Below are 117964 nucleotides of genomic sequence, written 5' to 3' on the forward strand. Positions count from 1 at the left end.
CGAATATTCTGCTTCTCTGCTCCGAGGCTATTTTCATTTTGTATTGGGTTAGCATAGCTACGATCAGACGGGGACCTTCCCTCTACTCTGCCACCAAAACGATGAGTTATTTGAAAATCAATTGTTTCCACCCGTTCGTCCGTCATCTTGAGATTGTGTATTATGAACACCTTGACTATTTCCTCCGTTGGCTGATAGTTTTCGTTTCGAATAGGCTACTTGATGGCCAACAGAGGCAAATGTATCATTCTCCAAATGTAATGTCAGTTTCATTGAGGCCTTTTCCCCATTAAAATAACCACCCAAAGCAGTCTTACAATTTCCATTTCACATTTCCACTTGTGCAGCCCCCGAGACCCAAGAACTGAGAATGCATAAAACTCTTAGCTTGATACCGTTTCCTTTAAGCAAAGTAAACATTAGAACGAGGTTCAAACAACCTCCAAGCGAATTTAGTAAATTTCCAGTGCATTGTCTACATTATTTATTGATGTGCATCAGTTCATGAGTATTAATATGTTTTACAAAAAAGGGTTGGAAATAGGTGTCTCCATAATGACAATCTATACTGAGCAAAAACACAAATGCAACAACTTTTAAGATTTTACTGAATTACAGTTCATGTGTTGTGTGACAAAACTGCACATTTTAGAGTGGCCGTTTATTGTCCCCAGCACAAGGAGAACACAAGGAGTAATGATCGTGCTGTTTAATCAGCTTCTTCACAACATTTGAGAGAAATAAGGTTTTTAAGAGAAATGTCATGGCGGCTGCGGTGCAATTTACCCAAAAACCCTCTTCACCCGCGACATCGTTTACAAAGTAGCTAAATTTGGAATAAAAACCAAGAACATGGCACCACTGAGACCACTTCTTGTTACCTTCATCGATTCCACATCACCGGTCTGTCTTCACCCACCCTGAAACAATGGATCTGCCAAAAGACAAGGGTCGGAGTAGGCGTTCCCTCGCGGAAATATGCAAATAGATAATACAACGTGCCAATAGGAACTCACTATCTCGTGTTTGATTCTGCACCACCAACTACGCCAATATACCACTACTTCATAAAAATAAAAATCACCACCCTACTTCACTACTTTTGATCCTAACTGATCCTACACCTGGGAGGATTGGACTCTTTCGTTAAAGCTCCCTTCCACACTTAAAGGTACAATATGTAACTTTTTGGGAAACCGACCAAAATCACAAAGAAGCTGTATATATGTTTTCTGTGTGCACTGTTGCTATGCTTCCAGTTCTTTAAGTTACATCAGCTTCAAACAGCTGAAAACACAATATTTTTGGTTATGAACAGATATTTCAAAGCGCTTTAGATGGTATAATGATGGCTTGTTTTGGGATTTCTACATAATGCAGCATGAACTCTTCTGCAGTAAAACCTTGTACACCCAAGTACTTCTCTGCAGCTGCCATCACAACATCTATTTTCTATTTTCTGGCAATGAATGCTAAAAAGCCAACCTTACTGAAGCACAAATTCGGATCACTCTGTATTGGCCTAGGCCAGTGTTTCTCAAAGTCGGTCCATTTGTTTTTTTCCATAACACAACAAAGCTGAATTAAATGATTAAAGCTTGATGATTAGTTGATTATTTGAATCAGCTGTGTAGTGCTAGGGCAAAAACAAGACATTTACCACTTGGGGTCCCGAGGACCAAGTTCAGGAAACCCAGGCCTAGGCCTACTAACCCTTGACCCATGATCCTATACTGTCATTACTGCCTCAGCACAAGACACCTTCTGTTCGACAATGACCCTGGCAACCTCAACCTGTCTCTCTTGTCCCGGGCACTTCTGAAGCCCAGCAACATTGACACACACAGTTTTTCCCACCGATTCTACACATTCCTTTGTCCCATGCCATGCTGCACACTTCTACACTTCACAGTTCACCATAACAACGGACACTGAAGCTGGGTGTCTGCACTGATGCGAAATAAAAAAAGAAGCACAGTCCGTCACTAGCATAGACTTCGATGGATATCACATTAGGGCGTCTGTGAAAGCATGGGCAGCGCCATTGAGGCCATCTCCATTTTGAAGTCGTTCATTTTCTTCTTCTACTACTTCTATGAGTTGGCAAATAAACTGAAAAGGTGCATTCTACCACTAGAGTGTGTGATTTGAACAGGTATAAAGCCAAGTTGGGCAATTTACTATTTACTGCCACTTGCAGTTATGCTCACAAGAATAATTCAATGGCTGATCCCTCCTGATGATCCGGATGGAATCATGGGATCCTTCCTTAACCCATAGGAAGTCCCACCAAGTTGACCACTTCAAAATGGTGAAAGTCCTCAATGGCACTGCCTATGCTAAAATTAGGCTTTTGGGAACTCGAGTCCCCTATCTACATCTATGGTCATCAGCAACCTTCTCTTCTTCATTGTTTTTTTTTCCCAAAGTTATTGGTGCATTACCGCTACTGTGCTGGAGTGTGTGCCAGAGACAGGGAGGAACTAAATCAAATCAAATCAAACTGTATTTGTCACATGCGCTGAATACAGGAAGTGTAGACCTTACCGTGAAATGCTTACTTACAAGCCCTTAACCAACAGTGCAGTTCAAGAAGAGTTAAGAAAATATTTAACAAATAAACTAAAGTCAAAAATAATAAAAAGTAACAGAACAACATAACAATAACGAGGCTATTGTTTAAACAGGGCGTACCGGTACCGAGTCAGAGTGCGGGGGTACAGGTTAGTTGAGGTAATTTGTACATGTACGTAGGTGTGAAGTGACTATACATAGATAATAAACAGTGAGTAGCAGCAGTGTACAAAACAAATGGAGGTGGGGTCAATGTAATAGTCTGGTGGCCATTTGATTAATTGTTCAGCAGTGGAGCTGTGAAGGAGCCTTTTGATCCTAGACTTGGCGCTCCGATACAGCTTGCCGTGCGGTAGCAGAGAAAACAGTCTATGCCTTGGGTAACTGGAGTCTCTGACAATTTTCTGGGCTTTCCTCTGACACCTCCTATTACTGTATATCCTACCTGCCAGCTCAGTTTCTCTAAGAAAATAAAACAAAAGATTGGATACTGTATCAACTCAATAAACTCTTTACACTTAATTCCTGTATCCCATTTTCTCTCATACATATTCTCAATCTCTCTCCCTCCCATACCACCCACACTGTATCAACACATGCTCTACAGTTTATATTTCCTGGCAATAATCACACCTTCCGGTTGAATGTTTTCCTATCAGATTTGATTACTTATTCAGCCAAATGTGACCCAGCCTAAGTCTTGTAAAGTCTTCTGTCTCGTGCTGACTTCCTCCATCCCCAACGTTTCCACAGTTCTACAGCTGCATCACCGCCTGGTGTGGCAACTGCTCGCCATCTACCCTACAGAGGGTAGTGTGTACGACCCAGTACATCACTGGGGCCAAGCTTCCTCCCATCCAGGACCTCTATACCAGGCGGTGTCAGAGGAAGGCCCTAAAAATGGTCAAAGACTACAGCCACCCTAGACATAGACTGTTCTCTCTGCCACCGCACGGCAAGTGGTACCGGAGCACCAAGTCTAGGTCCAAAAGGCTCCTTAACAGCTTCTACCCCTAATCCATAAGACTGCTAGACAGTTAATCAAATGGCTACCCGGACTATTTGCATTGACCACCCTCCTTTTTTACACTGCTGCTACTCGCTGTTTATTATCTATGCATAGTCACTTTACCCCTACTTACATGTACATACAGTTGAATTTGGAAGTCTACATACACCTTAGCCAAATACATATAAACTCAGTTTTTCACAGTACCTGACATTTTATCCTAGTAAAAATTCCCTGTCTTAGGTCAGTTAGGATCACCACTTTATTTTAAGAATATGAAATGTCAGAACAATAGTAGAGAGAATTTTTTATTTCAGCTCTTATTTCTTTCATCACATTCCCAGTGGGTCAGAAGTTTACGTACACTCAATTAGCATTTGGTAGAAATGCCTTTAAATGGTTTAACTTGGGTCAAACATTTCGGGTAGCCTTCCACAGGCTTCCCACAATAAGTTGGGTGAATTTTGGCCCATTCTTCCTGACAGAGCTGGTGTAACTGAGTCAGGTTTATAGGCCTCCTTGCTCACATACGCTTTTTCAGTTCTGCCCACAGATGATTTTCTATAGGATTGAGGTCAGGGCTTTGTGATGGCCACTCCAATACCTTGACTTTGTCATCCTTAAGCCATTTTGCCACAACTTTGGAAGTATGCTTGGGTTCATTGTCCATTTGGAAGACCCATTTGCGACCAAGCTTTAACTTCTTGACTGATGTCTTGAAATGTTGCTTCAATATAACCACATAATTGTCCTGCCTCATGACGCCATCTATTTTGTGAAGTGCACCAATCCCTCCTGCAGCAAAGCACCCCCACTACATAAAACTGCCACCCCCGTGCTTCACAGGTTTTCTTTGGCTTGCAAGCATTCCCCTTTTTCCTCCAAACATAACAATGGTCATTATGGCCAAACAATTATATATTTTTTTCATCAGACCAGAGGACTTTTCTCCAAAAAGTATGATCTTTGTCCCCATGTGCAGTTGCAAACTGTGGCTCTTTTTATGGCAGTTTTGGAGCAGTGGCTTCTTCCTTGCTGAGTGGCCTTTCAGGTTATGTCGATATAGGACTCGTTTTACTGTGGATATAGAAACTTTTGTACCTGTTTCCTCCAGCATCTTCACGAGATCCTTTGCTGTTGTGCTGGGATTGATTTGCACTTTTCGTACCAAAGTACATTCATCTCTAGAAACATAAATGATGTTAATTAGCATCAGAAGCTTCTACAGCACAGTCAACTTCTAAAGGCACAGTCAACTTAGTGTACGTAAACTTCTGAGCCACTGGATTTGTGATACAGTGAATTATAAGTGAAATAGTCTGTCTGTAAACATTTGTTGGAAAAATGACTTGTCCTAACCAACTTGCCAAAACTATAATTTGTTGACAAGAAAATTGTGGAGTGGTTGAAAAATGTGTTTTAATGACTCCAACCTAAGTGTTTGTAAACTTCCCGACTTCAACTGTAAATGGCCACAAAATCCTGATATACAGTTAACAGCGACCTCTACTGCATGGACATTGTACATGTACATTGGGAACGCGCATAGATTCCTGACATAAAACTGTACTCCTCCAAAAATAACATGTTTGAAGATTTACTGATTTGAATATAGGAGGAGCACCTATGTGTTTAAAGATCCATTCTCTCTATATGACTTCGTTTATCCCAACTTTGTTATTGTAAGTGACCTTTCATTTAGGTATGGCAACTTGGTTTAAACTTCATTCAGGTGCAGAAATAGAGATGGTCTTTTCACTTCGGTGTAAAAATAAAATGTTATTTTTTTGGTCGCGTACACATATTTTGCATATGATATCGCAGGTGCAATGAAATGCTTATGTTTCTAGCTCCAACAGTGCAGTACTACGAACAATACAAAATAATAGACAACTCCCAAAATGTAAACAAATGAATTAAGAAAAACCTAAATGAGCAAAGTCAGAGTCCGGAAGATAAATGTATTTGTATCAAATCAAATCAAACTGTATTTGTCACATGCGCCGAATACAACAAGTGTAGACTTTACCGTGAAATGCTTACTTACAAGCCATTAACCAAAAGTGCAGTTCATGAAGAAGAAAATATTTACCAATTAGGCTCAAATAAAAAGTAGCACAATATGAATAACGAGGCTATATGCAGGGGCACCGGTACCGAGTCAGTGTGCGGGGGTACAGGCTAGTTGAGGTCATCTGTACATGTAGGTTGGGGGCGAAGTGACTATGAAGTACAAACAGTGAGTAGCAGCAGTGTACAAAAGAGAGGGTGATGTAGATGATCAAATTGGTATCAATGCAATAATATAAAATGTGGGTCATTTCTTGATTTGATAGTAATTTGATTCAATATGTTGTGTTTGTTTGTCATGGTAAAGTATTTTAGTCCAATAGACCTAGCAATACCGATTATTACCAATCCACTTCCTTTCTCGAGTTCTTGACCATGACGATTTACGTGCGCGCTCCCGCGTTGCAGATGATGCTGCCACTGATGAAGATGGCGAATGCTTGGAGTATGGCGATTTACTGCAGAAGCTGATAAAGGGAATGAGAAGAGATAATTCACAAGATAGAAAACCCACTAAAGAATACGTGCAGAATTACGGTGAATATCAAAGCTGTTGGGGTTATGATTGGAAGGGAAATATGGCCCCTGAAAACCTGACAGAAATAGAGCAGAAACCAAACAAACCACTAACGTTAGTAGTTTCTTACTGCATCCTAGCTGGCTAACTTAACGCGTTAGCTAGCTACTTTAGCTATACCCACTAGCTAGCAAGCCATCTCTAACGTTATATTCCACAGATACACTGGCATTTTTCATTACAGTTTTCCACGGATTGTTAGCAAAATATAAATTATTTGACACAGTGTTAACTAATTTGATGCCCTACCATAGATGGAAATTCTAATTAGTGAGGGCGGGCCAGAAGGGATGCGTTCATCGGTGGATGTTAATGCTACTAGTAGCTAGCTAACGTTATTGTGCCAATTAGCTAACCACTTTCCTTAGTTATCCAGCTAGCTAGCTACATTAATTAAGCAGGTTGCTAGTTAGCTTTAGTTTAGGACACACCATTGGGAGTCTGTGTATTGGTTCCAACCAATACACATACTCCCTGTCCCAAAGCTAGCAAGCTAAATTAGCTACAGTATGTCTATGCCCACCTTGTTGTAATTTTCCAAAACTACCATGAAGCACATGTCACGTGATGGAATTGATGGAAGGTACTATTATTGTTTGTCTTTGGGCCCACCTTTTTAGTGTCATCTCCCATCTATGTCCAGGCACAGAAAGAATGTCCCGCTCTTCAGACAGTGATGATGGGTACTTTGTTGCCATGGATACAGAGGAAGATGTATCAGGGCCTGTTGGAATTGCACAGGGGGAAGATCTGAAATTGGGGACCAGCAGAGGAAAGGGGGACGTAGAAGGCTGCAATGAGGGTGAGGGGACAATGGTGGAGCTGCCGGAGGAAGTCCTAGAATACATCCTGTCCTTCCTCTCACCATACCAGGAGCACAAGACCGCTGCACTGGTGTGTAAACAGTGGTATCGCCTCATTAAAGGTATGTCTCTCTACTGATGACATAACAACCTCCACCACCATTCTAAACCCAAATAGTAGTGCTGTGCAAATAACCCAAATAAAAATGTTTGGGTTATTAAACTAATTGACCAACAACGTTGGTTCAAATCAAATTGTATTAGTCACATGCGCCGAATACAACAGGTATTCAACCTTATAGTGAAATTCTTGCTTACAAGCCCCTAACCAACAATGCCATTTAAAAAATTCCGGATAAGAATAAGACATAAAAGTAACAAGTAATTAAAGAGCAGCAGTAAAATAACAATAGCGAGACTATATACAGGGGGGTACTGGTACAGAGTCAATGTGTGGGGGCACTGGTCTGGTTAGTTGAGGTAATATGTACATGTAGGTAGAATGTAGGTAGAGTTATTAAAGTGACTCTGCATAGATAATAACAGAGAGTAGCAGCAGTGTTCCAGAGGAGGGGGGCAATGCAAATAGTCTGGGTAGCTATTTGATTAGCTGTTCAGGAGTTTGTTCAGTGATGTACTGGGCCGTTTGCACTACCTCATACCTTCTGTAGTGCCTTGCAGTCGGAGGCCGAGCAGTTGCCATACCAGGCAGTGATGAAACCAGTCAGGATGCTCTCGATGGTGCAGCTGTAGAACCTTTTGAGGATCTGAAGACCCATGCCAAATCTTTTCAGTCTCCTGAGGGAGAATAGGTTTTGTCGTGCCCTCTTCACGACTGTCTTGGTGTGCTTGGACCGTGTTAGTTTGTTGGTGAAATGGACACCAAGGAACTTGAAGGTCTAATCCTGAACCACTGCAGCCCGTCGATGAGAAATGGGGATGTGCTCGGTCCTCTTTTTCCTGTAGTCCACAATCATCTTGTTTGTCTTGATCACGTTGAGGGAGAGGTTGTTGTCCTGGCACCCCATGGCCAGGTCTCTGACCTCCTCCCTATAGGCTATCTCGTCGTTGTCGGTGACCAGGCCTACCACTGTTGTCATCAGCAAACTTAATGATTGTATTGGAGTCGTGCCTGACAGTACAGTCCTGAGTGAACAGGGAGTACAGGAGGGGACTGAGCACACACCCCTGAGGGGCCCCTGTGTTGAGGATCAGCGTGGCAGATATGTTGTTACCTACCCTCACCACCTGGGGGTGGCCCTTCAGGAAGTCCGGGATCCAGTTACAGAGGGAGGTGTTTACTCCAGGGTCCTTAGCTTATTGATGAGCTTTGAGGGCACTATGGTGTTGAACGCTGAGCTGTAGTCAATGAACAGCATTCTCACATAGGTGTTCCTTTTGTCCATGTGGGAAAGGGCAGTGTGGAGTGCAATAGAGATGGCATCATCTGTGGATCTGTTGGGGCGGTATGCAAATTGGATTGGATCTAGGGTTTCTGGGATAATGGTGTTGGTGACAAGTCTTTCAAAGCACTTCTTGGCTACAGACGTGAGTGCTACGGGTCTGTAGTCATTTAGGCAGGTTACCTTAGTGTTCTTGGGCACAGGCACTATGGTGGTCTGCTTCTAACATGTTGGTATTACAGACTCGGACAGGGAGAGGTTGAAAATGTCAGTGAAAACACTTGCCAGTTGGTCAGCGCATGCTCGCAGTACACGTCCTGGTAATCCGTCTGGCCCCGCGGCCTTGTGAATGTTGTCCTGTTTAAAGGTCTTACTCACATTGACTGTGGAGAGCATGATCACACAGTCTTCCGGAACAGCTGTTGCTCTCATGCATGTTTCAGTGTTATTTGCCTCAAAGTGAGCATTGAAGTAGTTTAGCTCGTCTGGTAGACTCGTATCACTGGGCAGTTCTCGGCTGGCTCCTTTTGTAGCCTGTAATGGTTTGCAAGCCCTGCCACATCCGACGAGCGTCAGAGCCAGTGTAGTACGATTCGATCTTAGTCCTGTATTGAAGCTTTACCTGATTGATGGTTCGTCGGGGGGCATAGCGGGATTTCTTATAACTTTCGGGTTAGAGTCCCGCTCCTTGAAAATGGCAGCTCTAGCCTTTAGCTCAGTGCGTATGTAGCCTGTAATCCATGGCTTCTGGTTGGGGTATGTACGTACGGTCACTGTGGGGACGACGTCAACGATACACTTATTGATGAAGCCAGTGACTGATGTGGTGTACTCCTCAATGCCATCGGAGGAATCCCGGAACGTATTCCAGTCTTTACTGGCAAAACAGTCCTGTAGCTTAGCATCTGCTTCATCTGACCACTTTTTTTATTAATTTAGTCACTGGTGCTTCCTGCTTTAATTTTCGCTTGTAAGCAGGAATCAGGATGATAGAATTATGGTCAGATTTGCCAAATGGAGGGAGAGGGAGAGCTTTGAATGCGTCTCTGTGTGTGGAGTGAAGTTGGTCCAGAGTGTTTTTTTATTTTTTATTTTTATTTTACCCCCCCCTCTGGTTGCGCATTTAACATGCTGATAGAAATTTGGTAAAACTGATTTAAGATTCCTTGCATTAAAGTCCCCGGATGCTAGGAGTGCCGCCTCTGGGTGAGCGTTTTCTTGTTTGCTTATGGCGGAATACAACTCATTCAATGCTGTCTTAGTGCCAGCCTCTGACTGTGGTGGTATGTATGTAAACAGCTACGAAAAATACAGATAAACTCTCAAGGTAGATAGTGTGGTCTACAGCTTATCATGAGATATTCTTCCTCAGGCGAGCAATAGCTATAGCTGTTATTTATAAAAATACATAGTCTTCCGCCACTTGTCTTACCAGACACCGCTGTTCTATCCTGCCGGTACAACGTGTAACCAGCCAGCTGTGTGTTGATAGTGTCGTCATTCAGCCACAACTCCGTGAAGCATAAGATATTACAGTTTTTAATGTCCCGTTGGTAGTTTAATCGTCCGCATAGGTCATCAATTTATTCTCTAAATATTGCACATTTGCTAGCAGAATGGAAGGAAGTGGGGGTTTTATTCGATCGCCTACGAATTCTCAGAAGGCAGCCTGCCCTCCTGCCCCTTTTTCTCCGCCTCTTCCCGGGGATCTGGGCCTGTTCCTGAGAAAGTAGTATATCATTCGCATCGGGCTCGTCAGACTCGTTAATAAAGGGAAAAAAATATTCTGCCAGTCTGTGGTGAGTAATCGCAGTCCTGATGTCTAGAAGTTATTTTTGGACATAAGAGATGGTAGCGGTAACATTATGTACAAAATAAGTAAAAACATTTTTTTATAAACAAACAAAAAAACATGATCGGTTGGGGACATGTAAAAAACGTCACCCTTCTCCGGCGCCATTGTTACTCTCAAATACAACTCAAATACTTGAATTGCATTTATAAAAAATTATAATTTGTGAGCCCAGTGAGCTGTTTCTCTAGAGAGAAATCAAATCATTTATGAGAGAATCAAGTGGAGAACTATGTGTGGCAGTGGCAGTGAGTGGCAGTGGCGCAGCGTTCTAAGGCTCTGCTTTGCAGTGTTGATGCGCCTTTACACCCTGAGGTTCAATACCAGACTGTGCCACAGCCGTGAGTGATCGGGAGCCCCATAGGGCTGTGCACAATTGCCCCAGCGCTGTCCAGGTTAGTGGAGGGTATGGCCGGGGGCCTTTCCTTGGCTCATTGCGCACTAGCTACTCATTGTGGCTGTTCGGGCCACAATGAGCTGACTTTGGTTGTTGGTCAAACTTTGTTAACTCCAATAAATTGGTTATGGCTGGCATCTGGGTTAAGCGAGCAGTGTGTTAAGAAGCAGTGTGGCTTGGCGGGTCATGTTTCGGAGGACGCTTGTCTCAACATTCGCCTCTCCCGACCCCATTGGGGAGTTTCAGCGTTGAGGCAAGATCTTAACTACCAATTGGATATCATGAAATTGGGGATAAAAATGGGATAAAAAAATAAATATACTTAACAAAAATATTAACGCAACTTCCATACATACAGTTCATATAAGGAAATTAGCCAATTGAAATAAATTCATTAGACCCTAATCTATGGATTTCACATGGCTTGGAATACAGATATGCATCTATTGGTCACAGATACCTTAACAAAAGAAAAGGTAGGGGTGTGGATCAGAAAACCAGTCTCTATCTGGTGTGTGACCACCATTTGCCTCATGCAGCGTGACACATCTCCTTTGCGTAGAATTGATCAGGCTGTTGTGGCTTTTCGAATGTCCCACGCCTCTTCAATGGTTGCGAAGTTGCTGGATATTGGCAGGAATGGGAACATGCTGCTGTTTCCATCGATCTAGAGCATCCCAAACATGCTCAATGGGTGACATGCAGGCCATGGGAGAACTGGGACATTTTCAGCTTCCAGGAATTGTGTACAGATCCTTGGAACATGGGGCTGTGCATTATCACGCTGAAACATAAGGTGATGGCGGCGGATGAATGGCACAACAATGGGCCTCAGGATCTCTTCACGGTATCTCTGTGCATTCTTATTGCCATCGACAAAATGCAATTGTGTTCATTGTCCGTATCTTATGCCTGTGTAACAGTATAGCTTCTGTCCTTCTCCTCGCCCCTACCTGGGCTCGAACCAGGGGCCCTCTGCACACATCTACAACTGCCTCACACGAAGCATCGTTACCCAACGCAACACAAAAGCCCAGGCCCTTGCAGAGCACGTGGAACAACTACTTCAAGGTCTCAGAGCGAGTGATGTCACCGATTGAAACGCTATTAGCGCGCACCCCGCTAGCTAGCTAGCCATTTCACATCAGTTACACCTGCCCATACCACAACCCCACCGGCACCATGGGGCACTTTGTTCACAACGTTGACATTAGCAAACCGTTCGCCCACATGTATACATGTGGTCTGTGGTTGTGTGGTTGGTTGGATGTACTGTTCTCTAAAGCGACGTTGGAAGCAGTTTATGGTAGAGAAATTAACATAAAATGTTCTGTTAACAGCTCTGGTGGACATTCCTGCAGTTAACATGCCAATTGCACACTCTCCCAAAATGTCAGACATCTGTGGCATTGTGTTGTGTGACAACTGCACATTTTAGTGGCCTTTTTGTCCCCAGCACAAGGTGCACCAGTGTAATGATCATGATCACTTTACATATTGCGTTTTATATTTTTGTTCATTGTATGTGGGATGCTGGACTGAAAGGAGTTGTAGTTTTCATTAAGCAAATATTCAACCTAGTTCAGCACAAACGTGGTGAAATACAATGACCATAATCCATTGCGCTTGTTTTTTCTGGCTCAGACAGAGATGGATACACTTTTATGCCTGCTACATTAGGTTAGATATTTTGTTGTTACAAAGTGGGATTAAAATTGATTGTCATTTATTTTGTCAACGATCTACAGAAAATACTCTTTCAAAATGGAAGAAAAATTATATTTGTAAAAATGAATACTATCTTCATTAGAATTAGTATTCAACCCCTTGAGTCAATACATGTTCTAATCACATTTGGAGGTGATTACAGCTATGAGTCTTTTGGGTAAATCTAAGAGTTTTTCACACCTGGATTGTGCATGATTTGCCTGTTGTTATTTTTTTAAATTCTCTAAGCTCTGTCAAATTGGTTGTTGATCATTGCTAGACAACGATTTTAAGGTCTTGCCATAGATTTTCAAGCAGATTTATGTCAAAGCTGTAACTCGGCCACTCACCATCTTCTTGGTAAGCAACTCCTGTGTAGATTTGGCCTTGTCTTAGGTTATTGTCTTTCTGAAAGCTGAAATCAGATTTTAACTGAAACCTGGCTAAGATGCAAAGGAAATTCAAGAAAAGCGGGTACAAAAATTGTCAGACCAATAGTGGCGTTGAGAGAAAAAAAGAGACATTGTCTTTGAAAGAGATCGGACTGCAATAGCATTAAATAGTCCCCGCGATATGCAACTGTTCAGGGAAGTCAGGAACCAATACACGCAGTCAGCCAGGAAAGCAAAGGCCAGCTTTTTCAAGCAGAAATTTGCATCCTGTAGCTCAAACTCCAAAAAGTTCTGGGACACTGTAAAGTCCATGGAGAAGAAGAGCACCACCTCCCAGCTGCCCACTGCACTGAGGCTAGGTAACACGGTCACCCCCGATAAATCCATGATAATCGAAAACTTCAACAAGCTTTTCTCAACAGCTGGCCATGCCTTCCTCCTTGCTACTCCAACCTCGGCCAACAGCTCCGCCCCCCCGCAGCTACTTGCCCAAGCCTCCCCAGCTTCTCCTTTACCCAAATCCAGATAGCAGATGTTCTGAAAGAGCTGCAAAACCTGGACCCGTACAAATCAGCTGGGCTTGACAATCTGGACCCTCTATTTCTGAAACTATCCGCCGCCATTGTCGCAACCCCTATTACCAGCCTGTTCAACCTCTCTTTCATATCGTCTGAGATCCCCAAGGATTGGAAAGCTGCCGCTGTCATCCCCCTCTTCAAAGGGGAGACACTCTAGACCCAAACTGTTACAGACCTATATCCATCCTGCCCTGCCTATCTAAGGTCTTCAAAAGCCAAGTCAACAAACAGATCACTGTCCATCTCGAATCCCACTGTACCTTCTCCGCTGTGCAATCTGGTTTCCGAGCCGGTCACGGGTGCACCTCAGCCACGCTCAAGGTACTAAATGATATCATAACCGCCATCGATAAAAGGCAGTACTGTGCAGCCGTCTTCATCGACCTGGTTAAGGCTTTCGACTCTGTCAATCACCATATTCTTATCGGCAGACTCCGTAGCCTCGTTTTTTTTAATGACTTCCTTGCCTGGTTCACCAACTACTTTGTAGACAGAGTTCAGTGTGTCAAATCAGAGGGCATGTTGTCCGGTCCTCTGGCAGTCTCTATGGGGTGCCACAGGGTTCAATTCTCGGGCCGACTCTTTTCTCTGTATATATCAATGATGTTGCTCTTGCTGCGGGCGATTCCCTGATCCACATCTACGCAGACGACACCATTCTGTATACTTCTGGCTCTTCCTTGGACACTGTGCTATCTAACCTCCAAACGAGCTTCAATGCCATACAACACTCCTTCCGTGGCCTCCAACTTCTCTTAAACGCTAGTAAAACCAAATGCATGCTTTTCAACCGTTCGCTGCCTGCACCCGCACGCCCGACTAGCATCACCACCCTGGATGGTTCCGACCTAGAATATGTGGACATCTATAAGTACCCTAGGTGTCTGGCTAGACTGCAAACTCTCCTTCCAGACTCATATCAAACATCTCCAATCGAAAATCAAATCAAGAGTCGGCTTTCTATTCCGCAACAAAGCCTCATTCACTCACGCCGCCAAACTTACCCTAGTAAAACTGACTATCCTACCGATCCTCGACTTCGGCGATGTCATCTACAAAATGGCTTCCAACACTCTACTCAGCAAACTGGATGCAGTCTATCACAGTGCCATCCGTTTTGTCACTAAAGCACCTTATACCACCCACCACTGCGACTTGTATGCTCTAGTCGGCTGGCCCTCGCTACAAATTCGTCGCCAGACCCACTGGCTCTTGGCCATCTACAAGTCCATGCTAAGTAAAGCTCCGCCTTATCTCAGCTCACTGGTCACGATGGCAACACCCATCCGTAGCACGCGCTCCAGCAGGTGTATCTCACTGATCATCCCTAAAGCCAACACCTCATTTGGCCGCCTTTCGTTCCAGTACTCTGCTGCCTGTGACTGGAACGAATTGCAAAAATCGCTGAAGTTGGAGACTTTTATCTCCCTCACCAACTTCAAACATCAGCTATCTGAGCAGCTAACCGATCGCTGCAGCTGTACATAGTCTATTGGTAAATAGCCCACCCATTTTCACCTACCTCATCCCCATACTGTTTTTATTTATTTACTTTTCTGCTCTTTTGCACACCAATATCTCTACCTGTACATGACCATCTGATCATTTATCACTCCAGTGTTAATCTGCAAAATTGTAATTATTCGCCTACCTCCTCATGCCTTTTGCACACATTGTATATAGACTCCCCCTTTGTTTTCTACTGTGTTATTGACTTGTTAATTGTTTACTCCATGTGTAACTCTGTGTTGTCTGCTCACACTGCTATGCTTTATCTTGGCCAGGTCGCAGTTGCAAATGAGAACTTGTTCTCAACTAGCCTACCTGGTTAAATAAAGGTGAAATAAAAAAATAAAAATAAAACCTAACCTGGTGTGCATTTCTTCTGTCTCCAGAAAGCAGGCTGAATCAGGTTTTCCTCTAGGATTTTGCATGTGCTTAGCTCCATTTTTATTTTTTATCCTGAAAAACTCCCCAGTTCTTAACGATTACAAGCATACCCATAACCAGGGCTTGCGACTAACTTTTTTCATCACCGTTCCGAAGTGCAATTTCAACTAATCCAAACTGAACTTGAACTGTCCCAAAATGGAAATATTTATTTTATTTTTTGATATGCGACCATGGGTCAAGGTCATTTACAGTGCTTTTAAGGTCATTTGTGTATTTCTGAGTTCATGAAAACAGACGCATCATTACATTATTAATAATTATAATTTATTAATTGAACATGCTAAACAAATGTATACAATAATATATCTAAGAGAACAATGTTATTGGGAACTGGTTACTGAATACACTTAAGTTAGAGACATTACATTCCACCATCAGCTGTCCCATGAAACCACATGACACAACAATATAAACAATAAAGAACGTGTGTTCCCCAGCCTTCACTTTCTCTGCTTCACCCTCCCTCTTCAGGTACTGAAAAATGGTCGTCTTTACCTTTTTGAGCACTACCACTTGCTCACGGCCAGGGCCTAAAATTTACTTTCTGGTACATCAGCCACTGTGGCAGGTAGATTTCAAACCAGACCAAATAATTTTTGGGCAAAAATTGCACTAACAAAACAGATGAGCGTGCTTTGTAATGTCTCTAAAACAAAAAATGTATTACTAGTAAGGAGTAATGTGGTATTGTTTAAGTAAATATTTTGTGACCTGAAACTTTTAACCAAAATATCAGATGAGACAAAAATGTTCACCTGCCTCTTTAAGGGCAGGAGGTTACCATGGTAATGCGACTCGAGTCATGTTTGTGCCTGTACATTGGGAGCCTGACAAGTATCCACGTTGCTTCTCTTCCTCAGCAGTTCAAACTCAAATATTGAAAAACAACCTAGCTTTTGAACAAAACAGTGTAAATAGCCAAGGAACACAAGGACAAAGTCTTCAGTAGACTTCCGTTTCAAGTTAAACAGACTTTTATGCCTGTGCGCAACGCTTCTAAAAATGAATATGTAACTCCGCTCTTCACGTGTGCACACTTAGACCCCAGCCGGGCAGTGTTGCACACGAGGCAGAAATACTTTGCACATTTTACAGTGTGCATTTGGTTCAGCTCAGGGAGATATAACCATATTCTGTAGAATACTATAGTAGCTAGCCTATAGACGATGCAAATGCCGCAGCAACTCCTGGCACACGAAACCTCAGTTCCGGGCCGCTGGGCCGCAGACAGGCTGGGAGAGAGTCAAATGTGCATTTTAATAGGTCTATTTGCCCAACATTGGAATGATATTCTAATATTATACATCTCCCGAGTCCGTATGGGAGTTGCAGCAATGGGACAAGACTGTAACTACCAATTTGGATATCATAAAATTGGGGAGAAAAGGGGTTAAAAAAAAAAAAAGCAAATATTTCTAGATATGCCATTAACCAGCATTTCTTCTACTGTCCAAAGTCAGTAAGGCACAATCATATTGTTGCATCTTCAGATATTCTAAGTTTCTACTATTATGCTCTATAATCATATGTCGCATTATAAAAACCTCTAGCATCAGGTGCGTGTTTGAGAATGGTGTTCTCCCGTACTAGCATTTTTGAAAATTCACGCTTATGGCCGAGACGAGTAAACCCATTGCTGCGCTTGTAATGTGAATTATTCATAGTTTATCAACTCTTAAGCTAAATGTTGTGATCTGTTTCATCAGCCTCGTCTTTGTTTTTATTAATTTTATTTTACCTTTTACCTTGAGGCAAGTCAGTTAAGAAGAAAATATTATTTTCAATGGCGGGACAGCCTAGGAACAGTGGGTTAACTGCCTTGTTTAGGGGCAGAACAACAGATTTTTAACTTGTCAGCTCAGGGATTAGATCTTGCAACCTTTCAGTTACAAGTCCAATGCTCTAATCACTTGGCCCCAGTTGTGTTTAAATTTTTTTTAGTAATGAACCACTGTTTTGTGCATTTATTTTTCTGGTCCATCGTCCCACAACTGTCTGTTTTGAACGATCCCAGACATATTTTTATTGTACCCGGGACGCCCTTAATTCTGAGCCACCACTATGCTTGAAAATATGGAGAGTGTTACTCAGTATTGTGTTGTATTGGATTAGCCCCAAACATAACATTTTGTGTTTAGGACAACACGTGTATTGCTTTGCCACACTTTTTGCAGTATTACTTTTTAATTTAACATTTATTTATTTGGTTAATTCGGTTAAGAACAAATTCTTATTTACAATAATGGCCTACCGGGGAACTTGTTCAGGGGCAGAACACCAGATTTTTCCCTTGTCAGCTCGGGGATTCGATCCAGCAACCTTTCGGTTACTGGCCCAACACTCTAACCACTAGGCTACCTGCAAACAGGATGCATGTTTTGGCATATTTTGTATTCTGTACAGGCTTCCTTCTCACGCTCAACTAGGTTAGTATTGTGGAGTAACTACAATGTTGTTGATCAGTCCTCAGTTTTTTCCAATCACAGCCATTGCACTGTAACTGTTTTAAAGTCACCATTGGCCTTAGGGTGAAATTCCTGAGGGGTTTCCTTCCTCTCCAGCAACTGAGTTAGGAAAGACACCTATATCTTTGTACTGGCTGGGTGTATTGATACACCATCCAAAATGTAATTAATAACTTCACCATGCTCAAAGGCATGTTAAATGTCGTTTTTTTTACCCATCTACCAATACTGTAGGTGTCCTTCTTTGCGAGGCATTGGGAAACCTCCCTGGTGGTTGAATCTGTGTTTGGGGTCATTCAAAAATCATGTTAAACACTATTTTTGCAAACAGAGTGAGTCCATGAAATTTATGTGACTTGTTAAGCAAATGTTTACGCCTGAACGTATTTAGGCTTGCCGTAACAAAGGGGTTTAATACTTATTGACTCAAGACATTTCAGCTTTTCATTTTTGATTAATTTGTTTTTAAAAAATCAACCAAAAGAATTCCACTGACATTATGGAGTATTGTGTTTGTGTGTGAAGGCCAGTAACAAAAAAAACTCAATTTAATCAATTTTAAATTCCGGCTGTAACAAAGTGGAGAAAGTAAACAGGTGTGAACACTTTCTGAAGGCTCTCTACACACAGACCACATAGACTGCATGAGAGAGGAATGTACACCACAACGGTGATAGAGGGATAGAGACAGTTCGTGAAAGTATGTCTTATCTACTTTGGAGAACTAGTCAAATGATTGTCAAGACAGCTCTGCAGCATACTTAGGCAGGCTAAGCTAGTTAAATATGATGACTAATGACAGTACAGTATGGAGAACACACAGAGATAACGTCTGGCTGGCTGGCTGCTACTGCCTGAGCAGAGATAACGTTGTCTGGCTGGCTGCTACTGCCTGAGCAGAGATAACGTTGTCTGGCTGGCTGGCTGCTACTGCCTGAGCAGAGATAACGTTGGCTGGCTGCTACTGCCTGAGCAGAGATAACGTTGTCTGTCTGGCTGGCTGCTACTGCCTGAGCAGAGATAACGTTGTCTGGCTGGCTGGCTGGCTGCTACTGCCTGAGCAGAGATGAGATAATGACTTTAAGGAATTTAAAATATTAGTCATCAAATAAATATATTAGAGTCATCAAATAATATACACAACTTAAATATTTTATTATTTCATAGTAATTTCATTTTTTTCAATTCATATCTACCCAATGTGGACCTGACGGATACAATATAATATTTTCAATGTTTTGGCAATTGAATGTTTACAATTTTTGGCTTATTTAATAATTTAATTTAATGTAAAGTAAATACATAGTGAAATCGAAAACGTGATTATTTTGTAATAATTGAACTGAAACCGAACCGACCTCATAAAGCACTAATCGCTCAGCATTACCAAAAAGGCAACAACATGCCATTATGCTGCATTTTGAGACCCCCAAGTGGAAACCCAAACTACCACTCAGCTGTTTGACTGAAGTGGTTTCTTTTTCACAATGGGTCAAGTAACGTTTATTCCATTTTCAGATCGGACACTGAGTCAACCATGACAATAAGTGACTTGTTATTTCAAAAACAGTTAAGATAATGACGTGTTACTTATTATGTTGCTTTTATTGTGGCTGTGACTCACATAAAACCATAATAGTCACTCACCTCATCTCCAATCTCTTTCTCCCCCCAGGTGTTGCATATCAGTGTTACCATGGTTTTCTGCGGGCCGTCCAGGAGGGCAATATTCAGTGGGAGAGTCGTACATACCCATATCCTGGAACACCCATCACGCAACGCTTCTCACACAGTCAGTATACAACATATACCACCCCTTTGTTGAATTGAGTTGATTGGCCATGGTATAAGCTGGATAATCAACTCCAGGCTGTGTAGTCCTAAGTATTATCTTTAAAAAAGTAATGCCATACACAATTTAAATTGGAAGTATTAGGGATAGGGCATTGAAGGTGTAAGTCTGTTGAATAGCCCCATCTTGTTGCAGGGGTTGGATTTGGAAAAGGTTATTTATGGGGGCCAGATATTTTCTACATGGGATTACTCTTTCCTAAAACCGGTATAAAAAAACCATGCACAAACACAATTCTAATCTTATGAAGCTCTTTAAATGTAATGTTGCTAAAAGTTCATTTTAAGTGCTTTAAGATTAGCCTAATTCAGTGCATCAAATTGTTTAATTACATACATAGCTTCATCTTTTAGTTTTTATTTACACATAGGAAACCTTTGTGCATGGCATCTCAGTTGACTAGTATCATATTCTGTTTTATTTTCTATTTCTTTATCATTTTGTTATTTTTTTTATTTTTTTACACATAGAAACCTTTTATGCATGGGATATCTGTTGACTAGCTTTTGTGGAGAAGTCTCTCTCCCCAACATCAGTAGAGAACGTGGGGGAGAGATTTGGTTGTGTGTGCAATAAGCATAGAACACTATTTTATATAAGGAATTGGCAACTCGTTCTCATTCTGAGAAATAAGATAGGCTTACACTTGATTTCAACATCTGAACAAAGTGGACAGGCTAGCCTGCTGTTCAAACAGTTGGAGACAGAAGGGTGTGTTCATAACAATTCAACTGTTCAACCTTGTTAGCTAGGAAATAGATCCTAGTTGGCTAAACTTGAAATATAAAGATTAGCTGGCTACTCACTAGCACGTGAGATTGTTTTGAGACCTTGTGTTCATTTTCTATAATGTCTGCTACAAGAAGTTAGTCATTATTAGTGAATGTGCATTATTCGTTTTTCTTTTTACATTTGTATCAAAAAGGGCATTTTCATAGACATACTTGAAAGCCAGATCAGTGATTATTGGAAAAAAAAGCAGCTTAAACTATTTTGATAAAATAATTTAATTAGTGGGGCTTATACACTGAGTGCACAACACATTAAGAACACCTTCCTTTTCCCCTCAGACAGCCTCAATTTGTCGGGGCATGGACTCTACAAGGTGTCGAAAGCGTTCCACAGGGATGTCAAGTTGGCTGGATGTCCTTTAGGTGGTGGCACATTATTGATACACACGGAAACTGTTGAGCGTGAAAACCCAGCAGTGTTGCACTACCATACCTGTTCAAAGGCACACTTCAATCTTTTGTCTTGTCCATTCACCTGCTGAATGGCACATGTTTTGTACACTCTGTGTATTTAGCCTAATTTCACATGCATGGAATTAATTTGATTATTGCTGACTGTTTGAAATGCATTGTATTTGACCTTTATTTGTACATCAAAGATTATTTAGAGAAAACATTTAAGAAATCGATGTATATCGTGAATCAACCATAAGCTTGAAAAAATCCAGATGATTTTCAGGCCATATTGCCCAGCTCTAACTGATGGTGACTGAATATAGTTGCGCGGTGTAGCGAAATAGAGCCTTTTGTTTGGGCTCAATTCAGAGGAGAAAATGTATTTTGAAAATATGTCTGTTTTTCAATCATGTCAATAACTGTTTTATCCCTCCCCTGTAGTCTTAAATTAAGTCCATTCAGTTGATTGAAGATCACTGAAAAACATCTGATACGAACTCATCAAGCATTTTCGTTAGTTATGTGTTAGCTTTGTTGTGTTGGAGAAAAGCAACTATGTCCTCCCTAATCTCACAGGCTGTTCTCTTGAGAGTATTATTACCCTTTCTTAGCCACCAAACGTCATTATGTAAAAGTGGATCAGGATGCTCAGCAGACTACGAAGCAAGCAATGTTGCAGTCTAGATGTTGATCGGATAACATTCATGATCGCCAAAACTGAGTCCATGGTCTTTTTCACTCACAGCTGAGTTAAGTACAAAGCATGCTTTGGTGTATTGGGCAGTGTAGTGATCTCCTCTGCGGTGAAAGAGCCGACAGGCGGACAGACCCTTGTACCCCTGTTTGCAGCTCTAATTGGCTGTAACTGGTATGTTGGGTGATATTGATTGACAGCAATTAAGGGGTGGGACTACAAGAATACAGATTCTCCCATTGGAGAATATTGAACGAACGCTCCTTTTGGCCCTAAACACTGGATTTTTAAATGAACGTTCATAATTGATCAAAAGGCTATTCTAAATTGATAAACAGGCAGGATCTGGCCCACGGACGCCAGTTAAATAGACCTGGTTATGACTCAAACCAAGTATGTGTGTGTTGCAGGTGCATGCTACTACGACTCCAACCAGTCCATGTATGTGTTTGGGGGCTGTACTCAAAGTAGCTGCAACGCTGCCTTCAATGACCTGTGGAGACTTGACCTCAACAGCAAGGAGTGGATCCGCCCTTTAGCCTCGGGTAAGAAATCAGCCCTTTTTCTTTTCTTTTTTTAACCTTTATTTAACCAGGCAAGTCAGTTAAGAACAAATTCTTATTTTCAATGACGGCCTAGGAACAGTGGGTTAACTGCCTGTTCAGGAGCAGAACGACAGATTTGTACCTTGTCAGCTCGGGGATTCGAACTTGCAACCTTTAAGTTACATAGGGTGGATACTGCCTACTTGTAACAAGGAAAGTGAAAATAACGTTCCTTGATGGTTCGTGTGCTTTACACATGGCGGTAAAAAAAAAAATTTTTTTTTTGTTTTAGTAATTTTTTTAACTCTGCTTGCAGATGTAATTTGTCATGTTTAAATCGACTTTCAACCTTTTGTATGCATGACATAGAAGTATGTACAGTGCATTTGGAAATTATTCAGACCCCCTTTTCCACATTTTGTTCCATTACAACCTTGTTCTAAAATGGATGAAATAAATAAAAAATCCTCATCGATCTACACACTACCCTATAGTGACAAAGCCAAAACAGGTTTTTAGATATGTTTGCAAATTTATAATATGTAAAAACAGATACCTTTACATAAATATTCAGACCCTTTGCTATGAGCTGTATCCAGTTTCCATTAATCATCCTTGAGATGTTTCTACAACTTGATTGTCCACCTGTGGTAAATTCAATTGATTGGACATGTCTATTTTAGGTCCCACAGTTGACAGTACATGTCAGAGCAAAAACCAAGGCATGAAGTCGAAGGAATTGTCCGTAGAGCGCCGAGACAGGATTGTGCCGAGGCACAGATCTGGGGAAGGGTACCAAAACATTTCTGCAGCATTGAAGGTCCCCAAGAACACAGTGGCCAAGAACCACCCGATTTGTCACTCTTGACAGAGCTCCAGAGTTCCTCTGTGGAGATGGGAGAACCTTCCAGAAGGACAAACTTTTCTGCAGCACTCCACCAACCAGGCCTTTATGGTAGAGTGGCCAGACGGAAGCCACTCCTCAGTAAAAGACACATGACAGCCCGCTTGGATTTTGCCAAAAGGACTCTCAGCCCATGTGAAACCAGATTCTCTGGTCTGATGAATCCAAGATTGAACTATTTGGCCTGAATGCCAAGTGTCACATCTGGAGGAAACCTGGCACCATCCCTACATTGAAGCATGATGGTGGCAGCATCATGCTGTGGGGATGTTTTCAGCGGCATGGACTGGGAAACTAGTCGGGCTCGAGGGAAAGGTGAACGGAGCAAAGTACAGAGATCCTTGATGAAACCCTGCTCCAGAGCGACGTTTCACTTTCCAACTGCACACAGCCAAGACAACGCAGAAGTGGCTTTGGGACAAGTGTCTGAATGTCCTTGAGTAGCCGAGCCAAAGCCCGGACTTTAAACCAATCTAACATCTCTAGAGAGACCTGAAAATAGCTGTGCAGCGATGCTCCCCATCCAACCTGACAGAGCTTGAGAGGATCGGCAAAGAAGAATGGGATAATCTCCCCAAATACAGGTCTGTCTAGCTTGTAGCGTCATACCTAAGAAGACTGGAGACTGTAATCGCTGCCAAAGGTGCTTCAACAAAGTACTGAGTTTAGAGTCTGAATACTTTTCATTTAGAATACATTTGCAAAAATTTCGAAAAACCTGTTTTTGCTTTGTCATTATGGGCTATTGTGTGTAGATGAGGGGGGAAAAACAACTAAATACATTTTAGAATAAGGCTGAAACGTAACAAAATGTGGAAAAAGTCAAGGGGTCTGAATACTGTCTGAATGCTCTGTATGAAGGCTTATTCTTACTCCTTTTGCCCACACAGGCTCCTATCCGTCTCCTAAAGCGGGTGCTACCCTGGTGATGTACAACAATCTGCTGGTGCTGTTTGGTGGATGGACTCGACCTAGCCCATACCCACTACATCAGCCTGAGAGGTTCTTTGACGAGATCCACACATACTCCCCCTCCAAAAACTGGTAAGAGGAAGAGACCAGAAGGTTTGGAGATAGGCCTAGACCCTGTGAATGAATTAACTCCTTTAGCCATACAGTATGTGTCAACATCACATGTTGACTACTGTTCACTCTCATACAGGCTGATAGTCAGAGTGCTATTACTCATGACAATTATTTCTGTGTAGAGACTGAAAACCCAAAGCCCCACAATAGTATGGCATTGGTTTAAGCTCAACATTATGTGCAAATCTCCATACCATCATATCTAAGCCAATGACACCAATGTCAATGAAAATTCGCAAATCAACTTGGAGGTATGACACACTCCGTCATGAGTCGTCCGGCTGTTACCAGATTTTTAACAGGGTTGTTAGCTATTGAGTTTTAGAGTTCTTTTCTGTACCCACCTAGCTCAAATTCTAGATGTCAAATTAAAACGAGACTATATTGTCCTGAAAGTGAACATTGGACTTAAAACTTCTTGGTGACGGGGCAGTATTTTCACGTCTGGATTTGGATAGAAAGCACTCTGAAGTTTCTAAAACTGTTTGAATCATGTCTATGAGTATAACAGAACTTATGTAGCAGGTGAAACCCCGAGGACAAACCATTCAGAATTTTTTTTTTTTTTGAGGTCACTCTTTTCAATGGTGTTTCATTGGAAATCCAGATTTCTAAGGGACCTTCCTTGCAGTTCCTACCGCTTCCACTGGATGTCACCAGTCTTTAGAAATTGGTTGAAGTTTTTCCTTTGTGTAATGAAGAAGTAGCCCTGTTCAAAACGAGGGTTACTTCAAGTGTACTGTTAGATAGAGGCACGTGACCAGAAAGGTAGCGTCAGTTTGTTTTCTTCCTGTATTGAACACAGATCATCCAGTCTTCAATTTGATCAATTATTTACTTTTAAAAATACCTAAAGTTGTATTACAAAAGTAGTTTGAAATGTTTTGGCAAAGGTTACAGGTAACTTTTGAGATATTATATAGTCACGTTGCCCAAGTTGGAACCAGTGTTTTTCTGGATCAAACTCTCCAAATAAATGAACATTTTGGATATATATCGACGGAATTAATCGAACAAAAGGACCATTTGTGATGTTTAATGGGACATATTGGAGTGCCAACAGAAGAAGCTCGTCAAAGTTAAGGCATGATTTATATTTTTATTTCTGCGTTTTGTGTCGTGCCTGCAGGGTTGAAATATGCTTCTCTCTCTTTGTTTACGGAGGTGCTATCCTCAGATAATAGCATTGTTTGCCTTCGCCGAAAAGCCTTTTTGAAATCTGACATGTTGGCTGGATTCACAACACGTGTAGCTTTAATTTGGTATCTTACATGTGATTTCATGAAAGTTTGATTTTTATAGTAATTTATTTGAATTTGGCGCTCTGCATTTTCTCTGGCTTTTGGCCAGGTGGGACGCTAGCGTCCCACATATCCCAGAGAGGTTTTAAGAAGATAACAGAAGATAACAGCTCTATAAATATTATTTATTGGTGCCCAACTCTAGTTAATTACATTTACATGAATAGCTCAATCAGGTAATCTTAATGACGGAGAAATTATTTTATAGAATAGCATGTCATATCACTTAATCCGGCATAGCCAAAGACACGACACTAGCTAGCCATATGTAGCTAGCTATGTTAAATCCCCTATGCACATTTCAACAGCTCTTCGCTTGTGCATTATAGTGTGCAAATGCATACTTGCTAGCGTCAGAAGAATTCACCAGTTTCGCTGGTGTACCAGTACGCTCCTTCTTCTTGGGGCGGCAGGGTAGCCTAGTGGTTAGAGTGTTGGACTAGTAACCGGAAGGTTGCGAGTTCAAACCCCCGAGCTGACAAGGTACAAATCTGTCGTTCTGCCCCTGAACAGGCAGTTAACCCACTGTTCCCAGGCCGTCATTGAAAATAAGAATTTGTTCTTAACTGACTTGCCTGGTTAAATAAAGGTAAAATAAAAAAAAATAAAATAAAATTCTCCTGTTAACTACTGTGGAGACCCTCTACCTTAGCCCTCCATCAGTGACATGAATAAGTAACATTTCATTTTCTCAGAACCCAACAGTATACATTGTTTTCAATGGAAATTTAGTCATATTTTACTGTTACAATCAATTGAGCTATTAACCTTCTGAAAACAACAGACAATTACTTTTGACTATCCATGGTAAATTCTACACATACTTTTGATAGTTCAAAACAGATTTCAGCTGGCAACAGCCAGCAGACCAGGGTTTAAACTAGTAACCCTTGAAGTTATGCAAGCACACAACCTGTACCATTAAGGCCCAGACCTTTTGGCAGATGACACATTTAAATGTTACAATAGCACTGCCAATGACAGACTTTTGGTGTTTCTGAATTTATGTCAATATTACACAGCTACCGGTTACAGAAATCCAGAAATCAGACAGGCTCTGTAGAACTCTATAAAGTAGTGACTGTGTCCATCACACTTATGTTGGGCACCTACCGACCAAAAAAAAATGTATTGCTAAAATAAAGGTTTTAGGAAATACAGACAGGCACCACTACTACAAGACAAAACCGCCCACTCAAATAAGCTTGATAATAAAAACAGCTTGAAGAAGTAGTGGAATGGGATTTTTTGTATAACTAGGTAAGTCAGTTAAGAACAAATTCTTATTTTCAATGACGGCCTAGGAACAGTGGGTTAACTGCCTGTTCAGGGGCAGAACGACAGATTTGTACCTTGTCAGCTCGGGGATTTGAACTTGCAACCTTTCAGTTACTAGTTCAACGCTACGCTGCCACCCCAATTAGTGTTTAGTGTGATTAGATTAGTGCCGCCCCTGCTTTAACTTGTATTCAGTACAAATCACATTATTATGGAGGCTGAATTAGGCTGTTTGTGAAGGTTTGAATCCTAAGCAACCTGCATGTACAATAGACAAACATAGCTACTGTAGTAGCTCAAAGTTGTGTGCTGGAAAATCTTGGCAGAGCATGGGTGGAATAACATTGAATTTCCTTTTTCTTCAGACCAATGCCTGCTTCTCACTTAATTATACTTATAGCCTTACCTAGCCATCAGTGTCTTTTACCCTCATCTAGCTAAGCCCGTAAACTTCTCCATGTGCCCTCAGGTGGAACTGCATCGTGACAACCCAAGGACCCCTACCCATGGCCGGTCACTCCTCCTCCGTCATAGGGAGCGTCATGGTGGTGTTTGGAGGGTCGCTAGGGGCCCGCCAAATGTATGTCATTACTTTGACGAGCTTTTACCTTTTGAGTTTTCTGCACATTTTTACTATGCTGTGCCAAACCAGACATTTTATTTTTTTAATTTTACCTTTATTTAACTAGGCAAGTCAGTTAAGAACAAATTCTTATTTTCAATGACGGCCTAGGAACAGTGGGTTAACTGCCTGTTCAGGGGCAGAACGACAGATTTGTACCTTGTCAGCTCGGGGGTTTGAACTTGCAACCTTCCAGTTACTAGTCCAATGCTCTAACCACTAGGCTACCCTGCCGCCCCAATTACAATGGAACAACCTGACACATCAGTTAAAACACTTAAAATAAATACAGTTGTGGTGTAGCGAGACAATGTTCAAAGGTTGTAATGTGAATGTCTTGAAAGTAAAGGGAAATCATGTCATTAAACTGTTTTTTTCAATGTTGATAGTTGTCTGTGAATCTGTCAAGGTGTGTGTGCTTTTGGCTCACCGTGTCCCCCTGCTCTCTCCACTGGTCCCAAATCAGGAGTAACGAGGTGTGGGTTCTGGATCTGGAGCAGTGGTCCTGGTCCAAGCCCACCATCTCGGGGCCGTCCCCACACCCACGAGGAGGCCAGTCTCAGGTCAGGATGATGTTTTTCCTTCACACCTTCTCCCCTCAATACCTCCATCACCCTCTACATATCTCAATTCCTGCATTTCCACCACACACCCTCCATATCCCCATCATGTAGTATTTCAGATTATTTAGTAAATACACTACCATTCAAACATTTGGGGTCAGTTATAAATGTCCTTGTTTTTGAAAGAAAAGCACATTTGTGTTCTTTATAATATCAAATTGATCCGAAATACAGTGTAGACGATGTTAATGTTGTAAATTACTATTGTAGCTGGAAGTTGCAGTTTATTTGTATTTTTATGGAATATCTACAGAGGCCCATTATCAGCAACCATCACTCCTGTGTTCCAATGGCACGTTGTGTTAGCTAATCCAAGTTTATCATTTTAAAAGGCTAATTGATTATTAGAAAACCCTTTTGCAATTGTTAACACAGCTGAAAACTGTAGTTCTGATTAAAGAAGCTATAAAACTGGCCTTCAGACTAGTTGAGTATCTGGAGCATCAGCATTTGTGGGTTCGATTACAGGCTCAAAATGGCCAGAAACAAAGAACTTTCTTCTGAAACTCATCAGTCTATTCTTGTTCTGAGAAATGAAGGTTGTTCCATGCGAGAAATTGCCAAGAAACTGAAGATCTCGTACAACGATGTGTACTACTCAGCGCAAACTGTCTCTAACCAGAATAGAAAGAGTGGGAGGCCCCGGTGCACAACTGAGCAAGAGAACAAGTGCATTAGTGTCTAGTTTGAGAAACAGGTGTCTCACAAGCCCTAAACTGGCAGCTTCATTAAATAGTACCCGCAAAACACCAGTCTCAATGTCAACTGTGAAGAGGCGACTCTGGGATGCTGGCCTTCTGGGCAGAGTTGCAAAGAAAAAGCCATATCTCAGACTGGCCAATAAAAATAAACGTTTAAAATGGGCAAAAGAACAGACACTGGACAGAGGAATTCTGCCTAGAAGGCCAGTATCCCAGAGTCGGCTCTTCACTGTTGATGTTGAAACTGGTGTTTTCTGTGAAGGAAGTAGTACACAGCGTTGTACGAGATCTTCAGTTTCTTGGCAATTTCTCGCATGGAATAGCCTTCATTTCTCAGAACAAGTATAGACTGACGAGTTTCAGAAGAAAGTTATTTGTTTCTGGTCATTTTGAGCCTGTAATCGAACCCAGATATGCTGATGCTCCAGATACTCAACTAGTTTAAAGAAGGCCACTTTTATTGCTTATTTAATCAGAAAAACAGTTTCAGCTGTGCTAACATCAATGCAAAATGGTTTTCTAATGATCAATTAGCCTTTTAAAATTATACATTTGGATTAGCTAACACAACGTGCCATTGGAACACAGGAGTGATGGTTGCTGATAATGGGCCTTTGTACGCCAACGTAGATATTCCATTAAAAATCAGCCGTTTCCGGCTAAAATGGTCATTTACAACATGAACGATGTCTGCACTGTATTTTTGATCAATTTGATGTTATTTCAATGGACAAAATGTGCTCTTTTTTTTTTTTTAAACAGGGACATTTCTAATTGACCCCAAACTTTTGAAAGGTATCTGTCTGTGTTTTTACAGGGAATACAAGTGACCTTTTTGTGGCTCGTATAGATGGTTATCTACATGTTCTAAATGTATTTTCTCCTCGCTCACAGATTGTGATTGACAACAAGACTCTTCTTATTCTGGGAGGCTGTGGAGGCCCTAATGCAGTGAGAGCCTATGTTCTCTAATGAAAGGCAGCATTATTATTGTCTATGCATAAAAAGCTCTGCCCTCTTGTTTTGCTGTTTGTGACTCTCCACCTCCCTTCTCTCTCATGTCCCTGCTAGCTGCTGAAAGATGCCTGGCTCCTGCACATGGGTGCCCCACCCTGGACATGGCAGCAGCTGAGGGTGGAGAACGACGACCATGGAGCCCCAGAACTGTGGTGCCACCCTGCTTGCAGGGTATGTGTGGCTCTCTGTCATCTATCCCCTGCCTCACTGCACTAAACACTGTTGGGATATTGTTTTGTAAGTTTACTTTCCTCTGAACTTCCTTCATTGTTTTCTGTCGTCCATCCCACACTCTCTCCAGGTTGGACAGTGTGTAGTGGTGTTCTCCCAGGCTCCGTCTGGCCGTGCGCCACTCAGCCCCAGCCTGAACTCTCGGCCCTCCCCCATCAGTGCCTCTCCTGGCCCCCTGGGCCCAGAGCCCCCCTCGCTGCGCTCCCAGTCCCCTTTAAGGAGCGGCGCCGCCGGGGTCGTCCTGGGGGCAGTTGAGGAGGCCCCCTGTGTGAACGGCCGCTGGGGGACACTGAGACCACGTCCCTCGGCCAGAGGGGGTGCCAGAGAGGGTAGCCCCGGCTCCTCCTCTCAACAGCCATCCCCCTCCCAGGGGCCTGACAGCCCGCCTCTGGCCTCCCTCCATCCTCTACTCAACGGTTCATCCCCCTCTCCCCGGACCAGCCCTGCCCAGGATGCCTCCCCGCCCTCTCGCCCCCCTGTCTCCTCGGACTACGGCTGGGAGTCTCCCCCCTCAGCCACCCACCCCCTTTCTGAGGTACCCAGCACTAACGGCGTGCACACGCCTCCACCTGCCCATGGCTCCCCACGCACTCCCCCGGGGGCCGTGTCCCCCGCAGCCCTGAGACGAGGCCTGGAAGCTGTCAAAAACCTGTCCTCTTCATCCTCCTCAAACCCCTTGTCCCAAGGAGCTGCTTCAGGAGGAAGTGGGGGAGGAGTGGCTTCAGCAGGAACATCCCCCTCTTCCAGCCCGCCACAGGCTGCTGCTGCCGGGTCTGACGGACACTCCATCCCGCCTATCGCACGGCGGCTTGGCCACCACCCGCCCCAGAGCCTGAACGTGGGCAAGCCCCTGTACCAGTCGCTCAATTGCAAGCCCATGCAGATGTATGTCCTGGACGTGTCCCGAGCCAAAGCAGCCGGTCTCGTCTCCTGGAGGGTTTACGGGAACGGCACCCCCGGTGCCGTCACAGGCCCCCCCGAGACCAGCCTTCACACAGTGGTCCAGGGTAGGGGCGAGCTCATCATATTCGGGGGCTTGATGGACAAGAAGCAGAACGTGAAGTACTACCCTAAAACCAACGCCTTGTACTTTGTGCGCGCTAAGAGGTAATGCAGCGATGGATGGGTTTGTGAGTGACGCCAAAGTGTTTGCTAGGTAACGGACGATCAAGCCATCCTAACCCATACAAGGGAAGTCAAACAAGGCCTTTTTCCTCTACCGCTGAGGATTGTGGGAATAGAATGTGTCACACTAATTCTTGACGTTCCTCTCCCCTCTCACACTAACTTCTCCCTCTACCCCCATCTTCCTATCACATAACTTAAAAGAAAATAACATTTCAGACAGTACATTTAATAAGACACTTGAGGATGTTGTTGCTATAATGGTGACTGTTGGATGAATGGGCATCCTGACCTCCCAACACCTGCTCTGTGTGTGTGTGTGTGTGTGTGTTTGACGAAGGTTGGTCAAATGGCCTGAGTGGACAGCAGTTCATCCCAAAAGATGTAGACAGTTTCTTTTCCTCTTTGGTCGCCCCGCTTTGAACTTACTGAAAGAAAATAAAATGGACCGAGCCTTGCGCTTGTTTACGAGGGCGCAACAGTGGACAACAGACTACCTTGCTTTTTTTAAATCACTCTTTCAGCCTGCATTGTTTACATTGGAAACTGTGTGAGTGTGTGTAATAGCATGGATGTTGGTGTGTGTGTGGTGTAAATGCATGTTGATTGTTGTTTAGGGGGGGGCTCGGGAGGTTGCTGCAGTGTACTGTGTAAGCATAAGAAAACAATAAAGGCCTCCGTGTCTTAACTGTCAGGTTGTGTTTTATTGTTGATTCATTCCTGACTGGACTAGTTAACTGAGGTTCCAGGTCTAAATCCTGCATTTATTGTAAGAATGAAAACCACCTCACAGCTTTTGTACATGATTGCACTCCTGCTCTTTTCACAATCTATACACCAATGATCTGATTGTGATGACATCACCTGTGTTGAAAATAGTGGTGAGAGTTATCACAAATAGCCTAGCACACAGTGCTCATAAAATGATCTTGATTTTTATCTTGGCACTAGAGGTGTAGTTCTTCTCAGACACATTAATCAACCTTCAGTGGAGCGGCTAAGCTGATTTGTGTCCTGAAAGTATTTTGATTCTGGGCCATCACATATTTGGCAAACATCTTACAAAATAAAGGTTACAAATAAAATAAACCTTATGACTTGAGGTTGTTTGTAGGGGTGCCAGGTAGGTTCTACCTACCAGAGAAAATATTGATTTCTCCTTTTTTGTTTGGGAGGGAATGAGTCCCATCTGATCCGTCAAGTCTACACCAATACAAAGGACTCTTGTAAAAGTCGGTATGGACATACACTTTTCATAAACCTTTACAACATTGGAAATAACTTAAACTGGGTTATTTTTGCATTACCAAAATAAACCATCACATAACTGAGGTCTGGTTCCTCAAGAAACGTCCTGTACTTCTGGCCTAAGAGTCTAGCCCGGTAACGGAGTAGAGTGACCACACGTGACCTCAGTATTGCAATTGTCCTTTCATAAAGTGATGGGTAAACCCGGTCTCATTAATACAATCAGATTGCGATCAACTCTACCACACAACTATAAAGAGTGTCACATCTCTGTAGTCTTCACTACACCTTAAATCATCACGGTATACATCACACCAAAACAAATTGAATACCACATGCAAAAAGTTGTGGTCAGTCAGACAATCCAATTCGCCAACAGATCTCCGGCTCGGAAAGGCCACGAAGAAACAGCGGAGACCGACGTAGATTAGTAGTCAAACAATAGACATAAGTAGATCCTGCGACACGGCTACTGTACACACTTTTTTTTTTTTACTACAAACAAAATAAACTGTCTCTTAATGAACTTCCAAACTGAGGGTAGAACATTTCCACTCTCGCGCCACTGTCACAAACCCACTCTTGAGCAGCTGATGCTGGCTATTTAACAGGGAATTAAAGGGGAAGCGCCCTATCCTAAGGAGAAGCACTGAGACTGTTCAGACAAATTCAGGGCGGTCGTCACAACACGACTGACAGGAACGACTCCTGGGTCAATTTCCTGATATTCAGGCCCAAAACAAAGGATGGGATGTTCTGATGGTACACTATTGATACTGCACTAGCTAAGGTCTAGGCCTCTAGTGGCCCCTGCGGTTATAGCCGAATCAAATGAATGGGTATGGGAAACACGAAAAACTAACACTTTGGCATTAAAAGAGTAATTTTGAAACAAAAGCTATGTTCTAAAAGAGACAGCTTGATTACAGTACAATGACTGCTAAATCATCTATTGCAGCATTTCACAATTGTCAAGGTCATTCCCACATGAAAAAATACTACAGTATACTGTAGAATACTATACTACACACTGTAGAATTGCTCGATCATGTGTAGCACTTACTATAGAATGTTTTAGTATACTGTAGAATACTATAGTAAATACTACAGTATTATCCAAAGAAACAATTGTAAATATTACAGTAATGTCGGCAAAAACACTACACTTTTTAGCTATAGTAAATACTGCAGTATTTAATTTACCCTGGCCATTCCCTCCCCCGTATCCCAATTTGTGCCACCCATAAGTGAGAAACCTACATGCCATGTATACATAATGTGTTCCATACAGGTTATAGAAAATAAACATTGTCAATAGAGAAATACAGAAAACAATATAAACCAGAAATTCGACATCAGTAGACCATCCCCTCACCCGCTCTGTTACTATTGAAGAAATTAAGACTAATTTGAAAAAAACGAAAAACAAAGCACCTGGGGAAGACAGCATTGACAGTACGTACACTCATCAAACAAGCACCTGATGAATACCTGCACCTCCTTTCTAACCTCTTCACCACGTCTCATGGAAGGCTATTTTCCCCTACCTTGGAATTCTGCAGTTGTCACAATGATTCACAAACCTGGTAAAGATCCATACAACTGTCACAAGTTATAGACCAATCAGCCTCCTCAGTCATGCCGGGAAGCTGTGTGAGAGTACTCACCCAAAGACTGAACGGCCACCCTGAGGAAATGGGCCTCCTTGGAATCCACCGAGCTGGCTTTAAAAAAAACAAGATCAACTACCAATAACATTCTAAGACTATTTAAAAATATATTTTTTTTTTACAAAATACAAAAGTACAAAAAATGTGTGTGTATATAAAAGTGTGTGTATATAGGTGGATGCATTCCTTAGCCCCAGCCCCCTCTCCCGGCACACGGCTGTGAACTGTCATTTTAATGAAGTTGGTTTTAAACACAATAAACTTATGTCAGGAAAGGAAAAAATTAGAGTAACTAATCTATGCCTGTTCTAATAAAACCTTAGTGCACTTAAGACTCGGGGGATGCCTTGCTTGACCACACCCTCCTTCCTTGCTCCTGGTCTGCCCTGCCTCTTCCACCAAATCATTTGTTTTTAATGTACAGAAAAGAGCAGAAGCTCTGAGCTGCCCAATCAGGTCTATTGCCTATTGTCGTTATAGAAAAGAGCAGACGCTGTCAACTGTTGTTCAGACCCCAGTCCTACCTACTTGCTATTTTAGTATTTCTCCAGTAGGTTTCCTCAAGGAGAAAGACTCCACTTTATTTCAATTATAATAAAACAGAACCACTATAGTAAATACTACAGTAATGTCTGCAAACAAACTACAGTAAATACTACAGTCTGCAATAACATGACAGAAAATACTACAGTGTACTACAGTCTGCAAAAACCTTATAGTAAATACTACAGTATACTACAGTCTGCAAAAGGACCATTAATTACTGTAGTATATACTACAGTTTTCCTTTACTGCAGTACTTATACTATAGTTTACTGTAAATACTACAGTATTCACTGTAGTGTTTTTGCGGACTTTAGTTTGGAAAACACTACAGTGAATACTACAGTAAAGTCAGTAAAACACTAGTCAGTACTATAGTATTTATACCATAGTATACTATAGTATTTTTCATGTTGGGTGTTGTGATTTGTTCATGAAGAAATCATTTTATCACCTAATAAAAAGCATAAGCTGGCAGACACAAAAAAGTTGGTAAAGTTGCCGGCTAATGGCGAGTAAACTATATAAAATGTATTGGGTAAACCAGTTTTTTACCAACCATAATTGCCTACCACCATGACTATGATATAATACCAGCCTAACTTTAATTAGGAACCGAGTGTAGTAGCCTATAAATGTGTCTCTTCTTTTGTTGTGGTTCGCAGATTAACCTGTTTTTCCTTAACACAGGATTAGGAATCCTACTAGACAAATATCTAAACCACAGTATCAGAAGCACAGCAGTGGTCAATATGCTTTCCCCCTTTTTCCTGTGTGACACACTTCCACTCCACCCCCTCTCTCATAACTATAACCTTTTACCCAGAGAGAATCAATAGGACCAAGGCAGGGGACAGAGCTGAGCTTTCGATTGGAACAGAGCATTTGAACAAAGCAGGGGATGTGGTGAGGTGTCGGACAGGGTTGTCTGGATTGGTTCTGGCCTAAGGCAGTAGGAGGAGACTTTCACAATGAATGGGAGTTCTGGGAACACATGTTTACTGAAGTTGTCTGGCTGTGCAGGGAAAGGAAGCAGAGAGAGGAAAGGAACACAACAAGAGTAAGATCTGCTTCATTTGCTATCAGAAATGTAGACGTTTGTAGATATGTGCAGATTATGCAGAGTCACTCTGGGGATCAGACTTCAGTGTCTTAAGTGCTTGATTTATAACTTGTGGGCCCTCCTTACGTCTGTAATTGTAGAGTTAGTATATGTATGTGTGTGCTGTTATTGGAAGTTAATGTGTATTTTTCTTTGTACAACAAGCTGTAAAGTGACCAAACTGCAGAGGTAGAAAATCTGAGTGTTATGTGACTGAGTTTTGTTGAGAAAAAATGTAGTGTCAGCTGTCCTCTTTCCTCACTCTCTCCTGTTACATATTATTTAAATAAAGGGAACCAAAGAAGCAACCAAAGCAAGACATGTAGTTCTTCCTCATTACTCCTCTTTCCAACTCATAACTCCTGATAACACCTCTACATAACTCCTCATAACGCCTCTACATAACTCCTGATAACACCTCTACATAACTCCTCATAACACCTCTACCTAACTCCTCATAACACCTCTACATAACTCCTGATAACACCTCTACATAACTCCTCATAACACCTCTACATAACTCTTCATAACACCTCTACATAACTCCTCATAACACCTCTACATAACTCCTCATAACACCTCTACAAAACTCCTGATAACACCTCTACATAACTCCTCATAACACCTCTACATAACACCTCATAACATCTCTACATAACTCCTGATAACACCTCTACATAACTCCTCATAACCCTCTACCTAAACCTCTACCTAACTCCTCATAACACCTCTACATAACTCCTCATAACGCCTCTACATAACTCCTGATAACACCTCTACATAACTCCTCATAACACCTCTACCTAACTCCTCATAACACCTCTACATAACTCCTGATAACACCTCTACATAACTCCTCATAACACCTCTACATAACTCCTCATAACACCTCTACATAACTCCTCATAACACCTCTACATAACTCCTCATAACACCTCTACATAACTCCTGATAACACCTCTACATAACTCCTCATAACACCTCTACCTAAACCTCTACCTAACTCCTCATAACACCTCTACATAACACCTCATAACATCTCTACATAACTCCTGATAACACCTCTACATAACTGCTCATAACACCTCTACCTAAACCTCTACCTAACTCCTCATAACACCTCTACATAACTCCTCATAACACCTCTACATAACTCCTCATAACACCTCTACATAACTCCTCATAACACCTCTACCTAAACCTCTACCTAACTCCTCATAACACCTCTACATAACTCCTCATAACACCTCAACATAACTCCTCTTAACACCTCTACATAACTCCTGATAACACCTCCACATAACTCCTCATAACACCTCTACAAAACTCCTGATAACACCTCTACAAAACTCCTGATAACACCTCTACATAACTCCTCGTAACACCTCTACATAACACCTCATAACACCTCTACATAACTCCTGATAACACCTCTACATAACTCCTGATAACACCTCTACATAACTCCTCATAACACCTCTACATAACTCCTCATAACACCTCTACATAACTCCTCATAACACCTCTACATAACTCCTCATAACTCCTGATAAGTTCCTTCATTATTTTACAGGCTCTGCTGTCTCTCAGGTTGGGCCAGATCTCTTGGCTGGACTTCCTCAATGATCATTGCACATGTAGACATGTTAGCTCAGTGAACAAACACAACCCTTTAACCCATGAGTCTAAGCCCTGTCTAAGCCGGGGCCTTTCTGCTATTAGCCCGTACAAACACATTGAATAACAAATTTACTACATGGAACAACAGATAGTCCACCCAAAAATCAAAAGGAAGTTTGTTCTGAAGTGTCTGCCATATATCTGTGAGATATAAGAAACAGGAAACATTATTATTATTCTATATATTTTTTAAACATATATTTAACCCTTATTGTTTTGGCACTAAACAGGCTCCTTATATACTTCCATTCATTTTTTCAACTGGTACCAGGGGACATTCAGACGAGTCTTGTGAGGCCTGTTGGTCTCCTAGGGGAAAACAACCAACATGTACGTGTTCGTGAGAGTATCACCTTTACACAGAGGGGTGACAGGCTCTGCTGTCTCTCAAGTTGGGCCATATCTCTTGGCTGGACTTACTCAATGATCATTGCACAAGTTAGCTCAGTGAACGCACACAACCCTTTAACCCAATTCATCAATGTTTTCAAGAACATTGAGGACCTCAAGATGTAACTATACTTATGGACAGACTAGCATGAGGCATCTAAGAACATCATCCCAGAAACACTGAACACCAATGGCAGAGGAGCACAGTAACAGGAGCACAGGTCAAATGTGACGTCATATCAGGCATATCAGGCAGTAATCACTGACTTCTTCTCATACCAGTCCCCGTCAGCCGTATAGTTCTGACCTCTGTTTCCAAGATTTCATGATCACATGCACCATACCCAGTAGTACACTCTATACCCTCTCACCCATCTGGAAGCCCTGACATAGACTGAGCAGTAGGTAGACTCATCACCCAGGACACCATTGGACACTCCGCACTTCAGAGATGACCGGTACCCAGCTTCTAAACTACCCTGCCACAGACTCTCCCTTCAGGTCTCCCAACTCCCACTCTATTCAGCTCCATTCAGTTGCCATGACATCCCCAATCCCCCCTCTTTCCCAGGCCGCCACGGTCACCTCGCCGCAGCTCCCTCCGGCCCTGTGGCCCCCGCTGGACTTTGCCTTGGGTGCGTTGTCGTGCTGCGGGGCCTGTGTGTTCACTAACCCCCTGGAGGTGGTGAAGACGCGACTGCAGCTGCAGGGAGAGCTGCGGGCGCGGGGGACCTACCAGCGGCACTACCGCGGGGTGGTCCAGGCCCTATGGGTGGTGGGTAGAACAGATGGGCTACGCGGGCTGCAGAAGGGGCTCTCGGCTGGGCTGTTGTACCAGGGTTTGATGAACGGTGTGAGGCTGGGCTTCTACTCCTACTGTGATGCCGTGGGGATCACTGCAGCCCCTGGAGGGAGTCTGATGTCAGGAGCCATTGCCGGGGCTCTGGGTGCCTTCATCGCCTCTCCTGCCTATCTGGTGAGTAGCATGTTTGTTTTGTTGTTTCTCTCGTAGTCAATAGCTTTGTAAAAGGTAAAGAGGTATGGAAGGCACTTGGGGTCATAATGTACATACATAACATATATAGCATCTACAGTATTTACAGTGTGACGTCCCTCCCACTCTGTGTGCTGGGATCTCCTGTTTGGTAGTCTGCTTGTTGCAGGAGGCCAGTGGGCAGAGCAAGAGGGTCGTCAGCTGATGTGGCGCACCTGGGCAGGCTTGGCCTGCAGGCTATAAAGGGAGGCCACATCAGCCAACACTCTCTCTCTTCCCTGACTGGCAGGCTGGTTTCCACCACCGTATGTTTTTTTTCTGTCTGTTTTCACCATTTAACACCCTCTCCACTCATCCACACACTACATACACTACTGATCCTACAGACGTCCACAGCTTATGTTACATTGTTGTATTTATTATTATTTAGTTTAATACATGTATTCCTTTATACATTTAAGTCATGCGTGGTCTCCCTTTGTTGTTACAAAATATGAGCCAGGTTGTAACAACAGTGTTTACCCTACATTGTAAAAACTGATAAACAACAGCAAATTAGCTCAAATTGATTTTAATTTAGGAAATTTCTTCCAATGTTTCCCCACAGAATAGATAGATATACTGTATGTTATCGTATACAAACGTAAGCAACGTTTGAATTGATTATGTTTTAGTCAAATGTTATATCTGTTTGGGCTTCTTGCCGTCAATTTGCAGTCTACGAAATATTTGTAATTATGTTATGGCACCCTGACCATCCGCGCAATAAAAAATCGGCCCGCGGCTGAATCTGGTTGATGATCCCTGTGTTAAGGACAGACGCTGGGAGACGAGAAGCAAGTACAGGGAGTGACCATTTAATAAACAATGGACATGAAACAGAACATGGACAGCGTCTGGACAGGGGAAAACAAATCTACAATAATGCTGACACTGGGAACAAACTGAGAACAGACAGATATAGAGGGGCAAACAACAAAGTGAAGGAGTCCAGGTGAGTCCAATGAGCGCTGATGAGCGTAATGATGGTGACAGGTGTGTGTAATGATTCCGTTCCAGAGAGGCGCTCGAGGGCGCCAGAGCGCCACAGAGGGTGAGCTGGTACAGGCGTGACACCCTGCCCTACAGTATGTGCCCCAATTTCACAACAAAGGCTTTTTGAGCACTCAGTGCATCATACCTTATGGAGTATAATCATAAGTGTCATAAATATTGCACCAGCCATGTTCCCTGTTATAAGAACCTGGTGCATTTGTGCAGGTACTGTAAATACAATTATAAACTGGGTGGTTCGAGTCCTGAATGCTGATTGGTTGACAGCCATGATATATCAGACCGTATACCACAGGTATGACAAAACATTTATTTTTACTGCTCAAATTACGTTGGTAACCAGTTTATAACAGCAATGAGGCACCTCGGGGGTTTGTGGTATATGGCCATTATACCACGGCTAAGGGTTGTGTCCAGGCACTCCGCGTAAGAACAGCCCTAAACCGTGGTATATACCACACCCTCTTGTGCCTTATTGCTTAAATCTATCAAGTCAGCCAGTTCAGCATGTTACGTATCATGTTATGTTCAGGGATGTGATTGTTACTGTGCGAAGGTCAGTGGCTTCTACAGTGGCTGTGTATTTCCCCATGCGTTCAGGCAGTTGCCCCTCACTTGAATCATTTCCCTATAATAACCCATATAATAACCCAAGGTGGCCCTCATATACTCATGCTACTGTTGTTGTTGTCTAGGCTGCATCTGTTGCTCAATACATCAATGAGCCGCATAATCTCTCCAGCATTCTGAAAACACTATACATATAGATATGTTTCTGAGTATCTGGGTCACTAAATATACCTGGCATGTATCCACTTCCAAGCACTACCCAAAATACTTCCCAGCACTCCCTCCTGTCCTTTTTGGCAGTGTATGAAGGTAAGTGAGACAGAATGATAGAAAGAGATTTCTGATTACACAGTATGGGAGAAAGACCAGGGAGGGCTCGGCCTCCGGAGTATGTGTGCATGTATACTGTGGGAGCCAAACTCATCTCAATAACCTAAGCAACGGTCATTGAGAGAGAGAGAGAGAAAGTGAGAGAAAGAACAGTGAACAGTGAGGAAAGACAGATGTGAAATTGAGGTCATGGGCATCCTGAAGGGGTGTGTGTGCAGAGTGCTGAAAAACTTGTACATGTTGTGTAACTAATACCAGGTGTAACCACTGAACAGTGTGTCTCTATATATTGACAGGGTTGTGCTTATTTAATTATAGGGTGATGTACTGTAGAGGCTCTCTTTGCATTGCTGTGTATGTCAAATGTGTATTCAATACATTGAAGAATCTATGTCTTATTTTTCCTCCACAGGTGAAGACACATCTGCAGGCCCAGACAGTTGAGGCCATCGCAGTGGGTCACCAGCACAACCATCAGGTGAGGGGTGTATGCGTGTGTGTACATGTGTATCACATGTGGATTCAGGACATCTGTTCCCTGTGTTCAAGACCTGCCAATAATTTGTTTTTGTATTTGACCCTTTTTCTCCCCACTTTTGATCTTGTCTCATTGCTGCAACTCCCCAACGGGCTCGGGAGATGAAGGTCGAGTCATGTGTCCTCCGACACATGACCTGCCAAACCGCGCTTCTTAACACCCGCACGGTTAACCCGGAAGCCAGCCGTACTAATGTGTCAGAGGAAACACCGTTCACCTGACTACTGAGGTCAGCCTGCAGGTGCCCGGGCCGCCACAAGGAGTCGCTAAAGCGCGATGAGCCAAGTAAAGCCCCCCCATCCAAACACTCCCCTAACCGGGGCAACGCTGGGCCAATTGTGCACCAACCTATGGGACTCCCGATCACGGCCAGTTGTGATACAGCCCATTATCGAACCTGGGTCTGTAGTGATGCCTCTAGCACTGCGATGCAGTGCCTTAGACCGCTGCGCCACTCGGGATGCCCCATGCCAATACATTTTTAATGATGGCTCTGATATTGCAAAAATCCTGTATTAACACCCTTTTAGTTTCAGAGGTAGGGGCAAACATGCTTTATTTTGTCTTGGTACTCCTATCACACTTACAATAAAACAGTGTTTCCCAAACTTGGTCCTCGGGACCCAAGGGGTGCACGTTTTGTTTTTTGTCCTAACACTACACAGCTGATTCAAATGACCAAAGCTTGATGATTAATTGATTATTTGAATCAGCTGTGTAGTGCTAGGGCAAAAACCAAAACATGCACCTCTTGGGGTCCCGAGGACCCTGCAGTGAAGCTCAAGGCAATGTATAGATCTAAGGTATGCAGGTTTTCTACAGTAAAGTCAACTGGTACAATATCCCTTTGTGTTTGCCATAGGCTGAAGCAATCCAATACCCTGACACACTATCATTTGTGGGTAAAATGTCCACAAGTGATGTAAGTGCAGAGTTCATAAGTTAATAGTAGAAAAATGTCCATACTTCAGAGAGGGATTTCCATTTGAAAACACTTTCATGTTCAACAGCGAGAAGCACTAGGCTATATATGGTAGCCTACACATGTGGTTCGACACTTCAACTTTTCTCCCTCAAAATGTATCTGTCTTCTTCTGAATTTGCTTTACAAGCCAGTTGCCTCTAGCTACAGTTTACTCGAGCATACCTCTCCACACCTTGTGGTAAAAAGAAGCAAATCACTTTAACTGATGGAGGATCCCCTTTCCCTCCCTCAGGGGGTGTCGAGTGCCTTCGCCAATATCTACTGGCGGGAGGGCGTGGTGGGGCTGTGGAGGGGTGTGAACGGGGCTGTGCCTCGAGTCATGGTGGGATCAGCTACCCAACTGGCCACCTTCAGCTCCACCAAAGAATGGGTGGCACGCCTGCAGGTAACTATAGAAACCATGTATGCACACCCAGACTGTGTTGCCTATTGCATTACAAGCCAGGTGTCACACATGCAGATGGCAATCATAGTACAGTACCAGCAGATAAGGATCGTGTTTATAGATTAGGGTTGTCTGTTATTGTCATGCAAAATACTGCCGGTCTCACGGTAATTGGCCGTTAATTAACATAAACATGTTTAGCATCCCCAGGCCTCCACTCATACAAGCTTCAAACAAACCGCTGATGCACACCTTTTGAACATCTACATTGAAAAAAGTATAATAAATCAATTTAATATACACCATCACAATAAATCCATTATTTAATTTAGTCACGTCTAAATAAACATTATGGTATGAAGAAAATGTATTTCTGAAGAACAGAATATAAGTTGGCCTACTGTATGTTATCTGGCTATGCGCCATGCCATAGGCTGTAGGCTTCTTCATTAGCTGACAAGATATGCATGCCATTATTTTATATTATATGATTTTAGAGTAAGAAGAATATAATTGAACTTAGCTGAATAAAATAGAAAGGATATTTTTGCCACTCTGGAGCGAGTGCGCATATGAAGTCGCTATGTTGAATGTACAAGTGATCATTTGAAACAAGTCCTATAAAGTAATAGCGGGTACTATATAGTACTAGTGAGCCAAGTTAGACATTACTTACTATGCACTGAATGGAGCTGTATGCATGCTACACAGTGATGCTGAGGTAGACTTTCTAATCAACAATACCTAGCTCTTATATGGAATAAACACCATACAAAACATGGTGTCAGAAGTCAGAACCAAATAGGTATGAACCAAATAGGTATGACAAATCAAAATATCAAAACGAAACATGGATAAATGCCCCGTAGGAAGGGATTTGCCAACTAGCTAACCAGCTACAAAACATTATAATAAAGATGGACATGGACATGAAGGGCGATACATACAACAACTGGAAATTTGTTCGAGCACAATGGGAAAACTATGAGATAGCTACAAAAAAGGAAGAAAAAGTACGCATAGCAACCATACTAACAGCGTCTTCATATGCCTGAAGCAGAGAACTGACCCGGTAAAAATTATAGAGGCGCTACAGAAATACTTTGAGCCCTCCAGGAACGTGATCTACGAGAGTTACATGTTTAATGCTTGTCAACAAAGTCAATGTGAAACAGCAGAGCTGTACATTGCAAATCTGAGGAAACTAGCAGACACGTGAATTTGGAGCATTACGAGAGGAACTGTCTGTGGCAGGCTTGTCATAGGCACTGAAGATATAACTACGCGAGCGCGCATGCTCAGAGAACCGAACATCACACTGAACAAAGCCACTGGCGTGTCGTTCAAGTGAACAAGCACAAATGCAAATCAGGAAAATTGGTGGAGGTGCACCAGAGACTGTACATTATACATCCCATGAGGGACAAATCAAAACGCCAAACTTATGGTCGTTAACAGACAGAGTTTACAGGGGATAATAACAAACATAGAATGCCAAACGACTTACCCTGTCATTACGGTGGTTTAGTACATGCCAAAGCCAAATGCCCAGCATATCGTGTCACCTGTAAAGCATGTGGCAAACGAAACCACTTTGCCAGAGTTTGTAACCAAGCACAAAAACATCTTCTCAATTTATTAGAGGAAGATAATGAGTCAGATGACCAAACAACAGATGCAATGTGGTACATCTCACAGGTTAATTCTGTGGAAGATAAGGCAAAAAAAATGGTTCATTAACCTTAAGCTAGCGCCATTCAGTGATGAGCCATTGACATATAACCCGCGCCATACAATTAAATGTCAACTGTTGATAATGGGATATGTAGGAGGGTGAGCCGGTCAAGGATCGATTCAGACAAGGTGGTCTATTGTATGACAAGTGACAGTTTAATTATGAGTAAAGATATCTGGTACAACGTATACGGGCCATTTCATTCGGTTCTTAAGGAACCAGCAGAAAAGAAGCGCAGATAACAGAGTGCATGTATGTTATATACAGTACAGAAAGTAGGTTGATTCTAGAAGATCGGGTCTTCGGGTTGGTTCAGGCTGAGGTGTAGTCTTCTTGGATTGGCCCTGTTGTGCCGTCCGTCATCCCTCTGGTTCCCGTTCTTTGTCACACAATGTTCAGCTAAAAAAGGAGATTAGGTGTGTGCGCTGTCCTCAGTCACACAATGTTCGGCTAGAAAGGAGATTAGGTGTGTGCGCTGGTTTCTGCAAGTCAAGGCTGTCTCTTCCTCCCAATGTGTGGGTGTATGTCTTATCTGTGTGTCCTCGGCAGTTAGTGTGTGTAATGTGTGTGTGCTGTGTGTGTGGGTGTGGGAGCTATCCTGTATGGGACCTAACATGTTTTACTGTGAAAATACGTTGTCTCAGTTATAGCAATGTAATAGCAGTAGGCTGGTCACCTGCATAAGAAATAGCACTTCCTTACAAATCCCTCTCTTCACGTCTCCCCAGAGACGTGACACAACCTAACTAGATCCAGACACAAAAAGAAAACTTTTCCCAGAAGGAAAAGTTTTGTGATTCCCTCTCTTCACATCTCCTAAGAGATGTGACATAAACTAGGCTAACAATTACAAAGTTTAAAATACCTTCATGTTCTCCATTCGATCCCACTATGTACTAGATTGGCTACCAGCCACCTAGGAACTTACAACCCTCATGTCAAAAGAGAACAACAGCTCATTGAAAAACAGAACAAAAGAAAATGGTGTGAAATTTAAGCCCCCCTTTTTGACACCCACTAGGGTGTCACTCATTATCCCTTATTTCAGCAGTCATAGCATTTCATGAAAAGAAAAACAAAACCTAGTAGGCACTCTCAACCTCATCCTCAAATTCGGGCAGGTCATTAGCAAGCAGAGGAAACATCTGGGAAAGGGTGAAAGGTCAATAGCTCTAGAGATAACCCTAGTGGTAAGGGAACGGATACATGGAATGCAACAGCATCCACAGAGAACCAAAATGGCCGCGAACACCGAAATGGAGACCAAAATGGAGGAGACCAGGGTTTTATATTTACCAAAGGCACTCATCCAGGAGTCCCACATTGAGGTATCAATCCCAGAATGAGATTTCATTTTACCATTAAGAGTCCTCAAACCTTCTAGGGCTACGGTCAAGCTACCATCGGAGGCTGTGTTATTAGGGATGAAAGTACAACACTGTTCACCAAACATAGTGCAAGCTCCACCTTTCTCTGCCGGTAGCATATCCACTGCAATGCGATTCTGGAATGTATTCTATCCACATTTTTATTAACAGTGCACCACCAACAAATGGAGGACTCAAACCCAGCTGCCACCTGATCCACCAACTTGTACTCGTCAGGAACTCCCCTTGGGACTCCAATGGCGTCTATGTACGTCGGATCACCACTAGATGGGGTGGTGGCACGCCTGGAACGTCCCCTCCAACATTCAGGGTTCACCCTCTGGACCCTAAGGATGAGGTCTCCAGCCTCTGTAGGGTAGATAGAAACAGGCAAAAGGAGAGTAACAAGTGCACAGCTTCCAGTAGTATTGGAGGGTAATTTATCAAACAGGACAGTGTTGCCACACCACCACCACACATCTGCTCTGGATATTGGCCTGAAACTCCCAACAATGTTGATTGTATCCAGACACCAATTCCCAGGAACCTGTCCCACATTAGTACCGCCTCCCGTCATTTTGACACAGGTGAAATGTGCCCTGGCAACCTTGTTGGAAAACAATGGTTTCCTAGCAGTAGATTTAGTCATGGGATAGACAGCATCCCAGGCAGAGCAATTACAACTGGGGTTATCCGTAGTCATTAATGGGATTAAACATGTTAGAGTCACATCTGTAACAGACTTCTTAAAACACGGTATGATGCAAGCAGCACAACACATCAATAATAAAAATACAAGAATTAGGGTCAGAAATCCAGTAACCACCATACCAGTGTACTTACCAAACCAGGCTCCCAACCAAAAGAACGGTCCAGACTCCTCCACCCCCGCCATGGTCCTCATCTCAGCAGATAGTGCACCAAGCCCATTAAAGGCCTTAGCTATACCACCATCTGGAGTGGTGTTATTAGGAATATACGTGCAACATTGTTCACCGAACATCTTGCAGACTGTCTGGCAACCCTAGATGTGGCCTCAAGCTGTTCAGACAGACCAGTGAGTGCATCACGGGGGTAATTCACAAAACGCTGTTGATTATAGTAGATATAACTGATCCATGCAGTCTGTCTAGCATCCACTATGGCTGGACCTATAATAGGTAGTAAGTGCCAGAGTCCATCATTCCTACCCAAGGCCTGAAACTCATGAGGAACCCCCACTGGCACTCCCAACAGGTTAGTGTGTATGTCAACTACATCCTCTGTCCATGGAGCACTACATATATGTCTCCCATGGGATGGAATGCTTTCAGGTCCCCTGGATACAGAACCCAACAGCTGTTCAGAAGTAACATCAACAATGGTCAGTGGAATTATCAAACTGGTCAGAGCACACGTACCTTGCCAGTCTCCTCTAAGAATGGGTCTCAGTACTCTTTTGGGTCCACATATCCACCACACATCAGCCAGACCACTAGTTTGGTTTAGGCCTGCAACTGGCCAAGTGGCATTGATGGTCATGTTACTACTGCAATCAGCTTCAGGCAATCTCCCATAGTCCATGCCACTACCTGTACCCGTGATGCAACTGTAATTGCCCCCATATGCCTTAACACCCCAAGGGGCCCGATGAGGAGGTACTGTAGGAAACACAAGGCTCAAAGAGGAACAGAGGGTTGAATTGGGCTGAACCTGGTAAAAACCTCTCAGAATACACAACCACCCCTCTCCTTCTCCTATAGCAAATGGGTGTGTAGCCAGAACAAGTCTAGCATGACTACAAATAGTGCAGTCCTTTCTTCTCAGGGTTTTAGCTGTGTACCTCATATAAGACAGCCACAAATTGTCCCTACCATCAAAACCAGTCTCAGTGCCTAATTGATCAATAGCTGTGTAGTCTCTAACATGAATTACCTGAATGGGATTTTTTAACACAGTGGTGGTAGGTGGCAGGTTCGGTCCAGGGGTGGTAGAGGAGTGTGTCTGGCCCTGGTTCGTCTGGGACCTCTGGTTTTGGCAGCTCCCTAATAGAAAACACACCCATCGTGTCTGTCCCGGTCCTTTGTAGTCCGAGGGTGTAAGTGCCTGCATCAGAGAGCTTAATAGTTTTGATGGTTAGTAGGATTTCATCACCTTTACAAAGTTCAACAGTGCTCCCAGGTTTTCCCCATATGATGGAAAACCTATCCACCTTTGTGGGATCCCCTATGCTATAAGAATACCCTCTTCTCCAATCCTAGAATTGTCCCAAGTTGGTTATCATGTAATCCCCATATGGACACCCTCCCCCATTACACAGGTACACTGACACTCCTGCAAAGCCCCACCCTCTCCCAGAGAACACATCACTAGCAAGAGCCAGACACATCTTCACTTCTATGAACAAAAACAGGGGTGACAGGACAGGGAGGGTTACTTCATTCGAGAGATGGCCCCCGGAATTCTGTTAATTCCAGTTCTCCTCTCGAACACTGTTTATTGTTCGACAGTGTCATGTGTCCTACCCTCCCCCGTGCGATATGAATCCGGGTAGCTCTTTCAGCTAGCTGTCACCAGGAGTCCTTGTATGGTCCCCCCAACAAGCCTCTGGGACTGGATTGAGTGACTTCACCTGTAGTTCACCTGTAATGCATAAAATCCTGGACATACAGGCTTGGTTAACAAACAGTTTCTCATATGTTTTATCTGATTATATATTTAGTTTCTTATCCAATAGGCCCCATCCTATCCTAGACCACAATTTACCCATCCCCCTTTTGATACCTGGCTCTGCCCAGGTAACAACCTTACCTACTCTAAATAATGACTTAGGTAAGATTAGTATATTATCCTTCTGTTCTGACATTATCATGTAGGAGCGCCCCTTTCATTTTCCACATGTCCAATTCTCCCTTTTGTCTCCACTCAGTAACTGTTATCTACACATTCTGTTATCTTTGCTCGTCCTGGCTCCCTTTTAAAACTTATCCTCTCTGCTCTCCAACCTTCAAGGTCTCTGCAGTGCAGGGGAGGGCTCTTCTGTCTGCCTTTTCCCCTTATCTGTCTGTAGCTCGTTTTCTCATGTTTCCAAATTTGAACTAAATGTCTCACTGTTTGGCTTTATCTAAACTCATAGATTTTTTTTTTTTGAAAAACATGTCTATGGTGGCACTTTCTAAAGTCCTTATATAGGTTAATTAAACCCCACTATAATTAATTTACCTTTAAAAAATAAAAAATAAAAACAAACCGTATTACCCATGACCACAAATTAAATATTCAAATGGCACCCCCTATACACAGGTGTTAAAACCAAACACAAATATCTCAATTTCTTCCCTGCCCTGTTTGCTCAAAATATGTCCCAAATACTTAACATGAGTCTACCATAAATAAAACTTATCCTAGCTAAATTTTCACACCACGTTCATCAGAGAAAATATATTGACACTATAATGTAAATTTCACTGCCTTTTTGTATTAAATTACCTTAATATCAGTATTACAAATTACCCTAGATTCTCCATCCAAATTGCTTTCCAATGAGGCTGATCAGACCACAAAGGAAAGTTACAATGGAGGTCATAAGTCATACCACCCCTTCAAAGAAGTGTTTCTTACTATATTAAACAACATTCCTCTATCAAAAGATTTCACCTATTTAATTAAGACTCAGAAAATAAAAACGTATAATATTTCATATGTGAGTGTACCCCTTTAAGATATCTTGTCTCTGGGAACATGGAAATCCCCTTAAACCCAAAATGTTTGCTACAAACAAAACCTAATAATTATAATAATACCTTCAAATAATTTGTTTTAAATTTCCTCAATGTTTCATGTAACTCATTCAGTCTTTAAAGGATTGTCTCCCCAAAATGCTTTATACCCTGCCAATAAACTCACACAATTGTGATAAACGTGCACTGTCCCTTTAACGTAAAATAATATCAGCCTGCAATCCACTCTGCGGGCCTTTCATTGTTCCCCATAATGAAAACAGATTCTAATGTTAGTATACCTTAACCTCCTGTTTAATTTCAGTGGTGTTATCTGAACAATCAAACCAAAATCAATAACCGGGAAGTACTTGTGTAAATTAATTAAAAGAACAAAATAAATCTACCTTATTTCTCAGCACTTGGTTAGAACATCACTCCCGTTTTACATCGAACACACCCTTCGCCCCGTCCCTAGTGTATATCTTATCTATTATTCAGTGGCTCAATTAATGTTTAACGTAAGTATGTTCAGATGTTGATTATGTAATTCTACAATATTAGTATAGTTCAAACCTCATATAATATATATATATATTTTTTTAGAATTTAGGAAATACTTTTTCCACAATAATTTTAAATATTGGTAATGATATCAGGGACTTGTGAAACGCCGTTTACATTTAGTCTATAGTCAACACACAAATATTCTTACATGGACATAGTCTTAAACAAAATTGATCAATTAGAACATCTTATTCTATGACATCACACATTCGTACATTTATCACATTCATTCTGGCCACAACACAAAGCGGACTTTTCAGTCCAACTAACAATTAATCTATTGTAGACACCTCACCGGACACTACCGGCTATTGGATTTTACCTCACCGGACACTACCGGCTATTGGTTTTCTCTAAAACACTAATTGAATTTATCTTTTGCAGATGGATGATCGAATCACACTCAGATGTTAATGATAAAACTGATCACGCCCTTTTTCAGACGCCCGAACGAATATCACTTATACAAAGAATATAATCCTGATCACATCAATACTCAATAATAGACCACCTTACCAGACACAGCTGGACCGGTCACTAGCCGGACTATCGGTGAAAATCTATCCTAGACTATATTTTATTCCTTACTGGTGTCTGCCACCAGACCGTTCACAGCCGGACTATCAGAATATTCTATTAATATTAGGTCTACTACTACATATCCCTTACCGGTGTCTGCCACCGGACCGTTCTCATGCCGGACTATCGGAATATTCTAACTACTACTTATCCCTTACCGGTGTCTGCCACCGGACCGTTCTCATGCCGGACTATCGGGATATTCTAATTACCACATATGTTTACTTCACTGTCAATTTCAAGTCCATTATTTATGTAAAATTTACACAACAATTCTTACCCACACTCGGTACTACTGATCGTAATTTGGTATGACTATTCGACAATATGCAAAGTTTGATAAAACAGGTTTTGCTTACCTTATTTTGTGGTCGACCAGAGATCAGTTTCCCGAGTTGAGCAGAATTGTTGTCCACCCCCGAATGGTTTTCACCTGTCCTCCGGGAACCGTCCTTTCACCAACTCGCCCCCTCACACCCACATCAACCACTCTGGACTGGGTCGTTAGTAAACCATCTCTCTGCTACCAAGTTTCTGTTGATAATGGGATATGTAGGAGGGTGAGCCGGTCAAGGATCGATTCAGACAAGGTGGTCTATTGTATGACAAGTGACAGTTTAATTATGAGTAAAGATATCTGGTACAACGTATACGGGCCATTTCATTCGGTTCTTAAGGAACCAGCAGAAAAGAAGCGCAGATAACAGAGTGCATGTATGTTATATACAGTACAGAAAGTAGGTTGATTCTAGAAGATCGGGTCTTCGGGTTGGTTCAGGCTGAGGTGTAGTCTTCTTGGATTGGCCCTGTTGTGCCGTCCGTCATCCCTCTGGTTCCCGTTCTTTGTCACACAATGTTCAGCTAAAAAAGGAGATTAGGTGTGTGCGCTGTCCTCAGTCACACAATGTTCGGCTAGAAAGGAGATTAGGTGTGTGCGCTGGTTTCTGCAAGTCAAGGCTGTCTCTTCCTCCCAATGTGTGGGTGTATGTCTTATCTGTGTGTCCTCGGCAGTTAGTGTGTGTAATGTGTGTGTGCTGTGTGTGTGGGTGTGGGAGCTATCCTGTATGGGACCTAACATGTTTTACTGTGAAAATACGTTGTCTCAGTTATAGCAATGTAATAGCAGTAGGCTGGTCACCTGCATAAGAAATAGCACTTCCTTACACAACTAGACATAGGATCAACAGTGAATGTCATAAGCTATGGGGACCTACAGCGAGACACGCAAGACGGCAATCCAGTTGTCGTAGCCAGAAAAGCTACAGTCAAGCTATATGACGGCACACTGATAAATACAACAGTAAAATGCAATCTCAAAGCAGATCATGTTGGAATAATGTTTCATATCAAAGTTCAGTTCATGGAGACATCCCAGCTTCCTCTGTTGTCAGCTGACTCAGCCTACTACATGTGAACCACATCCATGTGTTACATCACCTCAACACCCCAAGCACCACATCCACTGATGTCATCATGACAACTGAGGAGATCGTCTCCAAGTACAAGGACGTGTTCGATGGGCTTGGCTGCCTTCCTGGAGAGCCACACCTAGAAGTAAACAATGCAGCCCGGCCTGTGCAGCAGCTACCAAGGCGGATACCCATTCCACTGAAGGAAAGGATCACAAAGGCCATACATTCAATTGACAATGCAGACATCACCGTGGATCACCAACATTGAAACACCTGATAAACTATGAATATGCATGGACCTCAGTGCACTCAACAAAGCCTTACTGAGATCGCACTTCCAGATGCCCACAATAGAAAATATTCTACCAGAAATATGCAACGCAAAGGTATTCTCAGTACCAAAAATGTATATTGGCAAGTCAAACTTGAGCAGCTACCTAACAACTTTCTGGACACCTATTTGGTTTGGGCACATTGACTCAGACAGAACAAAGAATATCTCTCCATTGTTTTTGCATGTAACAAGTTTTTTATTTTTACCCCCCTCTTCTCCACAATTTCACCTATCAGACTATTCTCAATTTAATTTTGTCTTTACTAATATGTACAAGTAGTTTGGCTTTAGAATGACCCGTCATCAGATGGGCAGGAACAGTGGCAGGGGGAGAAATAGGCCGCACGCCTTCCCGCTGGTCCGTTTTTCAGTGACGCCTGGTAGGCTACTACGGTTGTACTACTTTGGTGATTAATATGATCCAACCTAACCTATGATCAGCTGAGAAATAAATATAAGAACACTTATTTCACTCCACTCATCAACCACTATTTGCGGCGCATGCTCTCGCTGCGCGACAGGCGATATTCCGCCCTAACTCTGAATGTCATGGGATCTACAACCCTGTTCCTGCAGTGCTTAATTTTATAAACCAAGCGAAATCTGTTCGGAAACATTGATAGTATGCAAACATGTTTTCACAATGAAACATATTAAACTGAACTACTGACAGCCCCACTGCACGCTCGATTAAGAAATAAAGAAGAAAGAGGAGATGGAAACGCATGGTGGTGAAATATTCTGTATAGCCACCCCATTAATTATAAAAAATATATTTTTTAAATGCCCTATTACTAGGCTATTCAAAATCAAATAAAAATGAATTATAATTGTAAGCTACCTGTAAGCCGCCCTGCACAATCAATGAACCAACAGCATTGCCTACATTCTCTCCCAGACTCATGGATATACATGTTGGAGTGTAGCATAAGGTAACCAGTCCATCCAGTATGGATAATAATACAGTCTACACTCAACGGCGATTACTCAAATTTGTTTCATTTTGGAGTAAGGCTAGACAAATTATGTACCAAAGACATCTTAAATCAGTTGTGTTTTATGTTTTCTGCCATGCGTAATATGCGGTAGGCTATGTATTGTATAAGTCACACTCATTAAAAAATATATAATTGGGCTTATACGCTTATGCATATGGATGTTTTGAATGAATCATCACCATAGAAAGCTCTGTCCATTTCGTTGTTAGGCTTTGAAACAACATCCACAACGACCATGTTTTACACTCAGTTTCAACCTGCTGTTGAAACTTTTTTCTTCAAATTGATCATCACGGCGAGGGGAGTTGTAAAAGCAGGATACTGTTTTGATGATGTGTTTGAAGTGATTTTCGATTGCATGTGCATTGACGTCAGAGTGGTTAGAGGGAAAGTAGAGCCCTGAGTACCAGGCCATTAGCGACCTGGTGGTCATTAGCAAGTTGGGTACTACCAAAGCATGTCCAGAGTGCTAAAAGGAGAATGCCGTGACTCAATGGCCACGTGGAATTTTACTGCAGTCATGACTCATGACTGTCGGTGTGGCCATAATACAGTGACCAGTCCTAATCCAGAACGATTGATTGTTTCTGAGTTGATTGTTCTTTTACAAGGTACATATGATACAAGAAGCCAACAAGATATGAATAATCTGGCACCCCTACCTTTAGTTGATTTCTCTCTGTGTCTTTGTAGTGGTACAGTCCAAACAGCTGGCTGGTTGCCTTGACAGCTGCCTGTATCAGTGGAGTAGCAGTGACAATCACCATGACCCCGTTTGATGTCATCAGCACCCGCCTCTACAACCAGCCAGTGGATGAGCATCATAGTGTGAGCCTTTTTTCAATGTCTTGTTGTCTTTCACCCATCATTATTGGCATTGCCCAATTCACCCTGATATTCCCTGGCCTCTCTCTTGGCTTCTAAGTACCTTTCCTTCTCCATACACTGTACACCCCTAGCTCTTAGCTGTTCAACCCAAATATATAAAATATCTATACTGTAACTATCTATAGCTGTTGAACTCACAGTTTTATCCTCTACCTCTCTTGCCTGTCTGTTAGGGTCGTCTGTACCAGGGCTTCTCAGACTGTCTGGTGAAGGTGTGTCGGACCGAAGGTGTGCTGGGACTTTATAAAGGCATGGGTCCTGTATTCTTCCGCCTGTGCCCTCACACCATTCTCAGCATGCTCTTCTGGGACCTGATGAGACAGAGAGCCTTCCAGGACGCCCAGAACCAGAGCTGAAGAGAAGAGGATATTCAGCCAATCCTGGATGACAATGGAAGTTGAATTTTAAAATAATGATTCATTACTAAACCCAACAGGTTTTGGTCTGTTGCCTTCGTCAGAGCCAGACCTGAGACAGAGGGCCTCATACGGTTTAATAATTGACAGGTCCATTGGTGGAGAGAAGGAGAGACATCGAGGAGTAGACACTCTTGCACTCACTCAGTGGTTGACAGAAATGATACATAATGGCTTGACATACATCACTTAACTTAAACAATTTGTTCCATCTCCAGTTTATTTGACTGACACTGCAAGTTCCTGGACAGTGATGTTGAAGGAGGATATGGAAGATGAGGCTCACTCCATGCCTTAAAGGGGCAATCAGCAGTTGCTATATACATTTTTGGACTTATACATAAATTATATGTATTCATTGATTCTTAAAGAATATAACTTAGAATTTCTCCATGAGCTTAGTTCAAATGGAATACCCCATCAGAACCCAAAATAGAAGCTTGTTTTACTCCAGTGTTTGTAAACAAAGTGTAAATGTAAATAAACACTATATATCCTCAAAACATGGTTACAACTATAATTTTGATATCATGGATGGTCAGTCCTTGCATCCACAGTTCTGTCTATGGATTTAAGAGTGGTTACATTTCTCAAGCCACATCCCTCAACTTTGACCAAAACAGGAATCGGGGAGGTCTCTTGTATTTTTTTTATGGATTCAACTGCTGATTGCCTCTTTAAGATCAAAAGTCAAACTGTGCACAAGAAGGCCCATTATTAATGAAGCAAGACGAAGGTTGGTCAGATCAACAATTCTGTGTAATATGTGGCTTTTATTCTAGGTTAGTGACCTAGATAATTTTGAGGCAACAGTTTTACTGATATTTTTGTAATTTCCATGTAATGTGTGAAAATAAAAATGCTTTGACTTGTGCATGTCTGAAGATGAGAAAAATGTAAAATAAATTGAACTAATTGAAGTATATGTATAATTTTTATATTGAATTGCCATTAATAAAGACCATTCTACTTTAAAATTGGAATACACATCCGTTTTAATATTCACAGACCCCATTGACGGCACAGATGAGTACCCCAGCCTAGCTTCTGAGAATGCATTTTTTAAAGACAACAGTCTAATCTAGCAGATTCCCTTGATGCGATTTCAGACAATCATCTATTGCAACCCCTTTTGATCACGAAACATCTAGGCCTCCTCGGACAGGGGGGCACACGTCAGACCACAATCATACGACCTTTGAAACTTCAACACGAAGAGAACACACAAGTGATCAATACGGTGAAAATGAAGGCAACATGAAAACCATCTGAAGAGTTTCGTGTTGCGGAGGAAAGGATACTAATACCTCCTACTTGGTCACTGCGTTTCTAATCAATGGCAATATCACTGTACATTTTGGATCGAAGTTTCTAGCATTGGATGCATAACACATACTTGTGCCAGTCAGAAAAAACGAAAAAATGTCAATGTCTCCCTCAAATTGGCTAGCGTGGATCCCGGTGTGGCTGCCATTTGACTCCAACCCTTTTGATTGTGTATTGCAAGGTGGGTCGCTATACGGTTTATGCATTCATCCGTTCGCGTCTATGTTATTGCACCGGTTTCATATTAAGTCCTTGAATTATGGTGGTGATGATGAAACGATCTTGTTCAGAAACTTTATTGGTGATGCTGATAGTAACGCGCGCGTGTGTGCTTGTGTTCCTCAGGTCTGGTTGGTGCGTGTGGAATCTCAGTGTTCTATAATCTCATGAGAGTTCACCTACTCCTTCAGTCAATCAGGTGAGATACTGTTGCTTTTTAATATATATTGTCTCAAAACAATAAATAACCTCTACGGTGTTCATGAATAACCTGTGTTCATGAATGCTTACATCAAATGCAATGTTGTATGCGATAGTGCATATGTGTACAACGTTACTGGTGTACACTTAACTTAATCTCTCCCCTGTAGCAGTGGTTCTGAATATAATGGGGACAGTAAAGACAAGGGAAGGTCAGAGTCTTCGCCTGCAGCAGGGAACAAGCCGTTGGGGGGACATGGGTTGAGTGGTGTGCTGCAGTTTTGGTTCCTGACTGGCCTCCTGTCTCTGGTCGGCCCCCGGGTCTCCTCTCTAGTGGTCCTGGAGTTCTCCCTCAGGGCCGTCGCTGCCTGGATCACTGCAGGACCGGTGAGACACACACAAACACGCACACATCAACACAGTGTGTTTAATATTGTTTTTTGGTTCCTTTTGTAAATATGGGACACCAGTGTTATTTTTGTGTTTTGTTTTGGGGGACATTGTCATTCATTGTTCTATAAATGTATTCCTTAATCCATGCATTAATCTGTCTGTCTGTCTGTCTGTCTGTCTGTCTGTCTGTCTGTCTGTCTGTCTGTCTGTCTTCCTGCCTGCCTGCCTGCCTGCCTGCCGCCCAGGATGTCCTCCCAGGCAGCACCAAGCTCATGCTGGTCCAGTGCCAGTTTTCTCTAGGCTGTGCACTGAGCTGCAGTCTCCACTTCCTCCAGGAGGGGGCTCCCCATCGCTCACTCAGCCTCCTGCTGGCGGCTGGTCTCAGCTGGCTGCTGGCGGGACACTGCCACTTTCTCTGGGGCCACGTCTCCAGGCTCTACCACCTACACAGCTCCCAGCGTTACTGTGGGGTCTGCATCACCCTCCTGAACTCCGGCCACTCCCTGCTCCCCTCGCTGCAGAGAGCCGTGCTCCTGGCCTTTGCCGTGGCTGGCGTGGCCGGCCTCGCCACCGTGCACCACCACTTCCTGTCCGAGGCGGAGTCTCTGAGGTTCTGGACACCACTGACCATCTGCTACACCCTGTTGGTGGTCTACGTTCAAGGTGATGCATCACTTAGATTGACTTGATTTCCATTGAAAATCTTAGCAGCCCAAAGAATGAGTTGAATCAATCAATTGAGAGAAGTAGCACCACAACAAGTAGAATAGCCTCTATAAGATCAGGGTCATGTTCAGTAGTGAGGAAACATTTCACAACAGAGTGTAATGGGGCAAGTACTACCTCAATTTGTCCAATAAGAACACATATTTTCATGTTCAGTCACAAAACTTTGCAGTGTGCCCTACTGAACAGAATCACCTTTATTTGCCATGTACATTTACACATACCTGAATTTTACTTGGTGATATGGTGCTGCTAGTGATAGACAACAATTAGAGACAGAATACAGACAGCGGAATTTACACAAAGTTTACACACATTATATACAAATAGGTAGAGTGAGCATAGAGCTATAAGAGATTGAGCAGTGGCTCTACAAATATACAGTTGATATACAGTGTATGTACAAATGTACATTATCAGTATATATTTATCTAGCACCCTAGTAGTGTCACGTTTGTTCATTGTCTTCTCTATTGCCCTCCACAGAGGAGCGGAATCGATGCCCTGGCAGTGAGGCCTTGCTGCACACGGTGGCTTTGCGTCTGGGAGCCCTGCTGGTGCTCATGCTGATGGTGGGCCGCTGGACCGACATGCTCCACATCCTCATCACCTTCGTGGGGGAATTTGTCTGTCTCTTACCTTCTCATGACCTCCTCCAAGCCCTGCCCCAGGTTAGTGTGGCTCCACAGCCTGTACACATCTCACTCTTGCTCTATGTTTGCTCACTTCTCTCTCTCTCTCTCTCTCTCTCTCTCTCTCTCTCTCTCTCTCTCTCTCTCTCTCTCTCTCTCTCTCTCTCTCTCTCTCTCTCTGTCTCTTTGTCTCTCTCTCTTTTTCACCTTCTCTTTCTCTCTCTGCAGGGACAGCGAAAACATTTCACAGGGGTGTGGGAAAACAATAGTTTAAACCTAGACATGTTTCTAAAAAAGCCTAGATAATATTTCTGACAACATTGGGTAGGCTATTTGTTAGTCAACTTGTCTGTAATTACATACATGCAGCTTCTCGTCTGTCATAACTTTGCCATAGAAGATTTAATAAAGCTTTGCTTACAAGAAGAATGTTAGAATGAGCATCAATAATAGAATGCATCAATAATTTAGTTGAAATCGGTTACGTTTTCTCTTTCATTTCTGCTTCAAGGACCTTTAGGGACCGGGGAGAAAACACAATACCTCTAATGGCACAGACTTTTCATTTCTGCTTCAAGGACCTTTAGGGAACGGGGAGAAAACACAATACCTCTAAAACGGGAAAGATTCTTCCTCTTTTATGGCACAGACTTTTGTGATCATACGGTAATCATTGATTCCAAATAATTTTCTGTATCTTCATGTCAGTATTCTCTTTTGTTCTATTGCTTTTTAGGTGGAAGCAGAAGAAGACATTCCCAGCAGATCTGCCCAGCACTCCAGCAGCACACAGCAGCACATGTCACCAAGGAGAAGCCTGTGCTCCATGTCATCAGACAGAGACACACAGAGAGACTATCAGGCTGCAGAATACCACAACACAGACCAGTCACTGTTTCACTCTACCTCAGATAGAGAAAAATAACTTGTTCTTCAAATACAGCCATCTACTGGCCTGTCTCACTCTGTGATATGTTGAAATCCTATAATGTCCCCATTTACGCACATTGATACTGTTTTGTCCCATAGACATACACCATTTTTGTCATAAATTATTAAAATAGTCATTAAAATATGAATTGTTGTTTATGACCTTGTTATGACACTGTGTGGTTTGGACCAGTGAAGGGAGACCTAAACAACAAGATCTGTTGTTTCTTTCATCTGTCTTCTCTTGAATTATTAACCAGTCTATTACCACAGTGACAAGGGCGTGGTTGCTAGAGCCATAAATATACAGTTTGTTCTCTGGCTAAGTGGCTTACATAACACTGTATGGTATAGATAAGGTATAGATTTGAGCTGTAGCTAGGAGTTGTAGTCTATTTAGCTTTACCAGATGTCCTGAGTTGACTATTCAAACTATAACAATTGTGATGATAATTTATATTATTTAAGAGGGGTGAGTATACAGTGAAAGATAGAAGGTGGTAAGGAAGTGTTTGAGTGGTAAGTAAAATGGGGGAATGATGAGAAGGAGAGGGTTGAAGATAGGGATGAACTGAGGTTCAAAGACCAGAGGGAGAGAGAGGTGTGTGGTAACTACTCTCTACTGGGTGTACCTTGTCCCTTCAAAAAGTAGTCATCACCTTGTTGCGCAATCATAGTAGATTTACATTTTAGTCATTTAGCAGATGTTCTTGTCCTGGGCGATTTACAGTCAAACAGGAAGCACAGACAGGAATCATGCTTTATCAACTAAACAAAAGAGCAATTAGACCATTATTTGGTTTATGATGCCAGCGTTATGTCTAGGGATTTAAATAGTTGCGAATAAAACCAGATTAAAGTTGAGAACAGGGTTTTATTTGTGGCCAAGACCACGCAAATGGTTTCTAAAATGCAAATCATGCCTACATGCCTTTTCTGTCCTTTTACAAACACACTTGTTGTGAAATGTTCATCATCATCCTGTTTGTGTTTCCCTTGGAGTCACCCTATTTGTACTGAATAAACCAAAAGGCGATTTATTTCAAAGTGATGTAACATTATGTGCTGTTTTCCTACAATGGCCATCTCTTCTCTTACAGAAGTATTAGAGTTGTGTTGTCAGTTTCCCCCCTTTCTGCATCTGGGTTCTTGATGAAGGGAAGTTGTGGTGGAGGGGCCTAGATTTTAGGGGCTGATGTCATAACTGGGTATGCCCTCCTGCACCTGTGACATCACCACAGAGTAGCATTCCATTTGTCAGACACTGGAACAACACAGACCCCCTGACCCAGCTCCCCTTCTGGTAGCTCCTCTCTCTCTCTCTCTCTCTCTCTCTCTCTCTCTCTCTCTCTCCTTTTCTCTATCTTTCTCTCTCTCGCTCTCTTTCTCTCTCTCTCTCTCTCTTTCTCTTCTCTCTATCCCCACTATTTAAGCAGTCAATTTGCTATGATTCATTGCACTGTAATGTGTTGCCTCCTTACTGCTCCTATTAGTCCTATAACTGATTGAGAAGGGGGTTTGAATTTTAAAAAATGAGCCCTGAGCATCCAGTGTTGTTTTACCTTTTTTTTTTTAAATGTATTTGGTTGAGTTGTCAACTAACATGAATTCATCATGAAATCAACAAAACATTTTTGCAGAGTGGGGGACGGAAAGAGAAAAATTAGGGGGAAGAAAAAAAGAGAGGGCAGACTGGATGAGGGAGGTAGGATAAATAAAACTGACAGAACAATAAGGGGAAGCAGAGAAAAGGAGAGAGAGAAGGGAGAGAAAGAGAGGGGAAGAAGATAGCTACAGAGCGAGGGGAGAAGAAAGGCAGGTACAGTCACATCCTGCTGGATTTCATAAGTTAAGGTGGGAGGAAAGAAGGGTGTCTTTTCTGTGTGTGTGTCTACTCTGTGTGATACTGTACGTACTGTGCACATTACTAATGTGTGAGTGAATGTGTAAGACTATGCATGAGTGAGAGTCTATGTGTTTGTGCATGACTATGTGTGCATGTGTCATGCTTTTTACTGTACTTTGTTAGTGATTAACTGTTCACATTTTACGGTTGGGGAAGTGGTGTTGTCATTCAGTGGGAGAGGAAGGGGGAGGGAGCGAGGGGGAGAGGGAGGGAGGTACAGGAGGAAAAGGAGGGGCTTTCTGTAGATAGCTGTTCTTTCTGCCAGAGCTCGCCCTCTCAGTGGAGTGACAATAGAGGAGCGGACCTGGAGTGCCGAAACACAGAGAGGGAAAGAGGAAAAGAGAAATAGGTGGAATACAGAGCTCACGTCCACATTTTCCAAGCAGGTATGCAATTACACAGTAGAAACTGATTTGCACTAATTATTAGGGGCCTCATTTCAAAGTAGTTTGGCAGCAGAGAGGATGCAAGTCTTAGTCCTTGTGTGTGTGTGTGTGTGTGTGTGCGTGTGCATGTGCGTGTGTGTGTGTGTGTGTGAACGTGTGTGTACTCGTTTATGTGTGTATTTTCGACTGTTTGAGTATGTTTTTCATTGCCTGACGACTCAAACTGAATTATTCCTCTGCTCTATGCTAACTATATACTTGTCAGATTGCCATCATTGAAGTTGTTTGTGGTGATGTCAAAATAAGGGTTGTTGTACAAAACAAAGTAATCAGCGATTGGATCATCTCTAACCAATCAGTGTATCAAAGCCAATGATGAATTTTCAAAACGCCTCTTTACCCATGTGTTCTGGGCTGGCTCTGGCCCACCCATACATTTTCTGGGCCCAATCTGAACGGTTATATCAGAACAGAATATGTTTGCATTCTAGAAGTAGTCAGGGAGGTACTCAGACCCCCAGACTCATTGAGGAAAATAAAGGAATGTCCGTGGGCATAGCGTTTTGCCAGAGCAGGGAAGTTTGTTAGCCAGGCAATGTTTTTCATACAAGCACAGCATACCGTATGTATACATATTTTATAAATGCTTTTATGTCTGCGTACATTTATGTACTTCATGAGGGAGTGAAACAGGTGAAATGTGGTGTATAAATGTACAGGTTAAGGTCGGTCAACTGGTGTAAAAAGTTGACATAGAGGGTGAATACCACTACACCTTTAAGAAATAAAAGAGGTGACAATGACAGGCTATTTCGTCATAGTAGACGTAAACATTCTGTGCCCTAACACAGATCAGGCATACATACTGCAATACGTTCACATAGCTATGAGTGTGAGTGTGAGTGTTGAAATCATACTGACAACTAAGCATTCACATCACACCTCTCACAGGAATTTACCAGCATCAGTCCTCAGTGTGTTCAATAGTGACCACTGTATGTTTAGCTTGTCTCTCACGTGTTATTTACAGTGGGAAGTTGAATCAGCTTATTGAATTTGAATCAAATAAATACTATGTTGTTTAGTGTGTTTCATGTTGTACCTGACAACGGTCTGTGGCATTATGTGTGTTTCAGCATCATGGCGTCGGCTACTCCACAGCGTCGGCTACTCCACAGCAGAGGATGGTATCCTCCTTCTTTATTATTCTGGCATCCCCTTACAAAGCCACAGTCACACAGCACCAACACACATGCACACACAGCGCCACCGCCAATGACATGCCACGTACAGCCATGCGGGTTGGCCCTGAGGACAGCAGCACTCATAAACTTAGTGTCAGTGGCACACAGTAAGGCACAATTCACAGGCAAGGAGAGGGCTCCATCTGAGTCCCAGGGCAGTACACACGAAGGGGCCCAGAGCTCCACACCTTCCCTGGCCAGACACTCGGAGCCCAGAACTCCAGCCAGCCCAGTGACCCCTGACCTCAGCCGGGGTCTGGGAGACACACAGCAGCAACAGACAGAAGCAGACAAGGGTCCTGAAGGTAACCAGGAGTAGTCAATACATGTAAGGGTTGTTGTACAAAACAAAGTAATCAGCGATTGGATCACCTCTAACCAATCAGTGTATCAAAGACAATGATGAATTCAATACATGTATTACAAAATCTGTATTTTTTGCTGTGAAGAAGTTTAGATATGACCATTTACATATAATTGTATTGTTATGAATGATAACAAAATACATACATTGTATAAAGAACATGTTGACAGACAGATTTGTGATGATGATTACTGCAACTTTCATATCAATACAGAGAACCTCAAAAACCACAAAAAAATCTTGAACCTCTTCCTCACAGAGCTCCTTCCTCCCCCTCCTCCTGTGTCTGTGGATGCTGAGGTGGACTGAGGATCTTACACCTCTCTTGCCTCCTCCACACGTGTCTGTGGATGCTGAGCTGACTGAGGATCCTACACCTCTCCTGCCTCCTCCACATGTGTCTGTGGATGCTGAGCTGACTGAGGATCTTACACCTCTCTTGCCTCCTCCACACATGTCTGTGGATGCTGAGCTGACTGAGGATCCTACACCTCTCCTGCCTCTTCCACTCGTGCAGGAGCCCCCAACTGCCCCCCTCCTCCAACCTGTGTCCTTAGACAGACCACCAGTGTCTGACCAACTGGTAAGACTGACTCTACATCCCAGGCTATTGGTAGCCATGACATTACATTGACCATAGGATCTGGCAAGACTTCACAAACAGATCTGGGACAAGGCTATGTTATTGCCATTCAAATGTTTTTTAATATTTAATTTGTATTTTAATTTCACCTTTGTTTAACCAGGTAGGCCAGTTGAGAACAAGTTCTCATTTACAACTGTGACCTGGCCAAGATAAAGCAAAGCAGTGCAACAAAAACAACAACACAGAGTTACACATGGGATAAACAAATGTACAGTCAATAAATAACACAGTAGAAAATCTGTATACAGTGTGTGCAAATGAAGTAAGGAGGTAAGGCAATAAATAGGCCAATAGTGGCAAAGTAATTACAATTCAGCAATTTACACTGGAGTGATAGATGTGCAGATGAGGATGTGCAAGTAGAAATACTGGTGTGCAAAAGAGCAGAAAAACCAAAACAAACATGGGGATGAGGTACAGTGGGGCAAAAAGTATTTAGTCAGCCACCAATTGTGCAAATAAATTCATAAAAAATCCTACAATGTGATTTTCTGGAGTTTTTTTCTCATTTTGTCTGTCATAGTTGAAGTGTACCTATGATGAAAATTACAGGCCTCTCTCATATTTTTAAGTGGGAGAACTTGCACAATTGGTGGCTGACTAAATACTTTTTTGCCCCACTGTAGGTAGTTGGTTGGATGGGCTATTTACAGATGGGCTGTGTACAGCTGCAGCGATCGGTAAGCTGCTCTGACAGCTGACGCTTAAAGTTAGTGAGGGAGATATAGGTCTCCAACTTCAGTGATATTTGCAATTAGTTCCAGTCATCGGCAACATAGAACTGGAAGGAAAGGCAGCCAAAGGAGGTGTTGGCTTTGGGGATGACCAGTGAAATATACCTGCTGGAGCGCGTGCTACGGGTGGGTGTTGCTATGGTGACCAGTGAGCTAAGGCAGAGCTATACCTAGCAAAGACTTATAGATGACCTGGAGCCAGTGGGTCTGGCGACGAATATGTAGCGAGGACCAGCCAACGAGTGCATACAGGTCGCAGTGGTGGGTAGTATATGTGGCTTTGGTGACAAAACGGATGGCACTGTGATAGACTGCATCCAATTTGCTGACGAGAGTGTTGGAGGCTAATTTGTAAATTACATTGCCGAAGTCAAGGATTGGTATGAATAGTCAGTTTTACGAGGGTAAGTTTGGCAGCATGAGTGAAGGAGGCTTTGCTGTGAAATAGAAAGCCAATTCTAGATTTAACTTTGAATTGGAGATGCTTAATGTGAGTCTGGAAGGAGAGTTTACAGTCTAGACAGACACCTAGGAATTTATAGTTGTCCACATATTCTAAGTCAGAACCGTCCGGAGTAGTGATGCTAGTTGGGCGGGCGGGTGCGAGCAGCGATCGGTTGAAGAGCATGCATTTAGTTTTTAATAGCATTTAAGAGCAGTTGGAGGCCACGGAAGGAGTGTTGTTTGCCAGAGATATCGACTTGGAGCACACCTAAACGTAAATGTGTAATTTGAACCCTGCTTGATATGTGAATGTGTGCTTTGTAGAGGTGTGTGGCTTCTGCCGTAAGCCTGTGGCCCTGAGTGAAACTGCCATCAAAGCTCTGAACAGGAGCTTTTGCTTTTGCCATGCCAGTTGCTTCCAGTGCAGACAGTGCCATATCCCTCTGGCTGGTAAACTGTACTATAACAAGGCAGGAATGCCATTCTGTAAGGACTGCTACCAGGTATGACAAACTGGACTCAGTTGTAGACGTAACATAGTAAATGTAAATCCAGGACACTCCAATTAGTTTGATGTGTTACGTTTCCTATGGTATGTATTCATTTGTGAATGTCTATCATCCATTTCGTATGATATGTTACAGATTACAATTTGTATCATATGCTACAAATTGCATATCATACAATATGTTATGGATTGCTATTTGTACATTAAAGTTAGCTTTGTGGCTAATGTTAACGTTAGCTAGGTGACTAATGTTAGCAAGGCTAGGGGTTAAGGGTTAAGGTTGTGTTTAAGATTAGGAGTTAGGTTAAAAGGTTAAGGTTAGGGTTGGTGGAAGGGTTGGCTAACATGCTAAGTAGTTAAAAGTAGTAAGTAGTTGCAAAGTTGCTAATGAACTAAAATGCTAAAGTTGTCCGCGATGAGATTGCAACCTTTGGGTTTCTAGACATTCACCTTATATGCCCACCCATTCATTTTTACCTTAAGTAACCTTCTGTCCTATGTAACCATCCCAAACATAACATATTGAACTAATTTGAGTGTCACGGATTTACATTTACTATGTTACGTCTAGTCCATGAGACCAGGCTGAGTAAGAAGACCCTTCTGGGAAGGAACAAGAAATATAGTGGATGATGACTTTAAGATATAGGATCTTAAATTGATCACCAAGTTGCAGGATAACTTTTCCAGGAAATGATAAACATATAGTATATTTGAGGTTTAAAAAGGCTTCTGAAGTTTGTAATTTCCACTTTGAGATGTCTTCATCATAGAGGTAGTGGAAACGTAATTTTCATAATCATCATTAGCCTATTATTGTCCAGCTCCCCCACCCATTCCCCAACTACCTTGAGTCAGTATGTGTGATCTCCATCAGCAGCAGGGTCTTGGTCGCTGCGTGTCCAGTCTCCATACCCTTTCCAAACTACTGCTGAGTGAGTGTCAGTACAGTATGTGTCAACTAGTATATTTACTGTTTGTGAAGTCAATATGGTGATTATAATTAAGGTTACGGTCTTCTGAAATTTCTCACTTGATTTTCCCTCCTGCTGTAATAAACTGGCTCAAACTAAGATCCTTCGTCTTTATGATGATGAAGACAATAAACGATGATAAACTACTTTTTTTCCTTCAGGCCAGTTTGGAACTTGGCTGGGTGTGTGGGGAAGTTATCAAAGACCAGATAATCTGTGCACTGGAAAGAGCTTATCACCCACTTTGCTTTATCTGTGCAACATGCAGCCAACCAATTGGAGAGCAGAGCTTTGCTCAGGGAGAGGTTGGGGAAGTGTATTGCCTCTGGGATTACTACAGGCACACAGATAGCTACACAAATCTCCATCTTCTGTTCCAAGTTCTGACACACTCATATATCAGGATCACTTGATGAGAGCTACTAAATGGGGTTGATGTTGTTGTAATTGAAAATATTTGATAATTCATTCACAATGATGAAACACTGTGCTCGCTCTGATTTGTCTGGTGAAGGAAATACGCTCCCCAGTGTAGTGCCTGCCAGCAGCTGATCATTCCAAGAGAGGATGGCATAGACAGCTACACCGTGGAGTGCCTGGGACGCTCCTTTCACGTGGACTGCTATCGATGTGATGTACAGTTCAGGAACAAGAGAAATGCTCTAAATATGATAGCGTACTATGGGTGTTTGCTATATGTGTGTGCCGATCTCAATCAGCACAATAATTACTGGGGATTGGGTCCTTCACAATCACAGTTCAAACATCTAAAATAGAATGTTAGAACAGAATACAATATAATAAAATAACTTTATTTTTCACAGAGGAAACTTTGGCTGTGGCATCTGGATCTCACAGCTTTTTCCATTTTATTCACCCAATATTCAGGTCTGCAGTACCCAGCTCTCCCCAGAGCCAATCGACCATGGCTGCCATCCACTGGATGGGAGGGTGCTGTGTAAGTCTTGTCACCCATAGAGATGTAAAGAGGCCTCATCATTGTATCAATGCCATTATGGTCGTCTGTGACAGCATGGGCATTGAGACTATCTCCATTTTGAAGTATTCAATTTTCTTCTTCACGATTGGCTGATCCCTCCTGATGATCCTGTTGCACATGACTCCAACAGGGTCACCAAGAGGGATCAGCCAACAATGTTGGAAGTCCCACCCAGTTGACTACATTAAAATGGTGGAAGTCCTCAATAGCACTTCTCATGCTAAAATGGCCTTTTGGCCACTAGAGGCCTCTATCATTCTCTATGTTGTCACCTGACCACGGTTCAGTCTGCCCAACTCTAATACTGAACTCAGAACCAGGGCCCGTATTAATAAAGCGTCTCAGAAAAGGAGTGCTGATCTAGGATCAGTTTGGCTTTTTAGATTAATTAGCTTTTATACAAAGGGCAGACCTGATCCTAGATCAGCTTTCCTACTCTGAAACACTGAATATGGGCCCAGGCAGGAACCAGGACGGGACTGAGCCAGAGCTCACAGCACAGACATCCAAATGTGCAGTGGAGCCAATGTAGAAGCAAGCTGAAAGTCAACAGTCCTGATTGGATTGTAAAGGAGAACTATCTATGAAACTGGGAGAGAAGACAGGTCTTCTTAATTCTGCATCATGGGAATAAGTATTTGGACTTTGAATGTCACACACTTTCTTAATCACAGTATTTAAAAAATATATTTGCAATTATCCCTTATGTAGCAATAAATGTTTGTCAATTGCCTAAAATACTTACTTCATACTTGATACTTTTTAACTAGTTTTTAACCCACACTAGTAAATGCATCAAAAATATTTGCCTGGATTCACCTGATTGGTCTATGTCAAGGAAAAAACAGGTGTCCTAAGTATTTTGTGGTATGCATTCTTGGAATATTATGTAGTGCTCAGTGCTGCGTGTCCATTCTCAATATAGCCTTTCATATGACAAAATAAACAAATATATTATACAGTATTGCTTTGCGCTGCTCTGCCTCTATCCATGTCATCAAGCTTTTTTCAGACAAGCATGTTCTTTGTATGGCTTCATGCATAATTTCCTCAAGGGAACACAACACACATGCTAATTCAATAATGAAATAAATTATAGGCATATGTAAGGAAAACAGGATCTACGCAAGGGGAATAAACCCAGGGGCTGTATAGTTCTGAGAACATAAACAATGATAGGGGTGGACATGGTGTGCTATGCAATATCAGAGCACACACAGTAGAGGTGTCATTAAAACCTCCATGATTTAGACCTACAAAGATTACTTGCTTAACCAACCTCCATTTAAATAGAATATTCACAAAGCAATTATACAAATAAAGGCTCTTTGTTTTGGGAAGAATTACGCTTATCCTGTCAATTCACTGCAGGCAAAAGATCGTGCCATACCTTGTCAGCACAGGATTGCCTTGGAATAAGCCATTTTGGGGAGCATATAATCACAGATCATCCTCAGGCAACATAGTAACGAAGTCAGGATGACTTATCGATTAATTACAACCCCTGATGCTGCATAGATGTGTTTTATAATGCAAAGTCAAAGGACTGCTACATTATTATAAAATGTAAAAAGCACGGAAAATTGCTCTCGAATTGCTGTCGCATGATCTCGGGAGCGCGCAAATCATGAGAAACGAAGCCGTCGTCACAGGGAAGAACACACACACATTCGGAGGTATTGGAACCGAGCTTACTAGGCCAAGATAAAAAAAATTACACGGAATCACTCGTCGTTCATTTTGTAAGGCGGACTTCCCGACCGGCGGAGATCAAAACTTGCTAGAGCATATGTGTATGAAGGGGGAAAGTAACGTACATGATGGTTCGGGAAACCAGGCACCTTTGGGTGGGAAATTTACCCGAACATGTTCGAGAGGAGAAAATTGTCGAACATTTTAAACGGTAAGTTACGCAAGAGGAGAGGCAGCGCGCTCTGTGTCCAATAGCTAGCTATCTGAGCTAGCTAACGTTAGCCATCTTCAAGATACAACACCAAATGGTCTCTGTTGTTTAAGATTTTTTCCCCCGTGATATTTTTAACAAACACACAACATACCAGAATTTCACAATTTATTGGAATCCAGCAAGCTGAAATGCCACTGAATGCTAGCTTGTCAGCTAACTAGCTACCATTTTGTCGTTTGCTCACTTGATATACGTTAACGACGTCGCTAGCTACATCAGTTAATGCCTTGGTAACTAGTTCAGCAAGCTAGCAGAAATATAGCTAACATACTAGTTAGGTAGCAAATTGTATTATTGAAGGATGTGGTAACACATATACTAGTTATGTTTAGTAGGGGCTATGTGTTAATCATTGGTCGGATTACTGAATAATGCAAAGTCATCTAACTTTATCGCTAAATGCATGGTTTCTCCACGTTCCTACTGCTAGCTTCGTTAGCTGCCATAATTACCTAGCGGACGATATCGGGTTTGATTGCCTGGCGGCGAGTTAATCAACGTGCTATCACGATGAAAGCCCTCGTGTAACATATGGGCTTCTTGATTCTATCGCTCGTTCACTGCATAATTCATCACGCCTTAACTGCAATGTTTAGCGGTTCATATGGTCCGAAAAGTGGCTACCATAATCATCAGTCTCTCCTCGATCCGTAAACGTGTGCCAGGTAACGTTATTGGATCCCTCAATATTCTAATGCTTTAAAGTGGCAAGGAGGTAGCTACTTTCTTGCGGTTATGATACATTATTTGAAACTATTTACATCGTAATCAACTACTTTGAGCCTAACGTTAGGTTCTTTGACCTGGCTTTCAGCTAAATGCCAGATTCAGTGAACATGAGCACTGTACACCAACACATGGATCTAGTGTTTCAGTGAAAGTGTGCAACTATTGAAGAACCAACATTTGAGTTCTTGGCATTTTTTCAATGACTTCAAAATAACAGCAGAACACCCTATTTTCACACTAATAATAGATTCCTATTAAAGTATAATTGTAATCCACAGGTTCCACTGACCCTCATATTCAATGTAAGATGATTTAGTAAAGGAATATAACCACTTTAACTTGAGAAAAGTCATTTTCTTTTTTTTAAGTTCACTACACAAAGGCGCCAAAATGCTTGGGCCTCCATTTTTAAAGGGAAAGTCCACTCAAAAGTATTGTTTGGTGGGTTTTTTTCTTAGTCCACTGTTGATAGAGTCCCAATGCTTTGCATGTTCGCAGTCAAGTTTTCAAGATATTGTACTTTAAAGAAGTAAAGTGACACTGGCCACATCTGCTTCTTGAAAGTTTAATATCACACATACATACATACACATATATGTATATATATATATGTATGTGGATTTTCCCTTTAATGCTAATTTGACTAATTGGCTGCCAGGCAAAATCAGGCTCCTGTGCTTTCTTTGCTGTTTAAAAATCTAGCTACTAGGCTAGCTATTATATTATTGTGCATATCATAAGTCTGAATGGACGCGTACATAGTCTCTCAATAGTGTGACATATTTTCTCTCTTTGTTCTTGCTCCTCAGCTATGGACGTGTCGAGAGCGTCAAGGTCCTGCGGAAGCGAGGGTCGGAGGGCGGCGTGGCAGCCTTTGTGGATTTTGTGGATATCAAAAGTGCACAGAAGGCACACAATGCTGTCAACAAGATGGGGGACAGAGACCTGCGCACTGACTACAACGAACCTGGGTCTGTCCCTAGTGCTGTTCGGGGCCTTGATGACAACCCCCCTTCGAGCAGTCACGGGCGGGATGTTTCAGGATTCTCTAGGGGGGCAGTGGGTCCAGTGTTTGGCCCCCCAGTGTCCCTCCACACCAGAGAGGGGCGGTATGAACGGATAAGAGACTGGTAAGTGGACATAGTCTCCCTCTGAAGTACTGGGGGATCGTGGTGTCAGTAAATATATATATATATATATATTTTATCCCGCAATAACATAATTTCATTGTTGGGTTATTAATAAATCAAGGGCAATAGATTCCTTAGTTTTACATAAAGGTAACCTAGGGAACAATCCCTTTACCATCCGCACAGACCTGGCCTTTTTTTGCTGGATCGAAGTTAATTGTTTATGCTAATCTATTGGTCATTAAAGAGGTATGGATGTATGAGGTATTATTCAAAATTTTGGATTTATGTGAGACGTATCCTGCTTTCACGTTGGATATTACACTTGTGGGGAATATCCTGGTGAGTTTGGATATATCACATTTGTTGGATTTTATCCTGGTGAGTTTTCGGATATTTTTATTTTACAAACCATGGATTCTAACCGCGATTTACCTGGGATCGTCGTTCTTTGGAAGTAAATCGGTGCCTGGATGGATTAAATACCCCTATATTTTCTTGAGAATTATATTCAGGCAGGTTTATTCACCTATGGACTATTCATCAGAGAAGACAGGGAGGATTGTTGGTTTTTCCTCACCACCTTTCTACTGCTGGGCAGAGAGAATTTTTCTGGAAGTCTCCAAACCAAGGATATCTGCTACTCGTCTGGATTTAAATAACATCATGGACCAAGGGATGTAAGTTGCCATCGTAAGGATGTAAGTTGGCTAGTTGTCATCACAGGGCCCCATCAATACATCATTCACAGCTAGTTGATCATTTTCAGACAAGGGAATTTACATTTTACAGGGTATAATTGTAATTTAGTATGGAGTTTATATCAAAAGTAACTAAAGAGAAACTGAGGAGTAACAGGAACACCTATCACGAAATTCCATTGGAATATTTTTCAGAGAGATGGCCATGAAGACAACTGAAGACATGCGTTATGGATGTACCTGCCTCATGGAAGTAACCCCCACATTGGGTGTAAGGATGTTGGGTATAGGATGTACACAGGTGTAACCGCACTTCTTTTGTTGGATTACTCTGCTTCAGTGTGGATTTAGCTGTATATCCTCTCAGCATCAGTATTTGGGGTTACTAACAAAGAACAGAAACGTCTGCATTTTCAAAGAAAACTGAATGAAGCCTGAAGATGTCATCTACACAGTGATGGGAGTAGACTGTCTATTTTCCCCTTGGGATATGTAATAGTGCTATTTTAAGGAATTAATTACGTTGCAGTGGACTAGGATTATTCCGTGCATTATGGCGAGAGAAGATGCTGTTTGTTTTTTTACTGGAGGGTATGCAAACTGGATTGCTAGTTTTGAAGAGGAATAATACAGATCTCTATTTTGGACAGTAATATGCAGACAACTCAGACTTGTTCCTTTTTTTTCTAGCAAGTTGGATATGTTTTCAGTCTATCCTGTCTCTAGTGTCACTTTTGAAATGCACCGCTATGCCCTTAAGTGTGACTCATGTTTTGTTTTTTTCAAATTAAACCTGTATCAATCGTTGTCATAAAAAAAAAATATTTCTTTGGTTGTTTTCTTTCTTTTTACATCAAACGAAGAGATTAAGAGATGGTGGATTATACCTAAGATGCCTACCCTACCCAGTGTTCTACTCGAACATCAGACTCTATACACATGAAGACAAAATAACCTTTTTGCTCAAGTTTTTTTTTTTTTTTTTTTATCCAAATGATTTTTTGCTTTTTATTCCGGCTCACACAATTCTGACGACCTAGATTGTATTTGGGATTATAGGTTCGGTTACTGCTTTTGGAAAAGGTTGGTATTGTCCTGCCCACTGCGTCTCTTTTCCTCGTCTCCTGCACTAATTGTTAGAGCTTTTAGAGAGAAAATATGCAGCTGCTTGGGCCAGAGGGCTTGTTTTTCTTTCTCTTCCTTGCTCCCTTTTTCTTTTCTGTCACTTTTTCTGTCTCTCTCTCCCTCCCTTTCTTGCTTTTTCTCTTAGTTACTAGGTGGCTTAATATAGACTAGTTAAGATCTAGCAGGTCCACCAGGATTTCCCTCAACTGCCAAGACCCACTGTTCTTACTTAATTCAGAAATTGTTTTTGATCTCAGTAGGAACTCACTTGCTCACTCTGACAAATGTGATATGACACAGCTTCTAGATAATTAGAATAAATGCAAACAATGGAGTTCAATAGTTTCACAGATGTGGTTGTGTTACGTTTGGCCAACAAAGAAATTCTCACAATGTGTGTTCATGCATTTTTGAGTCTCAAGCATGGCCCTTATGAAACTAAACCTATCCAAGGGTTACCTTACTCTATGCTAGAGCTGGGACGATAAATAAAAAGTTATCGACACCAATCAGTTATCGCAGGAATTTTGCTGGTGTCGTTCATTACGATAAGTAGCCTATACTAGAGAAATGCGTAGTTTGAAATGACATAAGTTTGAATTGACCAAATGCCCCTCGTATATTCTATTGCTTCTACTGGAATCGCAAATGATTGGCCTGTATCTTCATAGACCCGTGCTCAGCGGGGTCCCTGTTTGTGTGTATTTAAGTTGACATTTTAACAGTGCACTGCCTATTTTAAACTTCATTGTGTGTTGGAACTAATCTGTATTTTTGGAGTCACACTAACACTCGCCCTCTCTATATCTACTCTCTCTCTCCCCTATCCATCCATCCTTTGCCTGTGTCTTCCACCAGCTCAGAGACTCGGGAGCGTGCATATGATCACAGCCCCTATGGACACCATGAGCGCACTGGCACTTTTGATAGACAGCGCCACTACAACGCAGACTATTACCGTGATCGCACCATGTTTGCAGCTGGAGTTAGCCCTGGCCCTGGAAGTAGCAGTGCAATGGGGGGGAGCTTTGAAACCCCAGAGCCTCATTTTGAGTCCAGGATCCGAGGAGATCCCTTCACCTTGTCTAGTGCTGCACGCCGTGACCCCTATCGAGATGAAAGGGGACGTCGTGTTGACAGGACTTACCATCACCGCCGCAGTCGATCATCTCATTCCTCACAGTCTCGACACCCCTCCCCGCAAAGGACCACGGGACAAACACCCAAAGCCCCCCATTCCCCCAAAAGAGCCCCCCTCTCCCCTGAAAGAGGTCCGTGCTCTAGGTCCTGCAGTAGGTCCTCTAGCTCTGATTCTGTCAGCAGCACCAGCAGCACTGGCAGTGGCAGGTAGGATGTGCTTTTGTGATGGTGTGAATGTTATTGTTTGTATGGATGGAGCACACATCAGTCAATTAGCCTATGTTGTAGAGAATGTAGCAAGATAAGGGAACATATTCCACTTATCCAGTTGTAAAATATCCTGCTTGACTCTAGGATTATGGAGAGAATATCGCTGACTTGAGATGCATACAAATGTACCCTTTTATTTAGTCAAGTTAGCTGAAGACCCTCTGAACATTACCCCCTCTCTTTCCTCACATTTGTCCGTTTGGCAGCAGCGATTCAAACAGCAGTTCAAGTGAAGGGTCTCGTGCACGCTCTGTTCAGTCCTCTGCTACACATGCACCTCCCTCTCAGCCCTGTTCCATGGTGATGGAAGGTGATGAGCCACGCAGAAGCTTTGGCATCAGGGTGCAGAACCTACCAGTGCGTTCCACAGGTAAGTACCAATACCTAGCAGCATACTCATAAACATGCAGTCTGTCTGGACTTTGCTGTGCACCTTGACATTCTGGTTACACTTTGCTGGGCACCATGACATTATGAAGGGGGTCACCAATAAATATTGTAATCCTCTGCCATTTCGTGTCTACATGTTCAGCTGTAGAGGTAGCTAATCAAAGCACCCCCCCCCCCATTCTCCACCTTGACCTAACATTTTATTTTGTCCCTCAAGATGCAGCTGTATGACCCATATCAAGCATCAATTCACTGTCCATTTCCCCTTCCAGACACAAGTTTGAAAGATGGACTGTTCCATGAGTTCAAGAAACATGGGAAAGTGACATCTGTGCAGATCCACGGGGCTTCAGAGGACCGATATGGTCTGGTGTTCTTCAGGCAGCAGGAAGACCAAGAGAAAGCCCTCAACGTCTCCAAAGGAAAGCTTTTTTTCGGCATGATGATCGAGGTTTCTGTCTGGAACGGCCCTGGTATGAAACTTTTTAGTGTTGTAATGTAACATCTGTAATTCTTTCATTATTTGAGCTTGGGCCTTAAATCCTAATGGAGTTGTAATGAGCGGTCATTCACATACTGTTGAGTGTACTTCTATTGTCTTGTTTAGTGATTGTAATAGAAGTCTTTCCCTCAGAAACTGAGAGCGAGAATGAATTCAGGCCATTAGATGGACGGATTGATGAATTCCACCCCAAGGCCACAAGGACCCTGTTTATCGGCAACTTGGAGAAGACCACCAGTTACCAACAGCTCCTTGATATCTTCCAGCGCTTTGGAGAGATTGTGGTATGTATGTTACTGCACACTGATGGGTTGTGCAAGTTAAATATCTCTTCTAAAAAATAAAAAAAAATGCCAGAGAATTGCCTGTTTTCTTTTAAATATTTATTCATTTTGTCATCCCTCATACAGGATATTGACATTAAAAAAGTCAATGGTATTCCTCAGTACGCCTTTGTGCAGTATTCTGATATTGCCAGTGTCTGCAAAGCTATAAAGAAAATGGATGGAGAGTATTTAGGGAGCAACCGGCTCAAGGTATTATTCATAAATCTATATTGCCCTTACCTCTAGTTATCCATGTTGGTACAAAAGGAATTGAGTTCAGTGATACAGAACTACCCTCTGCAATTATTATTGTCAATGTTTTTACATCCTGTGTTTTCGGTCTCCTTTCCAGCTGGGTTTTGGAAAGAGTATGCCCACAACATGTGTTTGGCTGGACGGTTTGGCTTCCAACATCACAGAGCAATATCTCACACGCCACTTCTGCCGCTATGGACATGTAGTCAAGGTCTACCCTTTTTTCCCTCCCCAATGTTCTTGGAATCCCTGACATTTTTGATACTATATTAGAGAAGTTGTTCTCAACAAGATTTCTGCTTTTCTTCCTTTAGGTGGTATTTGACAGGTTGAAGGGGATGGCTCTCATCTTGTATAACAACACAGATTTTGCACAGGCAGCTGTCAGGGAGACCAAAGGCTGGAAGATTGGAGGCAACAAAATAAAAGTATGAATAAATATGTTTCATTAATCAATCAGTGACTGACATTTTAACAGTAAATCAGATGAAGGGAGCTAATTTGTTTATTTGCAGGTGGATTTTGCCAGCCAAGAGAGTCAGATGGCTTTTTATCGCTCTATGCAAGCCTCTGGGCAAGACATTAGAGACTTCTATGAAATTCCAACTGAAAGAAGGTAAGGTTCACATTTGTGATATGAGATGAATGGAGGGAATACTTTGAATTACTTGTTTTCTGGTGTACTTATTGGTTCTCACTTCATTTTTCCCCCCCTCCTATTCCACAACCCCCTGCTTTACAGGGAGGAACGACCAAGACCTCCATACCATGAGTTCTCAGCAGAAAGAGCTTACTTTGAGAATGTACGCACCCCTGGCACCATTTACCCCGAAGACCCTCACAGAGACTACCCCGCCCGCAGCCGTGAGCGGTATTCGGAGTTGGAGCATTACCAGGGAGAACACTTTGACCCACGCTATCATGAGGACCCTCGGGAGTTCAGGGATTATCGAGATCCTTTTGAGCAGGACATTCGGAAGTACACATACATCCAGAGGGAGCGAGAAAGGGAGCGGGAGCGCTTTGAGGCAGACCGAGTCAGGTGGAGCCCGTCTCATCCACGGCGCCCGATCACCCCTTCTGCCTCCCCTTCACCATCTGAGCGTGCTCCCAGAGACCCAGAGCGGCAGGTCTACAGCCAGTCCTCTGAGCGAAGTGGTAGTTGCAGCTCACTCTCACCACCACGCTTTGACAAGGCTGACAAGGCTCCTCCATTGGAACATGGAGCCAGCTCTAAGAGTGAGAGGTTGGAAAAAGACGCCCACTTGGTTGAACCTGAGCGTGGAGCTGGGGCTGAGAAAAGCAAGCGGGGAAGGCGAAAGGAGAAAGGTGACAAAGAAAAGGGGGAGAAGAGTAAATCAAGGAAAGGAAAGGTGCAATCTCCCGGCATCCCACCATCTGAGACCAAGCTAGATCCCAGCCTGGATGGAGGCTCTGGAAGGGGAAAGGTGTCGGACCAAGACAGCCTTGAGAGACAGATATATAAAGGTGACAATGACCCTCCTTCAGATCCGACAGCGTCAACCTCTCGCCATGAGCCTGTAAAAAGTGAGAGACTTGAGTCAGGGAAAGGTGAAATCGCAGACAAGGATGTTAAAACACGGTCCAAGAAACACCAAAAGTCTGACACAGGAAATGATGGGAAAGATCCATCACTGGATTCTGATCGGCTGGCTGCGAGAAAGAGGCGCTTTGGAGATGCCAGTGGGAGGACCATTCGGCAGAAGAGGAGAAGGCTGGAGGATGGGAGTCAACCCCCAGACTTTGGAGCAAGCACTGCCTTTTCAAAAGAGATGGATGGCGACAATAAGGCTCAACAAAAAGACTCACAGCGGAGGGATTCAAGATCCAAAACGGAGAGGCTGGTGTTTCCTGGTAGTCAGGATCCTGTAATGAGAGGACAGGAAGCGCTGCCCGAGGGGAGCATGGACCCTATAGACTCAAAACGCCACAGCATGTCTAGAAGGTTCTCCCACGAGGGGAACATGGATCAGGATAATGCAAGAGATCAAGATCCACCAAGCCCGTTCAAATATGGTGCACAGGACAATGACAAGGGTGTCAAGGAAGAGCCTCTGGATATTGACCTCTCCCAGAGTTACCGCAAACAGATGGAGCAGAGGAGACTTCACCAACAGCTCCAAGAGCCAGACAAACAAGAAAAACCAGGAAGTCCACAAGACTTAGAAAGGGAGGATCTTGAACACCGCAGTCTGGTACATGAAGTGGGCAAGCCACCTCAAGATGTCACAGATAATTTCCCATCTCATAAACTCAAGAAACTAGAGCAATTTGATGCAGATATTAGTGCCAAGAGGGGGGACCGTGTCTACAGGAGCTTCCGGCAAAAGAGTGAAGATCCTGAGTGGAACAACACTGCATCTCCAGGCTTGCAACACTTCTCTCGTCGTGCTGAAGATCCCGAGTGGAACAACACTGCATCTCCAGGCTTGCAACACTTTTCTCATCATGCTGAAGAGGACTTTGCGGTATCGTCACACCTCAGGGAGGTTAAAACTGAGGATAAAAGCCACCCAGACCTGGAGCTGGCAGTCAAAAGGACACATACAATGCAAATGTCCAAGTCAAACACTCCTTTACAAATTAGTGAGGAAGAGCGGGAAAAACGTTGGGAAAGCAGAGTCAAGCAAGATTTTTTACCTGACTTAAACTTCTCAAGAGGCATTGCAAAAAATCCACACCATCGCAAGCGTTTGGAGTACGGAATTGTGCATGATTTGGAGCCTGGGGAAGTACGATCCGATTCTGAGGAGGATAGAGAGAACAAACCACACTCTCCTATGCCCTCCACTTCGGTACCTTTGTCTGACAGGCAGAGAGTGGACAGATTTTCAGACCCTAAGCTTGCCACCTTGGAAAGGATGAAGTTCTACTCCTTTGCACTTGACCAAACCATCACACCAGATACCAAGGCCCTGCTAGAGCGAGCAAAGTCTCTGTCCTCCTCTAGGGAGGACAACTGGTCTTTCTTGGACTATGATTCACACTTTGCTGGTTTACGCAGTAGGAAAGATACTGAAAAGGTTGAGTCAGCACCTCGACCTACACCCTCTTGGTACATGAAGAAGAAGAAAATTCGCAGTAGTGGGTCTGAAGACAAACTAGATGACCGGAAGGAAGAGCCCAAGCCCAAGCCAGAGGAACATGAACGCAGGGAACTGTTTGCCTCACGTTTCCTTCACAGCTCGATATTTGAGCAGGACTCAAGACGTCTTCAGCACCTTGAGCGAAAACATGAGGACCCTGAGCAGAGTCAGGGTCAGCAAACTGGTCAGCAAGGCCTGACAGACGGGCAGCCTGACACAGAACCAGTTGTCCTCTTCCATAGCCGCTTTTTGGAGTTCACACGGCTTCAACAGCAGAAAGACCAACCGCTACCAGATGTGAAAAAGGCAGATTCCATAGATGACAATAGGGTGGAGAAGTCACCTGAGGCAGAACAGCAACCTCTGCAGTTACCTAAAACCTCAGAACTTGTCATGGATTCAGAGATTAAACCTATTAGCCCAGCTGAGGACATGATTTCCCAGCCCCCACTTATGCCCAAGGAGATGTCTCGACCCAAGCAGGTGTCTCCACCCCTTCCACCCAAGCAGATGTCTCCACCCAAGCAGATATCTCCACTCCTTCCACCCAAAGAGATGTCTCCACCAGTGGAAACACGTGTCATGTTTACTCCATCCCTAGAGCCAGCTGCTCTAGAACCTTTGACTAAAGAAGAAAACATAAAAAATGAACAGCTCCCTCCCCTCCTGCAAATGTCTCCCCGTTCGATGTCTCCCCCTGCTTCTGTTAATTTAGTAGCCCCCGAGCCCATTCGTTTGGTGAGAAAAGTTAAAAGATTCCCTAGTGAAGAGAAATCTAAAGATATAGCTCAGGATATTAAAACATTGACCCCTGAGCAGTCTTCCAACAGTGATTGCCATATTCATAAAACGTTATTGAGTCGTTCTGAGCTTGAGCTGGCACCTCCTGAATTACCACCTGAATTGAAAAGTTCCACACCACCTAACCTTGTTGATGAGATGTCAAAAGAGGATGCCAACACTGAAGATACAGACACTCATACAGAGGTGGAAAAGAAACTTGATCTTAATCAGATACAGGTGCTTGTTGATAATGAAACCAGGGATGAGTCAATTTCACCACAGAAGTCTAAGAACAAAAAGAGTAAGTCTCCTACTCAAGTCCCACTGACACCTTTGGTTTCAGCAAATAGTTCAGAGAAACCACTTACACGCAAGAGTGAACGCACAAAGCGTGCATCATCCCCTAGAGCGGAGTCTTTGAAGGGAAGCTTGGATTCCAAATCCACAGGCAAGTCTCCCATACATGGTGCAGACCCCGAGCATGGCACAGAGCAAAGTATATATGTTGGAAGAGCAAGGCGTAGAAATGTGAAATCTGTATATGCCACCCCAGTTGAGGAAGATGCCACTAAGGGGGCTGGAAAGGATGTAACTGAGTCACCACGTTCTGCACGAAAGCGAGGTGGAGACAAAGACAAAGAAGCAGCCCCTCAGCAACCATTAGAACAGGATTCACTTGTACCTATCACCTCAAGGCGGGGACGTCCTCCTAAGAATCGTCAAAAAGGAGAGGACATGTTAACAGCTAAAGGGGATAGATCAAAAATGGAGACCAAGGATACGGACTCCAATGAATCAGAGAGTAGTGAAAGAATCTCAAAAGTGTCAAAAGGCAGACATTCTCCTCATGGTCATAAAGTGTTGGCAAGTCAGTTACCCACGCCCACAGTGACTGGATCCAGTAGGAAGGGGGGAAAAACTGAGCCCCCTGAAGATGTTGCTCAACCGATAGATTTTACAGAGGAGGACAATTTGGCCATGCCAGATTCCACTGTCTCATGTAAAGAAGATTATGTGGTGCCAGTTGTGACAAAAAAAGAGGAGAATGTCAAGCAACGACTAGGAACAGAGAAATCAAGAGATCAAGACAGGCAGAAAATTGACCCTATTGACGAGAAAGCCAGTGGAACTAAATTAGGTGAGAAAGAGACTGAACCTCCAGTCATGGAAGAACAGCCTGTTTTGGAGAAGAGTGGGAGAGGAAAAGCCCCACGCTTGACACGGATTCCAAAATCTCCTGTCCTCAAGAACCTCAAGATCAGACTAAATGTCACTGAGGTGAAAGATTTACTTCAAATGGGGGATGAAGAACCCGGAAATCAGGATGATTCTTCTAAAAAGACTAAACCAGGCGAACCTACTAATGACCCATTATTATTAGAGTCTAGTCCAGGACAAGATGTGAGTTGTAGCAACGAGGATAAAGATGGGGTGACGACAGAGAATAAGCCTCCAATAGATCCTAAAACTTTGCTACAACAGGAACAGGAGCTGGAGCAAGCTGTGGAGAACATTGCTAAACTGACAGACCCAACCCTCCCAGCTGAGCCACCCACTCCACCTGCCCAACCACCTGCAGAATTAAAAATTGAGACTGAGGAAGACAAACCAGCCAATCCTGCTAGTGAGTATGAACTTGCTGCTGCGATTGATTCCATTATGGGTGAGGATATAGCCGTCCCTCTGCCTCAAGAACCGGTAAATAGTGCTGTTGTGGATTCAGATCTAGAGATTCCAACCTTCATCCAGCCGACCAAGCGAGCTGAACCTGTGACTAACATATCTCCTGTTCAGGGGGAGTCCTTTTTCCCAACCACACCCAGGAAAGGTGCTAAGGGCAGAGCTAAAACACAGAAGCGGTCTAAGAGCCAAAAGTCTAACAAAAAGGATGTTGTAAAAGAAAGTTCATCAGAACCGGAGAACACCTCTGTTATCACATCAGACAGCACACCCTCTAACGAACAGCCTGTTCCAGAAAGTATTCCCTCATCTACAGTTGCTGGTGTCATTACAGCCACCTCTTGGAAGCCTGAAACGGTGCATTTGGCTCCCAAGACTACAGACATGCCTAAAGAATCAAAGTTGCCTCCAGCCCCTGCAGAGCAACCTCCACCTAAACATCTGAAACCTGTCTGCCCCACAACCAAAAGTCCCACTCTCACCAAGCCTCATACACAACCACCACCACCGGAGTGCATCTCACCCTCACTTTCTCCACCCCCAACCCGGCCAAACATCAGAACCACACAGCCAAGCAGGATCCCAGTTTCCCCACCAGATTGGCTCAACCAGTCCAAGGATGCAGTTGTCCCTTCCTCTCCTAGAGCATCAGCAGCTCCCGTAGAGAACCCAGGACTTCCCCTTGACACTGAGCACATGGAGACTGATCACAACATCAGTGACTTGCGTAGGATTCTCATGAAGCACAAAAATGTTTCACTCCCAGTCCCATGCAGTAGTACTGTTCCTTCCAATCTGGGCACCTCGTCCCTTAGGGATCCTCCACACCCTTCTGATAGTAATACTCCAATGGTTGTTGTACCTAGTAAGGCCTCTCTAAATGACAACAGGCTGCCATCTCATCCAGCTCAGCCTGTAGTCCGGCCCCCAGCCTCACTACCATCCCCTGAGTCGAAGTCTGTGATTTCTGTTATCGCCTCCACTGCCACTTCTGTTATCAGTCGTGTTTGCAATCCACCCGACATGGAGAAAGTTAATATGTCGGTTGACAGAAATCCCTGTGTGGACATGCCACTTCCCAAGCAGGCATACAGGCCGCCCAGCATGGAGGACAGGGACAGTGGTTTGTACCATGGACCATCAGTTGGTGAGGAGGGTGGAAGTGCTGGGAGGTACTTGGTTGAGAGCTCCGGTCTGGGTACGGGCTCTATCCCAGGTCTAAGGGTGAATACCTCAGAGGGAGTGGTGGTGCTGAGTCACTCAGGGCAGATCAAGGAGGGACCACAGAGGATAAGTGCCAAAATCAGCCAGATCCCACCAGCTACTGCAGTTGACATGGAATCTCAGCAGCTTGTGTCCATGCCCCAAATAAAACAGGAGATGTATACCCACTCCCAGTCAAACACTCCAAAGTGTCCTCAAATACAGACAGACCATGGGCATCCTAAGACGCAACAACCTGTGTCCGCTATTAAACAAGAAAACACTGGTATGGATAAGTTAGAATCTCCCTACCCATCAGGGCCTCAAGGAGTTGTGAAGAGGCTCCAGCAGACGGTTAGTAGTCCACAAGTGATGGGTTACCATCATCCAGAGTTCACAATGTTATTGAAGCATCCAAAAAAAGTGGATGGGGCTGATGCTATGACTGCTGATGGGGGTAAACCATCTTGGAACTCTGCCATAAGTCCTGCAATGAGCCCCCACTTGCCCTCTCCGGCTGGCAACCACGTAGGCTTTGTTTCCGGCTCGGCCACTGACAGAACTCCATCACATCTCAGTGGGGTCAAACAGGAGCCCCGTTCACCTCGAAAGTCAGGCCACCCACACTCTCCGTTCACTAAAGTGTCCTCTCCCATTGGCGGCTCCTCTCCGAAAGGCCTCCCTGGGATGCTGCCCTCTGGCCTTCCCGCCATGCAGCAGTATGTCACCAGTGTCCACCACCCTGAGCAGTCTGTTATCATGCAACCTCACAGTGCTCACAGTGGCATTGGCAGGATGTCACCCCATCGTGTCTCCCAAGCAATCCCCATGGGGCACCTTGTCCAAGGAGAGGTCAGGGTGAACACACCACCCCTCTCTGTGATGAGTTTCGGAATGCATGGAGACCCTCTTGCCTCTCCCTGGTCTGGTCCTCTCCAGCAACGTCCCACCTCGCCCCAGGCGGTAGGCAGAGACATGGTCCTCAAGGTTAACCCTGGGAATGTAAGGAGCCACGAGGGAGAGCAAGAGGATGCCAGACGCTTCCATCAGGCCACAGGGAGACCATCTGCCACCCAGCTGAAACCAGAGACTATGCAGGTGGATCCCCGCGGAGCTCTACGTAGCGGGCTACAGCTGGACCCGTACATGTCACCCAGGGACATGCGTGTGCTCATGCACCACCCGCAGGGAGAGCGCTCTGCCTCAGAACCACACCAGGGACACATCCAAGAGACTGTCCCACCCTCTTCGACATCTACCAATATCACATCGTCCCTGTCCCCCAGGGCACATCTGCTGACTAAAGGTGTTTCTGAGAAGGATGGCACAAAGCCACAAGAGGTCAAGAGCCCACACTCTCCTCTGAAGGATGGGATGATGGGGATTCGGCCATCTATGGCCGCCATGGCGTCCCCACAAAGGGTGCAGTTGCTGCCATCAGGGACCGGAGCTTCCTTCTCAGAGTATCCAGGAATGTACAGCAACACCCGGGCCGTCCATTCCCAGATCCCAGAGACTTCTTTTGGGGTCAACCAGGCACCTATCAACATCACTTCTGCCTTAGTGAGTTAAACACTATTCAGTGTACTGTATCTCTGCACAATTTTATAATGATCATGGGGTAGTGTCTTGAATCATGTTTGGAAAAACAACTTGTTTATACTAAAATCACTCTTCTGGGCCTCAGGGTACAGACCCCAGCCAGTCACAAGCTGATGGCAAGGTGAAACAAGTTGGACACCAACCTGTCAACATGGTGCAGCTGCTCACGGTGAGTCACTTAAGGATTTATGGAAATGGGGAACAGACAGCGAATTAGAGACAGTAAAACCAGTGTAAAACCAGAACGACAACTGAACAGGATCAGAGAGGTATGGGCAAGAGCTTTGGGCAAAGTGGTCAGGACAAAGTGTAGTGTAGGTAGACTATTCACATTTTTTTTTTGTTTTTATATTATTTTAAATATTTACAAATAAATAGCATTTTGCATCACTGTTTTATTTTCTGTTTGAGCAGAAGTACCCGATAGTGTGGCAAGGGCTGCTAGCACTGAAGAATGACCAAGCTGCTGTCCAGTTGCATTTTGTCTGTGGCAACAAAGCATTGGCTCTACGATCGCTGCCCTTACCAGAGGGAGGAGCGCTGCTTCGGATCGTCCAGAGAATGAGACTTGAGGCATCACAACTGGATGGTGTGGCTAGAAGAATGACGGTAAGTTATTTTCCCTATCATGAGGATGAGTCCATCCTAAATTGTGTTAACTTGGCCCAGTGTAAGTGGATGCAAACAGCAAGTGAGTGGATGCTACTTGATGAGGAGCACTTTTCACTAACCTAGTCACTAAACTAGTCACTCAGTAACTAAAGTAATGGTCCAATCATTAAGGACTGGCGAGATGGCGCCGATAGATATGGTCACCTTGTTCATGGCTCATAAGCAACTTTAGTGTAATTTTTTTTGTGTTATTTCTCACATTATTAGCTCAGAACGTCCTTTGCACTATTACATACAGCCAAAAAAAACTTTTGGATATTAGAGCGGCACTAACATTCCTGAATTGGATGGAGCATTTGTTCATACCGCTTCCAAGTATATTACTTGCTAATGTTCAGTCCCTGGACATAAAGTAACACTCTGATTTACGGAATCGTGGCTCTCTCCGGATATACTGTCCCTGTCCATATAGCCAGCTGGGTTCTCAGTACATTGCACAGACAGGAATAAAAAACTCTCCTGGGAAAAATAAGGCAGAGATGTATGTTTCATGCTTAAAACCTCTTTGGGCTGAGATCCCGCTAACAGGACAACAGCCAGTGACTGTGCAAGGCACCAAATTCAAAACAACAGAAATCCCATAATTAAAATTCCTCAAACATACAAGTATTTTACACCATTTTTAAGATACTCTTCTTGTTAATCCCACCACATTGTCCGATTTCAAAAAGGCTTTAGGACGAAAGCAAACCAAACGATTATGTTAGGTCAGAGCCAAGTCACAGAAAAAAAGCCATTTTTCCAGCCAAAGAGAGGAGTCACAAAAAGCAGAAATAGAGAGAAATGAATCACTAACCTTTGATCTTCATCAGATGACACTCATAGGACTTCATGTTACACAATTCATGTATGTTTTGTTCGATAAAATTCATATTTATATAAAAAAATCTGTTTACATTGGTGCGTTATGTTCAGTAGTTCCAAAACATCCAGTGATTTTGCAGAGTTTTACATCAATTTACAGAAATACTCATAATAAACATTGATAAAATATACAAGTATTATGCACGGAATTATAGATACACTTCTCCTTAATGCAACCGCTGTGTCAGATTTCAAAAAAGCTTTACCCGAAAAAGCACAGCATGCAATAATCTGAGTACAGCGCTCAGAGACCAAAACAACCCAAACAGATATCAGCCATGTTGTGTAGTCAACAGAAGTCAGAAATAGCATTATAAATATTCACTTACCTTTGATGATCTTCATCAGAGTGCACTCCCAGGAATCCCAGTTCCACAATGTTTGTTTTGTTCGATAATGTCCATCATTTATGTCCAAATACTTCCTTTTTGTTTGCGCGTTTAGCCCAGTAATCCAAATTCATAACGCGCGATCACTAGGATCACTCAAGTCAAAAAGGAGTGCCTTTGGGACAAGTCTCGGGAATGTCCAGAGCCCGGACTTGACCCATCCAACTGACATAGTGACATTCTAGATGATTCTGTGCGTCTAACTTTGTGGCAACAGTTTGGGGAAGGCTGTTTCCTGGTCAGTTTGACATTGCCCCTGTGCACAAAGTGAGGTACATACAGAAATAGTTTGAGATCGATGTGGAAGAACTTGACTGGCATGCACAGAGACCTGACATCAACCCCATCAAACACCTTTTGGGATGAATTGGAATGCTGACTGCAAGCCAAGCCTAATTGCCCAACACCCCAGTGCCTGACCTCACTAATGCTCTTGTCTGAATGGAAGCAAGTCCCCGCAGCAATGTTCCAACAGTGGAAACGCCTTCCCTGAAGAGTGGAGGCTGTTATAGAAGCAAAGGGGGGACCATCTCCACATTAATGCCCATGATTTTGGAATGAGCTGTTCGACGAGCAGGTGTCCACTTACTTTTGGTAGTGAATGCGACCAATTCAATTTTAAGGAAGAAATTCTCAAGTTCATGTACATCACGTGTCTGTTTTAATGTGTTTTTTTCCCTGTTTCCTGCAGGGGGAGAGTGAGTTCTGTCTCCTGCTAGCTCTGCCTTGTGGACGGGACCAGGACGATGTCCTGAATCAGACCCAGGCCCTAAGGACCGCTTTCATAAACTACTTGCAGGCCAAGCTGGCTGCAGGCATCATCAATGTCCCCAACCCAGGCTCCAATCAGGTGAGTCTCTCTGCTTGTTACTGTAGATGTCTGTCTGTTTTTGCAAACATTCAGCTACTGCTGGTTTTTGATAACTTTACATTTACATACAGTGGGGCAAAAAAGTATTTAGTCAGCCACCAATTGTGCAAGTTCTCCCACTTAAAAAGATGAGAGGCCTGTAATTTTCATCATAGGTACACTTCAACTATGACAGACAAAATGAGAAAAATCAAGGTCCTGGAGTGGCCTAGCCAGTCTCCAGATCACAACCCCATAGAAAATCTTTGGAGGGAGTTGAAAGTCCGTGTTGCCCAGCAACAGCCCCAAAACATCACTGCTCTAGAGGAGATCTGCATGGAGGAATGGGCCAAAATACCTGCAACAGTGTGTGAAAACCTTGTGAAGACTTACAGAAAACGTTTGACCTCTGTCATTGCCAACAAAGGGTATATAACAAAGTATTGAGATAAACTTGTTATTGACCAAATACTTATTTTCCACAATAATTTGCAAATAAATTCATTAAAAATCCTACAATGTGATTTTCTGGATTTATTTTCTCATTTTGTCTGTCATAGTTGAAGTGTACCTATGATAAATTACACATCTTTTTAAGTGGGAGAACTTGCACAACTGGTGGCTGACTCAATACTTTTTTGCCCCACTGTACAAATTAAATGTTATGTTTTACATTTTGGAGCATGTCTTTAGATCGCATAGTCTTTCAACTGATCCATTTTTATCTCTCTTCTCCAGCCTGCCTATGTGTTGCAGATATTCCCACCATGTGAGTTTTCAGAGAGCCACTTATCCCGGCTAGCCCCTGACCTCCTCAACCGGATCTCCAATATCTCCCCTCACCTCATGATTGTCATCACCTCTGTGTAACAACCCACCCCCCTCCAGCGGGGAAAAGGAACCACATCTTCTTATTAGTGGATGTACACCAAGTTGAGCCTCAGGAAACAAGAGGAATGGCAGGATCTTTGCTCCTGGAGACACTGGGAACATTTGGGAATAACGTGCTATTCAAACTTTTTTTTTTCACACCTGTCTGGTATTTTTGTCCTTCTCAAAAGAGCGAGCTCAGGGATGGACTACACCAGAACCCTATATCTCTGCTGTATTTGTATTTATTGGGGAGTTTTATTTTTACGTAGGGAGTTACTTTGAAGAAAACATTTTGATGTTTGATGAATAAGAAGAATGAGTGACTTCGTGGGTGGCCTTTTATTCTTCATCATTTTAATGATTTTTGTTCTTTTAAAAAAAAATCTTCATAAGAAAGGATCATGGAAGCCATTAAACAATGGCAAAAATAGACATTTCAACGTGTGTTTTTAAGTACAGTGATTATGTACAAACAAATTTCATTGTTCAGCCTTTCCCATAGAGGAAGAAGGAACTTTCAAAAACTTTTAGGGCACGTCTCAAATGGCATCCTATTTCTTATATGGTGCACTACTTTGGGCCCTGGTCAAAAGTAATGCACCATATGGGGATAGGGTGCCATTTGGGATGCACTGAGATCTTGTAGAGAGGACTGTATCAGCCTAACAAACCCCTTTTGATTCCACCAGCTCTGTTCCATTTCTCTACTTAAACAAGACAAGGCTGTTCCCTTCCATCTGTTTCCGCATTATACGACCAACAGTGGGATTTAAGAGTTTTTGGAATACTGGACTCTGTAAATATTTTAAATATTTAAAACTGACAAACTAGAACTTGGGACAACTTGACACCAAGAGACTTCCATGGAAATACAAGGATGTATACAAGGATGAATTAATTGGGGGTGTAAGGAAGGACTGAGGGAAACCCCTTTGTGGTGTAAATACTTGTGACACAGCAGGTTGGAATACTTGTGTGGAGTTTGCTGAGGGCACTTCACATTTTGTTACTCAAATAAAAAATTAATCCAGAAAACTAAAACAGTCATGAGCTCTTTCATCTGGATGTTTTTTTTTCTTGTTTCTCTTTGAGATGCTGTCTGTTTGAAATAAATATTTGAACATTGTGTAAATATAATCTGAGTTTTCTACTAACATTATTTTTTTATGCTGGGGATGTATATTCTGTTGCAGTTCAGTAGAAGTCTACTTCTGCATTCCTAACAGCTGGGTTAGGTTTATGTAACATATTGATAGGATGCAGTAGTGGATTACGTGATTTCCCCCCCCCCCCCCCCCTTCAGTCAGCCAGTTTGTTTTGCATGACCCGGGTGGGTGATTTCAGTTAAGGACCAATGGAACTGTCTAAAATGTGCAAACTCCACCTATCCAAGGTGAACTCGCCCGTTTGCAAATGCATTCCATTATGGTAACATTCTATACTTTGATCGGATTTCATCACTGATACTGTCTACCAAAGGGGTGACTGTGTATTGGAATTGTATAGCTAATCACAGAATAGTTACATAACAGTAACACGTTGGTCCAAGCCCTTACCCACCGACACTTGGCTTTCACACCACCTGAAGATCAATAAACTCCGGTGCCACCCAGCACATCAGTAACACAGCACAGTTTAAACTGCAGAAATCCTTGCATAATACCAACTTCCATTTACTTTATTGACAACATTTTGACCAGGGATTACATTTATGAAATCTCCCCATCTGCAGATAAAGTATTTCCATATCAAAGCACATATTAATATTTGATTGATGGACCTTTGACCTCAAGGCAATTTCAGTACAAAAACAGCGTCTGTTTGTGTCGGAGCTATTGGGCTAGAATTATCAATAAATTGGGCTAACATGCATGAACAATTGCCAAGTCAACACAGTAAACAATACAGATACTTCCACAATAGTCAAAAAAGGAAAATACTACATATAAACAAAATGATCAAAGTAATTTGAGACAGTTCACATTGTAATGTTGATATCAGTTATTAAATCAGGTCCAGTAGATTCTACAATTAAATGTCAACAAATATCTTGTAAGTATGTAAAGCTAGTATGTGTTTAAGAAGCACTCTGTGGGATTGTGTTAGTGTGCTGTTTCTTACAATTATACTTTAATGTTTCAAATCTACACTAGAACCAAACAGAGCTACCAGCTGGTTCTCGTATTGGGAAATGTTCCTCTTCATAATCTCCTTACAGGAACCCAGCAAACGCTCAAACGCCTGAATGTCTATTACTGGGGGGCGGGGGTGTAGGAGGAAAGAGAAAAAAGGAGGGAGTGCAAGTCAAGTCAAACAATAAAAAGCTGATAAAGCTAAACAGACCCAAACTGATCAGCTGGGCCTGTATTTTCATTCCGACCTGAGTTAAGCGTGCGTAAATGGAATGGAATTCCCTTTTTACGCACTTTTCTCTCTGTGTTTTCTGACCTTGAATTTCATGAGAATAGCATGCTATTCACCTGCAATTCGTTTTGGGTGGAGATTGAATCAATTAAGGTGTGGCGGAGGCATGTCTACAGATACACCATATTCTGACCTTGATTTAATTCCCTCATAATTCCACCACCTTTACACGCGAGGAACCTATTAAGGTCTCGCCAACCTACCTGTTTCATGTGGAAAAAGCATCTACTTAATTTTTTTCCAATAAAAATAACAGCATTCTCCATGCACTGTAATTTACAATTTGATAAGAGCTAGGTAAATGAGTAATCTGTTTGGATAACAGAATTGCAAATATAAAGGACACTTGTTTTAGATAGCCTTTATTTTACCTTAAAATCGCTGGAGACAAATGTGAAATCAATCATATTGGCAGCATACTGAAGCATATCATCATATCAACTTTCCCACAGTCAAGTTTATGAAATGCTGTGCAATTATGTAGAATTTAAATTGTATGGCCTTTTAACTTCCAGAGATGGGCACTTTCAAATGTCTTAATTATAGGCTACCCACATTTTCTGTTTCCTATTTCTATCATGTTCAATATTAGCCACCGTTTTGCTCTACGACCCCATAAGTTTCACAGGACTCATCTGAAGTTAACCCACACAAATTAATAGAAGTATGGAAATAGTTTTGTGCCATTAAAAATAAAGGGTTAAATATGTGCCAAACAAACACATATTTCCTGAGCTTTCTTGTATCTCCTAGATATTGGACAGACACTTCAAAACCTTATTCCTTAAGATTTGCTTTTTGACTAGCTAAATGATCCATGTTATGACTAACTTAAAACAATTCCATATGTTAGCCCCCCAACGGCTTACATGTTGATCACACCGCTCGCGTTGCAAAATAAATGTACACATGTTATTCAATCATTGGACCCACACTGCTTGCGAGCATCAATGAGTGTTTGCGTTGCCAGGTGCTAAAATAGAACTTGGTTCTATTTGTGACACTTGATGCGCTGCAAGTCCCACCTCTTTCATCTCCTCATTGGTTTTTAAGGAGCATATAACCACATGGGTGATTGAAAGATGAACTGAGGTCCACACTCCAGTCCAGTTGGTGGTGGTAATGCACCTTAAAGTTGGTTGCCAAACGCCATATAATGTCCAAAGAAGAAGCCTGAAGGAGGAGAGATGACTAGAAACTAATTTGGTTTACCTTTTTATCTGATTAATTGTCAGAGTAGAGGAACTTGTGCATTTCAGGTAAAATAACAACCCAATGCTTATATCCCAGGACAAATGGGCTAGCAACAGCAAGTAAGCTAGCTAAATTGCCATAAATGTTTAATGCTTTTCGACATGTCCCCAAATTAATATAGTTTGTTCAGAGTTCGTTTTGATATTTCAACCAGCATATCCTGATCGCTTCTGGTGTGGGTGGACAAAATCAACATGCGTGCGATGGCGCACGCGGAAGCACACGTGTGAGCGGTCTGGTCAGCATGTTAGACATTTACACGGAACCCAAACCAGCTGCGCGCGTGCGCCATTGTGCATATATTTATTTTGTCCCCCCACACCAAACGAGATCACGACATGCAGGTTAAAATATCAAAACAAACTCTGAACCAATTACATTAATTTGGGGACAGGTCGAAAAGCATTAAACATGTATGGCAATTTAGCTAACTAGCTTGCACATGCTAACTAATTTGTCTTATTTAGCTAGCTTGCTGTTGCTAGCTAATTAGTCCTGGGATATAAACATTGAGTTGTTATTTTACCTCAAATGCACAAGGTCCTCTACTCCGACAATTCATCCACACATAAAACTGTCAACCGAATAATTTCTAGTCATCTCTTCTCCTTCCAGGCTTTTTGATCTTTGAATTTATATGGTGAAGGCAGGACTTGCAGCACGATCTGCGTCAGAAATAGGAATGACTTCTATTTTAGCCCTTGGCAACGCAGACGCTCGTTGGCAATAATTGAATAACATATGCTCCTAAATGTATTTTGCAACGCAGGCGACGTGTCCGGTCAGCATGTTAGAGGCTGACCATACCGCTCGGCTGCGCAAGCGTAGCAAAATACATGTAGGAATATATGTTATTCAATTATTGCACCACACTGCTCGCGCGCGCCAACGCGCGCCAACTTGGAACTGGCAGGTTTGCTCAACCGTATTAATGGTTTACTCACGTGTAAAGGTGGTGGAATTATGAGGAAATTAAGTCAAGGTCAGAATATGGCGTATCAGTAAACACACTTCCGTCACAACTTCATTTCTTAGATCACCCCAAACGAATAGCGGGTGAATAGCATGCTATTCTCATGCTTAAATTCAAGGTCAGAATACAGAGTACGCATAAAGAGAGAAGTACATTAAAAGGGAATTGCGTTCCATTTTCGTGCACTTAACTCAGGTCAGAATTCCCCCCTGCTTGAATACACTCCCTGATCTATTCATTTCTGACTGCTTTAGAGACAGAGAGACAGTTATTGTAATGGTGAGAGGTTAGCATGTTTTGGGGGTATGATATTGTAACTGTAACTTTCTAACTCATCATTATTCACAATTCGCTCAGGATTATCCGCAATCATAGTAACATCCACATGAGTGTAGCAGTGTTTAGAAACATATACTATTGTTATTTACAATAAAAGTGACTCTAAAATGACACAATACATTATTTACCATTAATTTATATTAGGCACAAAATAATCTGAAACACAACCAAAACTTGCATCCAACAAGTTTGCGAGTCATGAGCTTCATTGCATGCTAGGAAAATGGGACCAAATTCCAAACTTTTGACTACTTTAATACACATATAAGTGAATTTGTCCCAGTACTTTTGGTGCCCTAAAAACTATGTACAAAAAGTGCTCTTATTTATAGACGGTTCTTCTGATATGGATGAAAATACCTTCAAATGAAATCTGACAGTCTGCACTTTAACCCCATAGTCATTGTATCATTTCAAATCCAAAATGCTGGAGTATAGAAACAAAACAACAAAAAATGTGTCACTGTACCAATACTTTTGAAGCTCACTGTTGGAGCTCACTGTACAACGTACCCAAGCACTTGGTGTCCCCTACAGCATAGACGGATGCTGCACGTGGTTTGTTGGTGACCAGAGCCAGCTCTCCGAAGTATTGGCCTCTAGAGCAGCGTGCAATCTCCACCTCTGCATTGTCCAGCTGTCCTGCTTTAGTCTAGGTAGGGAGACATACAGCTGAGTCTGTTGTACCACATTCCAATGATGCTAGACTCATACATTCAGTACAGTCAGTTCCTTGCAGCAGGTACCCACAGCAAAGTCTTTATTTATAGAGTCGGTCTAACACACACCCAAGTGAAGAGCAAAACATGTACACCTACTTTGCTTATTATCATGATCTTCACCTGGCCCGACTCCACGATGTAGAAACAATCTGCCTTCTCCCCCTAAAAGTGTAGAAAAGCAGTAGAAGAAGCAGTGGTTCAAAGTAAAGAATAATCTTAGATGAACTGTACAATAAAAATACATAATACCTGTGTTATGATGCACTCCTCATCTTTGAACGCTCTCATTCCCACGACATCAACAATCTTCATCCTCTCAGAGAGCTGAGGAAAAGACGAGGACAGAAGATGAAGGTGTGATAAAAGTATACATCGAACTTTACATGCATTCTGAGTGAGGATTGTTTACAATGTGAGCCTCTCATGTACCTTCTCTTATGTTGTACTTTGAATACACAGTACAATTTTGATTGTAAAGGACACAAAAACAATTCTGTGGTCAAATAAACAGACATACAGTGGGGCAAAAAAAGTATTTAGTCAGCCACCAATTGTGCAAGTTCTCCCACTTAAAAAGATGAGAGAGGCCTGTAATTTTCATCATAGGTACACTTCAACTATGACAGACAAAATGAGAAAAAAAATCCAGAAAATCACATTGTAGGATTTTTAATGAATTTATTTGCAAATGATTGTGGAAAATAAGTATTTGGTCAATAACAAAAGTTTATCTCAATACTTTGTTATATACCCTTTGTTGGCAATGACAGAGATCAAACGTTTTCTGTAAGTCTTCACAAGGTTTTCACACACTGTTGCTGGTATTTTGGCCCATTCCTCCATGCAGATCTCCTCTAGAGCAGTGATGTTTTGGGGCTGTTGCTGGGCAACACAGACTTTCAACTCCCTCCAAAGATTTTCTATGGGGTTGAGATCTGGAGACTGGCTAGGCCACTTCAGGACCTTGAAATGCTTCTTATGAAGCCACTCCTTCGTAGCCCGGGCGGTGTGTTTGGGATCATTGTCATGCTAAAAGACCCAGCCATGTTTAATCTTCAATGCCCTTGCTGATGGAAGGAGGTTTTCACTCAAAATCTCACGATACATGGCCCCATTCATTCTTTCCTATACACGGATCAGTCGTCCTGGTCCCTTTGCAGAAAAACAGCCCCAAAGCATGATGTTTCCACCCCCATGCTTCACACTAGGTATGGTGTTCTTTGGATACAACTCAGCATTCTTAGTCCTCCAAACACGACGAGTTGAGTTTTTACCAAAAAGTTATATTTTGGTTTCATTTGACCATATGACATTCTCCCAATCTTCTTCTGGATCATCCAAAAGCTCTCTAGCAAACTTCAGACGGGCCTGGACATGTACTGGCTTAAGCAGGGGGACTTGGCGGTGTAGTGTGTTACTGATGGTAGGCTTTGTTACTTTGGTCCCAGCTCTCTGCAGGTCATTCACTAGGTCCCCCCGTGTGGTTCTGGGATTTTTGCTCACCGTACTTGTGATCATTTTGACCCCACAGGGTGAGATATTGCGTGGAGCCCCAGATCGAGGGAGATTATCAGTGGTCTTGTATGTCTTCCATTTCCTAATAATTGCTCCCACAGTTGATTTCTTCAAACCAAGCTGCTTACCTATTGCAGATTCAGTCTTCCCAGCCTGGTGCAGGTCTACAATTTTGTTTCTGGTGTCCTTTGACAGCTCTTTGGTCTTGGCCATAGTGGAGTTTGGAGTGTGACTGTTTGAGGTTGTGGACAGGTGTCTTTTATACTGATTACAAGTTCAAACAGGTGCCATTAATCCAGGTAACAAGTGGAGGACAGAGGAGCCTCTTAAAGAAGAAGTTACAGGTCTGTGAGAGCCAGAAATCTTGCTTGTTTGTAGGTGACCAAATACTTATTTTCCACCATAATTTGCAAATAAATTCATTAAAAATCCTACAATGTGATTTTCTGGATTTTTTTTCTCATTTTGTTTGTCATAGTTGAAGTGTACCTATGATGAAAATTACAGGCCTCTCTCATCTTTTTAAGTGGGAGAACTTGCACAATTGGTGGCTGACTAAATACTTTTTTGCCCCACTGTAAGTATTCACACACCTCGAGAGACTTTAGAAGGGGTACACACTCAATGAAGGCTTCGTACATCTTTCTCTTCTTGGCATTGTTCTTCACTATGAGTCTATGGAATGTGGCCCGATCCTAAAACATTCACATAAAGGTTACAACTCATCTCTCATAGATACACATTAAACACACACACACACTACTGTGACTCACCAATCCCCACAGTGCCCCCTCCTGGGTGGCCATGATAGTGGCAGCGCGCGGGGTGTTGTACATGAGAGCCAGCTCCCCGAAACTGCCCTTATTGTCATACTTCCCCACACACTTTCCAACTCCATCAATCAGCACAACAATGTCGTACACACCCCTACAGCAGACAAAGAGAGGTACACAGGACACCAGAGGAATCAGAGAACATCATATTCACATGATTAGGCCTAATGCTCCTCAAACAGAAAAAAATGATAGATTCAACACACACGTGCACACACACACACACACGTGCACACACACACACACACACACACCGCTCTATGACATAGAAGTTGTCTCCATCCTCCCCCTGGTTTATGATGTGCTCCTGTGGTTTGACCAACACCTCAAACATGCCATCCAGAACCTCTGAGAACTGCTCCTGAAGGAGAGAAACAACAGTCACACATTAGAAGAGGACCATGTGTGTGTGTTTGCATACTAAACTGGGACACCCAGCAAGTATCACACAAATGAATCCATAAAATCTCTAATGTGTATTGTCTCTATTGAGAGGGGGCTTGTTGAGTTCATAACCGAACAAAAGATTAAAAGATAAAAGAGTAAGTGCTATTACTTTTAACTTACAAGTTACTCTCACTGACTTAGAATGAATTACTCTCAGTGGCTTACAAGGACTTGTCACGACTTCCACCGAAGTCGGTTCCTCTCCTTGTTCGGGCGGCTCCTGGCGGTCGGCGTCGCTGGTCTTCTAGCCATCATCGATCCACTTTTCATTTTCCATTTGTTTTGTCTTGTCTTCTCACACACCTGGTCTCAATTTCCCTCATTACATGTTGTGTATTTAACCCTCTGTACCCCCCATGTCTTTGTGCGGAATTGTTTATTGTAAGTGCATGTGCATGTTTTCTCTGGTGCGTGACAGGTTTTGTACCTGTTTGTGGTTCTGGTTACCAGTGTTTTTTTAAATAAAACTGCTCCGTTGATTACCCAGTTTTGCTCTCCTGCGCATGACAATCCTGCCACAAGCCACGCACTCCCTTACAGAATTCCGCACCGCTAATGGAGTCAGCAGGAGCAGGTGCCCCTGGTATAGGGGTGGAGGAGCACGTCCGGGAGCACGCGGCGATGCTCCACCATCTTGGCACCGCCATGGACCGTGTTGTCCAAACAATGGACCGCTGGGAGAGACAGGTCCTGGTCCCTGTGGGATTTGTCTCGCCTTTCCCCGGGAATACGACGGGACTGCTGCAGGCTGCCAGGGGTTCCTGTTGCAGCTCGTCCTATACCTGGCAACCGTCCACCCGGCTCCTTCGGGCCGTGAGAGGGTGTCCGCCCTCGTCTCATGCCTCTCTGGGAAAGCCCTGGAGTGGGCCAACGCCGTGTGGGGAGAGGGAGATGCGGCGTTGTACCATTTCAAGGAGTTCACCCGCCACTTCCAGGCAGTCTTCGACCACCCGCCCGAGGGTAGAGCGGCGGGTGAGCGCCTCTTCCATCTGAGGCAGGGGACGAGGAGCACCCAGGAGTTCGCCCTGGAGTTTTGGACCCTGGCCGCCGGCGCGGGATGGAACGACAGGGCCCTAATCTACCATTATCGTTGCAGTTTGCGCGAGGACGTCCGTCGGGAGTTGGCCTGCAGAGACACCACCCTTCGACCAGCTGGTGGACCTGGATAACCTGCTGGCTACTCGCGGACGTCCAAATCGGGGGGGTCCCCCCCCAAATACCCATGGAGCTGGGAGGTGCGGTGCGCAGGGAGACCGGAGGAGGTTCCAGCTCGTGCACTATCTGTGGCCGCAGAGGGCACACTGCCGGTCGGTGCCGGGTTGGTTCCTCTGGGGATCTAGGCAGCAGGCAGGGCGCTCTGGCGTCAACTAAGGTAAGCCGGCACCATTCTCACCCAGAGCCCTCTGTTGCACATGTGTTTTTGTATGTTACTCTTTCTGAGTTTTCCCCGCATTCCCAGCATGAGGCGCGCGTCGATTCAGGCGCGGCTGGGAATTATATAGATAGATTGTTCTCCCATAGTTTAGGGAGTTTAGGGATCCCCATTGTTCCCATGGCTGTGCCCTTCCCCGTTCACGCCTTAGATAGTCGACCATTATGGTCAGGGTCGATTAGGGAGGCCACCGCTCCTCTGGGCATGGTGACACAGGGGGGTCACAAGGAGATAATTAGTCTCTTCCTCATTGACTCTCCTGTGTTTCCCGTGGTGCTAGGCCTACCCTGGTTAGCTTGTCATGACCCCACTGTTTCTTGGCAACAGAGGGCTCTCACGGGGTGGTCGCAAGAGTGCTCGGGGAGGTGTTTAGGGGTTTCCGTTTGTGCCACCACGGTGGAAAGTCCAGACCAGGTCTCCACTGTGCGCATTCCTCCTGAATATTCCGACTTGGCTCTCGCCTTCTCCAAAACTCAATTACCACCTCATCGTCGGGGGGATTGTGCGATAAATCTCCTGGTAGACGCCGCAGACGCCGCACTTCCCAGTGTATCCCCTGTCACAGGCGGAGACGGTGGCTATGGAAACATATGTCACTGAATCCCTGCTCAGGGGCTCATTCGGTCCTCTACTTCACCCGCCTCCTCGAGTTTCTTTTTTATGAAGAAGAAGGAGGGAGGTCTGCGCCCGTGTATTGACTATCGGGCTCTAAATTTGATCACTGTGAGGTATAGTTACCCGCTACCACTCATAGCCACAGCGATTGAGTCAATGCACAGGGTGAGCTTCTTCACCAAACTAGATCTCAGGAGCGCTTACAACCTGGTGCGTATACGGGAGGGAGACGAGTGGAAGACAGCTTTCAATACCACCTCAGGGCACTATGAGTACCTCGTCATGCCGTACGGGTTGATGAATGCGCCATCAATCTTCCAAGCGTTTGTAGACGAGATTTTCAGGGACCTGCACGGGCAGGGTGGAGTGGTGTTTTTTGATGACATTCTGATATACTCCGCTACACGCGCCAAACATGTGTCCCTGGTGCGCAGGGTGCTTGGTCGCCTCGAGAGTAATGGGCAGGTGGAGAGAGTAAACCAGGATGTGGGCAGGTTTCTGTGGTCTTATTGCCAGGACCGGCCGGGGGATTGGGCGGCGTTCGTGCCCTGGGCCGAGATGGCACAGAACTCGCTCCGCCACTCCTCCACTAACCTCTCTCCCTTCCAGTGCGTACTGGGGTACCAGCCGGTTCTAGCGCCTTGGCATCAGAGTCAGACCGAGGCTCCTGCGGTGGTCGACTGGTTCAGGCGTGCGGAGGAGACATGGAAAGCTGCCCGTGCTCATCTTCAGCGGGCTGTGCTGCGCCAGAAAAACAGCGCAGACCGTCACCGCAGTGAGGCCCCGGTGTTCACACCGGGGGACCGGGTCTGGGTCTCGACCCGAAACCTGCCCTGCCGGAAGCTGGGCCCGCGGTTTGTGGGGCCATTTAAAGTCCCGAGGAGACTGAACGAAGTTTGTTATAGGTTACAGCTTCAACCCGATTACCGTATTAACCCCTCGTTTCATGTGTCTCTCCTCAGGCCGGTGGTGGCTGGTCCACTCCAGGAGTCTGAGGTGCTGGAGGTTCCTCCGCCCCCTCTGGACATCGAGGGGGCCCCGGCGTACTCCGTTCGCTCCATACTGGATTCGAGGCCTCGGGCGAGGGGCGTTCAGTACCTCGTGGAGTGGGAGGGGGACGGTCCGGAGGAGAGGTGCTGGGTTCCAGTCGAGGACGTGTTGGACCCTTCAATGCTGCAAAAGTTCCATCTTCTCCGTCCAGATCGTCCTGCACCTCGCCCTCTGGGTCGTCCCCGAGGCTGGTGTTGGCGCGCAGCTGGAGACGGTCAAGGTCGGTACCTCTCCTTGTTCGGGCGGCGCTCGGGCGGTCGGCGGCGCTCGGGCGGTCGGTGTCGCCGGTCTTCTAGCCCATGTCTTTGTGCGGAATTGTTTATTGTAAGTGCGGGTTTTGTACCCATTTGTTTGTAGTTTGTTTGTCTGGTTACCGGTGGTTTTATGAATAAAACTGATCCGTTGATTATCCAGTTTTGCTCTCCTGCGCCAGACTTCCCTGCCACCAGTTACGCACTCCCTTACAGGACTACATACAATACTCTACCTGGTCGAGAGTTTTGAACAGTAGAATGTCTCGGCAGGCGTCCTGGAGTCTGCGACGCTGCTCGTCTGATTTGGAGTGTACCACCCGCGGCTCAAAGTCCTCATCCTCATCATCGTCTGGGTTATAGGCCTCTGCACAGACTGGGGGAGCAAAATGACTGTGACACACACTGGAGACAAACAAATACACTCAAAGGGAATGTTGTAACTAACACACAAGTGAGACTGAAATAATATTCTTCATACACAGCATGGATAATAATGGATGCAAAACCAAAGGATGACACTCACCAGATGCTCTGCGACTGTATTTATTACGGTTGGAAGGGGGCACTATCGAGAGAGAGAAATGTTTCAGCACCAGATATTAAGTTGGTCCCACTGAACATCATTAGTTGTTCTTATGGATCCATTGACACACTTTAGCTTACAGTGCATGACCATCCCCCTACTACCATACCAGATTCTTCCCTCTAATTTTCTCTCATCACTTATTGTCAGGGCACAGAAACCGATTTATCAAGAGGCAGAGATACCCACAAACAAACTTGTATTATTTTGTTTTAAATAGACTTAAGTGAGAGTTAAAAGAGTTTGAATAATTTAGAGTAAAAAGGTTATAATAAAAATACAGAGGAGAAAATCTTTTAAAATAGATTTAATAATCAAATCATGAAGAATATTGCAAAAATAGTGGCCAAATAGAGATAAAAATGTCACTCACTATAGGCATCATCAGAGTCTTCATCTTCATTTGATTCAACTGAAATACTATCAAAAACCACTCTTTCCCGCGTAGAATCGGCTAAGCTTTCTTTGACATGCGTGTCGTGTTTTCGGCTGTCTTGTAGACGCGTGAAATATTGGATTGCAAATTCAACCAAATCTGGCGGTCGGCGCCGTAGTACCTCCACAGTGTATCCTTGCAGCAAATCCATCAAGCCAGCAGGTATCTCGATGCTCATCACAGAACTATGATAGGCCGAGCCTATAAATTATCTTTAACAAGTTTAAAAATACAATTTTGAATGAAACTATCTGCCTAATCCATAGCAATAGGCCTAAGAAAATCATAGAACTCTATGCCAATCAAGAGTTTCCAAGACCAGGGATTTGTAAAATTTAAGAACTCATAAAGAATGCTAAATAGCCTGAGTATTAAAAATACAATAGCATTTGAATATAACCTTCAGTGTCTGTACGATATAAAATGCATCCATCCCCCAATGTTGCCAAGACTTTGTGAGGATAAAGAGAGCCAGATCAATGATCAGCAGCCATGGCAAATCTCAAAGTAGGTTAAATGTTAAACAAATACATTTACTAAAAACTACCAATGACAGCTATCAAACAAATACATTTTTAACCAATCTACCGACCTCCTTGCATTGTAGCCTTTTGAAGAGGAGTTCAGGTCTGACATAATGCATGGCCTACTTTGATAAATGCACACAGCGCGGTTCTGCCCCCCCGGCGATACCCACCATCCTTTACCCCACCCCCGTCCACGTCGACTGGTTCATTGACAGGGCTACCGGTTTCCCCATTTAGACTAGAAGCAGTGTATCGGAAAGTATTGACCGGGTATACTAGGTTGTCAAAACCTTCAGATCAAATGTAGTTCATGCCAGTCTAACCTAGGCCAATTGTGTATCGGACGTTGACGCAAGGTGCTCTATCTGTGGTCTGAAGTAGGCTATTACAGTCATTCATTTCTGGGAAGGGGAGCATTATCAACTATTTTCTAGTATACAGTATTTCTATGGACCTGTCCGACCGACATGCATATTTGATGTCACTTTCAAAAGACACAACAGCCTAATGTGAGCCACACAGCATGTATACATATGTACATATGCTAGACAATCTGGACCCTCTCTTTCTAAAATGATCTGCCGAAATTGTTGCAACCCCTATTACCAGCCTCTCTTTCGTATCGTCTGAGATTCCCAAAGATTGGAAAGCTGCCGCGGTCAGCCCCCTCTTCAAAGGGGGAGACACTCTAGACCCAAACTGCTACAGACCTATATCTATCCTACCCTGTCTTTCTAAGGTCTTCGAAAGCCAAGTGAACAAACAGACTACCGATCATTTCGAATCCCAGTTTCAGAACTGGTCATGGGTGCACCTCAGCCACACTCAAGGTCCTAAACGATATCATAACCGCTATCGATAAGAGATAGTACTGTGCAGCCGTATTCTTCGACCTGGCCAAGGCTTTCGACTCTGTCAATCACCACATTCTTATTGGCAGACTCAACAGCCTTGGTTTCTCAAATGACTGCCTCGCCTGGTTCACCATCTACTTCTCTGATAGAGTTCAGTGTGTCAAATCAGAGGGCCTGTTGTCTGGACCTCTGGCAGTCTCTATGGGGGTGCTACAGGATTCAATTCTCGGGACGACTCTTCTCTGCATACATCAATGATGTCGCTCTTGCTGCTGGTGAGTCTTTGATCCACCTCTATGCAGACGACACCATTCTGTAAACTTCCAAACCTTTTTGGACACTGTGTTAACTAACCTCCATACGAGCTTCAATGCCATACAACTCTCCTTCCGTGGGCTCCAACTGCTCTTAAATGCAAGTAAAACTAAATGCATGCTCTTCAACCAATCACTGCCCGCACCTGCCTGCCTATCCAGCATCACTACTCTTGACGGTTCTGGACAGACTTAGAATACGTGGACAACTATAAATACCTAGGTGTCTGGTTAGACTGTAAACTCTCCTTCCAGACTCACATTAAGCATCTCCAAAACAAAGTTAAATCTAGAATTGGCTTCCTATTTCGCAACAAAGCATCCTTCACTCATGCTGCCAAACATACCCTCGTAAAACTGACCATCCTGCCGATCCTCGACTTCGGCGATATAATTTACAAAATAGCCTCCAATACCCTACTCAATAAATTGTATGCAGTCTATCACAGTGCCATCCGTTTTGTCACCAAAGCCCCATATACTACCCACCACTGCGACCTGTACTCTCTCGTTGGCTGGCCCTCGCTTCATACTCGTCACCAAACCCGCTGGCTCCAGGTCATCTACAAGACCCTGCTAGGTAAAGTCCCCCCTTATCTCAGCTCGCTGGTCACCATAACAGCACCCACCTGTAGCACGCGCTCCAGCAGGTTTATCTTTCTGGTCACCCCCAAAACGAATTCTTCCTTTGGCCGCCTCTCCTTCCAGTTCTCTGCTGCCAATGACTGGAATGAACTACGAAAATCTCTGAATCTCTCCCTCACTAGCTTTAAGCACCAGCTGTCAGAGCAGCTCACAGATTACTGCACCTGTACACAACTACCTCTTCCCCTACTGTATTTATTTAGCTCCTTTGCACCCCATTATTTCTATCTCTACTTTGCACATTCTTCCACTGCAAATCTACCATTCCAGTGTTTTACTTGCTATATTGTATTTACTTCACCACCATGGCCTTTTTTTGCATTTACCTCCCTTATCTCACCTCATTTGCTCACATTGTATATGTAGACTTATTTTTCTACTGTATTATTGACTGTATGTTTGTTTTACTCCATGTGTAACTGCTTTACTTTATCTTGGCCAGGTCGCAATTGTAAATGAGAACTTGTTCTCAACTTGCCTACCTGGTTAAATAATTTTATTATTTTACTAGGCAAGTCAGTTAAGAACAAATTCTTATTTTCAATGACAGCCTAGGAACAGTGGCTGTTCAGGGGCAGAACGACAGATTTGTACCTTGTCAGCTCGGGGATTGGAACATGCAACCTTTCGGTTACTAGTCCAACACTCTAACCACTAGGCTACCCTGCCTGAAATAAAATAAAAAACTCAATTTCATGGGCTCATGTCTGTTAAATTGTCTGTCTGTAATGGAGTGCCCCAGGGCTCTGTACTCGGTCCCCTCTTATTCACTACTGTTTTTCATGTTGTCTGTCTGTAATTGTGTACTGACTTGGTGCTGCCTATCTTGGCAGGGACGCTCTTGAAAAAGAGATTTCAAATCTTAATGAGCCCTTCCTGGTTAAATAAAAATAAAGAAATAAAAATGTACAACATTAACGTCTACACTGTATTTCTGACCAATTTTATGTTATTTTAATGGACAGCATGCCAATTGCATGCTCCCTGAAAACTTGAGACATCTGTGGCATTGTGTTGTGTGACAAAACTGCACATTTTAGAGTGCCCTTTTACTGTCCCCAGCACAAGGTGCAGCTGTGTAATGATCATGCTGCATAATCAGATTGTTGACATTCCACACCTGTCAGGTGTATGGACTATCTTGGCAAAGGTGAAATGCCACCAATAGGGATTTAAACAAATTTGTGCACAAAATTTGAGAGAAATTTCTGGAATATTTTATTCCAGGTCATGAAACATGGGACCAATGTTGCATTTATATTTTTTGTTCAGTATAATATGATATAACAGACGGTTACTTAAATCAGAAGCGACGCCCACCCACCAAGTTGTGGGCTATAACGCAAGCTCTAGCAACCAGAAGTTTGCGAGTTCAAATCTTCTCATGGACAACTTTAGCATTTTAGCTCATTAGCAACTTTTCCAGTACTAACAACTATTGTATCTACTTTGTAACAACTTATCATGTTAACTAACCCTTTGACCTAACTCCTAAACGTAACCCTAACCCATAGCCTAGCTAACGCCAGTCAGCTAATATCATGCATTTTGCAAATTCGTAACATATAATACATTTTGTACATTTGTAACTGGTAATTCTTAACATACCATACGAAATGGGTGATGCACACCCACAAATTAATACATAACATACGAAATGCTCCGACACCAGGTTGGCCAGCAGGTCAAACTTACGACTAAAATGAAGGAGTCACTCGGAAAAAACGAATCGTGACTCGTTCGCAAACTGCACAATACTACAGCTCTGTGAAGCGCTCATTGTGTAAATTGACAGTCCCTGTCATGAGTTCTATGAAATTGAAAGAACAAGGACACTAACATCCAGTAACCAATTATACATCTCTAAAGATACATTTGTATTGATTACTTTGCTAGGAATACTACCTGCAACAGGGACCACTGAAAGTTAGGTTCGCGAGGCAAGATATTTGCAGCTAACGTTAGCTACTTTGTTATTAACTTATCTAGCGAAGACCAAGCAGACACCACCAAAGCCCCCAGCGAAGAAGTTATTCCCTGGGTTTATCGCCTGCTATTTAGACATGGTTTCTGTTCAAGAAAAGACAGCTAGCTAACAAGAAAATAAACACAAAATGTTGCGTCTTTACGACCAGCAGCTATTTGGGGGAAATAACGAGCTAGGTAACCGGTCCGTGTCACCACTATCGGTTCAAATGAGAGGTCGATATATTTTCTTGACATCCACCGTCGTGTTTTGTCCAGTACGGACATAATCACATTTATTCATAAAGCCCTTCTTACATCAGCTGATGTCACAAAGTGCTGTACAGAAACCCAGCCTAAAACCCCAAACAGCAAGCAATGCAGTGGTAGAAGCATTTCACCCATATATGTGCCCGGACCGAGTAAAGGGTTACACGTTTGCTTTGGTCCCTCTTAAATTTAGAGTTCTACCATAAACTCTCCATATTATTTGTAAACATACACTACAGGAATAATTTTAATGCAATTCTTTGACATACTTCTACAAATACTATTTCAAATGAAAATACTGGATATTGCAAAGGATGCCCCTCCATAAAACAAATATTATTTCAATTCAAAACAAGTACAGCACACAAATACACACACACACAAAACTGGACCACCATTAATTGAGATGTTTGTTTATTAGTAGATTATAAACATTAAGAAAATACACTTTCTTACCATCGCCTCTCTCTGAACAACCATTTCAAATATATTTAATTGGGAAAATAGATAAATTGATTTTATTACTATAACACAGTGGGGGCTTTAAGGGACAAAATAAGTCCAAAGGACAATGATTAAACAACAGGAAACCATACACCTTCTCACACACTTACAAAAATATACATAGACATACATAAACACATGCATAGCTTTATGCATAAACACAGGATAATAAAAACACATATCACAGAGTACACTCTGGTATATCCCATGTTTAAATATGTAAACACTAAGTGTGTTAAAGGGTACAGTATATGTGTATCATGATGGTCACTAGAACATTTTGCCACAGAAACGCTTCCACTATTAGCTCTAACAGAGCTGAGTAAAAATAACCTGATACAAGGGAGAACAAGCTTTGATAGAGTGGGAGACAGTGACTTAGAGAAGTCATTAAGAGAGTGAGACTTGCAATGTGAAAAAAACTGGATGTGTGTGTCCTGAAAAATGGGTGGAAACTAAGATGTCCTTTGTGTCTTGTACAGTGATTCCCAGGGGTACTATAGTAAGGGGTTGAATTATTCAGTAGGGGGCAGAGTGGAGTGCCATCTTAAGGATGGGACTGATAACAGAGAGATTTCGTAACAAAATGATCAAGGAAAAGCAATCAATCGCGTTTGGTGACAAGTCACTTAGTTAAACTCAGACTGCAGTTAAAGTAATACTGAACAATCGAAACATATCAATCCCTTATTATTTCGTACTAATAAATAACTACCAGTGGAAACACCATTCCCTTTCACAGAGCCATAACCATATAGGAAGTTAGTCAAGGCTTAGTATGTTGAAGCAACGTGTCACAGCTTGTTGTTACTTGGTACAGCCTTGTTATTACAGTGCTGTTACGTTCCATCTACAGCACAAGCAGCAGAGCAGAGTAGGAGCGGCCTTGTTGGGAATAATTTAGGGCATGTCATAGGTTAGCCATGCCTAGAGAGGAGGTTACTATAGATAAAGTGTAGGGCAGAGAGCAAGGTAACAAGTAGTGCTCAGTCAGACAATCACAGCCATAGATATTAAGTGAGGTTTACCACATAGCAGCATTGCCATTGCAATAAATTGTGAGTTTTAAAAGTAACCTCAAAGCCTAGAATGTCTTGTTGAGAGAGGGCTTGTTTTCCAGACACAGATTAAGCATAGTCAATGGAGATTCTCAACTGAGCATGCTTTTTAGTTTAGAGAATTAGGCTTAATATGTGTTCAGGAAACAGGCCCAGAATGTTTTGTTATCAGCGTATTAGCTCATTTGTCTTTTCATTTCATTGAACATACTGTGAGGCCATGCCATGTGATGAGGAATAAGAATGAGTGATAAAGAAGTGGTCTACAGCAGTGGTTCTCAATCTTGGTCCTGGGAACCAAAAGAGTGCATATTGTAGTTTTTGCCTTAGTACTACACACCTGATTCAAATCATCAAACCTTGATGATGAGCTGATCATTTGAATCAGCTGTGTAGTACTAAGGCAAAATCAAAAAAGTGCACCCCTTTGGGTCCCTGGACCAAGATTGAGAACCACTGTTCTACAGAATACAGTACACTAGTACCAGGGTTACAAGGCCCTACATAAAACACTGTAGTCTGGCCCCTCAGTACAAGGGATTACATCATAAGGGCTTTAGCCCTTATGATGGATGGTTCAAGTCAATTGTAACAGTATGTTATCTCAGAAACTAAGTAGCGGTCTACAGTCCTTTCTTAATCCTAGGAAGTTCCTCAGTACCATCCCTTAGTATTAAGGAGCAGACTACTGGATGAGTGCACATCACCACTGTCATATTCAGTCCTCCTAGCTCTCGCTGATCTGAGGGAATTCCTTGTACATCTCCTGCACTATTAGCTTATCCATCTGTTTAGCTGTGGCCCCGCCCTCGTCCGCTCCCGAGTTATCCTCCTCTCTCAAAATCCTTTGCAGTGCGCCCTGCAGGTCGGAGAGGCGGTGCAGGTGCTCCAGGTAGTCTGTGGAGCGTATGATGGAGTGCATGAGGGAGAGGTACTCCATCCTCAACTGGGGGGGAATAAGAGAGAGAGCGAGAATGTGAACCCATTAGCAAGCACAATCATTATACAGTTCACATTCACTTTCCTTTTGAGGATGCATTTATCAGGCTAAACATAAGACTCAGCCATGCTTAAGTCCCAGGCTGGCTGGCCAATGGGAAGTGTGGTGTGTGCGCGTGCATATCAGTCTCACCTTGTCCCCTGGTGAGAGGTCAGAGATGCATCGAACAGCGATGTCTATCATCACCATCATGTCCGTGCGGTAGAAGATGTCTGAAGAGTCTCGGCTGGCAAAGACATCCTGCAGGAACTTAAGTACTGAGTGTGGGGCAGGGGGAGCATGTTTAAAGACACACACAGGGTCATCTGGAGAGAGGAGAGAAATAACAAGTAAGAGGGTGTAGACAGAGAGAAAAGTGAAAAAATAAGCATAGAAAGAAGAAACCGAAAACAAACGGCAAAGAACTTGGAATGGATTCACACTGTATCGTATTGAATATCGTCGATGTAAACAAAGGTGTGTGTCTCACCTCCTCTGTTTAGTAGAAGCACTATTTTCTCAGAGAAGATCTTCACATTCTTCTTGACTACAGTCTGCATTATCACGTTGCTGCTGGGCACTGAGAGCAAGAAAGAACATACACACCTTGAAACAACAACATTAGCACAAATACCACACCTCACAGGTAAAACACACAAAGCGCAAGTAATTTAAAATACTCAAAGGGGACCCAAGCGTTCTTGGGTCCCCTTTGCCATAATACATAAAAGCAGTCAATAGGGAACATTCCCCTTCACCACTTTTTAACCTCATATTGATTAATTATATGAAAACCACTGTTTTCACATTGAACTGGTATGGAGCTACAGACTATGAATATGAAGTTAAAGAGTGGTGAAGTACCCCTTTAAGAGTGGTGAAGTACCCCTTTAAGAGTGGTGAAGTACCCCTTTAAGAGTGGTGAAGACAACTGTTAAAATAAAAGGTGTATGTTCTGTCTAAAGCCTGTGTCCTCTCACCTATGAGGTGCAGGTTAAAGGCCAGGATGAGATTGACACAGAGGTCAGGGAGCTGCTCTGTGGGGTCAGAGGGAAGACCGTCCTCAACCACATCTAGCAGGAACTGAACAAAACTAGCGTTTAAGTGCTCTGTGGAGGGAGAGATAGACAGCGAGAGAGAGAGAGACAGATATATTTTCAGCTTTGAGTTTGAACATTATGATCGATAATGTGATGGCAGTTTGTAAGTATTCTAAAGCAACATAGTGGTCCTATTTAATATTGTTCATACCATAGTGGTGATAGGGCACCTGCTCCCCCATAGAGAAGATCATAGTCAGGACCAAGGCTGTGTAGCACATCTTCTGATGTTCTGGGAGAGATCAAACACAGACACACAAACATTCATGAAAGAGCTATAGAGGGGCACAGAGATGCTAAATAAAAGAGACTGAAACAGAAAGACATGAGGAAGGAGAGAGGTCACAAAGAGAGAGAAAAGGAGAGAGATGCTCAAGGGAAGATATTTTGTGGGCAGTGTGCACATAGCCTGAGGTGGAAACTGAGCTGCACTTCCTAACCTCCTGCCAAATGTATGACCATATTAGAGACACATATTTCCCTCAGATTACACAGACCCCCAAAGAATTCAAAAACCAAATCCAATTTTGATCAACTTCCGTATGTATTGGGTGAAATACCACAGTGTGCCATCACAGCAGCAAGATTTGTGACCTGTTGCCTCAAGAAAAGGTCATCCAGTGAAGAACAAACACCATCGTAAATACAACCTATATTTATGTTTATTTATTTTCCCTTTTGTACTTTAACTATTTGCACATCATTACAACACTGTATATAGACATAATATGACATTTGAAATGTCTTTATTCTTTTGGAAGTTGTGCGTGTAATGTTGATTGTTAATTTTTTATCATTTATTTCACTTTTGTTTATTCTCTATTTAACTTGCTTTGGCAATGTAAAACATGTTTCCCATGCCAATGAAGGCCCTTAAATTGAAATTGAATTGAGAGAGAGAGAGAGAGAGAGAGAAAAGGAAGTGATATAGGAGGCCTTCTCACCCTGTGTGTCTGTCTGCAGGTCTCTGGCCAGCTCCATGGGCAGGATGGAATTGAGGAGGGTGGAGATAAGGGCAGAGTCCAGGCTACACATCGCCCCAAACACCTTGAGCAACAGCAGGCGTAGAGACACTCGGTGTTCCTGCACAGTGACACATGAAGTAACACTGTTACTATGCAACTATGCATTTACAACATGCCGGTGAAACATCACTCATCTATGATAATTAAGTTGATTCATACCACAAACAACACGTTTAAAAATAATGCAATGATAAAATATTGTTTACATTGTGGATCTCTTGGGTGGGAAACAGGATGACAGGGTAACATAGGGTCTGGTAGTGAGTGACATGTAGAATATCTTACCATCTGGTAATAGGTCACTAGTGACAGCACTGGCTCTGAGTGGTTGGCCCTGCACATCTTCTTACACACCTCTGGATCTGCATCCGTCTGGGGACACAAACACCATCTTCCTTAGATTCAACAGTTACCAAAGGTCTCAGTGGTAATACTATCACATATAATCGAGGAATCACTTTGTCCAGGGTCGTATTCATTTGTGCACACCATAGCGAAACATTTTGCAATGGAAAACAAAGACAAGTGTTTCTTATTGGACACATTCAGGCAGTCCCTCCCAATTTCAGTCCGTTGTCTTCCGTTTGGCGTCTACTGAATTCAACCAAGGTGTCAGTCCTGAGTCAACTTTCCCTGAGTGCACATATCTCACCAGTATCTTCAGCAGCTCCTCCAGGTAACATGCAATGAGAGAGTGGTCTTCGTGAAGGGCCCAGCTGCGCTGCTGAGAGTCGTCAAAGTGACGGGCAAGGTCGCCTAAGATGACCTCCAGGCGCTGTTCATCGTGACACACTTGTCCCTGTGGCAACACCGAACTCTGATCCTACAAGGAGAAGTCTGGGTTGATATGTGCACATGGAATCGGTTCGACCTGGCAAAGATCCACATCGGATCGAAACATTGTCACTGTTATAATTGGTATAAAGAGCATTTTAATTTGCAGACTTTCCTGTTATGTACAAGTATAATGTGCATGTATAACAGCTTAACTTTCTAAAGGTTGAGGTTATACTATGAAATACTGTGTATTGGAGCAAGTAAGTTGACATTCTGCAACTAGACGATTATGTAACTGACCTTGCTCTCTACCAATGAGAGGAGGACTTTCTCTAAGGCAGATGAGGCTTGAGGTAAGGTAGTTTGCAGGTGACCCACGACCACACCCACCGCTACCCGAGACAGATCGTAACTCAGGCCCGTGTTCCTCCTCACCAGCTCGATAAGCTCCGCCCCGGTTGTCCCAGGCACAGGCTCTGAGTGAGTGGGGCTGCCGGGGGGGCTTTCAGCGACAGAGGGCGGGGCAAGAGGCCAGTCGGTTTCTGATTGGTCCTCAGTGCTGGGCTGTGGTGGGTGAGTGGGCTGAGGTTGAGGTTGGGGTGCGGGGCCCTTCTTTGAGGGATCTGGCTGGGGAGAGGGGTCAGAGGGAGGTAGGTCGTCTGGAGGAGGGGGTGGGGGCTTCACACGGCTTGGCACTGGGGGCGGGGTGCTGGCAACGCTTGGAAGGCTGACATCAGAGGACACCACAGAGTGGGAGGAACCAGAGTCCAGGGAGGCAGAGCTGACAGAGGGGGACAGGCCAGTCCCTGCAGCAGGGGCGGGGCCAGTAGGAGGAGGAATGGATGACTCTGCTGAGACAGAGAGAATGAGGAATAATAAGGAGGAGCGAGAGAGAATAGAGTAGAAGTTACAGTAGATGACATGAGTAGTGTGTGTGTGTGTGTGTGTGTGTGTGTGTGTGTGTGTGTGTGTGTGTGTGTGTGTGTGTGTGAGTGGAAAGAAGATGTGGGTGGAGAGAAGATGAGTAGCTGTGTCTCCATGGTGACGATGAGACAGTCACCTGGGTGTCGGCTGGCTCTTAGTTTCTCAGGAGGAGGCGGAGTTATGGGTGCTGCACGACGGGGCTGAGGAGGCACCTGCAAGACATAACAGTAAATCAGAGTAAGTATCAGGATATCAGTTATATGTCTCAGCCTCCTCAAAAAAAAATGGACTATCATGAAATGGACTATCATGCATTCGTCTTTTGGTGTGAATGAATGCAAGTCTCTATCCAAGACCTGGTAAAGCCCCTGCACATTGTCGGTACTCTCTGACATTGTGCGGCTGATCCCATTGGGTGGTTGAGGGGTGTGGCTGAGGGACAGTTCGCTGGTAGAGGAGGACAGGCCCTGCTTAGGACTGGATGGAGTTGGACTTCGCCTTGACAGGGTCTCCTTCCTGTGATGGATCAACTTCCTGTTCCAGACGCAAAGAGAGAGTCAATGGCTATGTCTGAAATGTAATGTATTCCTACTAAAGTAGTGTACTAGCCTATGTAATGAATAGGGGGTCATTTCAGATGCAGCCTATGAAGATAACTGATCAGAGAGAAACAATGCAGGTTTATTTGTATTTATTGCCACATACACCGGTTAGGTGCTGTGAAATATGTTGTTTTACAGGGTCAGCCATAGTATTACGGCACCCCTGGAGCAAATTAGGGTTACGTGACTTGCTCAAGGGCACATCGGCACATTTTTCACCTTGTCGGCTCTGGTATTCAAACCAGCAACCTTTCGCTCTAACCTATAGGCTACTTGCCACCCTATGATGATGAGGAATCAGCACCAATCAGGGAACTGTAGTGTGAGGATTATACACATCAGTGTGTGTCTGTGTGTGTGTTAATGTTGCACTCACTGTAGCATGTCTCGCTGCTCCAGGTTGTATTTGCCCCCGTTCTTCATGGCCAAGTTATGGATCCCTTCGATGGCCCGGTCGATAGACTGTAAAACCTCATCCTGCTCTGGAGCCTGGGGCACAGAGAAAAGGAGAGCAGAGAGAGAGAAAGAGGAGAGAGAAGGGCAGAGAGAGAGAGAGTTAAATATTCAACATCAGCATTAATTATTACGAAACAAGTAAACAAAAAAAACAATTGTCTAGAGGGCAAAATGGGACTCCAGTCAGAAAAAACTAGGACAGCACAGTTATCTAACCCAAAATCAAACCCTCTGAACAGTAACACGCCAACCAACGCAGTCCAAATACAGACAAAAACCTAGCCTGACCTCAACTACAAGGCCCAGGCAGGGACAGTCAGACAGAAAATCCTGCTGTACAGGCAGAGATAGCCTGGAATCCACAATGACAATATCCAGAGCGTGGTTTCACTTCACCAAGTCAGCAAAACACACTCATGCAGTTCACACTGTGAACTCATTGACTAAAATGAGAGTGCATTGGAGCATCCAACTGTGTAGCTGTATGGAATATGGGATGCTGGCATTAATCTGAAAAGCCTGAGATGTCACAAACTACGCATAGCTCTTCTAACTGAACTCTCCCCATAGAAAGCGTGAAACATTAGATTACAGTTTTTATTGGTGTTATGTGATTAAAAGCAATGTATCCTATGTGCGTATTGTATTTTCTCTAATCTCATCATCAGTCACGAGATTTTAGACGCGACACAAATAACAGATGCGTCGCCACATTTTTCACGCATTTTGGCTTATGTCCCAACTACCCCTGCGGTACAGACCCAGCTGGCATTGCGAATTTGGCATGACTCTCTGAGCCGCTCTCATTAGACCATTTGGGTTTAATCTGAACAAATATTTTAGTTTGCATGTAAACGTCCACATATAAGTGTCGAAATGAATATGGAAAATACTTTTAATATGCAGCTAAAAGCCTATAGAAACAAATTAGCAAAAGACAGGCAATGCAGCAGAGCATGTCTCCAGTTCACGTAGGACTGTCACGTGAAAGAAAGTCACAAAAGTAGCTGAAGTCAGGTCTATTGGAATGCAACGCAGCAATTGAACCTCTCCCGATCGTTCAATTCTTAGACTGACTGGTCCACTCTCTTTTATCATGCTAACAAGCTAGCATGGAATACTTGTCAAAATCCACGTTCCACTTTCACTAATCAAGAAAGTTAAGAAACCATGGTTAAACATACCTGAATCCTTTCGATGTAAGACGCGGGAACGTAGCCTGTCTCGCCCGAACTGCAGCGTGAGCCGAGCCACCAGTGTTTGTTGCTGCGTTCCAGGATCAGAAAGCTCTCGCCGGACCCGAAGTGGAGCGAGTTGGGCTCCGCAGATCGGAAGGCATACAGAGACCGATACATAGCTATTTCTTCTGCTTTAAATCTCTTGTAATTCCTCAAAAACACATATATGACTGTTTCAGCAAACACACAATTAGCTAATTATTACATGTACTCAGTCGAAGATAATTTGTAATGTATATTTACGACATGGGCGAATGATTCTCCTGCTTTCTATTTACAATGTACTACAACTTGCGACTCTCGCTTGTCCCACAGTAGAGGGCGCGCACGCACGCAGAACAACACACGGCGGGCACGCCCCTTTGGTATTCAGGCAAAATAATCAATGACAGAGCTGACGGAGGAGGCTTGTTGTTCTCCAATCTTTATACTTGCATTTTTGTTTGCAATATAAATCCAATATATATAGACAACTGTTAATGCAAGCTTGCTTCACATGTGTATCAGATATAGGGCCATAATTATGTCCATATTGGAAACTTTTGCCAGATTAATGTAAACATATACTTTTTTAATGTGTTTATTATGTATTGGGGGTTTGTGGTATATGACCAATATACCACAGCTAAGAGCCAATGTATGCTTGATCCGAAAATGGTTGGATGGTGTGATGCCCCCAGAGGCATGCAGAGGCCAGAGGTTCTTACCTTGAGCTCCATACCACATTGCTGTGTGCGATTAAATTGTGTAACAATGTTATTATTCTTTTTTTTCACCTTTATTTAGCCAGGTAGGCTAGTTGAGAACAAGTTCTCATTTGCAACTGCGACCTGGCCAAGATAAAGCATAGCAATTTGACACATACAACAACACAGAGTTACACAGGGGAATAAACAAAACATACAGCCAATAATACAGTAGAAAAAAAATAAGAAAAAAAGTCTATATACAGTGTGTGCAAATGAGGTAAGATAAGAGAGTTAAGGCAATAAATAGGCCATGGTGGCGAAGTAATTACAATTTAGCAATTAAACACTGGAATGGTAGATGTGCAGAAGATGACTGTGCAAGTAGAGATACTAGGGTGCAAAGGAGCAAGATAAATAAATAAATACAGTATAGGGATGAGGTAGTTGGATGGGCTGTTTACAGATGGGCTATGTACAGGTGCTGTGATCTGTGAGCTGCTCTGACAGCTGGTGCTTAAAGCTAGTGAGGGAGATATGAGTCTCCAGCTTCAGTGATTTTTTGCAGTTCGTTCCAGTCATTGGCAGCAGAGAACTGGAAGGAAAAGCGACCAAAGGAGGAATTGGCTTTGGGGGTGACCAGTGAGATATACCTGCTGGAGTGGGTGCTGCAATGGTGACCAGTGAGCTGAGACAAGGCGGGGCTTTAGCTAGCAGAGACTTGTAGATAACCTGTAGCCAATGGGTTTGGTGACGAGTATGAAGCGAGGGCCAACCAACGAGAGCGTACAGGTCACAGTGGTGGGTAGTGTATGGGGCTTTGGTGACAAAACGGATGGCACTATGATAGACTGCATCCAATTTGTTGAGTAGAGTGTTGGAGGCTATTTTATAGATGACATCGCCAAAGTTGAGGATCGGTAGGATGGTCAGTTTTACAAGGGTATGTTTGGCAGCATGAGTGAAGGATGCTTTGTTGCGATATAGGAAGCCGATTCTAGATTTAATTTTGGACTGGAGATGCTTAATGTGAGTCTGGAAGGCGAGATTACAGTCTAACCAGATACCTAGGTATTTGTAGTTGTCCACGTATTCTAAGTCAGAGCCGTCCAGAGTAGTGATGCTGGACGGGCGGGCAGGTGCGGGCAGTGACCGATTGATTAGCATGCATTTAGTTTTACTTGCATTTAAGAGCAGTTGGAGCCCACGGAAGGAGAGTTGTATGGCATTGATGCTCGTCTGGAGGTTAGTTAACACAGTGTCCAAAGAGGGGCCAGAAGTATACAGAATGGTGTCGTCTGCGTAGAGGTGGATCAGAGAATCACCAGCAGCAAGAGTGACATCATTAATGTATACAGAGAAGAGAGTCAGCCCGAGAATTGAATCCTGTGGCACCCCCATAGAGACTGCCAGAGGTCCAGACAACAGGCCCTCCGATTTGACACACTGAACTCTATCAGAGAAGTAGTTGGTAAACCAGGCGAGGCAATCATTAGAGAAACCAAGGCTGTCGAGTCTGCCAATAACAATGTGGTGATTGACAGAGTTGAAAGCCTTGGCCAGGTCGATGATTACAGCTGCACAGTAATGTCTCTTATCGATGGCAGTTAAGATATTGTTTAGGACCTTGAGCGTGGCTGAGGTGCACCCATGACCAGCTCTGAAACCAGATTGCATAGCGGAGAAGGTACGGTGGGATTCAAAATGGTCGATAATCTGTTTGTTAACTTGGCTTTCGAAGACCTTAGAAAGACAGGGTGGGATAGATATAGGCCTGTAATAGTTTGGGTCTAGAGTGTCACCCCCTTTGAAGAGGGGGCTGACCGCGGCAGCTTTCCAATCTTTGGGAATCTCAGACGATACGAAAGAGAGGTTGAACAGGCTAGTAATAGGGGTTGCAACAATTTCGGCAGATCATTTTAGAAAGAGAGGGTCCAGATTGTCTAGCCCGGCTGATTTGTAGGGGTCCAGATTTTGCCGCTCTTTCAGAACATCAGCTATCTGGATTTGGGTGAAGGAGAAATGGTGGGGGCTTTGGCGGGTTGCTGTTGAGGGTGCCTGGCAGTTGACCGGGGTAGGGGTAGCCAGGTGGAAAGCATGGCCAGCCGTAGAGAAATGCTTATTGAAATTCTCAATTACAGTGGATTTATCGGTGGTAACAGTGTTTCCTAGCCTCAGAGCAGTGGGCGCCTATGAGGAGGTGCTCTTATTCTCCATGGACTTTACAGTGTCCCCAGAACTTTTTGCGTTTGTACTACAGGATTTCTGTTTGAAAAAGCTAGCCTTAGCTTTCCTAACTGCCTGTGGAGGGCTTCATACAGCTCCACATTGACATGATTGGTTGAAATGATTTATTATTTGTCCCCATTGCCTTGGCAGCAGCTACTCTTCATGGGGTCCAGCAAAATTAAGGCAGTTTTAGCTATTTTAAAAACACTACAATACATTCACAGATTTCATAACACACTGTGTGCCCTCAGGTCCCTACTCCACCACCACCACATCCATGTGTATGTGTGTATCGTGCGTATGTTATCGTGTGTATGCATGTGTCTGTGCCTATATTTGTGTTGCTTCACAGTCCATGCTGTGAGGTGAGGACAGGATGTCCTGTATAAACAGAAACAGCTCTGTGCTCCTCTGGGAAACGCAAGAAGTATGAATCACCTGACTTCTGCAGAGGCCATATCACTGTAAATGCTGCATGGCTAATGCAGAAGCCGGGTTGACCATGTAGAGCCTTTTAGGGCTGTATGCAGGCACTCCGCCTTGTGTGGTGCTTAAGAACTTCCTTTATTGTATATTAGCAATATACCACACCTCCTCCGGCCTAACTGCTTCATTTTACCACTTGCAAATTATCATCCCCCAAAATTCTGCCTTAACCACGTTTCCATCCACAGTTTGATGCCAGTAAAAGTTATACTGTTTTAAAAAATCAGGACAGCTTTGATAAAAACAGGAAGTTTCGGTACAATTGTATAAATGCCAAAAGATAATTAGTTCATTGGACATGGTGAGATATTTTTGTGTCGGTAAAATGTATTATGCGAGAAATGGCGGTGGATATGCCTTTATGCGCAAATATTGATATAATAACCATAATATCGAAGCACATTTGGGAGTCACGCGATCCGGTGTGGTCCACCCACTATAACTCGGGAAATTTGCGCAGTTTATGAGGCAACAGATTAAGTAAATTATGATGAGTTTCACAAGGTCTTGAAAGTGCACGCAATGAGCTTGATACTCCTTTCCAATATATCGAGGGTCTTCTTCTGGTGACATGATGATCGATGCTTTACTGTCGTTTGACAAATACAAATATTATTGTTTTTATCCATAATAAGGTCAACATATAGAGTAGAATATCCTACCCGCAATGTATCTGCGAGCTTTTGGCTTGAGCGCAAATCAAGACCAGAGTCAGCGCATTTGCTTACTCAAGTTGTTGTGACAAAACTATCCGTAGAGTTGAATATGCGATGGAAACACATTCAACTATAGATTGCATTAGGTACATGTACGTTTAGCAGAAAAATTAC

The 117964-nt window shown here is 43.3% G+C and overlaps 6 protein-coding genes and 2 long non-coding RNA genes across 24 annotated transcripts; 5 read left to right on the forward strand and 3 right to left on the reverse strand.

Moving 5' to 3' along the window:
- The first annotated feature begins 5831 nt into the window (after positions 1–5831).
- Positions 5832–31640, forward strand: LOC110528405 (F-box only protein 42). 4 transcript variants are annotated; one of them, XM_090241757.1, is made up of 11 exons: positions 6038–6190; positions 6874–7155; positions 19456–19572; positions 20703–20786; positions 21924–22058; positions 23853–24006; positions 27097–27207; positions 27716–27812; positions 29468–29524; positions 29645–29761; positions 29892–31640. In XM_090241757.1, the coding sequence occupies exons 1-11, from the start codon at positions 6133–6135 to the stop codon at positions 30930–30932; spliced, it is 2253 nt and encodes a 750-aa protein (XP_090097883.1). In that variant the 5' UTR covers positions 6038–6132; the 3' UTR covers positions 30933–31640. The 4 variants fall into 4 exon arrangements, with proteins under 4 accessions (XP_021466123.2, XP_090097883.1, XP_021466124.2 ...); XM_090241758.1 differs by having other exon boundaries at positions 6058–6190; positions 6851–7155; XM_021610448.3 differs by lacking the exon at positions 20703–20786 and having other exon boundaries at positions 5832–6190.
- Positions 31641–35241: 3601 nt separating this feature from the next.
- On the forward strand, positions 35242–55405 carry LOC110528406 (solute carrier family 25 member 34). Of its 5 annotated transcripts, none has more exons than XM_021610450.3 (6): positions 35242–35467; positions 37461–38555; positions 40939–41004; positions 42282–42434; positions 53818–53952; positions 54186–55405. In XM_021610450.3, exons 2-6 carry the CDS (start codon positions 38031–38033, stop codon positions 54366–54368), a joined length of 1062 nt encoding a protein of 353 aa, XP_021466125.2. In that variant the 5' UTR covers positions 35242–35467; positions 37461–38030; the 3' UTR covers positions 54369–55405. The 5 variants fall into 5 exon arrangements, 4 of the variants coding, with proteins under 4 accessions (XP_021466125.2, XP_036839887.1, XP_021466126.1 ...); XM_036983992.2 differs by having other exon boundaries at positions 35243–35467; positions 37420–38555; XM_021610451.3 differs by having other exon boundaries at positions 35293–35467; positions 38151–38555.
- Positions 45680–49698, reverse strand: LOC149982638 (uncharacterized). Its single transcript, XR_016497406.1, has 2 exons — positions 47451–49698; positions 45680–45905 (listed from the first exon to the last, which is right to left on the reverse strand). It is a non-coding gene; the product is annotated as an uncharacterized LOC149982638 (long non-coding RNA).
- A 220-nt stretch (positions 55406–55625) lies between the features above and the next one.
- On the forward strand, positions 55626–59902 carry LOC110529017 (transmembrane protein 82). 2 transcript variants are annotated; one of them, XM_036983990.2, is made up of 6 exons: positions 55626–55935; positions 56100–56172; positions 56345–56561; positions 56813–57230; positions 57780–57964; positions 58662–59902. In XM_036983990.2, the coding sequence occupies exons 1-6, from the start codon at positions 55851–55853 to the stop codon at positions 58848–58850; spliced, it is 1167 nt and encodes a 388-aa protein (XP_036839885.1). In that variant the 5' UTR covers positions 55626–55850; the 3' UTR covers positions 58851–59902. The 2 variants fall into 2 exon arrangements, with proteins under 2 accessions (XP_036839885.1, XP_036839886.1); XM_036983991.2 differs by having other exon boundaries at positions 55649–55935; positions 56348–56561.
- Positions 59903–60951: 1049 nt separating this feature from the next.
- On the forward strand, positions 60952–63883 carry LOC110528409 (uncharacterized). The gene is made up of 3 exons (XR_002474247.3): positions 60952–61147; positions 62284–62696; positions 63015–63883. It is a non-coding gene; the product is annotated as an uncharacterized LOC110528409 (long non-coding RNA).
- Positions 63884–68288: 4405 nt separating this feature from the next.
- On the forward strand, positions 68289–88755 carry LOC110528407 (msx2-interacting protein). 8 transcript variants are annotated; one of them, XM_021610453.3, is made up of 15 exons: positions 68289–68964; positions 70566–70886; positions 73571–74059; positions 74332–74492; positions 74785–74985; positions 75135–75298; positions 75425–75550; positions 75693–75806; positions 75910–76023; positions 76111–76211; positions 76338–83931; positions 84056–84139; positions 84385–84579; positions 86587–86745; positions 87484–88755. In XM_021610453.3, exons 1-15 carry the CDS (start codon positions 68879–68881, stop codon positions 87613–87615), a joined length of 10041 nt encoding a protein of 3346 aa, XP_021466128.3. In that variant the 5' UTR covers positions 68289–68878; the 3' UTR covers positions 87616–88755. The 8 variants fall into 8 exon arrangements, with proteins under 8 accessions (XP_021466128.3, XP_021466129.3, XP_090097870.1 ...); XM_021610454.3 differs by having other exon boundaries at positions 68484–68964; positions 74329–74492; positions 75147–75298; XM_090241744.1 differs by having other exon boundaries at positions 68484–68964; positions 75147–75298.
- Positions 88756–89275: 520 nt separating this feature from the next.
- LOC110528410 (cAMP-dependent protein kinase type II-alpha regulatory subunit) lies at positions 89276–101159 on the reverse strand. The gene is made up of 10 exons (XM_021610456.3): positions 100433–101159; positions 100000–100041; positions 99710–99849; positions 95933–96039; positions 95619–95772; positions 95439–95540; positions 93580–93654; positions 93427–93492; positions 93122–93260; positions 89276–89873 (listed from the first exon to the last, which is right to left on the reverse strand). The coding sequence occupies exons 1-10, from the start codon at positions 100671–100673 to the stop codon at positions 89749–89751; spliced, it is 1191 nt and encodes a 396-aa protein (XP_021466131.1). The 5' UTR covers positions 100674–101159; the 3' UTR covers positions 89276–89748.
- A 4308-nt stretch (positions 101160–105467) lies between these two features.
- Positions 105468–114095, reverse strand: LOC110528411 (NCK-interacting protein with SH3 domain). Of its 2 annotated transcripts, none has more exons than XM_021610458.3 (13): positions 113680–114095; positions 112416–112528; positions 111794–111971; positions 111574–111649; positions 110814–111361; positions 110389–110559; positions 110022–110108; positions 109656–109794; positions 108863–108943; positions 108592–108720; positions 108102–108191; positions 107765–107937; positions 105468–107578 (listed from the first exon to the last, which is right to left on the reverse strand). In XM_021610458.3, exons 1-13 carry the CDS (start codon positions 113848–113850, stop codon positions 107360–107362), a joined length of 2175 nt encoding a protein of 724 aa, XP_021466133.2. In that variant the 5' UTR covers positions 113851–114095; the 3' UTR covers positions 105468–107359. The 2 variants fall into 2 exon arrangements, with proteins under 2 accessions (XP_021466133.2, XP_021466132.2); XM_021610457.3 differs by having other exon boundaries at positions 110814–111364; positions 113680–114073.
- Between the last annotated feature and the right edge of the window lie 3869 nt (positions 114096–117964).

The sequence above is a fragment of the Oncorhynchus mykiss genome, chromosome 7 (assembly GCF_057628025.1).
Source record: "Oncorhynchus mykiss isolate SJ-2025 chromosome 7, ASM5762802v1, whole genome shotgun sequence".
Classification (NCBI taxonomy): Eukaryota; Metazoa; Chordata; class Actinopteri; order Salmoniformes; family Salmonidae; genus Oncorhynchus; species Oncorhynchus mykiss.

Coding starts and splice junctions, on each gene's coding strand:
- LOC110528405 (XM_090241757.1), top strand. CDS start 6,133: ATGAGAAGAGATAATTCACAAGATAGAAAACCCACTAAAGAATACGTG. Junction 6,191..6,873: donor AGAATACGTGCAGAATTACG/GTGAATATCAAA, acceptor ATCTATGTCCAG/GCACAGAAAGAATGTCCCGC. Junction 7,156..19,455: donor GTGGTATCGCCTCATTAAAG/GTATGTCTCTCT, acceptor TTCTCCCCCCAG/GTGTTGCATATCAGTGTTAC.
- LOC110528406 (XM_021610450.3), top strand. CDS start 38,031: ATGACCGGTACCCAGCTTCTAAACTACCCTGCCACAGACTCTCCCTTC. Junction 41,005..42,281: donor GTCACCAGCACAACCATCAG/GTGAGGGGTGTA, acceptor TCCCTCCCTCAG/GGGGTGTCGAGTGCCTTCGC. Junction 53,953..54,185: donor CAGTGGATGAGCATCATAGT/GTGAGCCTTTTT, acceptor CCTGTCTGTTAG/GGTCGTCTGTACCAGGGCTT.
- LOC110529017 (XM_036983990.2), top strand. CDS start 55,851: ATGTCAATGTCTCCCTCAAATTGGCTAGCGTGGATCCCGGTGTGGCTG. Junction 57,231..57,779: donor GTTGGTGGTCTACGTTCAAG/GTGATGCATCAC, acceptor TGCCCTCCACAG/AGGAGCGGAATCGATGCCCT. Junction 57,965..58,661: donor TCCTCCAAGCCCTGCCCCAG/GTTAGTGTGGCT, acceptor ATTGCTTTTTAG/GTGGAAGCAGAAGAAGACAT.
- LOC110528407 (XM_021610452.3), top strand. CDS start 68,879: ATGATGGTTCGGGAAACCAGGCACCTTTGGGTGGGAAATTTACCCGAA. Junction 75,807..75,909: donor GCTATGGACATGTAGTCAAG/GTCTACCCTTTT, acceptor TTCTTCCTTTAG/GTGGTATTTGACAGGTTGAA. Junction 76,024..76,110: donor TTGGAGGCAACAAAATAAAA/GTATGAATAAAT, acceptor GTTTATTTGCAG/GTGGATTTTGCCAGCCAAGA.
- LOC110528410 (XM_021610456.3), bottom strand. CDS start 100,673: ATGAGCATCGAGATACCTGCTGGCTTGATGGATTTGCTGCAAGGATAC. Junction 99,850..99,999: donor ATACAGTCGCAGAGCATCTG/GTGAGTGTCATC, acceptor TTGCTCCCCCAG/TCTGTGCAGAGGCCTATAAC. Junction 93,655..95,438: donor CCCTTCTAAAGTCTCTCGAG/GTGTGTGAATAC, acceptor TCTTTTCCTCAG/CTCTCTGAGAGGATGAAGAT.
- LOC110528411 (XM_021610457.3), bottom strand. CDS start 113,850: ATGTATCGGTCTCTGTATGCCTTCCGATCTGCGGAGCCCAACTCGCTC. Junction 110,560..110,813: donor TCTCATTGGTAGAGAGCAAG/GTCAGTTACATA, acceptor TTCTCCTTGTAG/GATCAGAGTTCGGTGTTGCC. Junction 107,938..108,101: donor GCTTCTACTAAACAGAGGAG/GTGAGACACACA, acceptor TCCTCTCTCCAG/ATGACCCTGTGTGTGTCTTT.